The sequence below is a fragment of the Salmo salar genome, chromosome 04 (assembly GCF_965601325.2).
Source record: "Salmo salar chromosome 04, fSalSal1, whole genome shotgun sequence".
Classification (NCBI taxonomy): domain Eukaryota; kingdom Metazoa; phylum Chordata; class Actinopteri; order Salmoniformes; family Salmonidae; genus Salmo; species Salmo salar.
Window position 1 is genome coordinate 39,631,689 of NC_138294.1, and position 144,179 is coordinate 39,775,867.

At 42.0% G+C, this 144,179-nt stretch overlaps 5 protein-coding genes across 9 annotated transcripts in view; 3 read left to right on the forward strand and 2 right to left on the reverse strand.

The window, feature by feature from the left end:
- Positions 1–17,005, reverse strand: part of dpagt1 (dolichyl-phosphate (UDP-N-acetylglucosamine) N-acetylglucosaminephosphotransferase 1 (GlcNAc-1-P transferase)) — an 18,124-nt gene extending 1,119 nt beyond the window's left edge. Inside the window, 8 exon segments of the mRNA NM_001139845.1 lie at positions 2,238–2,393; positions 2,562–2,649; positions 2,823–3,011; positions 6,887–6,971; positions 7,140–7,286; positions 7,640–7,853; positions 16,113–16,233; positions 16,372–17,005. Coding sequence (NP_001133317.1) covers positions 2,238–2,393; positions 2,562–2,649; positions 2,823–3,011; positions 6,887–6,971; positions 7,140–7,286; positions 7,640–7,853; positions 16,113–16,233; positions 16,372–16,526 — 1,155 coding nt within the window. The 5' untranslated portion in view covers positions 16,527–17,005.
- A 5,123-nt stretch (positions 17,006–22,128) lies between these two features.
- On the forward strand, positions 22,129–66,968 carry c2cd2l (c2cd2 like). Of its 2 annotated transcripts, none has more exons than XM_014195812.3 (15): positions 22,129–22,431; positions 22,907–23,347; positions 43,238–43,333; positions 43,480–43,599; positions 44,332–44,439; positions 51,636–51,749; positions 52,104–52,215; positions 52,412–52,544; positions 52,779–52,843; positions 56,024–56,145; positions 56,395–56,578; positions 57,892–57,999; positions 60,844–60,977; positions 61,242–61,467; positions 61,774–66,968. In XM_014195812.3, the coding sequence occupies exons 2-15, from the start codon at positions 22,973–22,975 to the stop codon at positions 62,022–62,024; spliced, it is 2,148 nt and encodes a 715-aa protein (XP_014051287.3). In that variant the 5' UTR covers positions 22,129–22,431; positions 22,907–22,972; the 3' UTR covers positions 62,025–66,968. The 2 variants fall into 2 exon arrangements, with proteins under 2 accessions (XP_014051287.3, XP_014051288.3); XM_014195813.3 differs by having other exon boundaries at positions 22,130–22,431; positions 56,395–56,563.
- A 19,278-nt stretch (positions 66,969–86,246) lies between these two features.
- Positions 86,247–86,926, forward strand: h2ax (H2A.X variant histone). The gene has a single exon (XM_014195833.3). It carries the CDS (start codon positions 86,329–86,331, stop codon positions 86,755–86,757), a length of 429 nt encoding a protein of 142 aa, XP_014051308.1. The 5' UTR covers positions 86,247–86,328; the 3' UTR covers positions 86,758–86,926.
- Positions 86,927–87,634: 708 nt separating this feature from the next.
- hmbsa (hydroxymethylbilane synthase a) lies at positions 87,635–111,274 on the reverse strand. Of its 4 annotated transcripts, XM_014195824.3 has the most exons (16): positions 111,085–111,273; positions 100,935–101,049; positions 100,779–100,832; positions 96,309–96,381; positions 95,894–95,943; positions 95,676–95,731; positions 95,189–95,284; positions 94,779–94,856; positions 94,398–94,475; positions 93,981–94,056; positions 92,692–92,805; positions 90,778–90,816; positions 89,435–89,554; positions 89,125–89,178; positions 88,799–88,885; positions 87,635–88,558 (listed from the first exon to the last, which is right to left on the reverse strand). In XM_014195824.3, exons 2-16 carry the CDS (start codon positions 100,962–100,964, stop codon positions 88,391–88,393), a joined length of 1,173 nt encoding a protein of 390 aa, XP_014051299.1. In that variant the 5' UTR covers positions 100,965–101,049; positions 111,085–111,273; the 3' UTR covers positions 87,635–88,390. The 4 variants fall into 4 exon arrangements, with proteins under 4 accessions (XP_014051299.1, XP_014051300.1, XP_045572791.1 ...); XM_014195825.2 differs by lacking the exon at positions 100,935–101,049 and having other exon boundaries at positions 111,085–111,274; XM_045716835.1 differs by lacking the exons at positions 95,189–95,284; positions 100,935–101,049 and having other exon boundaries at positions 111,085–111,274.
- A 10,630-nt stretch (positions 111,275–121,904) lies between these two features.
- arcn1a (archain 1a) lies at positions 121,905–139,026 on the forward strand. Its single transcript, NM_001140104.1, has 10 exons — positions 121,905–122,018; positions 127,557–127,820; positions 128,133–128,312; positions 128,548–128,750; positions 128,956–129,117; positions 129,357–129,522; positions 129,749–129,896; positions 136,832–136,940; positions 137,099–137,303; positions 137,517–139,026. The coding sequence occupies exons 1-10, from the start codon at positions 122,016–122,018 to the stop codon at positions 137,604–137,606; spliced, it is 1,530 nt and encodes a 509-aa protein (NP_001133576.1). The 5' UTR covers positions 121,905–122,015; the 3' UTR covers positions 137,607–139,026.
- The last annotated feature ends 5,153 nt before the right edge of the window (positions 139,027–144,179 follow it).

Sequence of the window (144,179 nt, forward strand, 5' to 3'; positions counted from 1 at the left end):
TCACTCCAGAGAATGCGTTTCCACTGCTCCAGAGTCCAATGGCGGCGAGCTTTACACCACTCCAGTCGATGGTTGGCATTGCGCATGGTGATCCAAGGCTTGTGTGCGGCTGCTCGGCCATGGAAACCCATTTCATGAAGCTCCCAATGAACAGTTCTTGTGCTGACGTTGCTTCCAGGGGCAGTTTGGAACTCGGTAGTGAGTGTTGCAACCTAGGACAGACAGTCCCGTTCTGTGAGCTTGTGTGGCCGACCACTTCCCGGCTGAGCCGTTGTTGCTCCTAGACGTTTCCACTTCACAATAACAGCACTTATAATTGACCGGGGCAGCTCTAGCAGGGAAGACATTTTACGAACTGACTTGTTGGAAAGGTGGCATCCTATGACGGTGCAACATTGAAAGTCACTGAGCTCTTCAGTAAGGCCATTTTACTGCCATCTATGGAGATTGCATGGCTGTGTCCTCTTTTATACAGCCTGTCAGCAAACAGGTGTGGCTGAAATAGCCGAATCCACTAATTTAAAGGGGTGTCCACATAATTTTGTATATACAATGTACCTTAACTTATTGATAATATTATAACAATATGGCAATTTTAGCAGACTAAGCGACTTACAGAACTGTCAACATTGACAGTGATACATATGTCACATACATAACATGTATGAATTACATAACATGTATGTGACAGCCGATGTGAGTAAGACCTTTAAACAGGTCAACATTCACAAGGCCGCAGGGCCATACGGATTACCAGGACGTGTACTGCGAGCATGCACTGACCAACTGGCAAGTGTCTTCACTGACATTTTCAACCTCTCCCTGTCCGAGTCTGTAATACCAACATGTTTTAAGCAGACCACCATAGTTTCTGTGCCCAAGAACACTAAAGGTAACCTGCCTAAATGACTTCTGACTTGTAGCACTCATGTCTGTAGCCATAAAGTGCTTTGAAAGGCTGGTCATGGCTCACAACACCATTATCCCAGAAACCCTAGACCCACTCCAATTTGCATACCGCCCCAACAGATCCACAGATCATGCAATCTCTATTGCACTCCACACTGCCCTTTCCCACAATGAACACCTATGTGAGAATGCTATTCATTGACTACAGCTCAGTGTTCAACACCATAGTGCCATCAAAGCTCATCAATAAGCTAAGGACCCTGGGACTAAACACCTCCCTCTGCAACTGGATCCTGGACTTCCTGACGGGCCGCCCCCATGTGCTAAGGGTAGGTAACAACACATCCGCCACACTGATCCGCAACACAGGGCCCCCTCAGGGTTGCGTGCTCAGTCCCCTCCTGTACTCCCTGTTCACTCATGACTGATCAAGACAAAGGAGATGATTGTGGACTACAGGAAAAAGAGGACTGAGCACACCCCCATTCTCATCGACGGGGCTGAAGTGGAGCAGGTTGAGAGCTTCGAGTTCCACCAACAAACTAACATGGTCCAAGCACACCAAAACAGTCGTGAAGAGGGCACGACAAAACCTATTCCCCCTCAGGAGACTGAAAAGATTTGTCATGGGTCCTCAGATCCTCTAAAGGTTTTACAGCTGCACCATTGAGAGCATCCTGACAGGTTGTATCACTGCCTGTTATGGCAACTGCTCGGCCTCCGACCGCAAGACACTACAAAGGGTAGTGCGTATGGCCCAGTACATCACTGGGGCCAAGCTTTCTGCCATCCAGGACCTCTATACCAGGTGGTGTCAGAGGAAGGCCCTAAAAATTGTCAAAGACTCCAGCCAACCTAGTCATAGACTGTTCTCTCTGCTACCGCACGGCAAGTGGTACCGGAGCTAGGTACAAGAGGCTTTTAAACAGCTTCTACCCCCAAGCCATAAGACTCCTGAACATCTAAACAAATGGCTACCCAGACTATTTGCATTGCCCCCCCTCTTTTACACCACTGCTACTCTCTGTTGTTATCATCTATGCATAGTCACTAATAACTCTACCTACATGTACATATTACCTCAACTAACCGGTGCCCCCACACATTGACTCTGTACCGGTACCCCCCCTGTATATAGTCTCACTATTGTTATTTCACTGCTACTCTTTAATTACTTGTTACTTTTATTTCTTATTCTTATTTTTTAAAACTGCATTGTTGGTTAGGGGCTAGTAAGTAAGCATTTCACTGTAAAGTCTACACCTGTATTCGGCGCATGTGACGAATACAATTTGATTTGACTCAGAAATTAGACCTGTTGTCAATACCTGTATGAGCAGCATGATGGTGGTGAGATCTCTCTCGTGTGTGGGTCCCAGTATCTTCAGCACCAGGTTTATTAAGGTCATGTTGTTGCACTCCACAAACTCATCATCGCCCTCCTGTCCACGCTTCACTTCCAGCACCCGCAGCATCTCTGCCACCTGATGGGTGAAAAATAGCACAAACAGCACATTATCCACTCAAGTCAAAGCTTTCTTTTATTCATATCAATCTACCTGACCCAAGTCAAACATTTGCACTGATTCCACTCTTTTGGACAACCAAATAAATGTCAAATTCATACCCCAACATGTGCACATATTGATTACCTGTAAAATAAGATTTCCCAATTTGGAGAGGTCCCTCCTTTTGAATTTAGACCAACTCATTCCTAGTTTTCCTGTGTCTGGGTTCAGTCTTCATGCATCAGGCAAATTTAGGAGGAAAAAAAACACAATGAGGATCACTTTTATAACAAGGGATTATAATCTGAAAAGAAAAGATCATGGAATTGTATCAAAAGTACTATACGATATGTATACTATATCAATGCTATCATAGGAGTAAGGGAGAAAAAGCTGTAGTGTTACCTGGGGAGGCGGTGCCTGGGACAGGGTACTACATGGAATAGCTGGGGTAGTGAGTAGACAAAGTTGACCACTTGAGGAATGAAGAAGAGCAGCATGGTTTTGCTGAAGTGCCCCAGGATTCCTACCACTGCAAAGGTCATCCCCGCAAAGTAGCAAAAGGTGTCTCCCACAAACACGGATGAAGGGTACCTGTAGTAAAGGCAACACATGTTGTGCATGTTGGCAATAATTTACAACATGCTTTATAACAGGAACACCATAAACAATAGCCGTGTCTGAATACCTATACTTGCATTTAAATAGTAGGCATTTTAGGTATGCAAAAAATTAACGTTTTATAGTAAAAATTTAAAAAATCGAGTTTGCTTAAATGCCAGGATATTATACTAATTTCGGTTTTTCACTTAGTAGAATTAACTGCACACTTTTGAGGAAGAGAATTGTCTTTTGACATCAGCTGATAATGAGATAAGAGAGGCACTGTACCCAAATGAACAAATGGCGGTAATGCGCAATTGCACATTAGATGACACACTCTTAGGATGGGTGAGCCTAGTACAGTGCCTTCAGAAAGTATTCACACCCCTAGACTTTTTCCACATTTTTTTGTGTTACAGCCTGAATGTAAAATGGATTAAATTGAGATTTTGTGTCAATGGCCTACACACAATACCCCATTATGTCAAAGTGGAAGTGTTTTTAGAAATGTTTACAAATTAATAAACAATTAAAAGCTGAAATATCTTGAGTCAATAAGTAGGCAATGTGTGTCAATCTAACAAAGAAATCCCCATCAAAATCTGTCAGTTTAAGATAGAGATATGCAGGTTTTTTTTGCATGGGCTGTGTCTCAATCCACCACATCTGCCCATGTTGGCCTTCCGCATCTGCAGTGGAAAGGGGCCGAGGTACAGCGGTGTTTGTCAGACCATTAGAGATACCGAAAATCGTTCTTCTCACGGGAACGTCTGTAGCGTCCGAACGGTTTGGCCTACAAAAAGAGGAGACTCTCGAACACCATGGTGTTCTCCGTTTTGCACTACTACCCCAACAAGTCTCAGTGGACTCGTCTGAAGGTAACTAATACAAATGAATGGAAATATGAAGGTAGTTTTGTGCCCCAAAAAATAAGGGGTTAAATATGTGTTATTTTGTGACTTTCTTTTTGCCATTTCTGAATGTGTTTCTATGGGCTATAGTAGTGTTTCTATGGGCTAATGCAAATAAAAGCCAAATTCAATATTTTATCAAAACATGATCTTAAAATATTTATTTTGATAATTTTGATACAATTCTACATCAAATAGCTAAATGAGCCAATCAACTATTTTACACCATTTGAAAGATAAACATCTCCTTAATCCAACCACATTGTCCGATTTCAAAGAGGCTTTACGGCAAAAGCATAAAGTTAGATTATGTTAGGAGAGTACATAGACAAAAAATTACACACAGCCATTTTCAATGCAAAAGAAAAGCAGAAAACCAGCTAAAATGATGCACTAACCTTTGACAATCTTCATCAGATGACACTCCTAGGACATTATGTTACACAATACATGCATTTTTTGTTCTATCGAGTTCATATTTATATCCAAAAACAGCATTTTACATCGGCGCGTGACGTTCAGAAAATGTATCTCCCCCAAAAATGCCGGTGAATTTACAAAAATACTCATTATAAACGTTGATAAAATATTAAACTGTTATTCAAAGAATTATAGATTAACATCTCCTAAATGCAACCGCATTGACAGATTTCAAAATAACTTTACTGGGAAAGCACACTTTGCAATAATCTGAGTACTGCGCTCAGAAAAATACACTAGGCAATACAGATAGCCGCCATTTTGGAGTCATCTAAATGCATAAATAACATTAGAAATATTCACTTACCTTTAATAATCTTCATCAGAAGGCACTTCCAGGAATCCCAGGTCCACAACAAATGTTGTTTTGTTTCATAATTTATGTCCAAATAACTCCATGTTGTTAGCGCGTTCAGTAAGCTACTCAAAATGTAGGACGCGCGAGGAAAGTGTCACGATGAAAAGTAAAAAAAAAAAAATCTATTTACGTTCGTTCGAACATGTCAAATGTTGTATAGCATCAATCTTTAGGGCCATTTTAACGTGAAACTTCAGTAACATTTCAACCGGACCATTCCTGTGTCTTGAAAAACGTTTTGGAACAGAGGTTCCTCCCTCATGAACGCGCGCCAATGAAGTGATGTCCTTCCCTGGGTGACCAACTTCCCAGCCTTCTCATTCGGTCTCTGTTCATCATAGACGCCTCAAACAACTTTCTAAAGACTGTTGACATCTAGTGGAAGCCTTAGGAAGTGCAAAATTAATGCTTAGTCACTGTGTGTTCCATTGGCAATGACTTGAAAATAGTACAGCCACAAGATTTTCATTTCCTGCTTGTATTTTTCTCAGGTTTTTGCCTGCCATATGAATTCTGTTATATTTACAGACACCATTCAAACAGTTTTAGAAACTTCAGAGTGTTTTCTATCCAAATCTACTAATAATATGCATATTCTAGTTTCTGGGCCAGAGTAGTAACCTGTTCAAATTGGGTACGTTTTTCATCCGGATGTGAAAATACTGCCCCCTAGCCCCAACAGGTTTTAACATGATTTTCAAATGACTCATCTCTGTACCCCACACATACAGCTAATTGTAAGGTTCCTCAGTCGAGCAGTGAATTTCAAACACAGATTCAACCACAAAGACCAGAGACGTTTTCCAATGCTTCGCAAAGGCCACCTATTGGTAGATGGGTAAAAATAAAAAAAGCAGACATTGAATATCCCTTTGAGCATGATGAAATGATTAATTACACTTTGGATGGTGTATCAATACACTCAGTCACTACAAAGATACAGGCGTCCTTCCTAACTCAGTTGCTGGAGAGGAAGGAAACCGCTCAGGGATTTCACCATGAGGCCAATGGTGACTTTAAAACAGTTACAGAGTTTAATGGCTGTGATAGGGGAAAACTGAGGATGGATCAACAACATTGTAGTTAAGGCACAGTACTAACCTAAATGACAGAGTGAAAAGAAGGAAGTCTGTACAGAATAAAAATATTCAAAAACATGCATTCTGTTTGCAATAAGGCACTAAAGTAAAACTGCAACAACAACAAAAATGTGTCAGAGAAATGAACTTTATGTCCTGAATACAAAGCATTATGTTTGGGGTCAAATCCTATAACACGGAGTACCACTCTTCATATTTTCAAGCATGGTGGTGGCTCCATCATGTTATGGGTATGCTTGACATCGGCAAGGACTAGGTAGTTTTTTAGGATAAAAAGAAAGGGAATAGAGCTAAGCAGAGGCAAAATCCCAGAGGAAAACCTGGTTGTCTGCTTTCCAACAGACACTGAGAGACAAATTCACCTTTCAGCAGGGCAATAACCTAAAACACGAGGCCAGATATACGCTGGAGTTTCTTACGAAGATGACATTGAATGTTCCTGAGTGGCCTAGTTAGTTTTGACTTAAATCGGCTTGAAAATCTATGGCAAAACTTGAAAATAGCTGTCTAGCAATGATCAACAGCCAACTTGGCAGCTTAAAGAATTTTTAAAAGAATAATGTGAAATATTGGACGATCCAGGTGTGCAAAGCTCTTAGAGACTTACCCAGAAAGGCTCACAACTGTAATCGCTGCCAAAGGTGATTCTAACATGTATTGACTCAGGGGTGTGAATACTTATGTAAATGAGATATCTGTATTTCATTTTCAATACATTTGCTAACATTTCTTAAAACATGTTTTCAATTTGTCATTATGGGGTATTGTGTGTAGATGGGCGAGATTTTTTTAATTTATTTAATCAAATTTGCATTCAGGCTGTAACACAAAATGTGGAATACGTCAGAGTATGGATACTTTCTGAAGGCATTGTATATTGATATTTGTTGCTTACTGCATTCATTTTTACTAAACAGTGCGTTCTAAATACTCTGCACTAATTGTACTACATACTATGTCATTTTAGTAAGCAGTAGGCAAGACAGATTTCAGACACGGCCAGTGTCTCCAACTCACCAGTTGTGGTAGAAAAGTGCTAAAGTTGTGAAGAAGAACGGGAGCATGAAGTAAAGGGAGAAAATGTGGTCGTCTCTGTAGTCTCCTGCAAAAGTCAAAAAGAATGTGCACAATTACATCCACATTTCTATATATTAGACCAGGAAAGGTTCCTTGATTTATTAATTTTTTTACATTTGGTAGGATGTGTAGACACATAATTGAAGCACTGAGAACAGGGGATATTGATGAAAGACAGAAAAACACCACTTACCACCAAGCTCAAGCAGGTTGAAGATGATGATGGAGCCAGAGATGAAGAGTGCCTGTCCTGACTCGATGCCGTTGATGCCTGCCAGGATGTTGATGGCATTAGTACAGAAAACTGCCAGCATGCCCATGTAGACATAGTAGAGAATACCTACAGAGAAGAGATAACATCAATCAGCATAAGATGTACAACAAAGCATGGAGGATGACTTACAATGTTAATGAAATTGATACAACACTGCCAGCGGGTAAAACTGGTTGAAATTACGTCATTACAACCAGATAACAAATAGATTTACTGTTTGTAAAGTAGTTGGAATTTATATAATTTCAAACATCTTTGCCTGAAGAAACACTATGGATATTTCTAATCCAGCTCTCCTGTGGCTGTGTGCAAACTAAGTGGACCTTCAAGAGAAATTTGCATTGTGCCCAAACAAAATATGTGATACAGATGACGTTATGTTTGCCTCTCCAGTCATTTTTACTGTGACATTCACTCACCCAGATCCAAGTGCATCCCCAGTAAGAGCCTGAAGGGCTTGGGCACCACAATGACAGTGTTGCCGAAGTTGGTGAAGTAGACCATGAGCAGCGGCAGGGAGGCTATGGTGGGCAGCAGGAGCTTGTGTCTCCAGCGCAGGTTCAACACGTCATCAGCGAAACCCAGGAAGATCATACAGCAGATGGCGAGTAGAGCACCGATTAGCTGGACAAACTGGTCAGGACAGAACAAGCAGGCAGAAATGTTGAGCAATGTCAGCCTGTCACGTTACGAATGTTATGTGCTACAGATCCTGAAACAGGCCAGAGATACTTTGTCTGGGATTTTTTTGTCTTGCAATCTCTGATTTTTGTGTATCGTGTTTTGTGTGGACTGCAGGAAGAGTACCTGTTGCTATCGATGGGTTAGCTGATAACGCCACAAAAAACAATTAGCACGCTTCAATGGGGCAGAAGTCCATGTGTTGTTGGGATTGTGGATGGTCAGATAGCTAGCAACAATGACAATAAGCTGCCATGTGGGTACCGTAGGTGGCTTGTTTTAGCTAGTTTTATCTTGTTCTTGATACCATCTCTTGTTTTAAGGTGTTTTGACTGATGTAACGTCTATGCTAATATGGCTAAAATTATCTAGCTAGCTAAACTGTCATCACTGCTAGCTAGCCAACTTCTACCGACTAGCAGCACTGCAGAAACTATTACATTACAACGTAACGACTTGATTAGTGTGGTGTTAGTGTTAGTTAGCCAGCTACATAGTTGTCTTTGCTGTCTCTGTATCTAAGATAATTGTGTAGTTTGAGTAATTATCGAGGTGAGCTAGCCAGCCGCGACGCGGCGCCAGACTTAGTCAACACACCTAGTCATCATTAACCCACTGCTAGCTAGCCAACCGTTACCGACTAGCAGCGCTGTAGATACTAATACTTTACAACGGAACGATTTGACTAGTGCAGTGTTAGCTAGCTAGCTACTTAGTTGTCTTTGTCATAGCTTGATAATTGTGTAGTCTAGTAATTACCGAGGTTAGCTAGCCAGCTATTGAGGTCAGCTAGCCAGCTATTTCCGTCCCCCGCGACGCCATTTTTCCTAACCCAGCCAACTATTACCGACGAGCAGCATTGTAGAAACTAAATACATTACAAGGAACGTCTTGATTAGTGTTATGTTAGCTAGCTAGCTACAAAGTTGCTTTGTATCATGACAAGGGGTAGTACTGAAACTATCGAGGTTACCTAGCCAGCTACACGTTCAAAGTCAACAACGCAGCCACTGCTAGCTAGCCTACTCCACCAGCCAGCAGTACTGTATCATTTTCGTCATTTTAGTCAATAAGATTTTTGCAACGTAAGCTTAACTTTCTGAACATTCGAGACGTGTAGTCCACTTGTCATTCCAATCTCCTTTGCATTAGCGTAGCCTCTTCTGTAGCTTGTCTACTATGTGTCTGTCTATCCCTGTTCTCTCCCCTCTGCACAGGCCATACAAACGCTCTACACCGCGTGGCCGCTGCCACTCTAACCTGGTGGTCCCAGCGCGCACGACCCACGTGGAGTTCCAGGTCTCCTGCAGCCTCTGGAACTGCCGGTCTGCGGCCAACAAGGCTGAGTTCATCTCAGCCTATGCTACCCTCCAGTCCCTAGACTTCCTGGCGCTGACGGAAACATGGATTACCACAGAGAACACTGCTACTCCTACTGCTCTCTCCTCGTCTGCCTACGTGTTCTCGCATACCCCTAGAGCATCGAGCCAGCGGGGTGGTGGCACTGGAATCCTCATCTCTCCCAAGTGGACATTCTCTCTTTCTCCCCTGACCCATCTGTCTATCTCCTCATTTGAATTCCATGCTGTCACAGTTACCAGCCCTTTCAAGCTTAACCTCTATGGGCTAGGTGGGACGCAAGCGTCCCACCCGTGGTGCACTCCATCAACAGCATTTCAAGAGCGGCAAATTTGAATCCAAATAAATGTCAAAATTCAAATTTTTCAAACATACAACTATTTTACACCCTTTGAAAGATAAACATCTCCTTAATCTAACCACGTTTTCCGATTTCAAAAAGGTTTTACGGCGAAAGCATAAATTTAGAGTATGTTAGGACAGTACATTTACAAGAGTTGTGTGTAATGTTGTGCCAATTCAAAGACAGGCGTCACCAAAACCATAAAATCAGCTAAAATTATGCACTAACCTTTTACAATCTCCAACAGATGACACTCCTAGGACATTATGTTAGACAATGCATGCATTTTTAGTTCTATCAAGTTCATATTTATATCCAAAAACAGCGTTTTACTGTGGCGTTGATGTTCAGGAAATCGTTTCCCTCCAATAACCGGCATTCAAGTCAGCACCACAAATTAAATAATTAAAATTAGAAAACATTGGTAAAATATTATATTGTCATTTAAAGAATTATAGATTTACATCTCTTGAACGCAATCAACTTGCCAGATTTAAAAATAACCTTACTGGGAAATCACACTTTGCAATAATCTGAGCACTGCGCCCAGAAAAATACGCGTTGCGATACAGACTAGCCGCCATGTTGGGGAGATCTAAAATCGAAAATACTATGTAAATAATCCATTACCTTTGATTCTCTTCATCAGATGTCACTTCCAGGTATCACAGGTCCATAACGAATGTAGTTTTGTTCAAAAAAGCTCATAATTTATGTCCAAAAATCTCCGTCTTGTTAGCACATGATCTAAGCCCGCCGGACTTCACTTCATGAACGAGGGGAAAAAATATATTTACGTTCGTTCAAACATGTCAAACGTTGTATAGCATAAATCATTAGGGCCTTTTTTAACCAGAACATGAATAAAATTCAAGGCGGACGAATGCAAAATCTTTTAAAACGTATTGGAACGAGGGTACCCAGCATGACCTTGCGCGCCAGGTGTCTAATGGGCCATCATCGTTCCATGGCTCTTGTTCGGTCAGATCTCCCTCCAGAAGACTCAAAACACTTTGTAAAGGCTGGTGACATCTAGTGGAAGCAATAGGAAGTGCCAAAATATTCCTCAGCCCCTGTGTTTTTCAATGGCATAGGTTTAAAGGTAATACAACACATCAGGTATCCACTTCCTGTCAGAATCTGTCTCAGGGTTTTGCCTGCCAAATGAGTTCTGTTATACTCACAGACACCATTCAAACAGTTTTAGAAACTTTAGGGTGTTTTCTATCCATATATAATAAGTATATGCATATTCTAGTTACTGGGTAGGATTAGTAACCAGATTAAATCGGGTACATTTTTTTATCCAGCCGTGCAAATACTGCCCCCTAGCCCTAACAGGTTAACATCCTTATCATTTATCGCCCTCCAGGTTCCCTTGGAGAGTTCATCAATGAGCTTGACGCCTTGATAAGTTCCTTTCCTGAGGATGGCTCACCTCTCACAGTTCTGGGTGACTTTAACCTCCCCACGTCTACCTTTGACTCATTCCTCTCTGCCTTCTTCATTCCACTCCTCTCCTCTTTTGACCTCACCCTCTCACCTTCCCCCCCTACTCACAAGGCAGGCAATACGCTTGACCTCATCTTTACTAGATGCTGTTCTTCCACTAATCTCATTGCAACTCCCCTCCAAGTCTCTGACCACTACCTTGTATCCTTTTCCCTCTCGCTCTCATCCAACACTTCTCACTCTGCCCCTACTCGGATGGTATTGCGCCGTCCCAACCTTCGCTCTCTCTCTCCCGCTACTCTCTCCTCTTCCATCCTATCATCTCTTCCCTCTGCTCAAACCTTCTCCAACCTATCTCCTGATTCTGCCTCCTCAACCCTCCTCTCCTCCCTCTCTGCATCCTTTGATTTCCTCTGTCCCCTATCCTCCAGGCCGGCTCGGTCCTCCCCTCCTGCTCCGTGGCTCGACGACTCACTGCAAGCTCACAGAACTGGGCTCCGGGCAGCCGAGCGGAAATGGAGGAAAACTCGCCTCCCTGCGGACCTGGCATCCTTTCACTCCCTCCTCTCTACATTTTCCTCTTCTGTCTCTGCTGCTAAAGCCACTTTCTACCACTCTAAACTCCAAGCATCTGCCTCTAACCCTAGGAAGCTCTTTGCTACCTTCTCCTCCCTCCTGAATCCTCCTCCCCCTCCCCCCCCCCCCCCCCTCTCTCTCTGCGGATGACTTCGTCAACCATTTTGAAAAGAAGGTTGACGACATACGATCCTCGTTTGCTAAGTCAAACGACACCGCTGGTCCTGCTCACACTGCCCTACCCTGTGCTTTGACCTCTTTCTCCCCTCTCTCTCCAGATGAAATCTCGCGTCTTGTGACGGCCGGCCGCCCAACAACCTGCCCACTTGACCCTATCCCCTCCTCTCTTCTCCAGACCATTTCCGGAGACCTTCTCCCCTACCTCACCTCGCTCGTCAACTCATCCTTGACCGCTGGCTATGTCCCTTCCGTCTTCAAGAGAGCGAGAGTTGCACCCCTTCTGAAAAAACCTACACTCGATCCCTCCGATGTCAACAACTACAGACCAGTATCCCTTCTTTCCTTTCTCTCCAAAACTCTTGAACGTGCCGTCCTTGGCCAGCTCTCTTGCTATCTCTCTCAGAATGACCTTCTTGATCCTAATCAGTCAGGTTTCAAGACTGGGCATTCAACTGAGACTGCTCTTCTCTGTGTCACGGAGGCTCTCCGCACTGCTAAAGCTAACTCTCTCTCCTCTGCTCTCATCCTCCTAGACCCATCTGCTGCCTTTGATACTGTGAACCATCAGATCCTCCTCTCCACCCTCTCCGACCTGGGCATCTCCGGCGCGGCCCACGCTTGGAAAGCGTCCTACCTGACAGGTCGCTCCTACCAGGTGGCGTGGCGAGAATCTGTCTCCGCACCACGTGCTCTCACCACTGGTGTCCCCAAGGGCTCTGTTCTAGGCCCTCTCCTATTCTCGCTACACACCAAGTCACTTGGCTCTGTCATATCCTCACATGGTCTCTCATATCATTGCTATGCAGATGACACACAATTAATCTTCTCCTTTCCCCCTTCTGACAACCAGGTGGCGAATCGCATCTCTGCATGTCTGGCAGACATATCAGTGTGGATGACGGATCACCACCTCAAGCTGAACCTCGGCAAGACGGAGCTGCTCTTCCTCCCGGGGAAGGACTGCCCGTTCCATGATCTCGCCATCACGGTTGACAACTCCCTTGTGTCCTCCTCCCAGAGTGCTAAGAGCCTCGGCGTGACCCTGGACAACACCCTGTCGTTCTCCACTAACATCAAGGCGGTGACCCGATCCTCTAGGTTCATGCTCTACAACATTCGCAGAGTACGACCCTGCCTCACACAGGAAGTGGCGCAGGTCCTAATCCAGGCACTTGTCATCTCCCGTCTGGATTACTGCAGCTCGTTGTTGGCTGGGCTTCCTGCTTGTGCCATTAAACCCCTACAACTCATCCAGAACGCCGCAGCCCGTCTGGTGTTCAACCTTCCCAAGTTCTCTCACGTCACCCCGCTCCTCCGCTCTCTCCACTGGCTTCCAGTCGAAGCTCACATCCGCTACAAGGCCATGGTGCTTGCCTATGGAGCTGTGAGGGGAACGGCACCTCCGTACCTTCAGGCTCTGATCAGGCCCTACACCCAAACAAGGGCACTGCGTTCATCCACCTCTGGCCTGCTCGCCTCCCTACCTCTGAGGAAGCACAGTTCCCGCTCAGCCCAGTCAAAACTGTTCGCTGCTCTGGCACCCCAATGGTGGAACAAGCTCCCTCACGACGCCAGGACAGCGGAGTCAATCACCAACTTCCGGAGACACCTGAAACCCCACCTCTTTAAGGAATACCTGGGATAGGATAAAGTAATCCTTCTAACCCCCCCTTAAAAGATTTAGATGCACTATTGTAAAGTGGTTGTTCCACTGGATATTATAAGGTGAATGCACCAATTTGTAAGTCGCTCTGGATAAGAGCGTCTGCTAAATGACTTAAATGTAAATGTAAACAACAACTGCTGATGTATGAGCGAAAACAAGTGTTCATCGTGCACATTTATTTATTATTGGAGATAAAATAGTTTACATGTTGTCAACAATCTATGCCAACCCCCTCTGTTTTGCACCATAGTACACTTGTCACTTCTCTTTCGTAACGGGTTGCCAAATTACTTCATATCAAAGATGTTTAAAGTCACACCACAACCTTACTGTACCCACATGACCTGTCACTATAAAAGGCAGTGTGGCGTGACATACTGTCTTTTTTTTTTACACTATATATACAAAAGTATGTGGACACCCCTTCAAATTGGTGGATTCAACTATTTCAGCCACACCCGTTGCTGAAAGATGTATCAAATCGAGCACACAGCCATGCAATCTCCATAGACAAACACTGGCAGTAGAATGGCCTTACTGAAGAGTGACTTTTAACAAGGCACCGTCATAGGATGCCGCCTTTCCAACAAGACAGTTCGTCAAATTTCTGCCCTGCTAGGGTTGTCCTGGTCAACTGTAAGTGTTGTTATTGTGAAGTGGATATGTCTAGGAGCAACAACGGCTCAGCCGCTAAGTGGTAGGCTACACAAGCTCACAGAATGGGACCACCGAGTGCTGAAGCGTGTAAAAATCACCTGTCCTCGGTTGCAACACTCACTACTGAGCCATTGGATTCAGGAGCAGTGGAAATGCGTTTTTTTGGAGTGACGAATCACGCTTCACCATCTGCCAGTCCGATGGACGAATCTGGGTTTGGCGGATGCCAGGAGAACGCTACCTGCCCTAGTCATTATGGGGTATTGTGTGTAGATTGATGAGGGAAAAAAAACGATTTAATCTATTTTAGAATAAGGCTGTAACGTAACAAAATGTTGAAAAAGTTAACGGGTCTGAATACTTTCCGAGTGCACTGTATATACTCTATTCTAGTCATGCCTCATCCTATATAACTAATGCTGTACACACCTTTTCTATTCATATACTGTCCATGTCTATACACACCATCATATACATTTATATTCCAGACTGTCATTGCTCGTTCTGATAATTCTAAATTCCTTTCTTTTTATGTTTTGTATTTCTGTGTATTGTTAGGTATTACTGCACCGTTGGAGCTAGAAACATAAGCATTTCGCTGCACCTGGGATAACATCTGCAAAATATGTGTACGTGACCAATAACATTTAATTTGGGAGCTAGATGTTGTCCTACGATCACTTATAAGATCACCATTTCAGCCACGGTTTTCACTTGAGCTATGTGAGCTCTCAGTCAAGAATGCCTTTCTATTGGCTATTGTTTCAGCCAAGCGTGTTAGAGAATTACATGCGCTTTATTCCCATCCTTCATGCCTCACATTAGCAGAAGATGGATCTAAGGCAGTGCTTCGGCCAAATCCAGCATTCTTACCTAAGGTGCTTTCATGACTAAACAGCCCTTAATCATAGCGACATTTCACCCGCCTCCCCACAGGAGAGTCGTGAGTTGCATACACTTTGTCCGGTTAGGGCATTGAGTGCCTATCTTGCAGCAAAATATAACTGTTCATCAAACAGAACAGCTTTTTGTGTGTTATGAGGAGAACACCAAAGGGCACGCTGTCTCAAAGCAGAGATTGGCACATTGGGTTACGCTGCAGCAGGAAGACCAACTACAGAGGCGCGGTAGCACACCAGGGGTATGGCCACTTCATGGGCCCTGTTGAGAAGGGCCTCCCTGGACTCTATCTGTGCTGCTGCAAGTTGGGCAACACCAATGACTTTCATGAGGTACTACAGAATCAATGTTATGCCCACACCATCAGTGGGGTCTGTAGTTCTGGACACGGCACGCTCTCTCAACACAGATAAGTGAGCATACCGTGAACCTTGAACCTCATGTTCTAAGTTCTAACTTTCAGCTTGCTTATACAGTTGTATACCACTGTTGTAATTCTGTGGTACCCTGTTGGGTAATTATATTATATTGTATGCAACTCACGACAGGAGAGTCGTGAGTTGCATACACTTTGTCCTGTTAGGGCATTGAGTGCCTATCTTGCTGCAAAAATAACTGTTCATCAAACAGAACAGCTTTTTGTGTGTTATGAGGAGAACACCAAAGGGCACGCTGTCTCAAAGCAGAGATTGGCACATTGGATTACGCTGCAGCAGGAAGACCAACTACAGAGGCGCGGTAGCACACCAGGGGTATGGCCACTTGGAAAGAAAACGTTGGGTTATGGATGTAACCTTGATTAGAGTAATGGGTCGCCAAGCTTTCATGTCATTCCTCCGCCTCTGGGGTTCAAGTGAAGTAATAGACAGTATGTCACGCCACACCGCTTTTATAGTGACAGATCACGTGGGTACAGTAAGGGTGTGGCATAACTTTAAACATCTTTGATATTAAGCTTCTCAATCACATCGCTAAACAACCAAACCGTCTATTGCAACAGCTAATGGGGATACAAATAAACAAATAAATAGAGAATAATAGGTACAGTATTGTTAACTCCCCCAGTTCCCTCACCCACCTCATTGTGTGGGAAGCCAGTGCACTGCTCTTCTACAAAGCAGCTGAGGAAAGGCACTGGGATGAAGCAGAACATGATAATGAGGAACACGGTCCCACTGATGACGCCCTGAGACTCTGGCCTGCAAAGAGGAGAAATTAAAATAAGTCAGGACAAAACCACAACAAACAACAACAAAAAAACGAGCCAATGTAAAATAGATTAAAATAGTCTATTGGATAGTAGATCATTGGTAAACAATTTATATTGATAAACGTACACTTCCTTCTTGTTAGTTTTGTTCAGATCCATCCCATAGAGCCTGGCTGAGATGAAGTGGTCTTTGAAGGCTGGAATTAGCTTTAATGTGGCCAATGACCCAAGTGCAGACATACACCCGTTGATAACAAGGGGTAGGACAGGAATTGGCGACATGTTTTCTGGATATTCTTAAGACTTGCCTGGATGAGGTTATATCTGATACCTATCCAACTACCTGTGTTAGATAGCTAGAGATATATGATAGTTAACTTGCTAACTAGCTGAAGCCGAACCTCAAACTTTGAGCAAGCTAGCTTACACTGTCAACAACCCCACATAGTGTATCTTCATATTGAGCGAATGAACTTTAACAATAGTAGCTAGAAACTAAAGTTATGTTTATCTGGCAAGCTAGTTAACAAGCAAGCTAAATGATCTGACAAGTAGCTAGCTGGTACAGACTCTCTCTTTGCATCATCAGCATTTGCAGAATCGTCTACCGAAGCATGTGTCTAATAATTTTTCAAATAATAGAAATCGCGAAATGACATGCATATTATCTGAAAAATACAGCTTGCTAAAACGACACTCCCTATATTCTCAGTTCTTGTTCTTTCCTAGTTTATAGCGCAGTAGTTCCAAATTGAACGGTGGGACAACCATAGAGAATGCTAGAGAGTGCATCGCTATGTACTATTATTATGGCGTCTGTGAGCGCACAAGCAGCGCTATTGAGGCAATCTCCATTTTGAAGTAGTCAATGTTCTTCTTCACAATTGGCTGATCCCTCCTGATGACCCGGTTGGACATGACTCCAACATGGTCATCAGGAAGGATCAGCCAATGAAGTTGGAAATACCACCCAGTTGACTACATTAAAATGGTGGAAATTATCTTTTAGCTACTAGATGCCTTTATCATTCTCTATGGGGACAACCGAAGTTCCACGTCTACTTCCGGTTATGTGAACTTCTAAAACCCTGGTAAGGTTATTATTAATGTGACAACTCTCTTCACAATTATTTCTCACGTAATTGGTTTCACAATCTATCAAAATTAGACCTCTTCATTTAGATCGAAAATGGGTTTTAATCAGTTTCAGACGGACGCATTACAGGGTAACACGGAAGTTTGCTGTAACTCTTCTTCTTCGTTTCTGAATGTATCGTAAATCCGATGTCGTTGTATACAATGACACTTACTCAGTGGCGGTTGTAGCTTGTATGGCTCCCTGGGCGACCCCCCCCCCCCCCCCCCCCCTGCAGCGCGCCCCCAACCCCCCCCCCCCAAAAAAGCACCATTCTACACTAACTGTAATTTTTATTTAGACATTTGGAACAGCACAAATAAATAATCATAACATTTAAAACTATATAAATATGAATATATCTACAAAAATAACACTCATAAATATCAAAAAGAAGTAACAAAGACAAATAGAAACAAATTGTAGTATATAAATACAAATTGATAAGATAATCTAATAATTACACTTACCCTATTGCTAACAAAAAACACACAAATAAAACTACATTTCACAAATCCTATATCACACAAATAGAATAACACACTTATAAGGAAGAGAACCTGATTATTACACTATTGCACTTCAAACAAGAAACACACAAAGTAAATTGCACAACTAATTGAATTACTAATTGCATCAGTACTGTACAAATTTAGAGGTGCGCTATTTGTTAGCGCACCTTTGTTAGCGGTCCCCCTACCTCGGGCTTCCAGTGGGGAGACCTGAGGACCTGAGTGGGAGACCTTCCCAGGCAGTAGGCTGCCTAGCTCACAAACTAGAATCAGGGCGCCCACTCCGACCAGGTTAATTGACCCACAGTCCCACACGGTGACATGATATCATTGATGTGACTTGCAAATGAGCGATAGAAAACGGATTGCGCAAATGTCACCATTCTGAATATTTATTTAAATTTGTTTATTTAATTTATTTTGTGCGGGTGCCCCATGCCGCCCCCGGTAAGATGCTGCCCTGGGCGGCTGCCCATGTCGCCTATGCCTAAATCCGCCACTGCACTTACTGTTGGACTGTATGAGCAGCAGTAGGTGCGAATTTTTCCTCTCCTCTGGTAATACTTTAGTTAGTTTGCATTATTATCAGGTTGTTGTGTTGTCAATTTATGACTGGCATAACGGGATCGCTATATTCTCCTCCGTTAAAACATGTTACACATATTCTTGTACAAGCCTTAATTTCTATAAAATGTGCGCATATGGCTGACAATGGCTGAATGCCATGGAAAGTTCCAATCCTTCCACCAGCAGTAGCGGTGCGTGGGTAAAATCACTGAGGAAGCCTGAAAAAAAGCCATATGACAACCTACAGTTGAAGTCGGAAGATTAAATACACTTAGATTGGAGTCATTAAAACTCGTTTATCAACCACTCCACAAATTTCTTGTTAACAAACTATAGTTTTGGCAAGTTGTTTAGGACATCTACTTTGTGCATGACACAAGTAATTTTTCCAACAATTGTTTACAGACAGATTATTTCACTAATAATTCACTATATCACAATTCCAGTGGGTCAGAAGTTTACATACACTAAATTGACTGTCCTTGGAAAATTGCAGAAAATGATGTCATGGCTTTAGAAGCTTCTGATAGGCTAATGGACATCATTTGTGTCAATTGGAGGTGTACCTGTGGATGTATTTCAAGGCCTACCTTCAAAATCAGTGCCTCTTTGCTTGACATCATGGGAAAATCAAAAGAAATCAGCCAAGAATAGAATTGTAGACCTCCACAAGACTGGCCCATCCTTGGGAGCAATTTCCAAACGCCTGAAGGTACCACGTTCATCTATACAAACAATAGTACGCAAGTATAAACACCATGGGACCACGCAGCCGTCATACTGCTCAGGAAGGAGACGCGTTCTGTCTCCTAGAGATGAACGTACTTTGGTGCGAAAAGTGCAAATCAATCCCAGAACAACAGCAAAGGACCTTGTGAAGATGCTGGAGGAAACGGGTATAAAAGTATCTATATCCACAGTAAAACGAGTCCTATATCGACATAACCTGAAAGGCCGCTCAGCCTGACTCAGCTACAAACCTGACTCAGTTACAACAGCTCTGTCAGGAGGAATGGGCCAAAATTCACCAAACTTATTGTGGGAAGCTTGTGGAAGGCTACCCGAAACGTTTGACCCAAGTTAAACAATTTAAAAGCAATGCTACCAAATACTAATTGAGTGTATTTAAACTTCTGACCCATAGGGAATGTGATGAAAGAAATAACATCTGAAATAAATCATTCTTGCTACTATTATTCTAACATTTCATATTCTTAAAATAAAGTGGTGATCCTAACTGACCTAAGACAGGGAATTTTTACTAGGATTAAATGTCAGGAATTGTGAAAAACTGAGTTTAAATGTATTTGGCTAAGGTGTATGTAAACTTCCGACTTCAACTGTATATATATATATCTTTTTTTTTTTTCTTGGTCAATCTTTTGGGGAAGCCTGGCTTCTCTTGTCATCCATGAATACACACCACTGTCCACCAGGAAGAAAAGGTGATAATGTATCATGTTATCATGTGCCAGTAACCATGTCAGTAGGCTATCATATTTCGTCATTGTCTCTCGGTGTTGGGGCATTTGATTGTTGCTGCCAGGACAACCGTAAAACAGTGCAGGTTCCGGTCAAGGCACACTGATCTGAAGATGAAGCATTCTAATTATATGGACATAACATGGACCAATAAAAGACCAGTTCTCATTTTGTTCTGAATTTTTACAGTAATTTACTCCATCTTGGCACTTCCCCATTGTAAAAAATATTTTGGAAGTTATCGAAATGCATTTATTAATGTCTACATTCATTTTTTGCCATATTTATTATCTTACAAACAACTTAATGTATGGGCTACTTTTAAGGTATACAATGTGAGCTAAACATACACCAACAAATATATATAAAAACATTTTCCTTGGAGTATCATTTTAAAGATGACTAATGTTACTGTCCCCACTACAACAACAAAAAATACATAAATGCATGTCCTTGAAACATGTAATTGAAATACTGTAGAATTCCATTCATTCCGTATGGAGGCCTGCGTCTACTGGGAAGTGCCAATATGGCCGACCGGCAGCTTTGAAATGTCTTGAAATGGCCAATAGTATTTATTTTAATTAAAAATTTTTATGTTATTAACGACAAATCAATACAGAGAGTACATGAGGGAACACAAGTGTTTATAGATTATATACAATGGACAATTGAGCTAGGGGGTACAATATCACATTACACAAAGACCTTAAGGGACATACATACACTTATAATTCTAACAGCTTTTTTGTTAGTAGAGTATTTAATTGTCTTAAAATACAGTTCAATTTCTTTTTGTAGGTTAAGAAAATATGTTTTTTTGTTTGTAAATTTACATTTGTGAATATGAAATTTGGCCAAAAGAATAATGAAATTAATTACATAAAAATGTTTCAGCTTATTCTTATCGTAGGTAAAGAATCCAAGCAGCACATCTCTCCACAATAGTGTAAGACCTTCATAAAAGTGTTCAATTATAAATCTACTGATGTCTTGCCACAGTTTTCTTACATGAATACAATGCCAAAAAAGATTCAACACTGTTTCTGGGTGGTCATTCCAAAAGTAGCAATTTGAGTTTATGTTTTCCTTAAACTTCTTCATATGGTGGTTGTCAGGATAATATTTATGAATCATTTTAAAGGAAACTTCCTTAATTTTGTTAACAAGTAGGTATGTGTGTGGCAACATCCAAACTTTTTCCCAACAGATATTATCAATAAATCCATTCCAATAAGGCATGACGTAAGGTATAGATACAACATCCTGCTGAAACAAGGTTCATATCGCTCTGTTGTTGAATAGACCAAAAGAGAAACAAATCTTTCCTACTGATGAGTCAACAGGGTCAATAGAAGGTAGGCTCTGAGGGTCAGGTCTTGACATGTTCCTGAATAATAAAGCAACACCTGAGGGAATGGCATCTAAAACAATTGCAAAATCTTTAGGTGTTACAGGGACCTTGTAAAGTGATAAGAATTCCTTATAACTGAGTAAAAGACCCTCTGCATTTACCAGTTGGCTCACCAATAGGATATTATTTACCAGTTGGCTCACCAATAGGATATTATTTACCAGTTGGCTCACCAATAGGATATTATTTACCAGTTGGCTCACCAATAGGATATTATTTACCAGTTGGCTCACCAATAGGATATTATTTACCAGTTGGCTCACCAATAGGATATTATTTACCAGTTGGCTCACCAATAGGATATTATTTACCAGTTGGCTCACCAATAGGATATTATTTACCAGTTGGCTCACCAATAGGATATTATTTCGGAACCAATATTCTAAAAAGAAATAAGTATTTTTATACAATATATCCCGATTATTCCATATATAATATCTGTGTGGAGAAAAATTGTGTTTATAAATTAAGGACCATGACAAGAAAACCTGCCGATGAAAAGCAGAAAGTTTCACTGGAACTTTGTCAACATTATAATTGAAAAACAACATGAAGTTAAGGCCACCAAAAGTAGAGAAGAAATGATGAGGAATAAAATTCCAGATAGAAGTGGGTCTTCTTAGGAATTGTTTTATCCAATGAAATGGCCAATAGCAGCAAAAGCAATCCCGGGTTGATATACATCATTGGTGCGCGCCCAAGGAGGACTTGCCGAAAAATAAAATGTTGGTTGGCCCTTTAAATATATGGTTCAGAGTGGTTGTGCACGCGCTGTTTGTGCGACTTGACAGTTTATCAGTTCCTGCGCAATAGCGTACCATTGCCGAATTTGTACTGGATCAGATGATCGGAGGGCATGCAGGCTATAAACCAGTTGATATCCAATCATGCAACTTATTGAGGATATAAATAGCAGTTGCACGTTGATCGGGAAACGGCACAACCGCTGATCATGACAACAGAAGCACATTCGGATGACGGACACAATGTATCCCGCTGTTACCGATTTCTTGCTGTCGCTGCCTCCACTGACTTAAATGGTGGCGCTGTCAGATCCGACCTTTCGTGAATTACACTGTAGGCTAATTCCGTGTTTTACTATTTTAAAGGCTATTGCAATAGGATACACTCACTCTTCAATCAAGAGCAATAATATAGCACCAGCATTTGTTTTATTTATGCATGGTTTATTCTACTGTAGAGTTACGTAATGCATGTGGTGTTACTAAATATGGCAACCTTTTGATATGACGACGCAATGTGCCTGCAAACGCACATGCAGCGTTTTGCATGTGACTACAGCCTATACTGCCATACGTGCACAGCATTTTAGTAACGCACAGTTGTAATTACAGTTTTCATGCATTACAAATCAAACGTGTGATTCTTGTCATGGCTAGATCTATTCAGGCGGAGTTCATTTCAAATGACCAACCTAATTCATCCAATCCTTCTTGAATATTTCTTAATAGATTATTAATAAATATGCTCTTGAAATATGTAGACCTAAATGACTCATGAATGACTGTTCTCTGGCCCTCCACCCCTATAGGCATACAAAAGAAGACCCAAACTTAATCCTCCAGTCTGATGATATGAGAAGCCCAAGAAGGTCTGCATGATGATGGAGATGCTCCAGTACATCAACTGGCTGTGCCTGGTGGGTCTTTTCCTGGCCTCCCTACTCATCGTGTTGGCCTGGCTGGTCCAGTACTCCCTGGCCGTACTACGCCCCAGGAGCCCCAAGTCACTCACCCAGGGCTGGGGTGCCACATCCAGCCTACTCCCACCTATCACCCTCTCCCACCGGACTCAGGCTGGGGGTGTGTGGGGCACCCTGTTCAAGCTCTGGCTCGGACGAGATCGAGGAGGAGCAGCGTCCCAGGCCGGGGTGAAGGGTCTGCTCACGTCACTGTTCTCCTTCAAGTGTTTCCGGGAACATTGGCAGAGGGCTTGGGTCAAAGTGCTCAATGAACAAGCCTGCAGACATGGGGTAAGTTATTTTTGTTGTTGCTCCTGGCCGTTCTATGGCAAGATTTACTAATTCATTAGACGTGGAAGAAATCATGTCCATAAGAGCATTGCGCATCAAAACCCAATATATAATTAGCCTGTTACAGATTGCTTGTTTTGACATTAACTGTCAAGCAACACGGCAGCAGTTGCAATGTTGAAATCTGAAAACATTGTGCCATAATGTGTGTCTGTGTGCTGTAAGTATGTGTAGGCACTGGTATCTCCATCATTCCAGGCAGCAGGCAGGGAGGCGGGCAGTGCTTCTCATTGTTGGAGTTTTGTGTGGGAGTTTGAGTGTCACGATAAGCAGGCGAGAGAGAGCGGTTATTGTGTAACAGCACTGAGTCAATCCACATGTGAGTGGTGAGACCATAGAGATGTGTTATAATATGTTCGACTTATTTCTGTGGGTGTGAGACAATCCCACAAAGCCCAAAGTATGAACAATCAGCTGTGTCCCAAATGGCACCCTATTCCCTACATGGTGCACTATTTTTGACCAGGGCCCATAGGGCTCAGGTCAAAAGTAGTGCACTATATAGTGAATAGGGTGCCATTTGGAATGCCGACCATATGTTATTGATTATATAACTATCCCCTTTTCACCTGTATGGCAACACAGAGATAGTGGTATCAAGGAAAGGGCTGAAATAAGCAGCCACTCTCTCTGATGAATGTATGCACTCAAATGGATGCCTATACACAATTTGTCTATCTTCTCTATTACTGGGTAATGCACATCCACTTTCAGTACAACGTTCGAGCCTAGAAAACCCTTTGATTTCTCCCTGTCATGCTGCCAGTCACAAAGAGACAGTCTATCCCCTACTGTTGTAAGTCCTGTGTTTGCGGTGGACACCAGACTGTTAATGTACTCTTACTTTATTCAAACTCTATGTTTGATGTGCCTGTATCAAATCCCACTGCTCCGACTACTGCCCTAGTGGGCACCTTCGACCATCACGATCTGTATGTGTGTGGGTGAGTGCATGTGTAAGGACGTGTGCGTGTTAAAGTTTAAAGGGGCTCAAACTACCACCAGTCAGCTCAAAATGTGTGTGCTGTGTGCGTGCGCAATTGTACGTGCGCAATTGTACGTGCGTGTATTTGCGTCTGTGTGTGTGTTAGTTTAAAGGTAGTCGAACTGCAACTCCCTAGGGTGAAAGGGGACACTGCTCAGAGCTCTCCTCTTGTTCTGACCTACAAAGGCTATTGTAGACCCGAAGATGGTACTGTACAAAGACCAGAGCGTCAACAAAACCCTGTAAGTCTAGTCCAGGAAGACACTGGAAAATCCAGTTTGTGTGTTACGTCAATGCAGCCAACAATAACATCCTGGTGCAATTGATCAGATGCAATTGTAATGTTGAGGCATGGTCCAACAGCATTCTTGTAGAATGTATCTCTTCATATATTCCACACTGCTTTATTCCTTCAACAAGCTCTGCAACAGAACTCTCTTTCTAATCAAAGAGGGTCAAATGGGTGTTTTCTAGAGAACAGAAGGCTTGTTAAGTTAAATGCTTTGCACACCGTTTCCACTAATACTAGTGTTTGTTCAGCAACCCAGATATAGCCTCCCCGTTGTCAGGGGGTTAAGAACATGGTTACATAATTTTTTTGCTTACATTTCACAGCCAGTTTGCAAATAAATGCGCCAGGAGAAGACGAGGACAAGACCGAGTCAGAAAAAAGCTGTTTACCCATGTGGTGTTTAATTTGTACTCTGGCCAACCGCCAAAGCTGGTAGAGGCACCTAATGTTGCTATTTCCTCTGCGTTACGAAAAAACCCGCAATCAACTCTCATTGGTGTAATCTGTGCGGTATCTTGGATTAGGCCAAGAAGTATTTTGTGTGGGCAGCTGGGCATCCCAAGCACATCAAAGTCTCTGGTTAATTTTACATCTGTGAGTAGGGTGGTTGAAGAAGGAATGTCATTGTATTCTTCACCGACTAAAGCTTTACATGTTGACCTCACACAATCATCCAATAACACTTGACTTCAAGTGTTCACCCCCTCATTTTGCTAGGCCCAACAACTGACTCTTACTGTACTTAATGGACTGTACGTATATTAACCTACATTTTAACCTATAACCTACTGTATTTGAAGGCAAAACACAGCTCCACAATGAACCTGTGGTGTTTAGCATGAGGTGGTCACATGCCTGTGTCTTAGTAAGAGGTCTTTGGTTCCTCCTTACCAGCTCCCCTCATCTTCAAATACACCTGACCTGACAAAACAGCCGGAAGGGTTGTGCTGCTACAGTATGACAAGTGTTAGATAACCAAGGGTAGGGCTGTGGCGGTCATGCCATTTTGTCAGACGGTGATTGTCAAGCAAATATCTGCCAGTCTCGCAGTAATTGACTGTTAATTAACATAAACACATTTAGCATCTCCTGTCTTCTACGCATAGCCTACAAGCCACTGATGCAAACCTTTGGAACATCTACATTTTAAAAAGTCAAATAAATCCATGTAATGTAGCCTATACCATCACAATAAATCCATCAATTATTTTAGACGGGTCTAAAGAAACATGATATTAAGAAAATCTAGTCTATTTCAGGAGAATAGAATAGCATACTCTGAGTTGTCCTTATGTTAGGCCCAGAACTGGCTATGCGACAGTGGGTTCCAAAATTACTGGCACCCCTGACTGGCAATGCACAAAATATAAACCATCAAAACACTAACATGTGAGAAATACTGTACTTTATTGTTTCAATAGAACCCACCAAAATTATTTATTGATTTAATTAAAAATCAATCTCCTCCAAATCAAGGTTTCACAATTAATGGCATCCTTAAAGATTATTGTAAATAACAACTACCAAAATTAAATCAGGAATTAAATTCCACTTATTTAAGTTTATGTAAGTCTTAAGGAACTATATTGAGCCGTTACATCACTTCCTGTTTCACTAGTGTATAAAAATGAGGTAACACGCTGGCTAATATTAATAATATGCGTGTCAATCTTTCCTGGCTGAACGTGGAGGAGAGATTGACTTCATCACTACTTTTATTTATGAGAGGTATTGACATGTTGAATGCACCGAGCTGTCTGTCCAAACTACTGGCACACAGCCATGACTACATGGAACTCTATTCCACATCAAGTAACTGACGCAAGCAGTAAAATTAGATTTAAAAAACAGATTAAAAAAACGCCTTATAGAACAGAGGGGACTGTGAAGCAACACAAACATTGCCACAGACACATGCATACACACACACACACACACACACACACACACACACACACACACACACGATAACATACGCATTATACATACACATGGATTTAATACTGTAGATATGTGGTAGTGGTGGAGTAGGGGCCTGAGGGCACACAGTGTGTTGTGAACTCTGTGAATGTATTGTATTGTTTTAAAATTGTATAAACTGCCTTAATTTTGCTGGACCCCAGGAAGAGTAGCTGCTGCTTTGGCAGCAGCTAATAGGGATCCATAATAAATACAAAATACAAATATCCCTTTTGTCATCCAACACCATTAAGAAAACAAAAGAACTGGCAGTTCAAAAGAGACAGATGGCCATAGACCTTCATAAATCTGTTAATGACTACAAGAAGATCCACAAACGATTGAATATATCACTGAGCACTGTCAGGGTAATTTTTGATATTTTTTTAAAGATACGGAACAGTTGAAAACCTCACTGGTAGAGGACGCAAATGCATTTGACAGAGATGCATTCGAGGAGAGGCACCTCATACCCACAGTGAAATATGGTGGTGGGTCAAAGATGTTTTGGTGCTGTTTTAATTCCAGATGTCCAGGGGCACTGGTTAAGATTGATGGCATAATGAATTTTACCAAGTATCAGGCAATTTTGGCTCACAATCTGGTTGCCTATGCCAGAAGGCTGGGACTTGGCCGTAGGTGGACTTTCCAACAAGACAATGACCCAAAACATACCTCAAGATCCACACAGAAATGATTTTGTTGTCACAGAACCAATGTTCTGCCATGGCCATCTCAGTCGCCGGACCTCAATCCAATCAAAAACCTGTGCGCTGAGTTGAAGAGGGCAGTTGATAAGCGCAAACCCAAGAATGTGAAGGATCTTGAAAGGATCTGCATAGAGGAATGGTCCAAAATCCCTCCAAAGGTGTTCCTTAACCTTGTCAAACATTACAGGAAAAGACTCCATGCTGTTATCCTTGCTAGAGGTGGTAGCACTAAGTACTAAATGAGGAGTGCCAATAATTATGAAACCTTGATTATCCTTATCCAATTCCTGAGACGCATATTGAAGATATTGGAAGAACTGTCCACATTTACTTTTCGTCAGCCAACAAGATGAGTAGGCCTAACGAACAGCAAAAGCACTAGTTTATGTCAATCTACTATCCCCCATAGTACAAAAGTTGACCTATTCTGTGGGACAAATAAATATTCCAAACATAGTCCGGGACAGTTGTGGGATGCGATAGATCCCAAATGAACACAACACCAGCATAAAACAAACTGTTTTAAGCAATGAGCCTGACGCAACAGATGAGAACGTTTAGCTTAAAATTTGATAAACTATTAGGCTATTTCTTCACATTATAAGCACAGCAATGTGCATACAGCAGTAGGCTATAAGTGCGAATGTCCCAGGGATGCAAACTAGTCACCTTTCGCGAAATGTATTGTTTTGAATCCAAAATAGACTGGATGCCACTTTCCATCTTTCTCACTTTTTCAATACAGTGGATAAAAGGGGTATGCCAGGTGTACTCTCTGCCTGAAAGAGATCAATTATGCCAACCAATGGTATCATGCTCTGCTGGCACATTGTAGAACAGATGTCCACAGGCAGAAAGTGTACAATGTAATAATGTGCAGTGTAGCCCAAAGATATTGTTTTTGTTGTGTTGAACTTGACAGTAACACGTGTGAGTGTGGGGGGATTATTGCATTGTTTTTACTCAGTGAACGTTATTTTTGCACACATGTTGCCTTGTGCACTTGATCGATGTCTACTATAGTGGCCACTATAATAGAGCAAAAATGGAATGCCTGTTTGTTTCATTGTATTTCTACTTAAGATTTTTTTCCCGAAGGGACATATTTAGATGTGTGTGTGTGTGTGGTCACAAGCGTTCTATTATAAAGGCTGTCATGGCTAACTGCAATATTAGTGTATTGTTTTTTGATCAAGATCAGAGAGTTATCAGTCACGCAGAGTTACAGCGGTGCAGTACAGCACCGATTACACGGAGTACCAGGCAGTTAGCAGGTTTGGTAGGCTACTAATGACCATCAGAGCTTGGAGAATCCTAATTACCGTGACTAAATGGTCACATGGAATTTGACTGCCTTCATGACTCTTGGCGGGATTATGCTCACCGTAACAGCCTTAACCAAGGGGTGAGCCATGTCACCGTCGTCAAGCTCTCCGCTCCTCACACACAGGCACCTGCCAGGCATGTTGCCCTGGACACTCGGTAACAGATACCTTGGCAACAGTCCCAAACCATGGTGTCTGCGACTGTGACTCACGTTCACACTGACCTGTGCACTGTCACGATTATGTTTCTGCATCGGGCAAAATATGCCGGAGGAATAGAGGCATCAGTGTCATTACATGGTCGTTACGTCGGGATGGAGAAACCTGAGTAATTTTATTACATTATCCTAAAGTGCTGCTCTGGCATCATCCACTGATGTTGTCATAGAATACTTGTGCTATGAAGACATGGCTATTCAGGTTTAAGATTACCACCAAGATTTCGATTACCATATCCTACACAGCATCATCAGATATGTGATAGTCCACTAAAGGCTATATTTTGTAATAGAAATGAGAAAAGTTGTATCTTACTCATAAATAAGTATGTCATGTCTGTCTTTGTTTTCTGATACACTTAAATCCTTACACTCTAGGCATACAGTATGTCACCACCTGACATCACACGGTAGAGTCCCATGGCCTTAGTCTTGCATTACCAAACTCCCAGGTCTCATTCCCACGTGTCGTGCAGGGAGCGTGGAATCAATTGAGGCTACCATAGCCTTGACCTGAGTGTATACCCAAGTCCGTCTTTGCTTGGCACTAGGCTGTCATGCTGTAAACCATGGCCCAAACACGCAGCCACTTTGAGGCTAACAGCTGTGGTGAGGAATCTATGAGCGCATACAGTGCATTTGGAAAGTATTCATACATCTTGACTTTTTCCACATTTTGTTACATTACATTCTTATTCTAAAATTGATTAAATTGTTTATTTGTCATTAATCCACACACAATACCCCATAATGACAAAGCAAAATCAGTTTTTTAGATTTTTTTTGCAAATGTATTAAAAATAAAACACTGAAATATAACATTTCTATAAGTATTCAGACCCTTTACTCAGTACTTTGTTGAAACACCTTTGGCAGAGATTACAGCCTCATCTTCTTGGGTATGATGCTAAAAGCTTGGCACACCTGTATTTGGGGAATTTCTCCCATTCATCGCCACAGATGCTCTCAAGCTCTGTCAGGTTGAATGGGGAGCGTCGCTGCACAGCTATTTTCAGGTTTCTCCATAGATGTTCGGGCTCTGGCTGGGCCACTCAAGGACATTCAGAGACTTGTCCCGAAGCCACTCCTGCGTTGTCTTGGCTGTGTGCTTAGGGTCGTTGTCCCGTTGGAAGGTGAACCTTCACTTCAGTCTGAGGTCCTGAGCGCTCTGGAGCAGGTTTTCATCAAGGATCTCTCTCTAGGCCTCCCGAGTGGCGCAACGGTCTAAGGCACTGCATCGCAATGCTTGAGGTGTCACTACAGACCTGGGTTTGATCCCAGGCTGTGTCGCAGCCAGCCGCCAGGGAGACCCATGAGGTGGCGCACAATTGTCCCAGCGTCATCCGGGTTAGGCGAGGGTTTGGCTGGCCGGGATGTCCTTGTCCCATCTCGCTCTAACAACTCCTTGTGGTGGGCCGGAGCGGATGCACACTGACTTCGGTTGCCAGTTGTACGGTGTTTCCTCCAACACATTGGTGTGGCTGGCTTCCGGGTTGAACGAGAAGTGTGTCAAGAAGCAGTGCGTCTTGTCAGGGTTGTGTTTCGGAGGACACATGACTCTTGACCTTCGCCTCTCCCGAGTTTACGGGTGTTGCAGCGATGGGACAACACTGTAACTACCAACTGAATATCACGAAATTGGGGAGAAAAAGGGGTAAAAATTAAAAAAGGATCTCTCTGTACTTTGCTCCGTTCATCTTTCCCTCGATCCTGACTAGTCTCCCAGTCCCTGCCACTGAAAAACATCCCACAGCATGATGCTGCCACCGCCATGCTTCACCGTAGGAATGGTGCCAGGTTTAACGCTTGGCATTCAGATCAAAGAGTTCAATTTTGGTTTCATCAGACCAGAGAATCTTGTTTCTCATGGTTAGTGTCCTTTAGGTGACTTTTGGCAAACTCCAAGCGCGCGGCAGGCAGCCTAGTGGTTAGAGCATTGGGCCAGTAACCGAAAAGTTGCTAGATCGAATCCCTGAGCTGACAAGGTAAAAATCTGTCGTTCTGCCCCTGAACAAGGCAGTTAACCTACTGTTCCTAGGCTGTCATTGTAAATAAGAATTTGTTCTTGACTAGTTAAATAAAGGTTAAAATAAATAAAAAAAGCTGAAGAAATGTTTTGGTACTCTTCCCCAGATCTGTGGGGAAGGGTACCGGATTCTAACCTCAACATCCAAACCTTACTACCAAGGATTATCAAGAAAAAAAACTTCTAACAAACAAAACCTGCAGAAGAAACACAGCAGAACCTGGAAATACTATCGAACTCAAAACTGAGTGAGTAATGTTCAGTCTGAACCTATTTCTGAAGTCAAGTTTTTTTTACTGAGAAGTGGCTTCTGTCTGGCCACTACCATAAAGGTCTGATTTATTTGAGAGCTGCAGAGATGGTTGTCCTTCTGCAAAGTTCTCCCATCTCCACAGAGGAATTCTGGAGCCCTGTCAGAGTGACCATCGGGTTCTTGGTCACCTCCCTGACCAAGGGCCTTCTCCTCCGATTGTACAGTTTGGCCGGGCGGCCAGCTCTAGGAAGAGTCTTGGGGGTTCCAAACTTCTTCCATTTAAGAATGATGGAGGCCACTGTGTTCTTGGGGACCTTCAATGCTGCAGAAATGTTCTGGTACCCTTCCCCAGATCTGTGCCTCGACACAATCCTGTCTCGGAGCTCCTTGGACAATTCCTTCGACCTCATGGCTTGGTTTTTTCTCTGACGTGCACTGTCAACTGTGGGACCTTATATAAACAGGTGTGTGCCTTTCCAAATCATGTCCAATCAATTTAATTTACCACAGGTGGACTCCAATCAAGTTGTAGAAACATGTCAAGGATGATCAATGGAAACAAGATGCACCTGAGCTCAATTTTAAGTCTCATAGCGAAGGGTCTGAATACTTATGCAAATAAAATATATCTGTTTTTTTATCTGTTTTCACTTTGTCATTATGGGGTATTGTGTGTAGATCGACGAGGAAAACAATTAGTTTCATTCATTTTAGAATAAGGCTGTAATGTAACAACATGTGGGAAAAAAATCAAGGTGTCTGAATACTTTCCGAATGCACTGTAGGTGAGGAAGCCAGGGACACACGAGTGTGTGTATGTCTGCGTGCGTGCACCGTGCGTGTGTTATTCCGCAGCCTGGGCTGGTCTGACATCCAAGCGTCTGATACTATGTGACGGATGTATTCCATGTCCACACACAGACTTTGGCGTTGATACCCACACATAATTTGGTGTGACGGACACTGGTGTCCCCCTTGTTCCCCCACTCTCCTGAAGATGCTGGATCAGGAAATTGTCATTTGTTAATTGGTTCTGCAAACACAATTCCGTAGTGCCATTTTAGTCCGATTACCACCCGTGTGCTGCTGATAGAGAGGGATCACAGGAGTGCATAGGCCTATGTGAATGGAAGAAAGACTGGAGAGGAGGAATGCAGAAGTGGGTGTGTGTGTCCGGTTCAATGATGATGATCAACAGGGTAAAACTAAGAAGCTTTGCCGTCTCTCTCGCTCTCTGTAATCCAGGGATTTGGCGTGAGGCCTCAGCACAGCTGGTTACGTGTGACGCGGATGTCAACAGAAGGACGTCCTCTGGGCGGACACACACAATTACACATGGTGCTGTGTAATTACAATTATAATCACCTCTATTGACTAATACTGTACAAAAACATAAGTACATGCCTCTGGCTAATGTACCAACACATGCTCCTATCCACATGGTGGGTAGCCCATATGATGGCGGATCATATAGATTTTCATTTAACACAACGCAGATGAACACATCAGACAGACACAGCTCTGACCGGCGGACTCATTCCACAGCGTAATGCTCCAGGCTAATGCACGCAGAGAGAGTAGAGCAGATGCTTACAAACACTAACATAGTGGCTCCAGCTTCACTTATACATGAGAATGCTAAAGCAAGAGCAATTAAGCACACACACAAACACTGAGCTCTTTGATACTGCGTATGTAGAAAATGCACATATACAGTACTCTCCTCTGATGGATGCACATGAGGGTCCTCTCTCTGATTTAATGCTGCACAAAAATATAACTTAATTTAACATGTAAAACACACAGTATGAGTCACGGGTAGTAGCGTATCCATTGAAACGTGATTTGCCGACTGCAGTATGCCATGTGGGCAATTCCACTCCAGCGGGAGCGGGAAATATGTTGTTGTATGCCAGATTGTGTTTCCATTGCAGTCATTTGGCTGTGGCGCTGTCATTATAAGTGTGTGTGGGTAGAGTCCAGTGTGTGTGCATAGAGTCAGTGCAACAGAGTTGTTAAAAAAAAGGGGTAAATGTAGGCATCCATTTGAATAGCTATTTAGCAGTCTTGTTTAGAAGTCTTATGGCTTGGGGGTAGAAGCTATTCAGGGTCCTGTTGGTTCCAGACTTGGTACCGCTTGCCGTGCAGTAGCAAAGAAAACAGTCTGTGGCTTGCGTGGCTGGAGTCTTCCTCTGACACTGCCTGGTATAGAGGTAATGGATGGCAGGGAGCCCAGCCCCAGTGATGTACTGGGCCGTACGAACTACGCTCTGTAGTGCCTTGTGGTCAGATGCCAAGCAGTTGCCATACCAAGCGGTGATGTAGCCAGTCAAGATGCTCTCGGTGGTGCAGCTGTAGAGCTTTATGAGAATCTGAGGACCCATGCCAAATCTTTTCAACCTCCTGAGGGGGATGAGGCATTGTAGTGCCCTCTTCACGACTGTGTTGGTGTGTTTGGACCATGATAGATCCTTGGTGATGTGGACACTGAGGAACTTGAAGCTCTCAACCCACTCTAATACAGCCCCATCAATGTGAATGGAGGTGTGCTCGGTGATCAGCTCCTTTGTCTTACTGACGTTGAGGGAGAGTTTGTTGTCCTAGCACCACACTGCCAGGTCTCTGACCTCCTCCCTATAGGCTGTCTCATCGGTGTCGGTGATCAGGCCTACCTGCGTCGTGTTGTCGACAAAGTTAATGATGGTGTTGGAGTCGTGTTGTGAACAGGGAGTACAAGAGGGGACTAATCACGCACCCCTGAGGGGCCCCCGTGTTCAGGGTCAGCGTGGCGGATGTGTTGTTGCCTACCCTCACCACCTGGGGGCGGGCCATCAGGAAGTCCAGGATTCAGTTTCAGAGGGAGGTGTTCAGTCCCAGGGACCTTAGCTTAGTGTTGAGCTTCGAGGGCACTGTGGTGTTGAACGCTGAACTGTAGTCAAGGAACAGCATTCTCACATAGGTGTTCCTTTTGTCCAAGTGGGAAAGGGAAGTGTGGAATGCAATAGAGATTGCGTCATCTGTGGATCTATTGGGGCAGTATGCGAATTGAAGTAGTTCCAGGGTGTTTGGGATGATGGTGCTGATGTGAGCCATGACCAGCCTTTCAAAGTATTTCATGGCTACAGATGTGAGTGCTACAGGGCGATAGTCATTTAGAAAGGTTACCTTTTGCGTTCTTGGGCACAGGGACTATGGTGGTCTGCTTGAAACAAAATGGGAGAGGTTGAAAATGTCAGTGACACCACTTGCCATCTGGTCAGCGCATTCTCTGAGTACGGTCAGCGCATTCCTGGTATTCCGTCTTGTGAATGTTAACCTGTTTTAAAGGTCTTTCTTCGGCTATGGAGAGTGTGATCACAAAGTCATCTGGAACAGCCGGTGCTCACACATGGTTCAGTGTTGCTTGCCTCAAAGTGATCATAGAAGGCATTTAGCTCGTCTGGTAGGCTTGTGTCATTGGGAATCTGTGGCTGGTTTTCCCTTTGTAATCCGTGATAGAGCCGGTGTAGTAGGATTCGATCTTAATCATGTATTGATGCTTTGCTGATTTGATGGTCCGTCGGAGGGCGTAGCAGGATTTCTTTTAAGTGTCTGCCATGTTCTTTATACCATGACTGTGGAACAAACCAACATATCCATTAACTTCAATATTCACCAATTTACATGTTACCTCATTATCCTTAATTAATTAACAGTTATACAACTTTGCCAAATGATATCAAACGTCATGACTATTAATTACTTCTAGAAATTCACATGATCAACAGTGATGGGAACCCTTTCATAAAAAGCGGCTGAATGTGCCGTCACTTCCTTTACAACACCCAGAGTGAGACGAAGCAAATGGAATGCACATCACGCTAAGTACACGGCTCAGCTTCTGAAAACAAATGCAGTTAGCGAACAGACATTCAAATACAGAAGGAGCACAACATAACGACTCTTAACAATATTAGGGGATTGGTTTAACAATGGACCAGAGATCACTGAAATGTGGTGTTTGTTTGTTTATGTTACAGCTTGCTGTGTGCCCACTGTTTGTCTTCCCCCGGCTCCCAACACCTCGCGCATATGGCACTCTGTTGCACATTACACACCGGTGCTCAATAAACAAATAAATAGTAACTTGTAATTCGTGAAAATTTCTAATAGATGGTGACGGAAATGAGAACCGTCACAGGGTGTGAATACTTTCTGAAGGCACTGTAGTTACCCAGAGGCCCGTGGGCCTTAGGACAGTGACACAAACACAGAGTGACACCCTGGACATCCTCAGGAAGGATCTCGCTCTCTAAATTCCCCCTGTAGAGACTCCCACTCTCTCAAGAACAAAGCTGTAACTGGGACTGTCAGTTCTCCCACATGAGGAGTAAGCCAATCTTTAACGACTCGGTTGTTAAACCATATAGCATCAGGTGCAGTAAAGAATGGATTTAAGAGGATTTAAATAAGAAAAGTTTCATTGTAATGACTCAGGATATATGAATGTAGTCTCATTGTATTACACAAATAACTGAGGATGATGGTATTGACCATTCAATGTTTTTTTGCACAGGGTTGGGATTCAAGGTGAATGATAATAGTGGGGGAAAGTACAGTAGATGCTGCTCTACACTAGCTTAACCTCATGGTGAGGGTAAATGTTTGTCATGCCATGTTTTGATTTATTGAAATGATATGGTCATAGCTATTATTGAAGGCAAAGTGATATCCGAGAGTTATGCAAAGTTATATAAACTGGATGGTCGAGTCATTGTCTATATAAAATCCTTCACTGCACACAGCGTAGCTATGGGGGGGTTGAGTAAGCACTCCATATGCCAGGGAAAACGGATGTTGCCTCATGACTCAAACTGAATTATTCTGCTGCTCTATGATCGCTACATATTTCTGTCTGAGACTGTCATCATTGAAGTCGTTCGTGGTGATGTCAAAATGAGGGGCGTTGTACAAAACAAAGTCATCAGCGATTGGATCGTCTCTAACCAATCAAGAGTAATAAAAATGATAACATATACATATTTACAACTGTAACAATGATAAATGTCCATTGGGGGATGTGAGCAGGGTAAATGTCCATACAAGGTGCAGCAGGAGGTGTAGGTAGCTGCCTAGTATTCAGCAGCCTGATGGTCTGGGGGTAGAAGCTATTGGCCAGTCTGACAGTTTTTGCCATTATTTTTTATTTTTTATTTAACCTTTTATTATTTATTTATGACGCTCTTATACTGCATGCGTCTGAGTGATGGAAGCGGGGAGAACAGGCTGTGGCTCGGGGGCTGAGGTACTTCATGCTCTTTTTGGCCTTCCTGTGACACTAGAGATGTAGGTGTCCTGAAGGGCAGGCGGTGTGCACCAAATGTTGCGTTCGGCTGAGCGTACCATCCTCTGTAGAGCCTTGTGGTCAGCAGTGATGCAGTTGCCGTACCAGGCTGTCATGCAGCCTGACATTATGCTCATGATGGTGCTCCTGTAGAACACTGAGGGCTCTCGGTGACAGGCCAAATTTCTTCAGCTTCCTGAGGTTGAGGAGTCGCTGTTGGGCCTTCTTCACCATGACGCACCCTTGTGGGGTCCCCGTGTTGAGTATCAGTGTGGAGGAGGTAATGTTGCCTTCCTTCACCACCTGGGGATCGCCCATCAGGAAGTCCAGGACCTAGTGGCATAGGGAGGAGTTCAGTACCAGGGCCGTGAACTTTGTTGTTTGCTTAGAGGGCACTGTGGTATTGAAGGCTGAGCTGTAATCAAACAACGTCCTCACATATGCATTCATTTTGTCCAGGTGGGTGAGGGCAGTGCATTGGCAAAAAAGGTGTTTAGTTCGTCCGGTAGGATGGCATTGGTGTCCGCGACGTGACTGGCTTTCTTTTTGTAATCCGTGATCTTTAGAAGCCCCTGCCACATACCTCGTGTCCTACCCGCTGAATTCCTCCTCCACTTTATCCTTATACCTGTGTCTTGCAATCTTGATCGATCTGCGTAGGTCGTATTTGTACTGTTTAACCATACAATTCTCCCTGGTTACCTTGTCGTGTTTATAAGCAACATCTCTCTCCTTCAGTTTTCTGACAAGGCTGCAATCAATCTATGGTTTTTAATTCAGTAAGTTTTGAAAGACGCCATCGGTATCACATCATCTGTATGTATTGATGAATCCGGTGGCTCAGTCAGTGTATACCACAGGCCACAATAATCATCCTGATCAACTCTATGTGAAGGAGATGTGTCGCGTTGCATGAGGAAAATGGTGGTCACACCAGATACTGACTGGTTTTCTGATCCACGCCCCTACCTTTTATTAAGGTATCTGTGACCAACAGATGCATATGTGATATTGTGTTGTTTTTTTACATTGAATAAAAGCAGAGACACAGAGCTACAAAATGGTATATCATACACTGCAGTTGAGGAACAACGGGAAAGTAATCCTGATTTGAAAGTTGATAAACTTGTAACTTCACTTTGGAGAAAATGTCCTTTTGAATGTTTTGGTACCTACTGGAGAGCTCTTCTTTGTCTACACCCATTCAGCATCGTTCATTAGCACCACCCTTCTCTTTAAGGGTTGATTGAGTGTTCTGTCCTAACAACAACAGTCAGGCACTCAAGCTAACTGGCTAGCGTAAGAGAACCATTCACTGACCATTTTACTCGCCCTAGCAGAGATGTTTAGGCTGTTTTTATGTTATTCAGAGCATTGGTGACTGAAACTGTGCTGCTGGCAACAATTTACGCTTTTTTGCCAACGTTTACTGACAACGCCCACATTCAAATGGTGTTGAGCATTTGTAAATTCGTCAGTTATTCTGCGCTCTGGCACACTCAAACAAGAGTCCTCTGAGATCTGAGTAGATAGCCAGAGTGAATTTACCAGCTACATCTATCAACAGTTGTCACAGTGATATTCTATTTAAATGGTTACTTGTATAGTGGAGTCTTTTGTTAAGACGTGTAGCTAGCTAGCTAGGTAAACAATGAACCATAATCCTAACTCATGGCATTACTACCCTGCATTTATCTGCAGGTAGCTAACCAACCAGGTTCAATGTTAACTAGCTGACATTAGGCTATAACTAGCAAAGCAAATGGCTCTGAGCTACAAATAGTAAGATCAGACGCATAACGTTAGCTAGCTAGCTAACAGTACACTAACTTGAAATGAAAACAACTTTGTCAAAATTAGAAATGTGTAATATCTAAAAATGTAGCTATCTGAAATTCCAAATACTGTACCACTTGGCAGTTGTTATGTACATATTGTTGTTTTATTCCTTTTGCTTATTTTCTGAATAACTGTAAGATGTAAATATTGTGTCGTTCCTGGAAGCTGTTGCCGTAGTGATAACCAAAAGAGACCTGTGTTGTCTCTCTGTCTGTAATAGTAAGGGTTTATTCTTCTATGCTGTCACAACGTTTAGTTGCTCAGTTTTAACCCGAACCCATACTAAACGTTGTGACAGCGTAGAAGAATAAACCCTTACTATTACAGACAGAAGCAACAATGCTAGGACCAATATGTACAGACAATAGTCTAAAGATATATTTTCCCCCCAGGTCAAAGAGTTCAATCTTGGTTTCATTAGACCAGAGAATCTTGTTTCTCATGGTCTGAGAGTCCTTCAGGTACCTTTTGGAAAACTCCAAGCGGGCTGTCACGTGCCTTTTACTGAGGAGTGGCTTCCGTCTGGCCACTCTACCATAAAGGACTGGTTGGTAGAGTGCTGCAGAGATGTTTGTTCTTCTGGAAGGTTCTCCCATCTCCACAGAGGAATTCTGGAGCTCTGTCAGAGTGACAATCGGGTTCTTGGTCACCTCCCTGACCAAGGTCCTTCTCCCCCGATTGGTCAGTTTGTCTGGGCAGCCAGCTCTAGGAAGAGTCTTCTTGGTGGTTCCAAACTTCTTCCATTTAAGAATGATGGAGGCCACTGTGTTCTTGGGGATCTTCAATGCTGCAGAAATGTTTTGGTGCCCTTCACCAGATCTGACATGCACTGTCAAATGTGGGAACTTATATAGACAGGTGTGTGCCTTTCCAAATCATGTCCAATCAATTGAATTTACCACAGGTGGACTCCAATGAAGTTGTAGAAACGTCTCAAGGAAAATCAATGGAAACAGGCTGCACCTGAGCTCAATTTTAAGTCTCATAGCAAAGGGTCAAAATACTTTTTTATGTAAATAAGGTATTTCTCTTTTCTATATATTTTTTTTGTGTTTCGATTGATGAGGAAAAATGTTTATTTAATCTATTTTAGGATAAGGCTGTAATGTAACAAAATGTGGAAAATGTCAAGTGGTCTGAATACTTTTTGAATACCACATCTGGAGTCGATGTGACTTTTGGTTCATGAGAAGATTTGAAAGTATTTTCTGCGTTAGCATATGTGCTAACAAGCATCTATAGGTCCAGTGCGACCATATTTGAATGCAGCATCTATTGAAGACATTACATTTTTTTGTAATGAGTCTAAATACAAAATCTGGAGGGAATCTGACATATGTTTGAAGAGAATAAGATGATTGCAGATAACTTTGAGCATTAGCGTTACATATGCAAAGAATGAGTTGTTAATAGTTTCCTTGTTTTTTTAAATATCAATACCAAATTCAGTATGGTTCATCTTAGGGACGTCCATGATAGCGATGACAAAATTGATAGGCCACTGTGGAGTGGATTAACAGTAGCTTAAATGGACACGTAAAATCAGAATACTTTTTTTTACTCAGGCATCTTTTGACCAATTGCTTAGCTTTTCTCAAACTAAGTAAACCTTTTACTGCAGTGGGCAAATCAGGGTCACGCAGAGTGTTTCTTGGTAGTCTTAAACAAAACTACTTTGAAACAAAAGTTGACACCTCAAACACATGGTTATGGGCTTAAAAAAAGAAGACCCCTGTACCATGTCAGATATAGAAATGTATTACATCCAAATATTACACTTCATATACAGACTGAAATATAACAAAACCTTTTGACTAAGAAACACCAGATTTTCGGCGGGTTTTTAGAAGTAATGTTTATTAATCATGAAATTATTAATTATAGGGCTTTTTGAAATAATGTTTAATAATTTAAAAAAAATGAATAACATTCCACCCATCTACTGGTGGCTATCTTTGAATGCATCAATGTTATTTTCTCAAACTCTTTAGGGACTCCCATACGTCTGTCAGCTTCATTAAGTAGTACCCGCAAAACACCAGTCTCAACATCAACAGTGAAGAGGTGACTCGGGATGCTGGCATTCTAGGCAGAGTTCCTCTTTCCAGTGTCTGTTCTTTTGCCCATCTTAATATTTTATTTTTATTGGCCATGGCTTTTTCTTTGCAAGTCTGTCTAGAAGGCCAGCTTCCCAGAGTCGCCTCTTCACTGTTGACATTGAGACTGATGTTTTGCGGGTACTATTTAATGAAGCTACCAGTTGAGGACTTGTGAGGCGTCTGTTTCTCAAACTAGACACTATTGTGCTTGTCCTCTTGCTCAGTTTTGTACCAGGGCCTCCCACTCCTTTTTTTATTCTGGTTAGAGCCAGTTTGCGCTGTTGTACGAGATCTTCAGTTTCTTGGCAATTTCTCGCATGGAATAGCCTTAATTTCTCAGAACGAGAATAGACTGCCAAGTTTCAGAAGAAAGTACTTTGTTTCTGGCCGTTTTGAGCCTGTAATCAAACCCACAAATGCTGATGCTCCAGATACTCAACTAGTCTAAAGAAGGCCAGTTTTATTGCTTCTTTAATCAGAACAACAGTTTTCAGCTGTGCTAACATAATTGCAAAAGGGTTTTCTAATGATCAATTAGCCTTTTAAAATGATAAACTTGGATTGGCTAACACAACGTGCCGTTGGAACACAGGAGTGATGGTTGCTGATAATGGGCCTCTGTACGCCTATGTAGATATTCCATAACAAATCAGCCATTTCCAGCTACTATAGTCATTTACAATGTTAACAATGTCTACACTGTATTTCTGATCAATTTTATGTTATTTCAATGGACAAAAAAATGGATTTTCTTTCAAAAACAAGGACATTTTTAAATGACCCCAAACTTTTGAATGTCTTTCAGAGGTTTTCCAAAAAGGAAAATCCATCCTGATGGACCTTATGGGTCCTCATGCAAATTTTTTCAGCATGAAGAAAGACACCTACATACAAAGTTGACATTTTCTAGGTCAAACGAGGTGGCGAATATGAGGATTTAAGTGAGACTGCTTGTAACTGCGCCACCTATAGGCCAATCAGTGACATTCTTTTTGACAAAGTTTCTCATGGCTTTTTGTTTCTATGTCCCTGGTCATCGCCTTGACCCTGAATTATTTGAAATTTTTTTGCCTCATTTACCTGGTCCTCCATCAGTGCGATCAATGGGAATATGACAATGATTATGGGCCTTTGAAAACCCATTTCTTTGAGTACCAGCGGGGGCTGCTGGAAAATTAAACTCTTCCCAAACCCTGTGGGAAGAATCCCGAAAACGTCTTCTCCTCGAAGGAAGGTCTTCAACACTGAAAACTGTTCTTCTTTCAGAGCATGTATCTCCTCCAGTCTTTGTAAAACTGTCTTTGTAAAAATGCACAAACATGCACATGTGTACTTATACACAGACACACAGACAGACACACACAACCTGGCCGCGTCACACCAGCCACCTCTTGCTTCCCTGCAGTTCCATTTGATGGAGATTTCAGTAAGACGATGAGCAACACATGCTCTGACAATAGGGGATTTGTTTCCCCCTCCCAGCCTCTCCTCCTGAGCCAGTTAAAGCTACCTATTGAAACTTAACTTCTAATCCTCTGGCACAGGTACACAGAGATTCACAAAGGGGTCTCCAATCTCAAGTCATATTGGGGGGCGACAGGTAGCCTAGTGGTTGGCCAGTAACCGAAAGGTTGCTGGATCGAATTCCTGAGCTGACAAGGTACACATCTGTCATTCTGCCCCTGAACAAGGCAGTTAACTCATTGTTCCCTGGTAGGCCATCATTGTAAATAAGAATTTGTTGTTAACTGACTTGCCTAATTAAATAAAGGTTAAATAAATACAAAATAAAACAGTTGAAATATCAGAGCTCTGCTCTGAATCTAGTTGACTGGGTTATGTATTACAAATTGGCTAAATATTTAGCAGAATTTGATCAACACGAACTGACAACTCTCCGACTGTGGGATTTGGTTTTCATCATGGAGACCAGAGACTAGGATGCGATTGCTGCAGTCAACCACATGCACCTGGTCTGTGATGATGGCACTGGCCCTGCCCACAACACAACAGGGAAATGAACATGTGAATGTATCATGGCAGTTCATTAAAAATAAGCCTTTTCAATGAGCGTGCCATGGCAGCCGAGCCGGGCTACTGGAGCATTCAGAGCATATGTTTCATCTCCTTGCCAATTCCTATGCACTTGCCAGCAGCACAGAGAATCTAACCGTATTTTCCTTTGTACTAAAGTGACTGCAGTCTTTGCGCTGTCATTCTCACATGGCACAGATGGTGGTAGCGGACAGACAGACGTATGGGAGCACCTGTGTGGTATTATGCCACAGAATGGATTCAATGGGTACATGACGTCATGGGTCTTGAACTAATGTACTATGACAGAGAATGTGTCCCTATCCTTACAATAAATATATTCTGTTGGTATTGCAAGGAAGCATTTGCATTTTTCACATACCAGCAATGGATTTGTGTCAGCCACATGCTTTGCATAGGCATTGTATCTATCTGTATCGGGTGGTACAAAGTGCTGTGAATTGTTTAATTGATGGGAAGCATATACAATTTCTTTCAAGAGGAGTGTTACTAGAGGTACTTTTCACTGCAGGAAAAGCTCAGAATCTGATGTATTTGCATTTCAATGAAGTCAAGTGGTAGTGAAGTCTCTTAGCAGCTGTTGGAGTTTAAGCCTGAGCAGGCAAGGTCATGCAAGGCCAACTCTATTATAATCTGTATCATTGCTACAAAAATCTGCTTAAATACTTCCTCCTTGCGTGTTTAAGTCCTCTAGATTAGACTGATGTACAATGTCTGATGTTTTTGCTTTTTGCTCTCTTCCTCAGAGCTCCATCCAGATCACCTTTGACAACAGTCTCCAGCTCCCTGCCTCTGCTATTGTAGATAGTGTGACCTGCACAGACCAATCACCTACCACTATGGTGAGTATCAACTAAACATGCATGCCTTTTCTAGAGGTTAACATGATATAGAACCCATGATTTGTTATTTTTAGACTTCTCATAGATCCATTTCTTCTACAACATTATAGATTCTAATGGTTGTCTTTTCCCTCTCCCTGCTCCAGGTCTTACAGTGTAAGTGTGCGGTTGACACTGTAACGTTCCCAGTGACTGTCACCCAGCAGTCACCTGCAGCTGTTTCCATGGATACCTACCAGATCACCATAAAGCCAATGCTGGCCCAGGTATGGTACATCACCATGGTTTTGCATTTGTAAGTTTGCATGTGTGTGCGCCTCAAAAAAAGTTAACCCTGTTGAGCTTTCACTTCATTGAATTGCCCTCAAGTGGAATGGTGTACCTGCGTTGGATGAAACTTCATAGGCTTACGTATGCATATGTAAAATCACTTTCATTATAATTAACTCGCCCACGCTTCATGAGTATTCCATTGAGTTGAGCTATACTAAGTAGGGATAGTTCACTCAAATTACAAAATGACATTGGTTTCCTTACACTGTAAGCAGTCTATGGACAAGGTATGAAAGCAGTCCATGCTTTGGATTTGTTTACCTGGCCACGGTTTAAAATGCAAACTTTTTAGCATTTGTGGCAATAATCCAATACAGGTCAATTTGCACCTTTGCGCTTCATGTCCAAATCATCCTAAAGTATCCAAAGATGTATTGTGTAACTCAATGAAGTTACTTTAAGATGGTTTGGACATGAAGTGACAAAATGCCAATATAGATACCATTGACTTGCATTGGAGTTGTGCCACAAATGCTAAAAAGTTAGCATTTGAAACAGTGGCCAGGTAAACAAAACCAAAGCATGGATTGCTGTCATACCTTATCCATAGACGGCTTTCAGTGTAAAGAAAGCAATTTGTCCTTTTGTAATTTGGGTGAATTATCCCTTTAAACCAGCTTGCGACTGCCTCTTGTAACATGCCTGTCCCCCTCTCCCCCTATCAGTTGGTGGTGCGTCTGGAGGAAGTAGAAGAAGAGGGTCTGCTGGTGTCCTGGACTTTCTCTCAGCAGCCGATCTCCCTCACCGTGGCACCACGCAGGATCCAGAGAGAGGTGAGAAACAGTCACACTAAAGGTCCGTTTATATCTTGCCAAGTCTGAAGAATGAAGTACCGTCGCTTATATGTGAATTAAATTCGGAGCATGTTGGGACCATGTCGGGAATGTGTTGGAGGCCGTTGGTTGAAATCGTCCCCCTTATGGAGAATGTGATGGTCTCATCGGTTCGGCCTCCTATGACACTAGAACATTACGATGGTCCTAGTGACAACAGACCTAGATATGGGGGAGGTTTTAGTCGGTGAAATTGTCATGGAAATTGCAAGATTATGTTATAATGCTTGTATTGCATTATAAAGGTTGTTTTGTTCGACAGAATAGAGTATTCTGTTAACTATTGTGTGTGTGTGTGTGTGTGTGTGTGTGTGTGTGTGTGTGTGTGTGTGTGTGTGTGTGTGTGTGTGTGTGTGTGTGTGTGTGTGTGTGTGTGTGTGTGTTCTACTGAGGATGGGCCTCTATGAGAACACTGACAGAGGAGATTTACGATGTCTTTGGGGGATAAAACCTAAAGAGCATTCCAGAGAACATGAGTTAATGTTTCTGCTCTATAACCGTACCAGGGAGAGATGGCTATCCAGTTTGGAGTCTTAACCTTGTGACACATTCTATGTATCTGTTGTTCGTCATGTAGGTTGAAAGGGGTGTATCTTGGCTATAAAAGACCTTTGTACTTTACGGATCATTAGAAATGGTGAACTGTTGACAAGTCATTGATATTGCAAAGCTCTTATAATTAAAGATTTAGTTTAAGTATAACTCTGACTTGTGTGATAAGTTTGTCTCCTCATTTGATAGTAAAGAAATAAACCACCACAGAATATTAGGACAATTGGAGGTTTACAAAGTTCCAGCTACAGTATGTTTAACAGTGCAAATATTATGGTACAGCTATGTGGACACTCAATCATCATGGTGCTTTTTAATGGTATGTTTTTCAAACATTGGTTGTGGTAAGTATAATTGAAACTTATCATTATGGTAAGTGGGAAAATACAGTTGAAGTCGGAAGTTTACATACACCTGAGCCAAATACATTTAAACTCAGTTTTTTTGCAATTCCTGACATTTAATCCTAGTAAAAAATCCCTGTCTTAGGTCAGTTAGGATCACCACTTTATTTTAAGAATGTGCAATGTCAGAATAATAGTAGAGAGAATGATTTATTTCAGCTTTTATTTCTTTCATCCCATTCCTAGTGGGTCAGAAGTTTACATACACTCAATTAGTATTTGGTAGCATTGCCTTTAAATTGTTTAACTTGGGTCAAACGTTTCGGGTAGCCTTCCACAAGCTTCCCACAATAAGTTGGGTGAATTTTGGCCCATTCCTACTGACAGAGCTGTTGTAACTGAGTCAGGTTTAGGCCTCCTTGCTCGCACACGCTTTTTCAGTCCTGCCCACACATTTTGAAAAGGAATGAGGTCAGGGCTTTGTGATGGCCACTCCAATAGCTTGACTAAGTTGTCCTTAAGCCATTTTGCCACAACTTTGGAAATATGCTTGTGGTCATTGTCCATTTGGAAGACCCATTTGCAACCAAGCTTTAACTTCCTGACTGATGTCTTGAGATGTTGCTTCAATATATCCACATAATTTTCCACCCTCATGATGCCATCTATTTTGTGAAGTGCACCAGTCCTTCCTGCAGCAAAGCACCCCCACAACATGATGCTGCCACCCCCGTGCTTCACAGTTGGGATGGTGTTTTTCGGCTTGCAAGCCTCCCCCTTTTTCCTCCAAACATAATGGATGGTCATTATGGCCAAACAGTAGTCTGGCTTTTTTATGGCGGTTTTGGAGCAGTGGCTTCTTTCTTGCTGAACGGCCTTTCAGGTTATGTTGATATAGAACTCGTGGATATATACATACTTTTGTACCTGTTTCCTCCAGCATCTTCACAGGGTCCTTTGCTGTTGTTCTGGGCTTGATTTGCACTTTTCGAACCAAAGTACGTTCATCTCTAGGAGACAGAACGCGTCTCCTTCCTGAGCAGTATGACGGCTGCGTGGTCCCATGGTGTTTATACTTGTGTACTATTGTTTGTACAGATGAACATGGTACGTTCAGGCATTTGGAAATTGCTCCCAAGGATGAACCAGACTTGTGGAGGTCTACAATTTATTTTCTGAGGACTTGGCTTATTTATTTTGATTTTCCTATGATGTCAAGCAAAGAGGCACTGAGTTTGAAGGTAGGCCTTGAAATACATCCACAGGTACACCTCCAATCGACTCAAAGGATGTCAATTAGCCTATCAGAAGCCATGACATAATTTGGAATTTTCCAAGCTGTTTAAAGGCACAGTCAACTTAGTGTATGTAAACTTCTGACCTACTTGAATTGTGATACAGTGAAATAATCTGTCTGTCAACAATTGTTGGAAAAATGTCATGCACAAAGTAGATGTCCTAAACCAATCAATCAATCAATCAAATTTATTTTTATATAGCCCTTCGTACATCAGCTGATATCTCAAAGTGCTGTACAGAAACCCAGCCTAAAACCCCAAACAGCAAGCAAAGCATGTGAAAGAAGCACGGTGGCTAGGAAAAACTCCCTAGGAAAAACTCCCTAGAAAGGCCAAAAACCTAGGAATAAACCTAGAGAGGAACCAGGCTATGAGGGGTGGCCAGTCCTCTTCTGGCTGTGCAGGGTGGATATTATAACAGAACATGGTCAAGATGTTAAAATGTTCATAAATGACCAGCATGGTCAAATAATAATAATCATATAATAATAATCAACGACTTGCCAAAACTATAGTTTGTTAACAAGAAATTTGTGGAGTGGTTGAAAAAATAGTTTTAGTGACTCCAACCTAAGTGTATGTAAACTTCCGACTTCAACTGTAAGTATAGCCAGTTATAATTGTAATAGCTTAGCAGATCATAAAAAAAGATACATATTTACCTGGCTAAAAGAGAAAGAATATAATATCTATTGTTTACAGGAAACTCATTCTACAAATATAGATGACATTGGGTGGAAAAAGGACTGGGAGGGAGAAATATATTTTTGTCATGGGCAAAGAAACTCAAAATGGGTGATTATACTAATTAATTAATACAACATTTTGATCCGATTGTGCAAACAGATTTGCAAGGAAGATGGATTCTTTTAAATATTTTAAAACAGATCTGGCTAATTAATCTATATGGGCCAAATAATGATGATCCACACTTCTTTGAAAATATATATAATAATCTATTGAGCTCACAAGCAACGAATGAATGTATTATTATGGTGGGAGATTATAATGCGGTTTTTAGTACCTCAATGGACCGTAAAGGAAATCACACTACAAACTGTCACCCTCAAGCACTTAAGGAGATCATGAAGATCATGGATACATTAGAACTAGTGGATATATGGAGGCTGAAAAACCCTGACCTAGTGAGGTATACATGGAGGAAGCTTAATCAAGCTAGACGTCTTGATTACTTCCTAGTCTCATTCTTGCTGGCATCAAAAGTTTAAAAAACGATTAATAGGAGACCGAATGTGATCGGACCACCATCTAATTGGCCTCCATATAACTCTTACTGTCAGAACCACTCTAAATAGCAGGAGGGTGAAGTCAGGCGCAGGAGGCCGAGGTACGTGAAACACATGTTTAATGAGTAAGTCCACAATAGCAAAAAACAAGGCAGGGTAACAAATCTCCAAAACAACAGGAACAATGAATCCTAGAAAGAGTCGGGACGCAGCCCAGCAACCCTAATGCCCAAAATGACAGTGACAGAGGAAAACACAAATCCCCAACATACTAAACGGACGACACGAAAATAGTCCCGCACAATACCCCACTAATGACCTAACACAAAACAGGTGCTACCCTAAACAGACATAACCAAATGACACAGAAACAGAGATCGGTGGCAGTTAGTAGGCCGGCGACGACGACCGCCGAGCGCCGCCCGACCAGGGAGAGGCGCCACCTTCTGTGGACGTTGTGACACTTACAGAATTTCCAGATGGATGGGGATATTGGAAATGTAATCAAAGCCTATTGGATGACAATTTGTTCTTAACTAAGACAAAATAATTAATTATTTACTTTTTTTGCACAACATAGGTACAGCAGATCCCCTTATTGTATGGGACACTTTTAAATGTACTTTTAGAGGACATTCAATGCAATACTCATCATTAAAAGAAAAGCAGTTTAGGTCAAAAGGGATTAGACTAATAAAGGAAATAGAGGAAATAACAGTGCAAGTAGATGGTAATGGAAACTGTACTGTAGAGGCACAAAATAAGTTAGAGGAAAACAAAAAGAAATGGAAGTACTTATTCAAGAACGATCACGTGTAATGTATTACAAAAATAAAGCAAATTGGATGGAAAATTGTAAAAAATTCACAACATGTTTCTTGAATCTTCAACATAGAAATGCTATCAAAATGAATTTACAGAAACTCGTTACAAATTATGGAGTTATCCATGATTCACCAAATTATATTTTGAAAGAGGAAGCAAAATATTTTGAGCATATGTTTTCTTTTCAGTCTCCTCCATTTCCACTGAATGATGTTAACTGTAAGGATTTATTTCATAATAATAATAATAATAATAATGTAAAATAAGCAAATTTACAGAAGATGAACTTTGAGGCAATAAAATATTTTCAGTCTAGAAAAATACCAGGGCTTGATGGTATACCAGTAGAGGGATATCAGACCTTTTTTGATGTACTCAAAGATCCATTATTAGCATATTTTTATTACTCCAATAAAAATGGTAGACTTTCAGGTACTCAACAAGAAGGTCTGATTTCATTACTACTAAAACAGGACCCAGGTGGTAAGTATAAAGATCGAGTCCATTTAAAAAAACTGGAGGCCTCTTACATTTCAATGTTGTGATGCGAAAATCCTGGCGAAATGCATAGCACATAGAATATAAAAAGGTTTTACCAGATATTGTTTATCCTGATCAGACAGGTTTTTTACATGGATGATATATTGGAGGTAATATACGACAATTACTTGAAACAATAGAAAATGATGAAACATCAAAGATACCAAGCATGGTCTTCATAGCAGATTTTGAAAAGGTGTTTGATAAAGTATGACTAGAATTTATCTATAAATGCCTGGATTACTTTAATTTCAGTGAATCTCTTATACAATGGGTTAAAGTTATGTACAGCAACCCCAGAGGTAAAATAGTAAATAATGGTTCCTTCTCAGAAAGTATTGAACTTTTTAAGAGGAGTAAAACAAGGCTGTCCGTTGTCTCCCTATCTATTTATTATGGCCATTGAAATGCTAGCTATTAAAATTAGATCCAACAAGAACATCAAGGGGTTAAAAATCAAGGGGATAAAAACAAGTGTCGATGTATGCAGATGACTCATGTCTTTTCTTAAGTCCGCAATCTGGATCCCTGCACAGTCTCATTGAAGATCTTGATCACTTTTCTAGCATCTCTGGACTAAAATCTAACTATGACAAGTGTACCATATTATGTATTGGATCATTAAAAACCAGTGTTTACACTACTTTGTAGTTTACCAATAAAATGGGCGGATGGTGAAAATATATAAATGAACTTACCAGAATCAACTTCAAAAGAAATCTTGCAAAAATAGATAATATTCTGCAACCATGGAGAGGTAAATACTTGTCTATTTATGTAAAAATGACATTGATTAACTCTTTGGTCCTATCACAGTTTACTTACTTACTAATGGCACTGCCTGCTCCAGATGACTCGTTTTTTAAATCATATGCATTTTATTTGGAATGCTAAGGCAGATAATTAAACGTGCCTATTTATATAATGAATATGAGTTTGAGGGACTAAAATTATTAAAGCTTTAAACCTCTCACTAAACGCTTCACTCATACATAAGTTATACTTAAACCCAAAATGTTTTTCCAGTAGATTATTAAGAAAGGCTCATCCTTTGTTCAAAAATTGCCTTCATACAGATTACAACTTCTCATTTCTGACTAATTGAAATTACATTTTGTTTAAAGTATCGCCCTTTCTTAAACAAGGCATACAAAGCTGGTTACAATTTAAGTTTTATCCTCCAGAAAAGATAGAACAAATGTTATGGTTAAAGTCAAATATACTGATTAATTAAAAAAAAAAACATTCTTTATGGATTTTTTTTAAAGAAATTGCACCATACAGGTTGTAAAATAAGTAAGAAAAAGTAAGAGATTTTCAATGTACCGATTCCATGACACATGAACTGGTACAAAAAACACTTGATTCAACACTTACAGTTTTTCAATTTAAATAAGTATATACAATTCTTGCCAACAACAGAATGCTATATATATGGGGCATACAACAATCTCAGCTCTGTAGACTTTGCTGTGAAGAAACAGAATCAATAGATCATTAATTCTGGTATTGCCCCTAAGTAGCTTGTCACTGGTCACAGGTTCAGGAATGGTTAAAAATTAACAACATGCAATTAAAATTAACCTTACAGATAGCAGTGTTGGGTGATTTGGAAAGCCATAGTCAGTCAATAAATAATATTTATTTTATCTTTATTTAACTAGGCAAGTCAGTTAAGAGCAAATTCTTATTTTCAATGATGGCCTAGGAACAGTGGGTTAACTGCCTTGTTCAGGGGCAGAACGACAGATTTTTACCTTGTCACCTCGGGGATTCGATCTTGCAACCTTTCGGTTACTAGTCCAACGCTCTAACCTGCCGCCCAATAAATAATATAATACTCGTAGGAAAGGTTTTCATCTTTAGCTCACAATTTGTCGATTACTATACGATTAGAAAGGTACATTTTGTTTTAGATTTTTTGGGATCTTGTGCGTATTGTTTTGTATTGCTAGGTATTACTACTGCACTGTTGGAGCTAGAAACAAGCATTTCGCTGCACCTGCGATAACATCTGCAAATCGGTATACATGACCAATAAACTTTGATTTGATTGGAACCCTCTATGGAAAAGGTTCTACATGGAACCCAAAAGCAAAAGGGTTCTACCTGGAACCAAAAATGGTTATTCAAAGGGTTCTCCTATGGGGACAGCCAAAGAACCCTTTTAGGTTCTAGATAGCACTTTTTTTTCAGTGTGGGGCCCAGAGTTTTTTTCTTCAGTCCAGGTCACCATACACCTAATCTGTTTACTATCTAATATATGTTAGTCTGTTTGGTGTATTTCTTGGTGGCAGGTAGTGCTTACTTTAGTGGTGTTTTGTGCTCAGGAGAGTGATGCAGAGATAGACCCGGACATGATTCGGGAGCTGGTGAAGGATACTCTGTTCAGCACACAGCCAGCCATGATCCTCAACCTCAGGGCCTGTGTGTCCAGCACTACGGTAAGACCATTGCACTACAACTACGCTGCAAGTGTTTTCCTTCCATTAGCGTTGTTTTTAGCCTGCTACATCAGACTAGAAGCATCAAAACTGAAGCAGAAATCAAAAGCAGCGAGAGCTCGCATCACTGACTTGATGCTTCTGCATACGTAATAGCGTGTCACATTGAAACGCACCCACTGTAATGAACTGTGGCTAATAGGCATGGGAAAAACCAACATGCAAAACTTGCAGTATAATTACCATTACCATTGGCAAAACCTTCCTGATAGGATGAACCAAGAGCTATGACTAAATGTTCTAGTGATTTGACTCTCTGGTCTTTAATTCCATTTCTCTCTTTATTACTTCCAGTTCCCCAGGGGAACAGGTCTAACCCCGACAGGTCTGACCCCCCCATCCCAGAGTTTACCCCCCATACGAAGGCTCCTGCTTCGCCAGCTCAGGGGAACCTGCCTCAGAGCAGGTCAGCTATATCACATCAACCACGACCCACCAACTTCTCTCAAAAACCAGAGTCGATTACTGTGTGTGTGGTGTGTGTGTGTGTGTGTGTGTGTGTGTGTGTGTGTGTGTGTGTGTGTGTGTGTGTGTGTGTGTGTGTGTGTGTGTGTGTGTGTGTGTGTGTGTGTGTGTGTGTGTGTGTGTGTGTGTGTGTGTAGCCAAGTCATGCAGTTCAGGGGAGCTGTGCTGTACTGTGAGTCTGGACCAGCCATCAACAGAAAGGAGGACCTGCTTCCTACCTGCAACCCCCAGCCCTGACACCTCACTGGACTGGAGTGAGGACATCTCACTGTAAGACAGCCAGCTATAGCCCAGCCAACCGCTGGCAGTCACACACATACGACCCGATTTATAGATGTGAATTATTGATATTATACAACAACAATATTTCTACAATAATAGTTCAACAATGATTTTACCATCAAGTGAAAACTCTAAATAGCATGCACTCATATTCTTTGACACTGTTATGCCTACTGTGAGTCTAACATACAATCTTTGATTATCTGTGATTGTGTTTTGCAGGGATCTGGCTCCAGAAACCAAAGAGCTGAGAGTGAGAATGCTGGAGAAGACCACCAAGGGGGAACGTAAGGCTCCTCTCAGTTAGATACTTATTATTAACAGTCATAGATTAATGAGAAATTCTGGGGAACCTGCCTCAGAGCAGGTCAGCTATATCACATCAACCACGACCCACCATCTTCTCCCAAAAACCAGAGTCGATTAGTGTGTGTGTGTGTGTGTGTGTGTGTTTATATAGCCAAGTCATGCCGTTCAGGGGAGCTGTGCAGCCGTAAGGCTATAGACCCTCTAGACCAGTGGTTCCCAAACGTTTTATAGTCCCGTACCCCTTCAAACATTCAACCTCCAGCTGCGTACCCCCTCTAGCGCCAGGGTCAGCGCACTCTCAAAAGAAAATGTTTGTTGCCATCATTGTAAGCCCGCCACACACACTATACGATGCATTTATTAAACATAAGAATGAGTGTGTCACAACCCGCCTCGTGGGAAGTGACAAAGAGCTCTTATAGGACCAGGGCACAAATAATAATATAATAATAATCAATAATTTTGCTCTTTATTTAGCCATCTTACATATAAAACCTTACTTACTTGTTCATCCAAAGTTGTGAATAACTCACCACAGGTTAATGAGAAGGGTGTGCTTGAAAGGATGAACATAACTCTGCAATGTTGGGTTGTATTGGAGAGAGTCTCAGTCTTAAATCCTTTTCCACACACAGTCTGTGCCTGTATTTCGTTTTCATGCTAGTGAAGGGCGAGAATCCACTCTCACATAGGTATGTGGTTGCAAAGGGCATCAGTGTCTTAACAGTGCAATTTGCCAAGGCAGGATACCCTGAGCGCAGCCCAATCCAGAAATCTGACAGTAGCTTCTGATTAAATTCAATTTTCACAGAACCGCTTGTTGCAATTTTGATGAGGCTCTCTTGTTCAGATATCGGTAAGTGGACTGGAGGCAGGGCATGAAAGGGATAACGAATACAGTTGTTTGTGTCATCCGTTCTGGAAAAGTACCTGCGTAATTGCGCACCCAACTCACTCAGGTGCTTTGCTATATCACATTTGACATTGTCCGTAAGCTTGAGTTCATTTGCACACAAAAAATGATACAATGATGGAAAGACCTGTGTGTTGTCCTTGTTAATGCAGACAGAGAGGAGCGCCAACTTCTTAATCATAGACTAAATTTTGTCCCGCACATTGAATATAGTTGTGGAGAGTCCCTGTAATCCTAGATTCAGATCATTCAGGGGAGAAAAAACATCACCCAGAAAGGCCAGTCGTGTGAGAAACTCGTCATCATGCAAGTGGTCAGACAAGTGAAAATGATGGTCAGTAAAGAAAACTTTTAGCTCGTCTCTCAATTTAAAAAAAAACGTGTCAATACTTTGCCCCTTGATAACCAGCGCACTTCTGTATGTTGTAAAAGCGTTACATGGTCGCTGCCCATATCATTGCATAATGCAGAAAATACACGAGCGTTAACAAAGTTAACCATTTTCAGTGTAGTGTCCAAAACGTCTTTCAAGCTGTCAGCAAGAGCTGCCAAGGGAATGGTGGATGCTGCAGTGTACCCAAGTAGCTTCGGGAGCAACTGCTTGCATGCGCGTTACCACTCCACTATGTCTCCCTGTCATGGCTTTTGCGCCATCACTACAGATACCAACACATCTTGACCACCAAAGTCCATTTGATGTCACAAAGCTGTCCAGTATTTAAAAAATACCCTCTCCTGTTGGCCTGGTTTTCGGTGGTTTGCAGAAGAGGATGTCTTCCTCTTCTGCAAACCACTGGAAACGGACATATACCAGGAGCTGTGCCAGGCCTGCCACGTCTGTTGACTCAGCCAGCTGTAACGCATAGAATTCTCTGGCTTGTATGTGAAGCAGGAATTGTTTCAAAACATCTCCTGCCATGTCACTGATGCGTTGTGAAACGGTGTGGTATGATGATAGCATTGTCTGTATTGTTTTTTTGGCCACTCGGTAGCTCACCATATATGACGCTTCTAGCCCCTTCTTATTAATGGTATCTGTTGCGTCTTTATAAGGACTGTGGCTCAGTTGGTAGAGCATGGTGTGTGCAACGCCAGGGTTGTGGGTTCGATTTCCACGGGGTCCAGTACAAAAAAATACAAAAATAAAAATGCATGAAATTAAATGTATGCATTCACTACTGTAAGTCGCTCTGGATAAGAGCGTCTGCTAAATGACTAAAATGTAAATGTAAACAAGGCGAGACCCAAATGCAGACACAGGAAGCAGATGGTTGATCTCTGATATTTATTAATCCAAGGGGTAGGTAAAAGGTAGGTCGGGGACAGACAAGAGTTCAATAACCAGATCCGAGTCCAAACAGTACAAGGGGATAGGCAGGTTTGAAGACAGAACAGGCAGAGTGGTCAGGCAGGCGGGTTCAGAGTCAGGACAGGCAAGGGTCGAAACCAGGAGGACTAGAACCAAAAGAGACTGGGGGGAAAAAATAGGAGCAAGGAAAACTGCTGGTTGACTTGGCAAACAAGATGAACTGGCACAGAGAGACAGGAAACACAGGGATAAATACACCGGGGCTAATAAGAAACACCTGGAGGGGGTGGAGACAATCACAAGGACAGGTGAAACAGATCAGGGTGTGACAGTCTTAATTCTCGCTCCAAAAACTCCTGTGGCTTTTTTTTTTCAAATTTTGTTTTGTTTCTAAATGTCTGTGAAAGAGTAAAGGTTTCCCGCGAGAGAGTTCCGGGTAATGTGATTGGATGTTAATTATTTGACTAGCCTACCTGTATTTGACATTGTGTTGTTATTTCACTGAGCACTGGATGGTTTAATTTTATTTTGGTCAGTGAAACGAGGCTATTCAGGCAAGAAAAAAACTTCACTCAAATGTATAGTCCTGTTAAAAAAATGTTTTTATGTGAATCGCATTTTTATTTGGCGTACCCCCGACGGCATTCATTCTGGCATGTCTACCTACAGGTTATGGTAAGACTTTTTCATGAGCACAATTCCTGCCTGCATTATAAGCCAAAACTTGTGCCCGAACTTTTGATTTTTTTGAGAGATTTGTCCAAGAGAATCCTTTGTGATTCCCAGAAGTAGGGCTGTTGCCCTAGTTTGGGATTTCCGATACTATAAAGACTATATTCAAACCATTTTTCAAATGTCATGTTATACTCTAAGTAAGCAAAACACTGTGATGTTGTCTTCTCTGTATTTCTATTCTTAGTCTTTCTCTTTTGGCAGAATTCTTGTCTGGCTTTGCCTCGCTACCCTTGGACCTCGCCCGCAGAGCTCCTACTGGTCAGCATGTGCTGTCAGTCAGCCCAGGGCACGGCCTGGCACCCAATGCTACGGTCACCTTTGAGGTGAATGGCATGTGATAGGTGGAATGCTGTTCCAAAATGTGTAGATAATTAGTTGGTGTGTTACAACATAGATGACATAGAAATACAATTACAGAACATTGACTTGAATGGAGAGTGTTCTCTCTTATCATATCAATGTATTGTGGAGCACTCCACATGATAATCCTAGAGGGTATAACATAATACATAACAATACTTCATACACAGTCCATAACATTTATGGTAATTTGGGTCCCTCTCCACCTGTAGCTGGTGTACCTGGAGGTAGTGGACCCCCTTGGAGCTCACCACACCACACCCCTCCGCACCTCCATCACCCCAACCAAGAAGGTGGATGTGGACCGAACCATCATGCCAGACGGCACCATCGTCACCACCGTTACCACCATACAGTCACGACCCAGACTGGGAAAACTAGGTACAGTAGGTCTGGGTGAGTTAGCATATGGAGGGGCTGGAGAGTGGACTGTAGCTAATGATAATGGCAAATATGCTATTGATTTCTTGATAGTACTGATTCTATGAAAAAAAGAGGATTGCAACCCTGTACGCCAATCCTTCATTTTACTATACTCTATTGCAGTGGTGGAAAAAGTACTCAATTGTCATACTTGAGTAAAAGTAAAGATACATTAATAGAAAATGACTCAAGTGAAAGTCACCCAGTAAAATACTTCTTGAGTAAAAGTCTAAAAGTATTTGGTTTTAAATATACTTAACTATCAAAATTAAATGCAATTTCTAAAATGTACTTAAGTATCAAAAGTAAAAGTATAAACCATTTCAAATTCCATATATGAAGCAAACCAGATGGCACAAATTTGTATTTTTATTGACGAATAGCCAGGGGGCCTCTCCAACACTCAGACATGATTTAGTGAGTCCACCAGATCAGAGGCAGTAGGGATGTTCCCTTGATAAGTGTGTGAAGTTGACCATTTTCCTGTCAAAATGTAATGAGTACTTTTTGGGTGTCAGGGAAAATGTAAGTAGTAAAAAGTAGATTATTTTCTTTAGGAATGTAGTGAAGTAAAAGTTAACAAAAATACCCCAAAAAATGACTTAAGAAGTACTTTAAAGTATTTTTACTTAAGTACTATACACCATTGCTCTATTGCAGTGGTCACCAACCTTTTCTGAGTCAAGATCACTTTCTGAGTCAAAATGCAAGCCGAGATCTACCACTCAGAATGTATGCCAATGCAACATTAACCTCTAAACATATGGAATAGTGAGAATGTGTATTTTATGGCTTATAAAAGTGTTGAACAAAGTGTTGACAGTGCTGAATAAACTAAATCATAAATCTACTCATAAAAACATCAGCTCTTTGCTGTATTCATTGAGTCGCTCTCTAGTCATGGTTTTTAAATCTCACAGTATCAACTTTGCTGTGCGTTTGAGGCTTCTTTTTACAGTCTATGGCTTGAGGAAATCTGATTGGCCAGCGGTAGGCCTATAGGTGCACTTGATTTGCTCTCTGGGCCTGCCGGGTAGGTGGAGTTCTACCTTCAGACACATGACATGGTTCAAAATGGGAACACTTTTCCTTCCCGGTGCTAGGGCTGCTGAATCAAGTGCACCTACCGCCAATAGCACGAGACAAAAAAAAAAGGCTTTATCAATGGGTTTTTTAATCAAAAAGTTTGGTGATCGACTAGGAATGCGTTGGAGATCGACGAGTTGGTGACCACTGCTCTGTTGCTTCTATTGACCCTCACATCCTCTGTCTCTGCGTTTACTCAGGTGACTCTCCCTCGCGGTCCCCGTCCAAAGTGGAGGTTACAGAGAAAGGGACCATGTTCCTCACCGATGGCTGCCATAGCAGGACCAGCTCCAGCCCTACTCTAAGCAGTGAGTTATGTTCCTCCATCGTTTCATAGCCTGGTCTCAGATCTGTTTGTGCTGTCTTGCCAACTCCTATGTTCATTGTTACAGCCATAGTCATTATTGTCACAAACAGATCTGGGGCCAGGCTAATGGCTCCACACTCCTCAACACTTACTTCCACAGATATTTATTCTAGTATTTTTCAACATGATACATCCAGTGGGTCCTCATTTAGTAGTTGTGTCACGTTATGGTGCATTACAGAGCTTGCCGTTAATGCTCATTCAAGGCACCAGAGGGCATCTTTGAGCACATCTACTCCAGCCTGAGTTAAATAAATACTGAGGTGAGCACTAGTGGTGCGTGGGTCAGCTGTTTGTACACCCGCACCCGCAATTACTAATAACTCATCTGCGACACCTGACTATATGTGAAAATCTGAGGCCCGCACCCGACCCTAACCCTCAAATATATAAAATGTGCTGTAGGCTACAGTTAGAGACAGCAGAAATATTTCTTGACAAGGGGTGCAGGATTTTCTGTTGTTGCCTAATTTATATATGTTTCTGCTTATAATTTCCAGCATTTTGGTAGGCTATTTGTTAGTCAACTTGTCTATAATTAGATACATGCAGCTTCTCTTCTGTCATTATATGTTGCCCTAGAAGACTTCAGAAACCCTTGCGCACCAGAATAATGTCATAAATGATCAAATGAATGCTTCAATCTAGTTGACATCAGTAAAGTTTTCTCTGTCATCTCTGTTTCTTTCATGGTGCAAAGATGTGTTAAGGAAATAGAAAGCTGTGAAAACGATCCAACATGTTTCTGATGAGATTTCAGTTTGCATATATTATGTGGTTGAAATACTATCAGCTTTTATGACGCAGACGGTCCCTAACTGCGCATTCACATTCTCTCAAGCTTAAATGCTTAATGAAATAAATCATATTTCCCCACTCTTGTTCCCGAGTGAAAATGTACAATTTGTGTATTATTTTACTGCAAGAAATGCTTAATTCTGCAGGAGTTAATATTAAGACTATGCGAGTGGTTATAGACCTACAGTCAGTGTAATAATTAAAACATAAATTGGATTGGTGTTCTCGGGGTGATGAGAGGTGTTGGGTTTGCGCCAGACATAGCGTTTTCCTTGATGGCCATAAAGCTCAATTTTAGTCTTATCTAACCAGAGTACCTTCTTCCATATGTTTGGGGAGTCTCCCACATGCCTTTTGGCGAACACCAAATGTTTTTTTCTGGCCACTCTTCCTAAAGCCCAGCTCTGTGGAGTGTATGGCTTAAAGTGGTCGGATGGACAGATACTCCAATCTCCGCTGTGGAGCTTTGCAGCTCCTTCAGGGTTATTTTTGGTCTCTTTGTTGCCTCTCTGATTAATGCCCTCCTTGCCTGGTCTGTGAGTTTTGGTGGGCGGCCCTCTCTTGGCAGGTTTGTTGTGATGCCATATTCTTTCCATTTGTCAATAATGGATTTAATGGTGCTTCGTGGAATGTTCAAAGTTTCTGATATTTTTTTATAACCCAACCCTGATCTGTACTTATCCACAACTTTGTCCCTGACCTGTTTTGAGAGCTCCTTGCTCTTCATGGTGCCGCTTGCTTGGTGGTGCCCCTTGCTTAGTGGTGTTGCAGACTCTGGGGCCTTTCAGAACAGGTGTGTGTGTATATACTGAGCTCATGTGACACTTAGATTGCACACAGGTGGACTTTATTTAACTAATTATGTGACTTCTGAAGGTAATTGGTTGCACCAGATCTTATTTAGGGGCGTCGTAGCAAAGGGGGTGAATACATATGCACGCACCACTTTTCCGTTTATAATTGTTTCGAATTTATTATTATTTTTTTTCATTTCACTTCACCAATTTGGACTATTTTGTGTATGTCCATTACATGAAATCCAAATAAAAATTCATTTAAATTACAGGTTGTAATGCAACAAAATAGGAAAAATTCCAAGGGGAGATGAATACTTTTGCAAGGCAATGTATACAGGGTATTGTTAGAAAATATCATATTTTGGAAGTTTGGAACAGTGCTGAAGTTGTCTATCAACTGTTAAAATTGAGCACAACAGAACCAGTTAAAACTGAAGTATCTGACCATCAATGAATTCAAGAAAAAGGCATTCATTGTTTAACACATCAGCCGCATATCATCAGGTAGGCCTATGTGCACTTGTAAAAAATGATTTGTGTTGACTGTGATTAGGGCATGGTAATAATATAAGAGCAGCTGCTAGGCTAAATTAACAAACTAGGCATGATCCTCAAACCAAAGACTGGCCAAACTCATGTTTCTAAAAGTACATTCAAAAAGGCACTGTAGATTGACTGTATAGCCTAATAAGGCATTTTACATTTCATTATTATTTAATTGTTCCTCCCTGTACTCTTTCATTCAGTTTCTTCTTCACATCAGAAAAGAATGACTCTCGTCCTTAATAAACTCACTTTATATAGACTAGAACTATTACTCTTTCCACACTGTGGTAATTAAAGCCAGTTTGTTATTTTAGAATTATTTCTGTTTTTCTTTTGTCTACTGCCCACATCTTATTGTCACAATAGAAACATTCTCCATTTATTCTTATTTGTGCTTATGAATTTAACATGTTAAATCTGACTGTACTATTTAATTTGTTTGTTTGTTTGTTTAAAAGAGAGAGGAGAGGGAGAGAAAGCAAATCAGCATTCTAACTCCCCCTTGCGATGGTGCGACGCAGTCTACCACGATCTGCCACAGTTTACCGCAAATGTGCTACGGCATAACCTCAACTTTTAGTTGAGGAACAACTGTGTATGACTAGTGTTTTGTGACTGTGTGTTTTGTGACTGTTTGTGTCTAGCTGATAGTCCCCTGTCCAATGGGCTGGACCCGGTGGCTGACACGGCTATAAGACAGCTGACAGAGAACGCCAGCAAGGTGTCCAAGAAGACTCCCACTAAACGGAGCACGCTCATCATCTCTGGCGTGTCAAAGGTTAGAAACAAACAGTGGTGTCCAAACCATAGAAATATAATCTAGAGCAACTAGCTGTTCTCTGTCAATCTCACAACACACTGCGCTGAAGGGTCTGGTGCTGAAGTAGCTAGGAATACATATATTGTGTACATACTGTATATACATATTTTTACATTTAGGTTTTGTAATCATGTAGGACATTAGGCTCAAATACAAGTACTGTAATTTGGGCCTCAGTGTCTTGTTTCCTGTGTGTGAATTTAAATTAATTTAATACCTCAGGTCCCCATCTCGGAGGATGACTGTGGCCTGTCTTGTGGCTACGCTGCAGCCATGGATGCTGCCCTGCAGGGAGGAGGAGCCTCCAACTACTATGGGGCGGGGCAACATCAGGAAGCAGACGAGACCACGCCCTCGGATGTGTCTGAGCGGCCGTCTGTCGATGACGTGGAGTCAGAAACGGGCTCCACTGGGGCCCTGGAGACACGCAGCCTCAAAGACCATAAAGGTACCAGGCTGCCAGAGCCCTGGCTGGGCCTGCTCCAGACCAATTCCACTCCATCTCTATGGAGAGATACTCTGGCTGTCCCGAGTACTTCTCTCTGGAAATGTACAGCATTTTATAGAATCAAGAAAATACGATAAGAGGAAATTGTGTTGTGGTTTGCATAATCTTATGAGCATAATTGGATATGGATGTAAATGTTTTGATATAAATTTACGGTATTTATGTAAACTGCAATATCAATATAGTATTTTCCAAATCACCGTAATAAACCATGATGTAACTCCTGTCTTTATTACGCTCTTCTAGTGGGCTTCCTCCGCAGCGGAACCAAGCTACTATTCCGTACAAGACACCGAAAGAAGGACCCGACCTTCAGCCAATCCCACGAGGACCTCTCCAACCTGGCCAGTGTCTCTGCCTCTTCTGCCTCTGGCACCATTGTGCGTAAGAAGTCCGGCAGCTTCTCCCGACGACTCATCAAGCGCTTCTCCTTCAAGTCGAAGTCGAAGGACAAAGCCAGTGCCACCAATGGAGGGCCGAGCACAGCAGACAACTGATAGACAACTGAATGGTGTAGCGGATGGCTAATAGCATTGCTACCGCCTTCCTGAGACCTAGAAGTAGGCTACTGTTGCCGTGGACCCAGAAATCGCCCTGGCTTTTCTGGGTCAATGGTATTGGGTTGGGTAGGATCGTAGGACTGCTTGAAATGGTTGGAAGATACTTAGCATTGGTCATCCTGTCCCACCATTTCTTCCTCTGTGTTCACCATCAGAGGAGGAACCCAAATTTGCCACTTTTATCCAGTTTTTGCAGGCAGTACACGTACACCCCAGGTTGGTGGTTACCTATCCTGCATCTCTTACCTCTGATAGGACTCATTTTCCTCTGGATGAGAAACACACACGTCAGGGACAGATAGATGGATCCAGGGACGGTTTGCTTATTATCAAAGCCATTTATTTTCAGAAGTAGCCTCTGCTGCTCTGGTGGATGTAAAGGGGGATAACGAAAGTAGGAATAAACTTGAAGATGTTGCAATTCAACGCTAAAGGGGCAGTAGGTAGAGTGAGTGTGGCCTCTTCCAAATCAATTTATTTAAAAATATGATTTTCTTGGTTGCACTTTATCGGATTGTTTACAGAACTTGAAAGCTTCTTCTGATGTTAATTTTATTGGTATTTGTATTGTTTGCTCTCTGATTCACATGATTATCCTTCTGTCACCCCCCAAAATATTGGGTCACAGTTGGTGGTTTGCATTATGTAGGCCTAGTAGAGACATGACTATCTTTCTTTCCTGCTTAGTTGTAAATGTAATCTTAAATAACAAACTTAGTTGAAGAACAAATATCAACCCCTCGCATAGGTCTTCAGTTGGTGGTAATGTTGACATTCATAGTGGCTTATACATTATGTTTTAACAATGTTGTTCATAATTGTAAGTTGTACAAAAACCAAATGCAGGCATACTTATGTCTGTGTTTTGTATTTTGTTATTTTAGAAAGAGAAACCTTCAAGGCATACTGTTATAAAAAAGGCAAACTGATTTAAATGATCAGCTCAGACCCTTTTTAATTTGGCAAGTTGAAATACCTCCATCGCCTGAGTACTAACGTTACACATTCTCTGGGTCAGAATTATTGATAGTTGAATGGTAAATGATATACAGATTGAGTCCTCTTAATATTAATATCAGGGAATTATCATGGTTGAGGTAATAAAAAAAGATGGTCAGATGGTTATGACTTTTAAGATGTCACAGTCCTCCAGGACATGCGTTGTCATGCACAGAACATAGGGTAGTGTAAAGATGTACATAAAAGTAGTTATCTTGTACAGTATTGGCATATGCGTTTTGTAAGACAATTATTTTGCCATCCTCTCAGAATTTGTGTTGTGTATCCCTAAAGTTTATTTGATGTTATAGTAAGGGAATGTGGTTCAGTAGTAATAGACAAGGAAATATTGTTACTTCTGCCCCACCTCTACTCTTTAAGACAGACTCCCATAATCATCAACACATAGTATTGTTTGCCAAGCAAAGTCACACACATAATTAAGTTTTCTTTATGAAATTGTCACTGAGGTTACATTAACTTTTTTGTTGGTTGAAACCCAACATTACTACTTGAATTTGCAGCTTGTCTGAAGATAATGTATAACAGCATATTGTGCCTTCAGAAAGTATTCACGCCTCTACAAATTGGGATTAAAATTGATTTAAGTGGGGAAAAAAATCAAAATCATTCAAAGCTTAATAAAAAAATAAAACACTAATATATCTTGATTCGATAAGTATTTAATCCCCAGAGTCAATACATGTTAGAATCACCTTTGGTAGCGATTTACAGCTGTGAGTCTTTTGGGTTAAGTCTCTTAGGAGCTTTGCACATCTGGATTGTACAATATTTTCCCATTTATTATTTTTTAAACTCTTCAAGCTCTGTGAAGTTGGTTGTTGATCATTGCTAGACAGCCATTTTCAAGTGTTGCCATAGATTTCAAGCAGTTTTAAGTCAAAACTGTAACTAGGCCACTTAGGAACATTCAATGTCGTCTTGGTAAGCAACTCCAGTGTATATTTGGCCTTGTGTTTTAGGTTATTGTCCTGCTGAAAGGTGAATTTGTTTCCCAGTGTCTGTTGGAAAGCAGAATGAACCAGGTTTTCCTCAAGGATTTTCCCTGTGCTTAGCTCTATTCCGTTTCTTTTTATTGAAAAAATTAAATCCCTAGTCCTTGCCGATGACGAGCATATTCATAACATGATGCAGCCCCCACCATGCTTGAAAATATGAAGAGTGCTACTTAGTGATCTGTTTTGTTGGATTTGCCAAAAACATAATGCTTTGTATTTAGGACAAAAAATATTACTTTAGCGCCTGCAAACAGGATGCATGTTTTGGAATATTTGTATTCTGTCATTTAGGTTAGTATTGTGGAGTAACTACAACGTTGTTGATCCATCCTCAGTTTTCTCCTATCACAGCCATTAAACTCTTTATTTATTATATTTTATTTATTTAACCTTTTATTTAACTAGGCAAGTGCGTTAAGAACAAATTCTTATTTACAATGACGGCCGACTTGTAAAGCCCAAACCCTCCCCTATCCCGGACGACGCTGGGACAATTGTGCGCTGCCCTATGGGACTCAAGATCACAGGCGGTTGTGATACAGCCCGGGATTAGACCGCTGCACCACTCGGGAGGCCTGTAACAGTTTTAAAATCACGATTGGCCACATGGTGAAATCCCTGAGAGGTTTCTTTCCTCTCCAGCAACTGTGTTAGGAAGGACGCCTGTATCTTTGTAGTGACTGGATGTATTGATACACCATCCAAAGTGTAATTATTAACTTCGCCATGCTTACAGGGATATTCAGTGTCTGCTTTAAAAAATTTTTTTACCTATCTACCAATAGGTGCCCTTCATGCGATGCACTGAGGGACCTTACAATTATCTGTATGTGTGGGGTTAATTTAATTTATTACCCCTTTTTCTCCCCAATTTCGTGGTATCTAATTGGTAGTTACAGTCTTGTACCATTGCTGCAACTCCCATACGGACTCGGGAGAGGCGAAGGTCGAGAGCCGTGCGACCTCCGAAACACAACCCAGCCAAGCCGCACTGCTTCTTAACACAATGCCCGCTTAATCCAGAAGCCAGCCACACCAATGTGTCGGAGGAAACACCATACAGCTGGCGTCTGAAGTCAGCGTGCATTGTGGCCAGCCCGCCACAGGAGTCGCTAGTGCGTGATGGAACAAGAACATCCCTGTCGGCCAAACCCTCCCCTAACCCGGACGACGCTGGGCCAATTGTGCGCAGCCCCATGGCTCTCCGGTCGCGGCCGGCTGCGACAGAGCCTGGACTCGAATCAGGATCTCTAGTGGCACAGCTAGCACTGCGATGCAGTGCCTTAGACTACTGCGCCATTCGGTTGGCTGTGGGGTAAATGTTTACTCCTGAACGTATTTAGGTTTACCATAACAAAGGGGTTGAATACATATTGACTCAAAACATTTTAGAATTTTTTTACAAAATAAAATCTAAAGCTGAAAACTAAATTCCACATTGACATTGTAGGGTGTTGTGTGTAGATCAGTGGCAAATAATCTCAATATAATAAATGTTAAATTGAGGCTGTAACACAACAAAATTTGAAAAAAGTCAAGGGATGTGAATACTTTCTGAAGGAGCTATATGTTTTTTAGGGGTTCAAGCAATTTGGTGAAAAAACTCAAATTCCTGTGAGACGGTAAGCCACGCTGGTGCAACATTGTAGGATGGTGAAGGGCCATGGGCCACACCGTCTCATGCCATGCCAATTTCCCACATGGTGGCGCTAAAATAAACCATTGAAAATGGAAACTTTGAAAGCTCACGTCCCTCTGCCCGTGTGATGTAGCGTCAGAAATTCGGTACATAGGTCCCTCTCCTCACAAGGAACAAGTTTGCGTTAAGGACCCATAACAAAAAAAATGTTTTAACTAACCCAAGCTAGACCACAGCCTGTCGTTTCCAATGGGAACAAATGAATCAGTGGGCAGAACCAGCAAGAAGGGGCGAGCTAGATCCTTTCTATTTGAATCCTATAAAGTATGGTGTGATCATTTAAATGTTTAATTTATTTTAAATAAATAAAAAAAATTAAACGCACTGATACTCATCATTTGTCACATCTCTAGTGTAGTGATGTGTTGTTTGAATGTCATACTGTATGTTGAACAATACTGAACATTATGTTGAATTGACCAACTTTAGGTTTCCTACCCAAAATACTTTCTCTACCTCCAAGACAATGGGTCATAATAATGGCTCTAGACGCCTAGGTGTGATACCATGTGATCAGGCAGGATTAGAAAAGTAATGCTCCCCTTTCTCTCATTCTCTTAACTCTGGACCCAAACGAGGAAGAAGCACCTCGAGCTCCAGCAGGCTGACGACAGGCCCTGGTCTTTGCCTTTAATGGCCAGAACTGCTAACTGATAAATTAGGGGGAAAAGTACCTTTTAGGGAATTGTACTTGTAATCCAGTACAGAAATTGGGACGGAGGTTCCCACGCACTAAACAGGCTCAGAAGAAGACATAAGACTTAAAAGTGCTAGTGTAGCCTGAACAGTACACTTAAGCTAACCTTCTTCAAGGAAAGAAGGAGAAGACTATTACAGCACAGCCTCTGCAACTCAAGCAAGGAGCCAACAGAGAAAAGCATCAAGCATAAGGACACCAACGCCGCACCAAAGGAGCAACCTGAAGGAGGAACCCCAACTCAAGCAGAAAGGACATCTTCTTCCTTTGTTCTTCACATGCAGCCTGAACAATCACGAAGCCACAACAGACTTTGATCACAGACTGAGAATAACATAATTTAATGTTCAGGATCTCAAGCCCTTCAATTCTTGTCTTTCATTCTATTTCCTAACTTTTCATGATCATTCTCATTATGTTTGTAAATATTTAGATTAGTGTTATTAAATGGTGATTGTATAAATAAATCGTGTTTGTCTTGTTATTCTGGTAAAGAACTCTCAATTGATTCTCAAAATAATTCATACCTTCAGATAAGTCAACTATTATTCTTATTTTAGTCTTATAGAGTTATTCCTAAAATATCTCATAAACCACATCTTCTTAGAATACTATTTTTGTCCAATACTGGACTGATGCCTTGTTAATAATCTAATAGAAATGTGTACCACTACCACACTAGGCTAAATGTGTGACTGAGAAAGGAACCCCAAAGATTCACTTTCGCGTGGGGGTAGAATGACAGAGACGGTGTAGATTGCCCAGTGAATATGCCGACCAGTGGAGGCTGCTGAGGGGAGGACGGCTCCTAATAATTACTGGAACAGAGCAAATGGAATGGCATCAAACATATGGAAACCATGTGTTACATGTATTTGATACCATTCCACTGATGCTGCTCCAGCCATTACCACGAGCCAGTCATCCACAATTAAGGTGCCACCAACCTCCTATTGTGCTGTCTCCTGTGAATGACTACAGAGAGAGACTACAATTTCCATAAGTGATGGAGGCAGGCGATGGCCCATACCTAGCCCATTTAGCCATCTAATCAAGGGACACATTACATTTTATTCATTGATGAGGGATAATTTTTTTGCAGGTGGGGTGAGCAGATTATGTTCCAAAACAGATTCCAAACTAACAACACGGCTGTGCAGATATATTAATATCTTTTTATGGAAAATAAATAATGCATTTTATTTTTTTTAAAGCAGATCTGACCTACCCTATATACCCAGCTACCTCAGGAGTAGCTGGGTATATAGCAATGAAATGAAAAGACAAAACTACTTTGCTTGAATTGTTAACCCAACCTGTAAACGGTGACTGTACACTAGATTGCGGTAAATTGCCGCGTGCCGTTTAGGCCGCCCATTGTGACTCGCTTGTGGGTGTGCTGGCAGCATGATCGATTGTGCGTCAAGAATTCAGCATAGCAAGTTTGTATGAAGGTCTGGTTATTAAATGGGTACATAGTTCAATAGTAAAATCCTCTAAAATGCTATGGTGATAAACACTCTGCTGCCCTGTTTCCAATTGTCCACATGGCTGGGAGAACCTATTAAAGTAAGTAAATACTTTTCGAAAATGTAAAAAAAAAGAGGTATTATTAGCTAACTAGCTACAGTGCAGGCTAGCTCAAATGAGCTAGCTAGTTGGCTAGCCAACATCTAGCCAACTTCACATACTGTATAGATAGCCAGCGAAGTGAATTAAATATCACCAGCTACCTAACTTCATATTAGCTAGCTATCTTGATGTATTTATCATTGTAAAAAACAAACTCCAAATGTATTTGTAGGTAGCTAGCTAGCAGCCATGGAGGAGGGTGAAAGGATAGCAGCCCCAACTGTCAAAGTGAGAGAGTAGGCTTTTCTGGATAGGGCAGGTAACGTTACTTTTTTGTAGTTCCTGTCCCTAGAAGTGAGGATGGAGATAATAGTAATATCATATTCAGTGCTGTGTAATTTGGCTATAATGAAGTCTGTTTCTTGTGAGGATTTCTGTCCTCAGATAAGGAGAGCTATGAAAGCCTGTCTACATATGAAGAGGTCCCAATGAAGAGCAGTGGTTCTCAGTCCTGGTCCTGGGGACTCAAAGGGGTGCACATTTTTGTTTTTGCATTAGCACTGCACAGCTGATTCAAATAATGAACTTATCATCAAGCTTCAAGTGGTATTTATGTATTAATTTGTGATGCTATCCTTGATAGGATCCTGTTATCACATGCACATATGTGTGCCCATGCATCTATCAATCCAATGTTATCATGATTTGTTATTAAGGATATTATACTTTAGTATTCCACAATGACCTGGTGATGTAAAAGTCTAATTATTACATTGTCTTCCATATTCCTAGATACCTTGTAACTGGAGATTCCTTCACAACGATTGCCTACAGTTACTGTGTAGGGCACTGCAAGGTTGGGTGACCAGGGCTATCTGGGACTGCCTCCTGGAGAAATTCAGGTATGTGAAGGCTACCCGTGTCCTGCATAACTTCATGAAGATGGACACGAGGACCAGGAGGGGATCTGCAGCTCGCCGTCGTGTGCCAGAGGAGAAGTCTGCTGCTCTGCAGGATGTTTCAAGGATGGAGTCCAACAAAGCAGCAAGAGAGGCAATCCGTGTGCGGGAGATCTTCACCTACTTCTTCGAAGAGGGTGCTGTTCCCTGGCAACACCATAGACTACACTATGCACAACCAATGGCTCTTTTAAGAGCCATTCACATTGCAATAAGAGTATTCTTCCATTTACTTAGCTATGTCAACTGCAGTTATTCAATTCCCAGTTTCTCTCCCTTTGATTTCTACTTCTCAGGTGAGGGTGCTGTTTAGGTAAGGGTGTGATGTCTGTACAAAAACAAAACAGGCTATTTTAAATCACCCATATTGAAAAAATGTAGAACAATTAGACACCCTATAACCCACACCTACACACTCATGTATCAATCTGATTGATGGATTGTGTTGTGCAGTAAGTAGGCTCGTGTATATAACTATGGCTTTTTCTACCTTCAAAGAATAGGCAAGAGGGCCAAACATGGAGAATAGTAAGACACTTCATTATTTCTATAACTACGCTATATTGTTTGTCCTCGTGTGTCCGTTCATGTTTTTCAGCATAAAGTACTCTGCAGCCACTTAGTGTGGTGTGGACACCAGGTGAGGCCACACACACACAGATTCCCGTTGAACACTGTCTCTTTAACCTGTTACGGCTAGGGGGCAGTATTTTCACGGCTGGATAAAAAACATACCCGATTTAATCTGGTTACTACTCCTGCCCAGTAACTAGAATATGCATATAATTATTGGCTTTGGATAGAAAACACCCTAAAGTTTCTAAAACTGTTTGAATGGTGTCTGTGAGTATAACAGAACTCATATGGCAGGCAAAAACCTGAGAAGATTTCATGCAGGAAGTGGCCTGTCTGACAAGGTGTCGTTCTTCTTGTCTCTGTTTATTGAAGAGTGAGGATCTTAGCTGTCCCGTGACACTTCCTACGGCTGCCATAGGTTCTCAGAAGGCGGCAAAAAGCTGAATCGTGGCTTTGCAGGCTCTGGCTGAAACAAAGTAGCGCGTTTGGGTAGTGGCTGGTTACAGTACTGTGAGACTCAGGCTCGTGCCCGCGTCGACCGAAAGCTTTGTTTTCTTTCCTCTGTTTAGCTAAATGGACATTCCCGGTCGGAATATTATTGCTTTTTTACGAGAAAAATGGCATAAAAATGGATTTTAAACAGCGGTTGACATGCTTCGAAGTACGGTAATGGAATATTTAGATTTTTTTTGTCACGAATTGCGCCATGCGCACGACCCTTCTTTACCATTCGGATAGTGTCTGGGACGCACTAACAAAATGCCGCTATTCGGATATAACGATGGATTATTTTGGACCAAACCAACATTTGTTATTGAAGTAGCAGTCCTGGGAGTGCATTCTGACGAAGACAACAAAAGGTAATCAAACTTTTATAATAGTAAATCTGATATTGGTGAGTGCTAAACTTGCCGGGTGTCTAAATAGCTAGCCCGTGATGCCTGGGCTATGTACTTAGAATATTGCAAAATGTGCTTTCACCAAAAAGCTATTTTAAAATCGGACATATCGAGTGAATAGAGGAGTTCTGTATCTATAATTCTTAAAATAATTGTTATGCTTTTTGTGAACATTTATCGTGAGTAATTTAGTAAATTGTTAGCAAATTCCCCGGAAGTTTGCGGGGGGTATGCTAGTTCTGAACGTCACATGCTAATGTAAAAAGCTGTTTTTTTTTTATAAATATGAACTTGATTGAACAAAACATGCATGTATTGTATAACATAATGTCCTAGGTGTGTCATCTGATGATGATCATCAAAGGTTAGTGCTGCATTTAGCTGTCTTCTGGGTTTTTGTGACATTATATGCTAGCTTGAAAAATGGGTGTCTGATTATTTCTGGCTTGGTACTCTGCTGACATAATCTAATGTTTTGCTTTCGCTGTAAAGCCTTTTTGAAATCGGACAGTGTGGTTAGATAAAGGAGAGTCTTGTCTTTAAAATGCTGTGAAATAGTCATATGTTTGAAAAATTGAAGTTTTTGTATTTTTGAGGAATTTGTAATTCGCGCCACGCCTATCATTGGATATTGGAGCAGGTGTTCCGCTAGCGGAACGTCTAGATGTAAGAGGTTAATTAACTACCTTATTTCCTCAATAAGTCTTTCTCCTTCACTTCATCTCTCTCTCCTCTAGGTTATCAGCTGTGTCGGTGAACCCCTCCTGCATCTGAACTATCTACATACAGTGGGGGGGGGGGGACAGTATTTGATCCCCTGCTGATTTTGTACGTTTGCCCACTTACAAAGAAATGATCAGTCTACAATTTTAATAGTAGGTTTATTTGAACAGTGAGAGACAGAATAACAACAAAAAAATCCAGAAAAACGCATGTCAAAAATGTTATAAAATGATTAGCATTTTAATGAGGGAAATAAGTATTTGACCCCTCTGCAAAACATGACTTAGTACTTGGTGGCAAAACCCTTGTTGGCAATCAGAGGTCAGACGTTTCTTGTAGTTGGCCATCAGGTTTGCACACATCTCAGGAGGGATTTTGTCCCACTCCTCTTTGCAGATCTTCTCCAAGTCATTAAGGTTTCGAGGCTGACGTTTGGCAACTCGAACCTTCAGCTCCCTCCACAGATTTTCTATGGGATTAAGGTCTGGAGACTGGCTAGGCCACTCCAGGACCTTAATGTGCTTCTTCTTGAGCCACTCCTTTGTTGCCTTGGCCGTGTGTTTTGGGTCATTGTCATGCTGGAATACCCATCCACGATCCATTTTCAATGCCCTGGCTGAGGGAAGGAGGTTCTCACCCAAGATTTGACGGTACATGGCCCCGTCCTTTGATGCGGTGAAGTTGTCCTGTCCCCTTAGCAGAAAAACACCCCCAAAGCATAATGTTTCCACCTCCATGTTTGACGGTGGAGATGGTGTTCTTTGGGTTATAGGCGGCATTCCTCCTCCAAACACGGCGAGTTGAGTTGATGTCAAAGAGCTCCATTTTGGTCTCATCTGACCACAACACTTTCACCAGTTGTCCTCTGAGTCATTCAGATGTTCATTGGCAAACTTCAGACGGGCATGCATATGTATTCTTGAGCAGGGGGACCTTGCGGGCGCTGCAGGATTTCAGTCCTTCACGGCGTAGTGTGTTACCAATTGTTTTCTTGGTGACTATGGTCCCAGCTGCTTTGAGATCATTGACAAGATCCTCCCGTGTAGTTCTGGGCTGATTCCTCACCTTTCTCATGATCATTGCAACTCCACGAGGTGAGATCTTGTATGGAGCTCCAGGCCGAGGGATATTGACAGTTCTTTTGTGTTTCGTCCATTTGCGAATAATCGCACCAAATGTTGTCACCTTCTCACCAAGCTGCTTGGCGATGGTCTTGTAGCCCATTCCAGCCTTGTGTAGGTCTACAATCTTGTCCCTGACATCCTTGGAGAGCTCTTTGGTCTTGGCCATGGTGGAGAGTTTGAAATCTGATTGATTGATTGCTTCTGTGGACAGGTGTCTTTTTTACAGGTAACAAGCTGCGGTTAGGAGCACTCCCTTTAAGAGTGTGCTCCTAATCTCAGCTCGTTACCTGTATAAAAGACACCTGGGAGCCAGAAATCTTTCTGATTGAGAGGGGGTCAAGTACTTATTTCCCTCATTAAAATGCAAATCAATTTATAACATTTTTGACATGCATTTTTCTGGATTTTTTGTTGTTATTCTGTCTCTCACTGTTCAAATAAACCTACCATTAAAATTATAGACTGATCCTTTCTTTGTCAGTGGGCAAACGTACAAAATCAGCAGGGGATCAAATACTTTTTTCCTCCACTGTAGAGGGCACAACATGATCACAGGTGAGAGGTCACTTGGTCAGGTCAACAGGAAGTATTGTTAGAGATGCTTTACATTGAAATACAGATAGATGCAGTAGTCCCAGAATTAATGATCCAAGGTCAGTTTTGCATTTCACCTCCTGATTATTATGATGACTAACAATGTTAGAATAAAAAATAAAAACAAAGCTTAAACATGCTCTCTCTCTCATCTGCAGATATGTTTTGATGTGAGAGGATGCCAACCCCCCAGTCCCACCATCGCCACCTCACCCGCTTTTAAGATAACCTTCGGGCTGACTAGAGATTTTGTAAATGTGATGAACTGAGAGAATATTTGGGTGTGATTCATTAATCATATGCTGCCTTCCCTGCTCCTATGTTCTTACCTCTTTCCCTGTCTGTCTTTTACACCTCTCTTGCCACCTCTTTCTTCCGGTTTTTATAATGCACAACAGAAGTACAGATTGAACTTGTATTTATAATATTACAATTATAATATTTATAATGCATGTATTCATAACACTTGAATAATGAACTTTCAATAAGGTGTTTCACATTCTCTACTGGTTGAAATTAAGTCTAATTTGATGAAATACTACACCTTTCCTGTTTATCAGATCAATGCAGATGAAGGGCATTAGATATTGAGATGAACCGGTTTTAGAGTATTTACATGATAGGAAGTGTAGTGTACTGTTTTTTAAAATTATATTTCTGTATATATGAATTACAAATCAGCCATTAACTAGTAAAATCCTGTTTCTAGTCTATTAGTTACAATGTGTAACCATTGATGTCCCAGGACCAAATTGGTAAACACTGTTGAAGTGTATAATTGTAATACATACATGCAGACACAGCATCATACAAAGACTGGAAGACTGAGGTTCATAGCTAGGCTCTGAACTAATATGTATACCAAACATGTGGGTCCATACACAGATCAGCTAGATAGCTAGCTACACATCCATAGGCATACAGGTATTTTTATCTGCCACTGCACAATAAGCAAGAACATAGCTAGCTACGTTATTTAATCTATCTGCATTGTATAGCAAATATCAGCAAGGCAAGCTTACAAACTTGTACATTCAATTTGCAGTAAATGCTTTAGCTAGCAAGATTCTTTAGATCCACTGTTTCACAAGATGACAGCCTGGTTTGCTGGTTGTTTCAGGAGTCCCTAAAACATGAAACAACCAGAATTACAATTTCATACTCATGTCACAACACCCATAAAGCTAGCCAACCAGCTGGCTAATGTTAGGTAGTAAGCTAGTTTGCTAAATTGGGATTTTCATAAATGAACTTTATGATTAAAAAATATGCATAATCGTTTGTCTCTACATTAACTAACATATTCCTGTCAACTGTACATTTTTTGCATGATTCATCATGACATTATAATCACTTACATTTGCTTCCATCCTAGTATTTTGTCTGCCATCTTTGCTGAAGAAAGTCTCCAGCCTTGGGTCGCATAGCGTCAAATTCGTCATGGGAACCACTCTATGATTGGTCATCGCCCAGCAGTCGCCGATGGTGATTTGCATAATGTTGGGAAAAGTGTATTTTTTTCACCGCCTCCCACACTACCTTCACACCGCCCAAAGGTCCCCTGCCCTCTCCACTTTCCTTCCATTGAAATGAATGGGAAGCGGTGTTTCACCGCGCTGCATCCTGTGCTAGTGTATCATGCCCGTAAGGGTGTTGCACCCATTCATACTTCTGTAGGCCTATACATTTTTTCATTCTTCTGTTTTTGTTGGGGAGGGGGGATACAACGAAAGGATGCATTTTTCAATGCATGAGAAGCTAAAATGGTTTGTTTCTGTCGTGCATGTTTACTGCAGGTTTGAAAGCATAGCAAGACTAAGCCTACTTTGCGGGTTTGTGGTGCTTTCAAGACAACTGGTGCCATGTTCAGAACAACTGGGAACTCGGAAATCTCCGACTTCAGTGTGTTCAAGACAACTGGGAACTAGGGGAAAAAATTAGCTCCGACTGGGAAAAATCATTTTGAAAGAAAGGTCATCCAACTCGGGAACTCCTGTACTCTTTCTAGAGCTCTGACTTTCCGACCTGAAGATCACTGACGTCATGATTCAACCTCGTATTTTTCTGTAAAAAAAAAGAGGTCATATCATTATGTTGGTGATCAGAGCTTGAAACATCGCATTCCGAGTTGGATGACCATTCAAAACGATTTTCCCCTGTCGGAGCTCATTTTCTTCTGAGTTCCCAGTTATTTTGAACACATTGAAGTTAGTGATTTCCGAGTTCCCAGTTGTTTTGAACGCAGCATAGAGCTCGCCAGTTTGTAGTCTTAAAATCGGGAAATAAATTACCTCTGGTTCATTCAGCCATCCCTTTGGGAAAAATAAATAGGGAAAGAATAACGTTTTGGAATAAACAGCGAAAATAAAGTCTGACGTTAACACAAGTTTAGGAGCAGGGTTGGAAACTAACACCCCCAAAAGCTCAGTCAGAGCTCAGTGTAGCTGCTCTTCAATGGCGGTGTTTGTGGACTCACGCGACCTATGTTTCTTGGGTTTGGGACCACAGCACACCAGGAGCGGCCTCACGGATCCCCCGCAATGTGCCAGCTGCGCCCTCCATCCTTTGAAGGAGAGGAAGCAGCGGTGGCCTTTTTTTCAGGAGGACATCCATCTAGAGGACGTACTCTTGGTGATAGCCTCAGCTTCTGAGGCATAATCTAAGGACGCCGTCTCAGGAGATGAAGGGATATTGGGGAAGACATGGACATTCCCTTGGAACAGTCCATACCGTTGACTCAAACACGTGAGCCCTCCTCCCTAGAGAGGGTGTGCGGGCTCACACATCCTTAGGCGATGAGGAAACGGGCTCTGAATTTTCAGCAGCCCCGTCCTACAAGACTAGAGATTAAGCTGACCCCATTCCCTCCAACCCGGAGGTGGATATGATGGAGGGCAGCCCTTACTCTCGGCCAAAGAAGACTGTGGAGCCCATGGCCCCTGCCATGCCTTCTCTCCACAGATATGTGGAAGGCTCATGGAAGTCACCTCTAACAGCATGTTCGCCGGTTAGAGCGTATCTCCGGTTCACCAGAATGGATGGTAGAGAGTAGGGAATTTCCCAGGGAATCCCCAGACTTGAGAGCGCCATGGCTGCTTGTCTCGTTCCATGTTGGAGTTCCTGGCCCTCGTCTAAGAAGGCCACGCTGCGAACACTCAAGGAACGATTCACGGAACAGCTGGTAGAAAAGTCCTTTGTGTTGGGAGCCCGTGCTGAAGCAGCAGCAAACAATATTGCCCTCCTCACAGCCTCTCTGTCCCGTCTCACCACGGGTAGGTCAGCACTCACAGGAGAGGAGATCGAAGAGGCGTCGAGAATTACCGGCGCCGTACGTCATCTCCATGGCCACTTCGGTGGTTGTGGAGCAACACTGTGGAGCAACACTTCCGGCTGTCCTTGACGGCCATGAAGGAAACCGACAAAACCATGAAGGAAACCGACAAAACCATGCTGCTCACACTGCCCTACCCTGTGCTTTGACCTCTTTCTCCCCTCTCTCTCCAGATGAAATCTCGCGTCTTGTGACGGCCGGCCGTCCAACAACCTGTCCGCTTGACCCTATCCCCTCCTCTCTTCTCCAGACCATTTCCGGAGACCTTCTCCCTTACCTCACCTCGCTCATCAACTCATCCTTGACCGCTGGCTACGTCCCTCCCGTCTTCAAGAGAGCGAGAGTTGCACCCTTCTGAAAAAACCTACACTCGATCCCTCCGATGTCAACAACTACAGACCAGTATCCCTTCTTTCTTTGCCAGCTCTCCTGCTATCTCTCTCAGAATGACCTTCTCGATCCAAATCAGTCAGGTTTCAAGACTGGTCATTCAACTGAGACTGCTCTTCTCTGTGTCACGGAGGCTCTCCGCACTGCTAAAGCTAACTCTCTCTCCTCTGCTCTCATCCTCCTAGACCTATCTGCTGCCTTTGATACGGTGAACCATCAGATCCTCCTCTCCACCCTCTCCGAGATGGGCATCTTCGGCGCGGCCCACGCTTGGATTGCGTCCTACCTGACAGGTCGCTCCTACCAGGTGGCGTGGCGAGAATCTGTCTCCGCACCACGTGCTCTCACCACTGGTGTCCCCCAGGGCTCTGTTCTAGGCCCTCTCCTATTCTCGCTATACACCGAGTCACTTGGCTCTGTCATATCCTCACATGGTCTCTCCTACCATTGCTATGCAGACGACACACAATTAATCTTCCCCTTTCCCCCTTCTGATAACCAGGTGGCGAATCGCATCTCTGCATGTCTGGCAGACAAATCAGTGTGGATGACGCATCACCACCTCAAGCTGAACCTCGGCAAGACGGAGCTGCTCTTCCTCCCGGGGAAGGACTGCCCATTCCATGATCTCGCCATCACGGTTGACAACTCCATTGTGTCCTCCTCCCAGAGTGCTAAGAACCTTGGAGTGACCCTAGACAACACCCTGTCGTTCTCTACTAACATCAAGGCGGTGACCCGATCCTGTAGGTTCATGCTCTACAACATTCGCAGAGTACGACCCTGCCTCACACAGGAAGCGGCGCAGGTCCTAATCCAGGCACTTGTCATCTCCCGTCTGGATTACTGCAACTCGCTGTTGACTGGGCTCCCTGCCTGTGCCATTAAACCCCTACAACTCATCCAGAACGCCGCAGCCCGTCTGGTGTTCAACCTTCCCAAGTTCTCTCACGTCACCCCGCTCCTCCGCTCTCTCCACTGGCTTCCTGTTGAAGCTCGCATCCGCTACAAGACCATGGTGCTTGCCTACGGAGCTGTGAAGGGAACGGCACCTCCGTACCTTCAGGCTCTGATCAGGCCCTACACCCAAACAAGGGCACTGCGTTCATCCACCTCTGGCCTGCTCGCCTCCCTACCTCTGAGGAAGCACAGTTCCCGCTCAGCCCAGTCAAAACTGTTCGCTGCTCTGGCACCCCAATGGTGGAACAAGCTCCCTCACGACGCCAGGACAGCGGAGTCAATCACCACCTTCCGGAGACACCTGAAACCCCACCGCTTTAAGGAATACCTAGGATAGGATAAAGTAATCCTTCTAAACCCCCCCCCCCCCTTAAAAGATTTAGATGCGCTATTGTAAAGTGGTTGTTCCACTGGATATCATAAGGTGAATCCACCAATTTGTAAGTCGCTCTGGATAAGAGCGTCTGCTAAATGACTTAAATGTAAATGAACACCCCATTTCTGAAGGCAGCTTTTTTGGGGTTGCCGTCAAGGAAGCGACTGAGCGTTTTGGAAAGTTGGATGAAGAAAAGAAGCAGCTCTCTAGACACCTACTATTAGCAGGCAGATCTAGTTCCCTGCCCAGATCACCATCCAAACCTACCGCCTACAGCAGACTATTGCTCGGAGTTGTGCCCGGCGCCAGCCTCCAGCAGCACGGGAGCGGGCCATGCCCCCCCTGCAGCACCGGAGATACTAGCCGTCCCACCGAGAAGAGAGGTCATCAGCGCGTCCACCTGGTGTCACCTGAAGGGCAGCCAGAAGTGACGCCGCATTTGACTGAATGCGGGGGAGAGAATGGAGGACGCCACAGTACCATGTTTAACTGTGCCCACATTCCCCCCTCCCACCCCATTCTTAACTACAGATCGGTGTGTCCCCCACGGGACGGTTGAGCTAACGTGCACTAATGTGATTAGCATGAGGTTGTAAGTAACAAGAACATTTCCCAGGACATAGACATATCTGATATGGGCAGAAAGCTTAAATTCTTGTTAATCTAACTACACTGTTCAATTTACAGTAGCTATTACAGTGAACGAATACCATGCTATTGTTTGAGGAGAGTGCACAGTTATGAACTTGAAAATGTATCAATAAACAAATTAGGCACATTTGGTCAGACTTGACACAACATTTTCAACAGAAATTCAATGGTTCACTGGATCAGTCTAAAACTTTGCACATATACAAAATCTAAATTACACCTAAACTGGAATAATATATTGTGGCCTTTCTCTTGCATTTCAAAGATGACGGGAGGAAAAATATGCATGTTTTCTTTTTTGTATTATCTTTTACCAGATCTAACATGTTATATTCTCCTATATTAATTTAACATTTCCACAAACTTCTAAGTATTTCCTTTCAAATGGTATCAAGAATATGCATATCCTTGTTTCATGTCCTCAGCTACAGACAGTTAGATTTGGGTATGTCATTTTAGGTGAATTTCTTTTTAAAAGGGTCCGATCCTTGGGATGGAGGAGCCTATGTGTTGTTTGCTCAATAAAGAGATTACTTTTCACAAGAGAACCTCTTTTCCATGACAAACAAGGAACTGATCAGGTTCTCTCTTGCTCTCTCTCGCTCTCTCTCTCTCTCGCTCCTCTGGTTGTAGGACAGCCCACCGCGGGTGCGTAGTTGAGCACTCACACAAGGTTGGTTTGAGTGGGGCTAATGACAAGGTAGCAGGGCGGACACCTTTGATGAGCACCTGCGCTACACATCATAAAAACTCACACCACAGTCTCCTATGAGCAAGGTGGCTCGGGTTTCACATAACAGCCTGCATACACAGCCCGTTTCTGGGCAGGTAACGCAATCCCCTTTCCTACTGAATACTGGACAGGACGCTGGAGAAGGGTTATACCATCCAATTTCGCCGGACCCCTCCCCCATTTACGGGGTTCGTGGAGAAGGTAATGAAATCGCCCCAAAAAGTTGCCGCTCTCATTGCAGAGATCACAGAACTTTTGGCGAAGGAGGCGGTCACAGTGGTTTCCCGAGAGCAAAGGAACAGCAGGCTATATTCGCCCTACTTCCTAGTGTCAAAAAAAGACAGGGGGATGAGGCCGATTCTGGATCTACGCGTTCGCAACGAGAGCGTAGCCAAACGGCCCTTCCGAATGCTCACGACAAAATGTCTGCTGGAATGTGTCCATGCGAAAGAATTTTGCATAGACCTGAAGGATGCATACATTCATGTGTTGGTGCATCCGCATCACAGAAAGTTCCTGCGTTTTGCCTGTCAATGGGTGGCATACGAATACTAAAGGATGCTGTTTGGGTACGCCCTGGCACCTCACATCTTTTCCAAATGCGTGGAGGTGGCAATAGAACCGTTGCATCGCCAGGGGATAAGGGATTTGGCCTACCTGGACGACCTACTGGTTCTCACCCCGTCAGCAGAGATGCCGATCGCACACACAACACAGATGGTGTTTCCTCTCACACATTTGGGGTTCATGTGAATTGGGAAGAGCGCACCTTGGCCCAGTCAACAGATTGTCTACCTGTGTATACAGATAGACAAATAAAATAAAATGTTATTGGTCACATACACATGGTTAGCAGATGTTAATGTGAGTGTAGCGAAATGCTTGCGCTTCTAGTTCCGACCTTGCAGTAATATCTAACAAGTAATCTAACAATTCCACAACAACTACCTAATACACACAAATCTAAGTAAAGGGATGGAATAAGAATATGTACATATAAATATATGGATGAGCGATGACCGAGCGGCATAGGCAAGATGCAATAGATGGTATAGAATACAGTATATACATATTAGATGGGTAATGTAAGATATGTAAACATTATTCAAGTTGGATTATTAAAGGGACTAGTGATCCATTTATTAAACTGGCCAATGATTTCAGAGAGTCTGTAGCCTCTCTGTGTCACTGATGGCTGTTTAATAGTCTGATGGCCTTGAGATAGAAGCTGTTTTTCAGTCTCTTGGTCCCAGCTTTGATGCACCTGTACTGACCTCGCCTTCTGGATGGTAGCGGGGTGAACAGACTGTGGCTCGGGTGGTTGTTGTCCTTGATGATCTTTTTGGCCTTCCTGTGACATCGGGTGCTGTAGGTGTCATGGAGGGCAGGTAGTTTGCCCCCGGTGATGCGTTGTGAAGACCGCTCCACCTTCTGGAGAGCCTTGCGGTTGTGGGCGGTGCAGTTACCGTACCAGGCGGTGATACAGCCCGACAGGATGCTCTCAAATGTGCATCTGTAAAAGTTTGTGAGGGTTTTAGGTGACAAGCCAAATTTCTTCAGCCTCCTGAGGTTGACACCATGACTATGAAGGCTCAAATTTCACATCCTTGACGGGCCGCCCTGTTGCTAGCCCTATGAAGGTTTCCTCCGAATCACTCGCAGCATCGTCGTCGATTGTTGGTGGTTCCCCTCTCGCTCAGAGCGGATCTGAACTATTGGCGCACGGGGTCCCGATAGGCAGAGTGTCCTCGTACACCCCAGTGTTTACAGATGCTTCTCTGAATGGATGGGGCGGGACATTTCAGACTCGGGCAGTAGGAGGTGTGTGGCCTCCTTCAGGATGTCACATCAACCTCCGAGAACTCCTACCCTTCGGGGTTGTGATGTGCTGGTCTGGTCGGACAACCGAACCACAGTAGCCTACATCAAAGAGGAGTCAGGTCTCCTGCACTCCACCATTTGGCGGAGGAATTGTGGCTGTGGGCTCACGAGCAACTTTGCTCATTGAGGCCAGCACACATTCCAGGCTACCAGAACGCAGGGGGCGGACCTCATGTCCCGAGGGTGTCCTCGGTGCGACGAGTGGTGTCTACACCCCGACTTTGTTCTCCAAATATGGGAACGGTTCGGGAGAGCCGAGGTGGATCTATTTGCACGCCGACCGTGGCTGAAAGTTCTCCTGTAAGCATTTCCACCACTGCGGATTCGGCCAATGCCTAGAGCCACGCTCCCTCAGTGGGATAAGACTTTGGTACTCGAAGTGCTTTGTAAGCCTCCTTTCGAGCCATTGAACCAAATCCCCTTCAAAATGTTATCTTTGAAGATGGCACTGTTACTCGCTCTGACCACTGCTAAGCGTGTCAGTGATTTGTGCGCTCTTTAGATGAGACCCGACTGCCTTGCCATTAATGGAAATCAGAGCAGGGCGGTGTTACGTCCTAACCTTTATGCCTACATTTATTACGATTTCATACAGATAACAGATTGTAGATTTGTGGGCCTTCTCTACCCCTCCGCATGTTGAGAGGAGAGGAACGGCTCCATCGCCTGTGCCTTGGTGTACTACTTGGAGCGCACGGCGGCCATTAAGTCATCGCCTCAGCTGTTTGTGTGTCATGGTGCTGCGGCACTCGGTAGACCACTCTCTAAACAGCGTCTGTTTCATTGGCTTTGTGAAAGCATTGAGATGGCTTATGAGGCTGCAGGGCGTCCATTGCCTCTGGGTAGAAGAGCCCACTAGTTGCGGCTTCTGCTGCTCTTTTCAGAGGAACAGGGGTAGAGGATATTTGCGCGGCAGCGTCCTGGTCGTCACAGTCCCCTTTTATCCGTTTCTATCTTTTAGATATGTCTTCCAACTCTCTGGCTCAGTCCGTACTAAGTGTTGCTGATGGGAGGACTTGAACTAAAGGAGAAAGATGCTGGGTCAATGGGAATATTCCCAAGAGGCCCACTTTTTCTCTATTAGAGTGACATATCTCCTGACTGACGTTCAGTGCAGTAGAGTTCATGTATTTTTTATTACATGCCAACAGTTTAAGACTGTGTTGGGGCGGAATGATGAGGGAAATAGTATTTGTAACCTTGTATTACATTACTATTATACCAATCTTTGAAATTACATTGGAGCATTATTACTGTCTGAGCGTTCAGTTCAGTATTTGCCCATGTTTTATATACTCTTATACCTATCATCATATATTAACTGTGCATGTGCAGTTCAGTTTCTGGGTTGATGTTTTTTGAGTGAGGCGGATTTACTGATAATACGGTCTAGGGTGACACCTTGTGAAGATTTATTGTAATATCAGTTGTGCGGGAATATTGGAATGCAAACTGCCTGATGGTTCAGGTCGTCCTTTTCTCTGCCCGCTAGTCTGTGGATTATTCCTCAGACTAGGTGCGGTGGATTTACTGATGACACGGTGAAGGACGACACCTTGTGTCACATCACTGTTGAGTGTCAGTTATTGAAGGGATATTGGAGCGGTAACTGTCTTGCTTGTTCAGTTCAGTTGGGCTCTTGTAATTACTTTTCTGCCCACTAGTCTTCCGTTTCCTTAGACTAGGGGAAGCGGATTACTAGAAGCACACTGTAGGGCGACACCTTGTGTTGCAAACACTGTAGTACCAGTTGTTACAGGGATATTAGAGCATTAACTGTCTGCTTGGTTCAGTTAATTTTAGCTCATGTCCTGCATCTCTACCCACCAGTCTTTGTGTTCCTCAGATTGAGTGTGGTGGGTTAACGAAAACACAGTGTAGGGTGACACTTTGTGTCACTTCTCTGGTGGGCCTGTTTTTCTTGACAGGATATTGGAGCACTATCTATCTGCTTGTTCAGATTAGCTGTGGCTCATATTCTAGTTGTCTGTTGACTAGTCATTGGCTTTGCCTTAGACTGAGTGTGGCAGGTTTCCTGAGGACACAGTATATTGTGACACCTTGTGGTACTGTACTGTGGGACTCAGTCAGGGGCGGACTGAATTATAATTCAGGCCGGGAATTTGACTCCATCCCAGGCCAACCTGTTCACGCAAACCACCAAACCGCTAATTTTGTAGGCTAACCCTATTTGTTGATGCAACGGGTACCAAACTAGTTATACATTTGGTCACTATGTTCATCTGGGAAGAAAGTTATCCACATTACAAAATACAAACATTTGGGACTGACCAACAAGTAGCCTATCTGAACACTGAGTTTTCAAGGTATGCTATGGCTATGGGTGCACCCTCAAAAACTCACTAGGAATACACCAATAATAGCACATACAAATGTACAAGGTATGCCCCCGATTACAGTCTTACTGATAATCTCATAAATAAAGCACATATTAATCTAAAATCATAGCCTACATGTTTAGGTTTGTGCCTTTAAGTTGTACCTGAAGGGTCCTGCTCTGAGTCTGACTCTGAACTGACCACCATCTCCAGTTCTGCAGGAGCACCTGAAGCTGTAGTGCTGCTGCTGCTTCCTTCTTAACCTTTGCAAAGAAAATTACTGTAGCCTGTTTCTCTGTACAGTGTATGTGCACTTTCCCTAGCTTATGTGGCTTGAGTCATGACCGAATGCTGGCAAGTCCATAGTCTAAGTTTACTATTTTTTACTAGTTGAAACATATTGCCTTCAAATGTCATATTATGATCGCTATGTTGCAATCATTGCTATGATATAATTCCACCACGAAGACGTAAGATGTGCAAACTGTTTAGCCTACCGGCCGTTAGCCATGCTACTTAGCTAGCCATGCTGGGTGTCGTGTGTGTGTTTTAGCTAGTGTTTTTGACTGACCTGGTCCCTTACTGGCGAACATGTCGCTTATTTTGCAGCATTTAGCTGCGTCTGTGGCAAGGGCCTTTCTCTTTTTTATTCTCTCCCTCTCTGCTCCACCTTTCCTTTTCTGACCGTCCATTTCACCGTGCGACTTGTCTAAAATGTTATCGGTAGAGAAGCAGGTAGACGGTTGTGATATGCGTCGTGGAGAGACCTGGTGTCATTTTTGGCGCGGGGACACTGCAGCGAGAGAGTGAGAGTCGCGCCTGATATGTGGATTCTCCGTCAACTCATTGCTGCTTGCTATATTATCACTGGTCAAGTTGACTATTCACGGCAGGCCAAAACGACCCTCAGGCCAACGGGAAATGTCTCGGTGCTCCTGACGGCCAGTCCGCCATTGGACTCGGTCACAGCTATTGCTAGGCCCGACCTTGTCATTAAGTGTTTGGCTCGGCAGGGAGTACATTTTGGAGCGTTTCGCTCCGCCTTAAACCAATAGGAGCAGAGGCGGAGCGCCACGATATAGAACGATAGTTACTGAAGTTGTAACTCCAGCTCTATAAGTGGAGCAGAGCCCCATAGGCCTTAAGGCCCTGCCGACCCCCAGTCTCGCTGAAGATCATTTTCAGGAGGCTGATTGTGGGGAGGCATCCCCATATATAGGGACACCTGTACTCCCATTGGCTGCAGGTGTGTGCATAATACATTTCTCAGGCGATTCCCTGCCTCCGCAGCAAGGTAAACCAACAAGAGCAGAGTTCCGTTATGGGGCTCCGCGCCACTCATAGAACTGGAGTTACAATTTCAGTAACTGTCGTTACCACGGGCCACCTGAAATGTTTTTTGCTCACCTAATGATTGTGCTTGATTGAGTATGGATCACTCCCCAAAATGTTTATTCATTAAGTTTTAGTCATTGTTCTCTTAGATTTATTTGTGTACTTCTACATTTCTAATTAGGGGCACATCATGTAGGCCCTATCCTTGTAAAAAAAAAATCATTGACCCCTGAACTATAATAATGAATAAGCTGTATCACTCAGCATTTTGTGGAAGGGCACTTTGTTGATTCTTGATGTTTATCTTTTTATTATTGGATCTAAATTATTTATTTTAACACAAATTGAGGCAGGTCACAAAATTGTTCTTAAACATACCCTATTACTTAATAGTAATACATCTCATCTTTTAAATTAGAAAGCATGCTCACCGTTGTTTATGTATTTTCTTTGTGTAATTAAGGAGCAAAATATTATTTTGATAGGTAAAAATCTGAGTGGCTGCTAGATTTTTTTGTATCTACCTGCCACATTGGCTGTGGAAAGAAAAAGTTAAATTTCCCACCCTGCTTATGAGACGTTATGTTTTGATCTATGATATAATGGCAGTCAGTTAACATGACCTTTACGAATTATGAAGCCTTTGTGATTTGTTTTTATTATTAAATAGGCTAAATTCTTCAAAATTAAAAAAAAGTGAGGTTAGATTAAGATTATCTCATAGAACAAAACATATAAGATGCCTAAACCTGTGTTAACCATAGACTGAACGGCGTTCATCCAAAAACGCCATCCATTTTCTTCATAGGCTTTGTCTAACGAACCATTGCCTACAAAAAGACGCCATTAATATTTCTCTCTACCGTTGGTAGCAATAGCTATACCCCCGCTCCCCAACAATTCGTTGTTTACCAAAACATACTTTCCCCTATTCATCTGTGATAGAGTTTGAAAGAACACCTTGTTGCGAACACGCTGATTCATGTAACAAATAATTGTTTCGGCTTCATAGACTGCTGGCTTTCCTCCAAAAATTTAAATTGGGAGGGAGGGTATTTGATTGGCGTGACATTTCCCCCCAAATTTGATCGAGAGCAATGTGATCCAATGACAACAGCGATAAGCACAATAAACCAATCAAACACGGTCCTCAGACTACTCTGATATGCACAGAAATTCCAAGCCAATGAGGGTTCATCTCTTTCAAGCAGTTACCGCTCAACGCCAATTATATGCGCCTTCTCATTTCAATATCCAATAGGATTTGAAGGCGGGATTAAATTGCAGTGTTTATATTCCGCAGTAGTTCCTTTAATGCTCATTATTTCCTTGTACCACAGCCTGTTTGTTTCTCTGATATACCTGAGTCTTGAAAATCTGCATCATGTCTGGACGAGGCAAAACCGGAGGAAAGGCCCGCGCAAAGGCGAAGTCCCGCAGCTCCCGCGCTGGTCTTCAGTTCCCCGTAGGTCGTGTCCACCGTCTGCTGAGGAAGGGCAACTACGCTCATAGAGTAGGTGCTGGTGCTCCCGTGTACATGGCTGCTGTCCTCGAGTACCTGACTGCTGAGATTCTGGAGTTGGCTGGCAATGCCGCTCGGGACAACAAGAAGTCCCGTATCATCCCCCGCCATCTGCAGCTGGCCGTTCGCAACGACGAGGAATTGAACAAACTACTCGGCGGTGTAACCATCGCCCAGGGAGGTGTGTTGCCCAACATCCAGGCTGTTTTGCTACCAAAGAAGACAGGGGCGGCCGCTGCACCAAGCGGGAAGGCGGGAAAGAAGGCTTCTTCACAGTCCCAAGAATATTAGTTGGCGATTTAAATAAACCTCCAACGAACTCTTCAACCAAAAGGCCCTTTTAAGGGCCACCCACACATTCTGAAAATTTGTTAAATTTCCATTCCTATTTTCCTTTGTTGGAAATGTGCTGTTTTTTCGCGCTTAAAATTCTTAGGTTGCAATAAATGTTCTTTTGATACATCTTGTCACGTTTTGTATGCAATCGAAGGTTTAACAAGTGAGTGAAATCAATGTTTGCGAAAGCTGACCTTAAGTGTTTACGACAGGTTTGAGCATGCTAACAGTAGCCACTACACTACTGTTGGGGGAACTTGGCTAACCAATATACCAACCGTAGTTCTCAAAGGACCTGCCATGGCGATTACCTTTGCCTAGTTTGTCCAGACCACGAATGTACTGTCTAAATCTATTTTTGGGAAATGTCGCTAGCCCTGGTTGTGAAAGGTTCGCGTAGAGTCCAAACTAAACAATCTGGTGAAACAAAGGCGTTGTGTAGTTTGTACCCAAGGAAGTGTTCAGGAGCCGTACTCCTGCAGCTGAATTATCTAACAACCTGGTTGGTAGTGCTGAGCAATTAAACGAATAACTGACCTACATCGGTTCAATTTGAATTCCATTTCGTTCTTCCTGTGCGCAGTTTCTCTAGAGATAAATCAGATCAAACCCAAACTGCGATTTAGGGAGTTGTAGTTTTATACAGTTTAACGCAGAAAACGTAATTAACTACAATGACCATTATCCATTGGGCGCATACCCGGTCTGTTTCTCTTTTACACCTGCTACAGACATAATTCGAGAGGGATACAGTCAAAAGTATGCCCTTCAATAACTAAAATAGCTCCGCCCGAATGAAATATCAAACATGTAATTTACACATGACATTCGGTAAACTGATGGGCAGTCACTACCATCATGGGACTTTTATTTAATCTGTTACTGCATTTAATGTATAACATTTAACTACAAATCTAAACCAGTGATAATTTTTTTAATAATCGAAACGACCTCAAAGCACTAATCACTCAGTACAACTGGTCGGTATTTATAGAGCTGAAGCAGATATGAAGGCTTCATAGAAAGCACATACTGTATACAAACATGGCACTATCGGTATGAGACATTTTCCAGTAAGAGTTGATAGTTATATATTCACTTGTGACAACATTCTCTTGCTGTCAATATATTCCAGGTTTTATCATTTTGTTCTGGTTTAGAAAAGTGATTAAAAAACGGCCAGGGGCCTTGCCTGAGATGTGTCATACGGTTCAGTTGTAATACTGTGTGTGGAGTTGGTCAGTCATACTCACAGAAATCTTTGTTTGGTACATTCTTAACCCTCAGCATCTATACAAATTTTCACCTAGTATTTACCCATTCTCAAGAGTAGTAGCTCATACATACATAGGATCATATACATTTAGCTTATACAATACAACTGAGGTAAATCCATACATATTCAGAGTAAACATTATTCAAGACTCTGCCGACTTCTGCTGGTCTTGGATGCTGATCATGGCTTGCACAGTGTTTGGCAGCCGGTCCCAATCCGCTTCCTACTTATTCCCCTTAGCCAAAAGGTTAGAGAGCCAAAGGAAGGGGTAGGGAGCAAATTGGGACCTGCTGTAGGAGTGGAGAGAGGGCCTTAGCGTGCGTCGTTGAGTTTCCGAGCAGTGGTCAGGATCTCCATGGCTCCTTTGCTGAGCAGGAGATCGGCCAGGTCCACCCCCAGCTTCTCAGCTGCTACCTGGGCACACTGAGGCACATTGTGGGCTGTTACCCCAACATGCTGGATGTCTGCCGCCGACTCTAACTGAGAAGAGGAAAATGGAGACAATCAATTGGCTAAAATATCACATTCACGTTCTAGGTATAAAATGAAACTAGCCATAAATCCAAACTTTCACCACAATGTTGAAACTGAGCATACCAGTTTAGATTCCAGAAAATCGTAAGCATGACGACCATACAAAAACAGTAAATATCACATACAGTAAATAATAAATTAGGAATATGGCATGACGGCCATATAAAAACAGGTCCTGTCCCCAACCTTATTTCCTGGGTCTACATTGGTTTCCATGGCCTCCTTCAAGCTGTCAGCTCCATCCAGGCTGTACACAGCACCAGTCAGAGAGAGCTGGAACAGGAGAGAAGAGCATTAAACTCATGAGCACACCTACTCTCATCAATTACAGAAAACTTCCATCTGTAGATAATTTCTACAGTCTACTGATTATTTGAAATTGGCCATTGGAAGTGACTGAATAAAATCAGTACAGTACAGCAATCTGCTTAGAGGTAATTCTGCTCAGCTCTATGGTTGGTGGTTTCTGCATCTATTCCCGATTCTGATTAGATGTCTAACTACTTCCTTACCACCGAGTCCTTCACTTCTGTGTTCACAGCAACTGGTACACTGCATCCTCCCTCCTGTGTACAAAAAGGACCAAGCAGCAAGGGTCAGAGTGATAATATAGGAGAAGGCTTTGTAATATTGATGCACACAAATTATGATCCATGCACCAAATAAATTGATTGTGTGAGGCAAGAAAAATACACACATTCAATTCTATAAGCTGCAGCTTTTGAACCGCAGCTATTCAGCATCAGCAGGTGCAGCTGCCAGCTGGTGTCTTGTTTATGTTTTTGTCAGGCGTGTGTATGGGGAAACGCATGGTTAACTTGCCAGGCGTCTGAGGAAGGCCCTCTCTGCGATGCAGCGCAGCACAGTCTCTGAGTGGTGCAGGGTAGACACCATCTCCAGGATGTCACAATCTCGCGCCCGCACCTCCACGGCAAGGGCACCCTGGGGGATACAGACTCTCTTAAAGTCTCAGTGCAGTCAAAAATGTGATTTCCCTGTGACACTTGTCCTTTAGTAGTGGTTTCTTTGCAGCAAATCGACCATGAAGGCCTGATTCATGCAGTGTCCTCCGAACAGCTGATGTTGAGATATGTCTGTTACTTGAACTCTGAAGTTTTTATTTATTTGGGCTGCAATTTCTGAGGCTGGTAACTAATGAACTTATCCTCTGCAGCAGAGGTAACTCTTGGCCATCCTTTCCTATGGCGGTCCTCATGAGAGCCAGTTTCATCATAGCGCTTGATGGTTTTTGCGACTGCACTTGAAGAAACTTTCAAAGTTCTTGACATTTTCTGGATTGACTGACCTTCATGTCTTAAAGTAATGATGGACTGTTGTTCCTCTTTGCTTATTTGAACTGTTCTTGCCCTAACATGGACTTGGTCTTTTACCAAATATGGCTATCTTCTGTATACCACCCCTACCTTGTCACAACACAATTAAATGGTCTCAAACGCATTAACAAGGAAAGAAATTCCACAAATGTACCTTTAACAAGGCACACCTGTTAATTTAAACTAATTAAAGCAGCATGAGTCCATGGCCCCATCCTACCTGGTGTCAACAGTACAGGCTGGTGGCAGTGGTGTAATGGTGTGGGGAATGTTTTCATGGCACATGCCCCAAAGATTTCAGGCTATTCTGGGTGAAAAGGGGGGTCCGACCCAGTACTAGATGGGTGTACCTAATAAACTATTTCCAAATTGAGGTTGGAATAATACTGTGAAATTGTGAAAATGATAATGACCTTTTAGTAAATTAGTTAATAAACCAACAAGAAAGATCTAAAGTTCTCTGCCAACAATAGCTCGTTTTCAATTTTCCCCTCCCCAATCAGACCACTCCCAGACAGTCCTAACAGAATTCTTGCTTGAGAAATGTCTGCTATTTTTTGAAATATTTTGATTGAAAACAATCACAGTAATGTGCTTTATTGTTACCTAGACATGTTTTAATATTGCGATAAAAACAGCTGTATTGGACCTTTAAATATCATCAAAGGATTCATATGTGTTCGGTCTTCCAAGATTAAATATTTTACAGTGAATCTATGCCAACATGCAGAATGGATGTACACGGTGTGGCACTCATGGTGTAACGGTTATAACGGCTGGCACCCCAGGTGCTTCCTGTAAACATCAACAATAGCTAAAAACTGTACCCACCTGGCCAACAGCATACATACAGTCCTCAGGGCCAAGAACCTGTAGAGACAAACCCAACAAACATTTAATTTCTACAGCAGCTACCAAGAGACATACAGCACAACAACATTATCAAATCAATTTTCCTAGCATATTTATCAATTTAGGGAAAGGGGGATACCTAGTCAATTTATAGGTATGCACTGTGAAATTGTATTGTTTGGTGAAAAGTTGTGTGTCTTGTATTATGCCATGACATTTGCCTTGAGGGCCAGGCACACCAGAGACCTTCTCCCCTTCCTCACCTCGCTCATCAACTCATCCTTGACCGCTGGCTACGTCCCTTCCGTCTTCAAGAGAGCGAGAGTTGCACCCCTTCTGAAAAAACCTACACTCGATCCCTCCGATGTCAACAACTACAGACCAGTATCCCTTCTTTCTTTTCTCTCCAAAACTCTTGAACGTGCCGTCCTTGGCCAGCTCTCCTGCTATCTCTCTCAGAATGACCTTCTTGATCCTAATCAGTCAGGTTTCAAGACTGGGCATTCAACTGAGACTGCTCTTCTCTGTGTCACGGAGGCTCTCCGCACTGCTAAAGCTAACTCTCTCTCCTCTGCTCTCATCCTTCTAGACCTATCTGCTGCCTTTGATACTGTGAACCATCAGATCCTCCTCTCCACCCTCTCCGAGTTGGGCATCTCCGGCGCGGCCCACGCTTGGATTGCATCCTACCTGACAGGTCGCTCCTACCAGGTGGCGTGGCGAGAATCTGTCTCCGCACCATGCGCTCTCACCACTGGTGTCCCCCAGGGCTCTGTTCTAGGCCCTCTCCTATTCTCGCTATACACCAAGTCACTTGGCTCTGTCATATCCTCACATGGTCTCTCCTATCATTGCTATGCAGACGACACACAATTAATCTTCTCCTTTCCCCCTTTTGATAACCAGGCGGCGAATCGCATCTCTGCATGTCTGTCAGACATATCAGTGTGGATGACGGATCACCAGCTCAAGCTGAACCTCGGCAAGACGGAGCTGCTCTTCCTCCCGGGGAAGGACTGCCCCTTCCATGATCTCGCCATCACGGTTGACAACTCCCTTGTGTCCTCCTCCCAGAGTGCTAAGAACCTTGGCGTGATCCTGGACAACACCCTGTCGTTCTCCACTAACATCAAGGCGGTGACCCGATCCTGTAGGTTCATGCTCTACAACATTCGCAGAGTACGACCCTGCCTCACACAGGAAGCGGCGCAGGTCCTAATCCAGGCACTTGTCATCTCCCGTCTGGATTACTGCAACTCGCTGTTGGCTGGGCTCCCTGCCTGTGCCATTAAACCCCTACAACTCATCCAGAACGCCGCAGCCCGTCTGGTGTTCAACCTTCCCAAGTTCTCTCACGTCACCCCGCTCCTCCGCTCTCTCCACTGGCTTCCAGTTGAAGCTCGCATCCGCTACAAGACCATGGTGATTGCCTACGGAGCTGTGAAGGGAACGGCACCTCCATACCTTCAGGCTCTGATCAGGCCCTACACCCAAACAAGGGCACTGCGTTCATCCACCACTGGCCTGCTGGCCCCCCTACCTCTGAGGAAGCACAGTTCCCGCTCAGCCCAGTCAAAACTGTTCGCTGCTCTGGCACCCCAATGGTGGAACAAGCTCCCTCACGACGCCAGGACAGCGGAGTCAATCACCACCTTCCGGAGACACCTGAAACCCCACCTCTTTAAGGAATACCTAGGATAGGATAAAGTAATCCTTCTAAACCCCCCCCCCCCCCCCCTTAAAAGATTTAGATGCACTATTGTAAAGTGGTTGTTCCACTGGATATCATAAGGTGAATGCACCATTTTGTAAGTCGCTCTGGATAAGAGCGTCTGCTAAATGACTTAAATGTAATGTAAATGTAAATGTTTGGGGAGGCTGGTTGCACTATACCTGGCTGACTCGTGCCTCCCACCCCATCCTCTTCAGCCCTGCTGCCGCCAGGATGATGGCAGCATAGTCTTCCTTCTCATCCAGCTTCTTCAGACGAGTGTTGAGGTTACCTCGCTATAGTGCTCAGGTTAAGGAACAATTACTAGGGGAGACTGGGGGCAATTGTAACACCGTGAATTTTGCCAAACAGAAGCTAGCAAGAGTGATGAAACACACAGTACATGCCCATTTAGTTTTTTTCCTGCTTGAAAAGTTACAGCCAAATATCTCACATTTTATGGGCAATTTTTGAAATATATTTTTTTAGGGGTGAAAGTAGTTTTGTGTATTTAAAAAAATTGGCTGTATTTTTCTTATATTGCACTGAGCATTAATGTCCAATAAATCCAACTAGCATAATTTGTTCACTATATGTTGGCTAAACATTGACATGAATGACATGTGGTCACTATTCAAGATGGCACGACAGATATGGCAGCTCTGCTTCTAGCGCCTAAGCAACTTTACAGTAATTATTTTTTGGGGGGTGTTATTTCTTACATAAAAATGTTCACAAGCGTTTCAATACACTGCAATAACATCTGCGAAATATGTGTATGTGACCAATAAAATTTGATTTAATTTGTTGTCTCTTGCTAGGCACATGATGTTGTGACATGGCTGCTGGGTTGGGGGCATTCGTAACACAGTGTTAAAATGACCCTGAGCCAAGCAGCAATATGATGAAAACAAGTGAATTTAACTTTAAGATTGTATGAATTATACATATAATAACTGTAAATAGCCTTGGGGTCCTGTAAAGTGCCAAATAAGTTGTAAACGGATATAATCTCGGCACCATCGACTATTCAGATGTTTTGAGAGGAACCAAATGGCCATGTAATTATTGGTTACGTACATAGAAATAGTCACATTTCTTGCAAAATCATTACATACGTCTCTGATATGATTATTCATAAACATTACTTTTTTCATTTTAATACATTTATTTGGTTGATTTTGTAGGTGTTACATTTGACCCCAGCTACTGTTACAATTACCCCTGCATGACTTTTCGGATTAAAATCAATATTGTGATCCGACAGGTATGAATGATTAGGTGACAGATATATAAGAAACTTGAATGACTGGCCTAGTTCAAGTCTTCTCTGAGCAATAGAGTAGGACAAAAAGTGTTATAATTGCCTCCAGGCTCCCCTACAATAGCTACATGCATGAATACTGACAGCAATAAGACACACAGATGGACAGACAGTAAATCATAGCAGTTCTGCATAAGAAAACGATACAATGTCTTTAAACTCCAGATGAGGAAACCTCTTCTTCAGCTGAGCTGCCCGACGCAAAGAGCTAGTACCAATCACACTGTGAGAACAAAACAGACACAGACGTCAGTGGAGTTTGGTCTGAAAATCAGCCATTGAAGTTCTCAAAATGATCAAATATAGACATACACACTGACCATTGCATTGTAAGTGTCAGTAATTCAAAAGGACATGGTCGCAAAAAAAAGAATACTAAGTTCTTTCTTTTTTTGCAGGTGCAGTTTTGCAATTACTCCAACTGAATATCATAGGATATGCCATGTCCTAGTCTTAAAGCTTGATGAAGACATTATAGGCTGTGTGATGTGTCAAGTTTACCACAGAACACTGAGAATTGGTCTCTTTCATTCACTATTCTCCCTGGCATAGTGGCACACCTACCTGCCATCTGGCAAAGTGTCCAGGGTCAGTCCACTGTTCTTTGGATGTAGCACCACTGCATCATGTGGGCTTTCACGCCTTTGAGAAACATTGGAAAGGAAGAGAAAACATATACACAGAAAATCTTAGTATTCAAAAGGGAAACTTATTTTGCAAAAAAGACAGGCCCAGTCTCAATGAATGTGAAAACTAAAACTAATTTCCATAGATCAGTTCAAAATCGATTTGTATGAATGGACATTTATTGGAAGACATCAGCTTCCGGCTGTTGTTGTTCGTACTATCCATCCCACAACACTGTCACTGCTTAGTCCATCTATAAGAAGAGTGTGGATGACAATGGACAGTATTGATGATGTACTAAGTAGAGTTTGTACTCACTGAAGCACTGCTCCTATAGTGAAGCCATTGGGCAGAGTTGTAGGGAGGTCTTTGAGAGAGTGCACTACTAGGTCTACCCTGTTTGAAAGAGAGATGCTGGTTATAGAATAGTTGTACACTCCAAGTTTTTGCATTAACTCCACAGCCTTGTCATTTCAAAACACCAAAAATAAACCCCCATTTCACAATATAGTTATTACTATAATAAAGAACTGCTCTTTATTTTTCAACCTCTAACGCACTCATCTACAAGTAACTGACAAAATAAAGGAAACACCAACATTGTGTCTTAATAGGATGTTGGGCCACCACGAGCCGCCAGAACAGCTTCAATGCACCTTGGCATAGGTTCTACAAGTGTCTTGAACTCTATTGGAGGGATGCAACGCAATTCTTCAATGAGAAATTACCTAATTTGGTGTTTTGTTGATGGTGGTAGAAAACGCTGTCTCAGGCGCCGCTCCAGAATCTTCCATAAGTGTTCAAGTTGGTTGCGATCTGGTGGTCTAGCCATGGTAGTCAAAATAATGGGCAACTGAGCATTTTTATACATGACTCTAAGCATGATGGGATGGGGGCTTTGTCATCCTTTGGGGGCATAGCCATGGTAGCCAAAATAATGGCCTTCCCACCATTTTTATACATGACCTTAAGCATGATGCAATGTTAATTGCTTTATTAACTCAGGAACCACACATGTATGGAAGCACCTGCTTTCAATATTCTTTGTATTCCTCGTTTCTTTATTTTGGCAGTTACCTGTATGTGTTCTTACGCAATGAAATTTGATAAAGTTCAGAGTTCTGGCAACAGAGGGCGCTGTTTATCAGACTTGCTACTTGTCACTAGGAGAGTGTCACTCAAATCAATACTGTCATTAACATTGTCCATACTTACTCATTCCTCTCCAGAGCATTCTCGAGCTCCTTTGTGAAAAGACTTTTCTCACCTATCTGAAACAACCAAGACACATTTCGAGACGCTAAATACAGACATACCATCCACGTTGCCATACCACCAGCACTGATAAAGTTAATAAAATAGCATCCTGCAAAGGTTTGACAATGATCTCAAACCTACAAATACATTTCAAGCATTATTTATTCTGAACTAACCTTTGATAATGCAGTGTCCAAGATTTTGTCACCAATTGTGGACATGGCAACTGGGATGAATGAAAAAGTAGTGTATTACAATCATGACTATGAATGACAGTGGTAGTGAGGTCATCAGTTCTATTTCAGCAGATTCTCTTTAAAAGACAGTCAGAGCAACAAAGCCAAAAGACAGTAAACTGTGTGTCAGTACAGTTGTATGCTTTACACCATCTTCTCCCAAACACAATCTACTATTTGTTCAGAAACTGAAAGGCTGACAAACAGAGGAAAGAAATACAGAGAGAGAGAGAGAGAGAGAGAGTCAGGGAGGGAAAGAGAGCGGGAGGAAAAGTGAGAGAAAGAGAGTGGGAGGGAGAGAGAGTGTGTATGGCTGTATGAGTGTTCTTGTATTACGCATCTCTACTTTTCTCACCTATTTCCAGATGGACATCTGGATAAAGTGTCTTCAGTTTCTCTGCCACATAATCAGTCTGGATGCGAGCCAACTGAAATATAAAAATACATTATTTTATATTATTACATACATTATGTAGATATGTAAGGAATGATGTGCCAGGTGAAACTGATTTATCATCATTGCTTAGAGCAAATGTGGGCACTTAACTTTCCTTGATAAAGGCTACGACATGGACATTAAAGTGAAAAAATAAAAATTGTGAAATTACAACATTGAACAGTGAACCATTGTATTTTTGTATAAAAGATCTAATAATGAGAGAAAGAATAGCGGGTTTTGCATTTGGTCAAGTTAGTGTGGGAGAGGTTGAAGAACTATTGTTATCCATCAATAATGATAAGCCACCATTTATTGGTATAGATAACCTAGATGGGAAACTATTGAGAATGGTAGCAGACTGTATTGCCGCCCCTATTTGTCATGTCTTTAACCAAAGCCTAAAAGGAGTGTGTCCTCACAGGCGTGGAAGGAAGCTAAAGTAATTCCACCACATAAAATTGTAAAGCACCATTTGCTGTCTCTAACAGCCATCCAATTAGTTTACTGCCTATTCTTAGTAAATGCTATTTTTCTAAACAACAAGTTAACTACTGACCATTCAGTGACCACTCGTGTCCTGTGGATGGGGGCTCTGTCATCCTATGAGGGCATAGCCATGGTAGCGAAAATAATGGCCTGCCCAACATTTTTATACATGACCTTAAGTGTGATGCGATGTTAATTGCTTAATTAACTCAGGATCCACACCTATGTGGAAGCACCTGCATTCAATATACTTTGTATCCCTCATTTACTCAAACGTTTGCATTATTTAGGTAGCTACCTGTAACTCTCCAACCATGTGATGGCAGGTGATGTAAAGGTGATATTTTTTCAATAACAAATGAGGATCAATAAAATTAAAGGCTGCACTGAAATCTAACAAAACAGCTCCAACTATCATCTTATTATACATTTCCTTTAGCCAATCATCAGTCATCTGAGTCAGTACAGTACAAGGGGGAGTCCACACCGGAGTAGGCAGAAAATATTTTTGGTATCTCAGAATTGGGATAGGCAGGATGCTTGACAAACATTTTTTTTTTTTTTAAATCATGATGAAACTGGCCATTTCAGGTCCTTTTTTAGACCTATTCATGCCTCCTGTAAGATGTTACGACATGAGAATTGTACAAAAGACAGACATCTTGGTGGCATTATCCTCCTTATAGTGTGCTCTAACATATGGAGTATATCTGGATTCTGAAATAAAAATGTTCACATTCATTGAACATAAAAAATATTAATATCTCAAAAAGTACACTTTTTTCTTTTGCCTTTTAGACATTATTTGGAACAATATACTCTTTAAACATGTCACATTTCCAGAGTAGGCTCTCTGCTAATTCTGAAGTGATGATACATTTTATGAGCAACACCAACACAGTAAATGGGTCAATGGAGCTGTGCATAACGAGTGTGACCATTGAGCAAGTTGAGGAAGCTGAACTCCTAGGAGTAACATTGGATGGTCAGTTATCATGGTCAAGTAAGTCATATTGACTAAGTTGTATTAAAGAAGGGGTGAGGTATGTCTGTTACAAAAAGTTTCTGTGTTTTTGACTAAACTCGACTGTACTAGTTGTCCAGGCGCTGGTCTTGTCCGATCTTGATTACTGTCCAGTAATATGGTCAGCTGCAGCAAAGAATGACCTAGTAAAGCTGCAGCTGGCTCAAAACAGAGCAGCACAACTTGCCCTTAACTGCACACACAGAACTAATATCAACAACATAAATGACAGTCTTTCCTGGTTGAGAGATTGACTATTTCTCTTCTAGTCTTTTTAAAAACATTTGTGTATTGAAAATTCCAAACCTCTTGTATAACCTATTTGCATACACTTCAGATAGACATACATATCCCACTAGACACGCCACTATGGGTTTCTTCACGGTACCCAAACCAAAAAAACTGATTTAATGCGTCAATCAGTCATGTAGAGCAATGTCATCATGGAATGCTCTGCCACCAGAGGTTACTCAGGCAAAAAGCAAGTTTAGTAAAAATGTGCACCTCTCCTCTTTCTAAAGATCTAATTTAACTGTACTGTATATACAGTTGAAGTCGGAAGTTTACATACACTTAGGTTGGAGTCATTAAAACTCGTTTTTCAACCACTCCACAAATTTCTTGTTAACAAACTATAGTTTTGGCAAGTCGGTTAGGACATCTACTTTGTGCATGACAAGTCATTTTTCCAACAATTGTTTACAGACAGATTATTTCACTGTATCAAAATTCCAGTGGGTCAGAAGTTTACATACACTAAGTTGACTGTGCCTTTAAATAGCTTGGAAAATTCCAGAAATTATATCATGGCTTTAGAAGCTTCTGACAGGCTAATTGACATAATTTGAGTCAATTGGAAGTGTACCTGTGGATGTATTTCAAGGCCTACCTTCAAACTCAGTGCCTCTTTGCTTGACATCATGGGAAAATCAAAAGAAATCAGCCAAGACCTCAGAAAAATAATTGTAGACCTCCACAAGTCTGGTTCATCCTTGGGAGCAATTTCCAAACCCCTGAAGGTACAATGTTCATCTGTACAAACAATAGTACGCAAGTATAAATACCATGGGACCACGCAGCCGTCATACCGCTCAGGAAGGAGACGCGTTCTGTCTCCTAGAGATGAACACACTTTGGTGCGAAGTGCAAATCAATCCCAGAACAGCAGCAAAGGACCTTGTGAAGATGCTGGAGGAAACAGGTACAAAAGTATCTATATCCACAGTAAAACGAGTCCTATATCGACATAACCTGAAAGGCCGCTCAGCAAGGAAGAAGCCACTGCTCCAAAACCGCCATAAAAAAGCCAGAATACGTTTTGAAACTGCACATGGGGATAAAGATTGTACTTTTTGGAGAAACGTCCTCTGGTCTGATGAAACAAAAATAGACCTGTTTGGCCATAATGACCATCGTTATGTTTGGAGGAAAAAGGGGGAGGCTTGCAAGCCAAAGAAAACCATCCCAACCGTGAAGCACAGGGGTGGCAGCATCATGTTGTGGGGGTGCTTTGCTGCAGGAGGGACTGGTGCACTTCACAAAATAGATGGCATCATGAGGCAGGAATATTATGTGGATATATTGAAGCAACATCTCAAGACATCAGTCAGGAAGTTAAAGCTTGGTCGCAAAAGGGTCTTCCAAATGGACAATGACCCCAAGCATACTTCCAAAGTTGTGGCAAAATGGCTTACGGACAAGAAAGTCAAGGTATTGGAGTGGCCATCACAAAGCCCTAACCTCAATCCCATATACAATTTGTGGGCAGAACTGAAAAAGCGTGTGTGAGCAAGGAGGCCCACAATCCTGACTCAGTTAAACCAGCTCTGTCTGGAGGAACGGGCCAAAATTCACCCAACTTATTGTGGGAAGCTTGTGGAAGGCTACCCGAAACGTTTGACCCAAGTTAAACAATTTAAAGGCAATGCTACCAAATACTATTGAGTGTATGTAAACTGACCCACAGGGGATGTGATGAAATAAATGCAAGCTGAAATAAATCATTCTCTCTACTATTATTCTGACATTTCACATTCTTAAAATAAAGTGGTGATCCTAACTGACCTAAAACAGGGAATTTTTACTAGGATTAAATGTCAGGAATTGTGAATAACTGAGTTTAAATGTATTTGGCTAAGGTTCCGACTTCAACTGTAGGTATGTGAATATGAAGTGTGTAAATAGTTTTTAAATAATTGTCTCTTGGTGCCTTGACAATATATTACTTTTAATTTTAATGTAATAATATCTAATGCCGTTCTTGTCTATAACTGTTCTTTACCCTTTCATGTATTTTATGTTTTATGTGGACCCAAGGAAGAGTAAATGCTGCAAGTGCAACAGCTAATTGGGATACGAATAAACATCAAGTTAACCACAAATGTATGCATTGTCATCAGTTAAATAGCCTGTGCAGTATCTGTGACACATGGCCACAGACACTTGTGTGACTATCACAATGGTGACAGATCAGGGATGAGCTCTTATCAGATGAGTACACACAGACCCACCCTTTTCAAGTTGACCTCCCTTCCTAACCTCTCAACTGAAAAATCCTTACTAATATGGAGGTTGAATACAGAGGCTTTTTGAGAGGACATTTTACTATGATGACTGAATGATTTTAAGTCAACATTTGGTGACCAGAATTAGTGAACGGTAATATTAATGACATGAAGTGATCAAATATCCTACAGTAGATCATCTGAACAAGCTTGTGAATCAATTAATGATTCCATTTTTATTTAGTCACATGCACAGATGTAGTTGCTGTGTACAGTGAAATTCTTAAGCTCTGAGCGCTAACAGTGGAGGTGTGAATAAAAATAAATATTATAATGATATACATTTACAACTAAATGAATGAATGAATTTACCTGGCTCTTCCTGGTCCCCATCCTAATGACCCGATTCACTGTTCCGTTTCCATCCTGTTAAGAAAATAATAAAAAGACATCAACTTCCTTATAAGCCATCTTCCTAATAACTCCAGCTTATTAGGAAAGTACCAGGTTAAACCTTAAACCACTCACTCTAACACACTTATAAGGTCCTTCCTCCATTCTTTCGGGTGACTTAAAAAGGGGGATCTTCCTGGTAAGGGTGAAAGAAGACGAGAGTTCTTCCTCAGGCTCTACAATGATGTGTCTGTGAGGAGTATGTGAAGAGCACAGCTATGAGTGTCTTTGCCCTGTAGTGTCTTAGACTCTAGCCTCCACCCTCGGTCTCCTGGCATATGCTGATAAATTAAGAATGCAGATTCATTGTGTCAGTTGTTGGGTGCGTGTGTGTGTGTGGTAAGCCTACACATAGCCTTCACACTGTATTATTTAGGGACAAATTAAGAGTTTAGGCTATACTTTTCGCATGTTTTCTTCTCATTGCCTGTGCATGTAACACTTATCATTACAATAATAATACAATCATTCAAATTGAATAACAGAATATTATTTTAAATGTAAAAAAAAAAAAATGTCTGATCCACTCAGAAAATTGAAAATGTTCAACCCTGCAAAATTGAGATTGATATAGTTTTTCCAATTTTCTAGTTGATATTTTTTGTTTGTAGAGTCTAACAGCTAGCCTATATGTCGAAGCGGAAGGTTAACTTACAAATCTGCACATAATGGTATTTTATGTACACTTCCTATGAAATAGCCTTATAGGCCTATGCTTATCTTGTGAATTTAGCCTAATGCATGGATTGCGTAAAGAAGAAGGATTAAGCTTCCCTGCCGGACCCCAAACCCCTGTGATGGCCACCTTGCATAGCCACTGGACAGGGGGCATGGGTAAAGACCCATCTGAGGCAAAAATGGGAAAAAGTCAAGCGGTCTGAATACTTTCAGAATACACTGTAGACAGGTGTGCCTTTCCAAATCATGTCCAATCAATTGAATTTACCACAGGTGGACTCCAATCAAGTTGTAGAAACATCTCAAGGATGATCAATGGAAACAGGATGCACCTGAGCTCAATTTAGAGTCTCATAGCAAAATATCTGAATACTTATGTAAATAAGGTGTTTATTTTCAAAAAAATTGCTAACATTTCTATAAACCTGTTTTCACTTTGTCATTGTTGGGCATTCTGTGTATATTGATGAGGATTTTTTTAATTTTTTTATCAATATTAGAATAAGGCTGTAACGTAACAAAATATAGTCGAAGTAAAGGGGTGTGAATAGTTTCCGAAGGCACTGTATGTAGCCTATAGGCCTACTGGATTTTGTTTTTTAATGCAGTCATCTCGTTTTGCATTTGAAATATATTTTTATCCTTTGCTTGTTCAATTGCAAAGACATTGCCAATTGTGTATTTTAGTCAACTTTGTTTCCGAATTATCAACGGTCACAGAGAGACAAACACAGCTTGATTCTATGTTGAGCAGAGATCTTCTGTGTATAAAGTGATGCGGAATTGCAAAAAAAAAAACATCTAACGACCCTGTTCTACGAGTAGTCTGAGGCAATCAGTAAATAAATAGCATTTTGAAGTGCAACTTTAGTAACGATGGATTTGGGAAACAGCTTGTCGATTTAACAATGTTCCTAAGAAGGTTATATAAATTCAACTTAGCCTTAAAATGCTTTTGTCAAACCGGGCCCTGATGAATTGCAGATACTCACGGCCAAGACACTTTGAATGCGTTAATTCAGATTGCCACGTCAAAGATTTGTATAACTAAACTGATATAGACCACAGCCTGTCGTTTCCAATGGGAGCAAATGAATCAAGGTGGGCAGAGCCAAGCACGAGCTAGCGAAATCCTATTGGCACGCTCTAGCATGTATTTGCATATTTCTGTTAGGGAATGCCTGCTCTGAAGTTCGTGTGTGCAATAACTCAATTCGCCCTTACACTCCAAACAACGTCAGGGTATAAAACAAACTGTTTTGTATTCCAGCCAATGTGGCAGTTAGATTTATTATTTAGATTATTATTATTTTTTATCAACCAGCCACTCAGATTTTTTACCAGACAAAATATTTTTTTCTGCCATAATTACACACAAAAAATGGATGAGCATTCTTAATTATGCTTCTTAAACAACAAATGCCGTACTATTAAGAAGTAAATGTGGTATATTGCTCGATTTAATATTCTGTGACCTGAGTTTTCAGAGACTAAAATGTTCAGCTGCCCCTTTTAATTGATAACAGGGCCACTGAGCATAGATAGAACAATTAGAATATTTCATATATAAATGTGAAGCATCCAGTTGGTTTCCACTCACTACCAAAGTGGTGGTGAGAGGAAGCCCAGTGGCCGGCAGTGGTGAGACATGGATTTTGGTCGACGTCCTGCAAATTCAGCGAAGCATTTGATGTCAATACAGTTCTGTTTCCAACTAGAATATGTTACTAACAGAGTGGACTAACTTTTGTAAACTTTACCTAAAGTTTTTTTTTTTTTTTTTAAAGCGTTGTTTAGAATGAGTGCAAGTGCGAATTGAGTTATTGCACTTCAGAGTAGGCGTTCCTTAAGGAAAATATGCAAATACATGCTAGAGCGAGCCAATAGGCTCTCACCTCCTTGCTTGTTCTGCCCACTATGATTAATTTGCTCCCATTGCAAAAGACAGGATGTGGTCTATCTTGCTTTAGTTATACAAATATATGACTCGAGTCGTCACGTGTGCCTGTGGAATCTCACTAGTAGAGGCTGACGATGTCTATTTCTGCTAGCTTGTGAACAAAACAATGTAAATATCCAAGATACGAGGACAAAGGCACAATTTAGTAGACTTGAGTAAATTAGACCAACTTTTATGCCTGTGCGCATTGCTTCTATAAACAAATATTTTAGCACTTCACTCGCAGTGCTCACAGCCCCCCAGACAGGCAGTGTTGCTGCGTGAGGTGGGATATCTTTAAGATTCTGATTTCTTTGTGCATTACAAGATATGAAACAAAACAGCAGAAATACTTTGAAAACAGCTATTGCAGCATTTATTTAGCTATAAATCACAACTCGCACTATTTGTATGAAATGCTGCACTGTAGAGCCTTGACTGTGAACCTCCGCCAACGTGGCTGGTGAATTAGAGAATCTTACCCCCCAATGTCAAAATCTACCCGCATTTGACGGGTGTCGGCTGTTAATTTTAGGCCCTGATTTAGGCAAAAGGGTCAAGTCTACAAAACGTACTCCACTCTGTGCGTAAACTGAACAAAAATACACCGATTTACAGTTCATATAAGGAAATCAGTCAAATAAATGAATTATGCCCTAATCTATGGATTTCACATGACTGGGCAGGTGTTGTAAGTCGCTCTGGATAAGAGCGTCTGCTAAATTACTTAAATGTAAAATGTAAATGTATGCAGCCATGGGAGGGCATAGGCCCACCCACTTGCCAGCCAGGCTCACCCACTGTGGAGCCAGTAGCAGCCAATCAGAGCTTTTCCCCCACAAAATGGCTTTATTACAGACAGAAATATCCCCCCCGACAATCCCGCAGGTGAAGAAATCGGATGTGGAGGTCCTGGGCTGGCATGGGTACACGTGGTCTGCGGTTGTGAGGCCGGTTGGACATACTGCCAAATTCTCTAAAACGACATTGGAGGCAGCTTATAGTAGAGAAACGAAAGTAAAATTCTCTGGCAACACCTCTGGTGGACATTCCCGCAGTCAGCATGCCAATGGCACACTCCCTCGAAACTTGAGACATCTGTGGCATTGTGTTGTGACAAAACTGCACATTTTAAAGTAATCTTTTATTGTCCCCAGCACAAGGTGCACTTGTGTAATGATCATGCTGTTTAATCAGCTTCTTGATATGTCACACCCGTCAGGTGGATGGATTATCTTGGCAAAGGAGAAATGCTCACTAACAGGGATATAAACAAATTTGTGCACAAAATCTGAGAGAAATAAGAAAATGTCTGGGATTTTTTCATCGGACCAACACTTTACATTTTGTGGTTATATTTTTGTTTAGTGTAGTTTTGGGAACAGAAACCCATATTGAGATCAAATGTTTCATTGATCAGACAATTTGCAGAATGGTGGCTAAAATTCATCTCGTTCCATCTTCTCCCAATGCCAGCCACTAGGCTTCCTCTCATCACCATATTTGGTGGCGAGTGGAAACGTCAACTGGATAATTATACATCCGGTGAAACATCTGGCTCATTGTTCCATCTGTGGCTATGCTAGCTTCAACCTTATGTTGGTGCTAGCAAGTAAGCTAGGTGTCAACAGCCAATCCGCTTTCCACAACTTTGGTCACACACTGTTCACACTCCCTTGCGTCGCCCAACGGTCTCATGCCCAATACGCTTCCCTTATTTGGAAATTAATGGGAGTCTGTTGTTTCACCCTGGAAATCCACCTTGCACGTTGGGGGAAATGAAACAATGGAGTCCCCTTCTGTTCAATGAAGGGAATTATATATTGTTGATTAAGACGACATGGAAGTATGTTAAAATTGACCAACCATGCATATACAAAAATGTTTATAGAATGATAAAAATAAGTAAAAAAATCTATGCAGCCATTGTCGGGTTATGCACAATGTAGGCAATTTAACATGGGAGTAACAGGAGTACCCTACTCGGGTGCGTGGTCACGTTAGGCCATGCCACGCCGTGAGTATCTATGGGTGAGGAAGCGTGAACAGGGCGGGACCAAAGTTTGGGAAAGCCAAAGATGGAAATACTGACAAGATACACTATATATACAAAAGTATGTGGACACCCCTTCAAATTAGTGGATTTGTTTATTTCAGCCAAATTCGTTGCTGACATGTGTATAAAATCGAGCACCAAGCCATGCAATCTCACTAGACAAACATTAGTAGTAAAATGGCCTTACTGAAGAGCTCAGTGACTTTTATTGTGGCACCGTGATAAGAACTAGTCAGTTCATCAAATGTCTGCCCTGCTAGACCTTCCCCGGTCAACTGTAAGTGCTGTTATTGTGAAGTCGAAGCATCTAGGAGCAACAACAGCTCAGCCGCGAAGTGGTAGGCCACACAAGCTCACAGAACGGGACCACCGAGGGCTGAATTGTAGAACGGGACCACCGAGGGCTGAATCGTAGAGAAATGGTCTGTCCTCGATTGCAACACTCACTACAGATTTCCGAACTGTCTCTAGAAGCAACGTCAGCACAAGAAATGTTAGTCGGGAGCTTCAATGGGTTTCCATGGCCGAACAGCCACACACAAGCCTAAGACCAGCGTCGGCTGGAGTGGTGTAAAGCTCGCCTCCATTGGACTCTGGAGCAGTGGAAACGCGTTTTCTGTAGTGATGAATCACGCTTCACCATCTGGCTGTCCGACGGACAAATCTGGGTTTGGTGGATGCCAGGAGAACGCTACCTACCCGAATGCTTAGAGCCAATTGTAAAGTTTAGTGGAATAAGGATAAGGGTCTGGGGTTGTTTTTCATGGTCCGGGCTAGGCCCCTTAGTTCCAGTGAAGGGAAATCTTAACTCTACAGCATACAATGACATTCTAGACGATTCTGTGGTTCCAACTTTGTGGCAACAGTTTTGGGAAGGCCCTTTCCTGTTTCAGCATGATAATTCCCCCATGCACAAAGCTAGGTCCATACAAAAATGTTTTATCGAGATTGGATGCTCTTGTGGCTGAAAGTCCCCACGGAAATATTCTGCTAGTAAAAAGCCTTCCTAGAAAAGTGGAGGCTGTTATAGCAGCAAAGGGGGAACCAACTTCATATTAATGCCAATGATTTTGAAATGAGATGTTCGACGAGCAGGTGTCCACATACGTACACTACATGACGAAAAGTGCCTCTCTGCCCTAACAACTGCAGTCGTTGTCCACCAAGCGGCACTACGGCATCTTCATGCATGCTTCACACTTGAATTTGCGTCAAAAAGGTACAAAAATATGTGTTTTTATACAGTGTCCTTCGCTTCCCGCCTGCCGAACACCTGTCCTCACTGTCATTAACAGAGCTGCAGGAGAACCGTGCCCGACAGGCGGGGGTGAAGGACACCGTCGACCTGTCGTCCACACCTCCCGCTAGCACAGCATCAGATGGAAGGCTAAGGCGACACTGTGTGGCTTGCTAGTTAGCTAGCACACGGTGTCGCCCCTGCCTCCAGCCTGCTGTGTACCAGAGTCCTCCTTAGGACTAGTTGGCAAAGCTACCACAGAGTCCTTTGCTCCCGCCTGCCCACGCCATCTTTAACAGAACTGCGAGAAAACAGTGCTCGACATGCGGGGGTGAAGTACAGTCTACCAGTGTACGGATTACTAGCAACCGTTAGGCTGGACAATAGAATGAGTCAAAATTCACCCAAGGCTGAAAAACAGCCAAGGAACGTTGGCTGAGCTGGAACACTAGAGCAAGGCAATAGAAAATAAACTTTGCAGAGCCTCTTCTGATTAGAGTGATGCTTAGAATTCCATTTACCCTAAATGTCACAAAAAATGTATCCTTTTTATTTTACCACTACAATCTGTTCTTAGGACAAATCAGAAAAATAACAACTTGTGTAGAAAGTAAACATCCGCACCTCGATGGTGTCAACTGTGCTTACATCTGCATAATGAGGAAGTATTGAAAAAACATAATTACAAAAGGGAGATTCTCCTGATTAAAATGGTGTCAGACTTGAAAAAATATATATATATACACATTGTGAGATATTTGCCGAAACAATGGGCGGAGCTCAGGGTTCCAGGGGCAAAAAGTATTTTGGGGCTAGCATTTGATGACAACCCGAAATTGCTGCCCAGACTTACATCATTATAAAGAGGAGATTCTCCTGATTAAAATGGTGTCTGACTTGATAAAAAAAAAAAATACACATTGTGAGATGTAGTAACCGCAAAAAAAAGTGTTAAAAAAAAATCCAAAAATATTTTATATTTCAGATTCTTCAAAGTAGCTACCTGTGTTTGTGTTAAAGGAGAATCAACAGTTACTACATTTATTTTTAGATCCAGATCCATTTTTGAACTTTAATGAATTAATGATATCTACTCATTGATTCAGAAAATAACTTATTGCCTCATGAGCTTAGTTCAACTGCCATTCTCTATCAGAACCCAAAATACAAGCTTGTTTTACTTGTTCGTAAAAAAAAAGTTATTTTTTTTTACAAAAAATAAAACATGGTTAAAACTTGTTGTACCATGGATGGTCAAATCTTTCCATCCATAACTCTGTCTATACATTTTAGTGGTTACATTTCTCCAGCCCCATCACAGCGTTTTACCAAAACATTGTCGGGAGTCCACTTTGTTATTGTTTCAACTACTGATTGGTGCATAAGAAAGATATATTTTTTTAATTAACTAAATGTATGGTGTTTTTGGTTTAAGGGTATATGGACCATTGTTGCATTGTTATGCTGTAAATTGCTATTTTATGGTTGTAAGTGATAAAAATTAACTAACAAATATAGTATATTTTGCAATTCTGAGTACTTCAATAAAGATATACACTTTATTCAGTGACCTTAGGTATAGAAACTAATGGTCAGATCAACACAAGGCTTCACCTTCACAGAAAAACTCCGGCACACGCTTTTTTCTGTCCCTTTGCACACTGCTAACGCAAGAGCAAGGACCGAAACATAATTTTAACAGATTACTGTGAATTACTATAATGCTGATTCATATTTATTATTACCTATTTTCATGGTCATGCTTTGAAATTATAATTAATTACTATTTCAGTAACGATCATCTATAATCCTGAACATTAATTCAGTCACCTCTTGTCGAGAAATGTATTTTCCTGGTACATTCACAGTCAAATTCGTCACCCAGCATCAAGCCGCTCTGCCTTCTCGCACAAGTAGCCAACTCAACATGCACCGCGAAAAGCTTGTGCCATCAGCGGCAGCGAGGACTCTGCCTTCTCGCGCAAATGAAGGGTATATGTTGGGGTAAATTTGCTAACCGCGAGGGTTGCATGATGTAGTTTATTGGCGGGCTATGGATGATGCACTTTTGTCTTTTCTATTCCGAGGGTGTATACTCGCACTGTTATATGAGATAGTAAGATGAATAGATAATGCTTTCGGAAAGTTCAGACCCCTTGACATTTTCAAAATGTTGTTACGTTACAGCCTTACTCTAAAATGGATAACATAAAATAAAAATCCTCAGCAATCTACACACAATACCCCATAATGACAAAGCAAAAACAGTTTAAGACATTTTTGCAAATGAGACTCAAAATTGAGCTCAGGTGCATTCTGTTTCCATTGATCATCCTTCAGATGTTTATACAACTTGATTGAAGTCGACCTGTGGTAAATTCAATTGATTGGACATGATTTGGAAAGGTCCCACAGTTGATAGTGCATGTCAGAGCAAAAACCAAGACACAAGGTTAAAGGAATTGTCCTTAAAGCTCCGTGACAGGATTGCGTCGAGACACAGATCTGGAGAAGAGTACCAAAAAATGTCTGCAGCATTGAAGGTCGCCAAGAACAGTGACCTCCATCATTCTTAAACGGAAGAAGTTTGGAACCACCAAGACACTTCCTAGAGCTGGCCGACCGGCCAAACTGAGCAGTCAGGTAGCAGTCAGAGAGGTGACCAAGAACCCGATGGTCACTCTGACAGAGCTCTAGAGTTCCTCTGTGGAGATGGGAGAACCTTCCAGAAGAACAACCATCTCTGCAGCACTCCACCAATCAGGCCTTTATGGTAGAGTCGCCAGACGGAAGCCACTCCTCAATAAAAGGCACATGACAGCCCGCTTGGAGTTTTCCAAAAGGCACCTAAAGACTCTCAGACCATGAGAAACAAGATAACCTGGTCTGATGAAACCAAGATTGAACTCTTCGGCCTGATTGCCAAGCGTCACATCTGGAGGAAATCTGGCACCATCACTACAGTGAAGCATGGTGGTGGCAGCATCATGCTGTGAGGATGTTTTTCAGCGGTAGGGACTGGGAGACTAGTCAGGATTGAGGGAAAAATGAATGGAGCAAAGTACAGAGAGATCCTTGATGAAAACCTGCTCCAGAGCGCTCAGGACCTCAGACTGGGGTGAAGGTTCACCTTCCAACAGGACATCGAGCATAAGCACACAGCCAAGACAACGCAGGAGTGCCTTCAGGACAAGTCTCTGAATGTCCTTGAGTGGGCCACGCAGAGCCCGGACTTGAACCCGATCAAACATCTCTGAAGAGACCTGAAAATAGCTGTGCAGCAAAGCTCCCAGTCAAACCTGAGCTTGAGAGAATCTGCAGAGAAGAATGGGAAAAACTCCCCAAATACAGGTGTGCCAAGCTTGTAGCGTCATACCCAAGAAGACTCGAGGCTGTAATCTCTGCCAAAGGTGCTTTAACAAAGTACAAGGGAAAAGGGTCTGAATACTTACGTAAATGTCATATTTCATTTATGATTTTCAATAAATTAGCAAAAATGTAGAAAAACCTGGGGTATTGTGTAGATAAGGGGAAAAAATAATTGTATACATTTTATAAATAAGGCTGTAACCTAACAAAATGTGGAAAAAGTCAAGGGATCTGAAAACTTTCCAAAGGTACTGTATACTAGGGTTGAGGTTAGCACATCTAATAATAATTATTTTAATAATTAATAATTAATGATAAACATAATGATTATTTTCACCAAAAAAAAATACTTTTTGTATTACTTTTACCAATTTTTCACGCCCCGAATAGCATCCTTCTCCAAATTAGCTGCTGTGCTAGACGGAGTGAAAAACGCGTATTCTACCACATCAAAGTTATAGGTGCCGTTTTGGAGAAAAATGCGGTTCAGACTGTTTCTATACAGATATCCACACATTATACAATTATAGGATTACGGATTCTTTAAATATCTAGATTTCATAAACAAGTATCCCCCCAAAAAAACATTTCGTCAGTTATTTTTCGGGCGCTGCATTATAAGCACCCAGGACGCCGTCCTTTATAGGGCTATTAACTAGCTAGTTACACAGAAACAAGTCAATGTGCAATATATATCTGGAGTGATTAATTGAACGACAATTAACCACTTCAGAGGAATACATGTTTTTATAACTCTGATATCTTTCGGCATTAATCGCGTGCTGGATTATTTCTTGAACGTTTCCTCCTCGTGGAGCCAATAACAAATACCTCTTTACTTGTTTAGCCAATAGCAGCGCGTGATACGCAATTTTCCACCAATCAATGTTCAATGAAGGCAGTCCCAAAAACTAAAACCTCGTGCACCGTACTCTCAGATTCTTACCTGTGCGTTTAGAACTTCACCAGACATCTCCTTGCAAACATAAACTGCCCAGAGATGTTATCAAAATGGTGTCCAAAATCATTAAAATATATATGCTGTTATCGTAACGAAATAGTAAATGATTGTCAAATTCCAGTCCACCTTGGATCAGTGACCTCGACGACCATGTCACTTCCGTCAGAGTAAAAATGAGGCGTGGCGAGTATAGTTATGTGGCGCGTTCAAGGGAGTTTTACTATGCAGGCAGCGCTGCTCTGTCTGTCTGTCCGTTTGTTTGTTTGCCTCGCCATAGTTGAGAGACCAAAGGCATAGGCCTACTTTTCTTACTGATAGCATGGCATGTAGTTCATAACTGGTGCAGCCATATAAAAGGCACATTTTCCCATAATATTTATACATGGACAATGGTTTCTCTGCTAATAGTAATATATTGTATTGAACATTAGCTACTTATTTCAATTGACAGTCTTGTGTAGACACATTTATTTGTAGAATGACCGTTTTGTTTATTTTAATGGACAAACCTAGGAAATAAGATGATGGCTGATGGGTTGCAGTGCACTTAGCTAATAACTCTGTGTCATTTGGATTCAATGCACTTTCGGGGAATCATGGCGGAAGTAGATGTCGATATTGAAATGAGAAGCGAGTCGAGTGGAGTTGGAGAAGATGAATGGAAAACAGTAGTGTTGAAGAATATGTTGAAAACTGAAGGGGATGATAAATGTATGTCAGACAAGTTTTTGTTTCTTGTTTGGATGTGATTTTTGGATAACAATGTTTATCTGGGAGATCTGTTTGGGGGTTTCGAAGAAGGTGAATCTTGTGCTGGTAAAAGTGGGATCAGTCAGTGTGACCACGAGTGGGCTTGTCCTGATTAATAGTGTGTCTGAGGAACAGAGGAAGGCAGTGCCCACTGGGCACAGACATCAATTCAACATCTATTGCACATTGGTTCAACATAATTTGATTGAAATGACATGGAAACAATGTTGATTCAACCAGTGAGTTGAATTGTGTAGTGCTTTGTGTAGTGCTTTGAACTCTGGAGTAGAGCACCTGTTAAAGGAGTCATCTCTGGGGTGTCATTGGATATCCTTGCAACAAGAATCCCAGGTGTGGTTAGTGCCCGTCGCAGTGGCATGGGCGCAGTTTCGTGGGTCTGAGCAAGCCCCACCACAGTTTTATAGTTCATCTCGTTATATTTTACACATTGTGAACATTTTGCAGTTAAAAGCAAATTTTCAATAAAAAAAATGTTTTTATATAAAACGTGTTTATATGCTATCTGGGGGGCCTGACACCCATGGCCATGATGCAATTGTGGTGGGGATCATGACCCAGAGTTCATGGAATGCCCTGTAAAGGCATTCTCATACATAGGATTGGTTTACTTCTAGCAGAACTTGGCTAAGTGAAGCGAATATCTGTGCTCGCATACTCCGTAAAGACCTTCGCTTGAAAAACGAGAAAAAAACCAGCAACATTACTGTTGTTTGAGCTACTGTAGCAACAACATAGCCATAACACTTCTTCAAAATAGTCCGAATTTATCTCAAATAAATCAAGAAATCTGTAATAAATGTATGTTTTTGCCGAGGAGGTCTTAGTCAAGGAATTTTTCAATCTAACAAAGATGTTTGGAGCAGTTTTTCTCAAGTGAAAAAATCTGCGTGAAAACTAGTAGTCTCTTGTTGAATGACTGTGCTGCCATCCTGTTAGAAGGTAACAGATAATTTTATTACAATGGTTATGATGGATTTTCATTGTGTTCCATGGTGTTATTCGCCCCCTAGTGGAGCTTTCTGGTACTTAGAACGACTGTACGCAAACAGGAAGTAGAGAATTCGTTCTGCACGCATAGAAACTGCTAAAAACAACGCTACGGTGCAGGTCTTTCAGTGTAGTTATTTCTTGTCACGCTTCAGCCTCGGAAAATATTTTTGTAAATTCGATTCAAGCATTTAGCTTGTGATGATAATCTTGATATTGATAGAGTTGCTTACATATCAATGTTGGTTGGTTGCATTTACCCACACAAATTGCAATGTTTTTCATGTACGCCGTCAGCTGTATTACTTTGCTCGTGCGTCATGTAAACGAATTGTAAAACATACAATACTGAAGTTTTGTTACTGTTTCTAGGGTAATATGCTTTGTTATTCAACAGAGATGGTTATACATTATTAGAGTAATGAAAGGAGTTAGCCAATTACCATATGAGTAACAATTAGCTATATGGTTTGGCGTCATGCCAGATGCATGGTACCTTGGCACGTGCTTTGTATTTTCATGCAACTTCAACTTGAAAGGTATAATGTACAGCTACAGTGTGTCGATGTGAATTGAATACTAAAGTATATTCTTTTCTGTATTTTTCAGTTTCACAACATAAACGTTTTCAATATATTCATTCAAGAAAAGTCACGCCTTGGGAGTTTTATTGAAGACTTAGTTGTTAGCTATCTGTCTAGTTTTGCATGGGAACACAATTCAAGGGCACAATAATGACAACAAACACTTCACTGAAGAATCCCGTCCATAGTTCATTGCGTCAAGAAAAAAAAATGTGTGTGGAATAGACAAAAATTTGAACAATAACTTCAATTTTTTTTGGCATAATATATGCGCAAACTGTTTCGACTGGGAAGCATGCGACAGGCTAAAGAAGGGATGAGGTTGAGGTGGCAAAAGTTATGGTGGTCCATCAGATTTGCTATGTGTAGGCAATCAAAAGAATTGAGGGAGCTAGTGACACTAGTGTTGAAGATATGGTAGGATGTACCAGAGCCAACAGTGAATATCCGTCAATCAAGAGCACCGGATATGCTGCATGTAAAGAAAGTGGATTTGTGGCGTTCATTGCAACTATGATAAACTGCACGGGTCAAATAAAAAGGAAGATGAAGCAAATGGTCATCTTTGTGGATGCGGAGGAAAAATATCTTGGGCTTCAGGAATTCAGATTTGCAAGGGTTATTGGCGACGGAAAATGTGATGCCCTCCCAGGCTCCTGGATAATTCATTTTAACAGATGAAGGAGGGGGCATTTTGATGAATGATTTTGGGGTAGTTAATATGAGTTTTAGTTTTTTTTCGTCATATTTTATATACACTGCTCAAAAAAATAAAGGGAACACTTAAACAACACAATGTAACTCCAAGTCAATCACACTTCTGTGAAATCAAACTGTCCACTTAGGAAGCAACACTGATTGACAATAAATTTCACATGCTGTTGTGCAAATGGAATAGACAACAGGTGGAAATTATAGGCAATTAGCAAGACACCCCCAATAAAGGAGTGGTTCTGCAGGTGGGGACCACAGACCACTTCTCAGTTCCTATGCTTCCTGGCTGATGTTTTGGTCACTTTTGAATGCTGGCGGTGCTTTCACTCTAGTGGTAGCATGAGACGGAGTCTGCAACCCACACAAGTGGCTCAGGTAGTGCAGCTCATCCAGGATGGCACATCAATGCGAGCTGTGGCAAGAAGGTTTGCTGTGTCTGTCAGCGTAGTGTCCAGAGCATGGAGGCGCTACCAGGAGACAGGCCAGTACATCAGGAGACGTGGAGGAGGCCATAGGAGGGCAACAACCCAGCAGCAGGACCGCTACCTCCGCCTTTGTGCAAGGAGGAGCAGGAGAAGCACTGCCAGAGCCCTGCAAAATTACCTCCAGCAGGTCACAAATGTGCATGTGTCTGCTCAAACGGTCAGAAACAGACTCCATGAGGGTGGTATGAGGGCCCGACGTCCACAGGTGGGGGTTGTGCTTACAGCCCAACACCGTGCAGGACGTTTGGCATTTGCCAGAGAACACCAAGATTGGCAAATTCGCAACTGGCGCCCTGTGCTCTTCACAGATGAAAGCAGGTTCACACTGAGCACATGTGACAGACGTGACAGAGTCTGGAGACGCCGTGGAGAATGTTCTGCTGCCTGCAACATCCTCCAGCATGACCGGTTTGGCGGTGGGTCATTCATGGTGTGGGGTGGCATTTCTTTTGGGGGCCGCACAGCCCTCCATGTGCTCGCCAGATGTAGCCTGACTGCCATTAGATACCGAGATGAGATCCTCAGACCCCTTGTGAGACCATATGCTGGTGCGGTTGGCCCTGGGTTCCTCCTAATGCAAGACAATGCTAGACCTCATGTGGCTGGAGTGTGTCAGCAGTTCCTGCAAGAGGAAGGCATTGATGCTATGGACTGGCCCGCCCGTTCCCCAGACCTGAATCCAATTGAGCACATCTGGGACATCATGTCTCGCTCCATCCACCAACGCCACGTTGCACCACAGACTATCCAGGAGTTGGCGGATGCTTTAGTCCAGGCTGGGAGGAGATCCCTCAGGAGACCATCCGCCACCTCATCAGGAGCATGCCCAGGCATTGTAGGGAGGTCATACAGGCACGTGGAGGCCACACACACTACTGAGCCTTATTTTGACTTGTTTTAAGGACATTACATCAAAGTTGGATCAGCCTGTAGTGTGGTTTTCCACTTTAATTTTGAGTGTGACTCCAAATCCAGACCTCCATGGGTTGATAAATTGGATTTCCATTGATTATTTTTGTGTGATTTTGTTGTCAGCACATTCAACTATGTAAAGAAAAAAGTATTTAATAAGATTATTTATTTCATTCAGATCTAGGATGTGTTGTTTAAGTGTTCCCTTTATTTTTTTGAGCAGTATATATATATATTTTTTATGCTGCACAGTAGGTGGTGGCAATACAACTTTTTGGACGTAGTCCGCTGCAAAACCCCAACGAAGAAGATTCAATCAAAGACAGAAGGGGAAACCCAGACACGTCACAGGGGCTATAAAGCTGATGCATCTGTTTAGAATGTTTTCTCGGCACAGAGCTGGAGATGGAGTTACATCGGTATGCCACTGCTAGCAAAGCCCGGAGAAGAGGAATATTGGAACAGGGACACGGAAAGGTTGATTTCGGAGGAGGAAGCAGAGGTAGAAGAACATGAGGAAAGCAGCGGTTGAATCTGAATTTGAGAGATGGTGTGTCGAAGAAGGGAGATGGTGCGCTCGGTGCCACGCAACTTGGCTCAAGGTCATTGAAAGGAGTGATTTCTGGGGTAGTGTTAAGTGTGAAGGTGGAGCAACTGAAGTTGAAAATTCCTGGTATTTGTAATGCCCATCATTTGGTGCGACGCAGACTCGGTAGGGAGCGTGGTGAAACAGAGGTGTCAGTCTGTCCTATTGAGTTTTGATTCTTTACCTAACAAAGTCATGTTAGGATATATAAATTATGCTGTTGGAGCTTTTGTGCCAAATCCCACTGCGGGGTTTCAGGTGCCACGATTGTGTGTAGGAGGGAGATTCCAAAATGTGGGAAGTGTGCAAGAGGGCATTGGACAGAGGATTGCATAGTTTCTGTGGGAAAAGTTGTGTGTCATCTGTAGGGGTAACCATGTTGCTAGGGATCGGAAGTGTCTGGTAGGAGAGAGGCAGGTTGAAGTGGCCATGGTCAGAAGTGAAGAAGGTGTTTTATGCTGAGGCAGTCAAGAAAGGAGAGGAAGATGGCTCAAGGGTGAGAGATCCTGAGAGGATCCCTGTGAGTAGTAGATCTGTGCCAGCACAGAGGGATAGACCAACCTGTACTTGGTTGTACGAGATTTGACTTCAGAAGAGTTTACAGAGTGTGTTGAGAGGTGGTGTCCCGTCCACCCAGGCCTTTGGCGTGGTGCAGGAGCAGATAGGGTCAAAGTAGTGGGATGGGGTAGTGGGTTTTTTAATGACTGTAGGGTTAGTTGGAAAGGTGTTTTATATTTTTTCTATACATTTTTTTTCTTCCATTTTGTATCACAAAGTGTAACGGATTTATACTATTGTCCAGTTGGGGACGGTAATGCACCATATTGGATGCCCACCGCCATTAAAGCCCATTGCAGAAGAATAACGTTTTCTTACCACCAAATATGGTAGTGACAGGAAATCCAGTCATAGGTAGTGGGAGATTTTGTCAGCAATGAAACATCTGATCTCAATACATTTTTCTGTTCCCAAAACTAGAATCTGTTACAAACACACTGCACTAAGTCTTATAGACTTGACACTTTGCCAAAGTTTAAAAAAAAATGCGTTGTTTAGGAGTGCAAGGTCGAATTGAGTTTGTGCACACACAGATTTCCCAGAGAAGATGTTCCCTAACGGAAATATGCAAATACAAGCTACAATGAGCCAATAGGATCTCGCTAGCTCGTGATTTAACCATCTCCTTGCTTGTTCTGCCCACTATGTTTCATTTGCTCCCACTGTAAACAACACAGATTATCCATCTTGGGTTAGTTGTAAATATCTTTGATTCAATGCATTCTTTTGAATGAGTGCTGCTTGCTACTGATGGTGAATAGGGCTCCAACGAGGGGTTCCGGAAGTGGATTCTCACTATTGTTATTTTACTGCTGCTCTTTAACTACTTGTTACTTTTATTTCTTATTCGTATTTAAACTGCATTGTGGGTTAGGGGCTTGTAAGTAAGCATTTACTTACTGTAAGGTACAACACCTGTTGTATTCGGCGCATGTGACTAATAACATTTGATTTGATTTGAGCAAACTCCAAGCGGGCTGTCTTTTACTGAGGAATGGCTTCCGTCTAGCCACTCTACCATAAAGGCCTGATTGGTGGAGTGCTTCGAGATGGTTGTCCTTCTGGAAGGTTCTCCCATTTCCACAGAGGAACTCTGGAGCTCTGTCAGAGTGACCATCGGGTTCTTGGTCACCTCTCTGACCAAGGCCCTTCTCCGCCGATTGCTCAGTTTGGCCGGGTGGCCAGCTCTAGGAAGAGTCTTGGTGGTTCCAAACTTCTTCCATTTAAGAATGATGGAGGCCACTGTGTTCTTGGGGACCTCCAATGCTGCAGAAATGTCTATGTATTAGGTACCCTTCCCCAGATCTGTGCCTCGACCCAGTCCTGTCTCGGAGCTCTACAGATAATTATTTTGACCTCATGGCTTGGTTTTTGCTCTGACATGCACTGTCAAGTGTGAGACCTTATATAGACAGGTGTGTGCCTTTCCAAATGACAGACTTTCTAAATACCTGTTTCTTTGTCATTATGGAGTATTGTGTGTAGATTGATGAGGGGGAAAAAACGATTTAATCCATTTTAGAATACGGCTGTAACATAACAAAATGTGTAAAAAGTAGAGGGTTCTGAATACTTTCCTAAGGCACTGTATATAGGTGTGTGATGGGATGTATAGACATTATGGACACTATGTGGATAGAATATTTAGTATATCTGTAGAATATGTAGGATAGAATAGTGTGTATGTGTATATATATATATATATATATATATATATATATATATATATATATATATATATATAGCAATAGCTGAATAGGATGGCATTGACAAGAATACAGTATATACATATGAGTAAAACAGTATGTAAACATTATTAAAGTGACCAGTGTTCCATTATTAATGTGACCAGTGATTCCATGTCTACATAGGGCAGCAGCCATAATATTTTTGTGCAGACAGCATCAGATACATGGTCTACACATACTGAGATAGAGGGGCGCTGTTTCGCTCGATCGAATGTTTTATCTGATATTTATGTGTCTTTCTGTTGGTGTGCGTCTCGGTCAAATAAATGATCAATATTTTTATATTTTATTTGGATGGGCAAGGAGGTATGATAGGGCGGGCCAGGCCCCCTAAGGCCCGCCCATAACGCTGGCCATGGCCAGCTGTTTGCCAACTGTGCTAAACTGAACAATGCATACAAACCCTGCTGAAAAAGAACATTACACAATTTTAATAATTGTAATGGTTCTAGTGCCCACAAAGGGTATGCACATGTTTATATAAATTGGTGTCTATTAATTGAGTAGCATTTAGATAACTGGTCAGTAGTTTAATCAGATTTCAACCAAAAAACAGATCACAACCAATATAAGACGTATGTTTCATGACGTCAAAAAGACTGGGTCAAACGGCAGTCAAGCATCGATCATCATCCCCAGAATAAGACCCTCAATATTTATTGGAAAAAGGCATCAAAATCACTTTGCTTTTTCACCACCCTGTGAAGGTCATCATAACTTATTTCATCTGTAGCCTAATAAACTGCATACTTTACCGAGTCGTAGTGGGAGGACCACACACCATACCATCGCAACTCACAAAGTTTACATTCGATATGATGGTCTTTATATCAATATTTGCGAATAAAGGCATCTCCACCACCATTTCTCACATAGCCTAATTAATTTTACTGACAAAAAGATCCCACCATGTCAAACGAACAAATGATCTGTCTGCAATTATAAAATCGTACTGACACTACCTATTTCCATCACAGTTATCGTGATTTTTTTAATACGGTCTGACTTTCGGTTGTTGTTGATGCACCTCCTCCGACTTCACTCCTCGACTTTCGTCTGCAGTCGGTTGCTTCAGCCTTACCACTCAAACGAGCCCAATGAACTACAGTAAGTAGACCAGATCATGGAGAATGAGAGGCTTCTAGTGGCCAAAAGGCTGTATTAGCATGGGCAGCGCCATTGAGGGCTTTTTAATGTTGTGAAATGAGTGGGACTTCCAACTTCATTGGCTGATCCCTCCTGTTGACCCTGTTGGAGTCATGTCCAACTGGGTCATCAGGAGGGATCAGCCAATCGTGTAGAAGAAAATGTACTCTTCGCTAAGACCCGTCACCCTTGGTTACTCTTGCAACCTCTGATAACATTTTCCCGGGAACCCCAATTCAACCACTGGCGAAATCCCCTCACAATGATCTCAAACTGTTTCTAATACACAATGAAATTAAACACAAACTACCACTTGCCAATCAGAAAACTCTTGGGTATGTTATGGTGGACTGTCAATACAATTGCTTCACAGGAACCTGGTAAAATTATGTTTGTACTGTAGCTAGCCACTGAATGGCTCTGAATTCACTGTCAGCATGCAGTCAACTATAACCCCTTTTGGAGCTAACTAGTGCGCTCAAATCCTGATGTCGAAAGCAGATAGGAGTTGTATATATAAAATTGCTAACTAGCATACATTGAGAAAACAAGCTATGGAAAGTGGCTAGCTAGCTAGTGTTAGCAATGTTTGGTGTTCAATGAGACTGAGAGCTGGCTAAACAGCTGAGCTAGCAAACAATGTAACAAAAGTATAATATCAGATTTGAAAAATACTTCAACAGGCACTGCATTTCAGGAATCACAGTAACAAGTACTCCTGCTGCAATGTTCAATTATTTTGCCATTTTTAGGCATTGCCATAGCCTTCACTGGCTTTCATGCGATTTAAACGTGAGCTTGTCCGAGGTGTCAGACTCGACGACAGTTGCTATCCATTGGAGCCCTGCAATTTGTTGCTAAACATTCTCGAGCGGGGTTTAGCGAAGGGTCATTCACTATTTCAAAATAGAGATAGCCTCAATGGCACAGATATAGAGGACTCTTCTTTGTCTCTATCTATGGCCCAGACCAAGGGGCCAGGGTTCGGGTCTAGAAACCCAGTTTCTCCTGCTCCTACAGTTTTGATTCGGTACTGCGGTTTAGCTGATTCCCGTCCCAGAAAAAGCCAATTTCCATAGACGGCCACAGAGAGAAGACAAATTATAAAATTACTAATAAGACACTTTAGTCATCACCTTTTAATGCACAAAACATCCATTGAATTATTCAAATAATTGTTGCAGAGGCCGACATTTTTTTTTACAGCACTCACAGACAAAGATATTAACTTAATTTGTAAGTCGCTCTGGATAAGAGCGTCTGCTAAATGACTTAAATGTAAATGTAAACTTTTTTTTTTCATCCAATGTCTTCCATGTTTTTGGATGACGTGATGACGTCGCCGTTGCTCACGCTGCTCCCTGTACGCACTGAGTGCTAGTGCGCATGCGATGTTGGTCCGTATAAACCGGATGCAACCTAGAAGGTCTATGAATCAGCGTATGCGTACATTACCTTGAAAACAACGGTGGGATATCTTGTACGCAGTCTCCATTTCCTATAATAAAGAGCAATAGCGTCTTTTTGCAGGCACTAACTCCGCAATGGTTCGTTGGACAAAGCCTATGGGAAAGTTGAGTTGAGTTGAGTTGTTCTAAGAAATAACCTTCATCAGCTAACATCACTTTTTGTGAATATTGAAGCATTTGTTTAATTATAAAAAGCGTATAATTCATGAAGGTCATGTTAACTGACTGATATCATAGAAAAAAGTATTAGATCTCTTAAACCTATGTTAACCTCAGACCTTATTTTCGGCGTTAATCCCCAAACCCTATTATTTCCCCATTGCCATGGCTGAACGAACAGAGAGAACTAATTTCCGGGTTTTATGACTACATGCTGGCGAGCTCTATTATACATCAGTGGACCAGACCCAGCTGCATTGGTGTTTATGGGAGACCCACCCCGTTAAGTAGACCGGAACTGATCGTTTTTTTCAATGGTAAACGTCTTGAGAGGACGATCTTAATTTATCCACCATCATTGACCCTATCTTCCACATGTTCCTTTTTTCGTCGCTGCCTTTTCTGGTCGTCACTAGTTACCACAGCCACAAAGTCTTAAACCCGGCCCATTTATACACTTTCTCTTCTTAAAATCTAATTTTAAACCTAACTTTGACCATAATCACACTGCAAAATGTTTCTAACCTTAAAGTAAGACAAAGAAGCGATTTTGTGTTTTCATTAATCTTTACGACATAGCCAATTTGGTCTTTGTGGCTGTGGTAACTAAGTGATAACCCTTTTACCTTGCTGACGAGCTCTTTCCGGTGGAGACGTGGCTAGAGGTCCTTCCATATTGAGATAGTAAATTAAACGGACGCAAGTTTCACTCCGCATAAATATTATATTTTAGACAGTAATACGTGGTATTACATTACGGAAACTGCACAAGGATTTGTAGCACAAGGGATAACAAAATGGTGAGCTATGAAATGTAATTGATCTACTGTATTTAGCCATCTGTCTTGTTCCGCTTGACTGTGAACATTGCATTTGCAGATAGCTAACAATCTAGCAAGTTAACATTGCTAATTTTGCTGCGTATGCAGGCAAATATACTTCCCTTTAATATATATTGGGCTTTATATCATTAGCTAGCTATCAATAGCACTTTCAAGCGCCATCTCATCGATAAATGCCAACTCAATTAACGTCAGCTAGTTAGCCTTTGCGTCTGTTTTGTATCAGCAGGCCTAGGTAGCTAATGTTATATTGGCTGTCAGCTAAATTAGTTAATTGTGAGTCATTTAACTGGTATTGGTTAGATGGCAGAGTTTACAACATAGCCACTCTATAAATGAATAGTGAAATGTCTAGATTCCTTAGTATGACTCGAGTTAAAATTGAGGATCCCAGCTTCTATACCAAGCTTGCCAAGTTGATAGCTGTGTGAAGCTAGCCACAATATTGGAATAGTCCATGTTATCCGGGATCCTTGGAACGCCTACCCCGTTGAAGTTGACATTTTAAAATGGTCAGGTTTAGGTTGAATCAGTACCTGAGCTTGAGGAGACAATGAATCTCTGACGCCCAGGATCCTTAAATTCAAAGTCCGTCCCAACATTAGCCAGCTCTGCAAACGTTATGTCAAAAAACGTTCGGTACTTACTAAAATGAGTTTCGCAGAGAAACTGTCTATATACATTTTTTATTGAACCTTTATTTAACTAGGCAAGTCAGTTAAGAACAAATTCTTATTTACAATGACGGCCTGAGAACAGTAGGTTAACTGCGTTGTTCAGGGGCAGAACGACAGATTTCTACCTTGTCAGCTCGGGGATTCGATGTAGCAACCTTTCGGTTACTGGTCCAATGCTCTAACCACTAAGCTACCTGCCGCCCCGAATTACTGCCGTTACGCACGTTATGTACAAAAAATGTCTAAATACAAATAAAATCAATGATCTTTCGGGATACTGTACTTCTGCCGAAGGTGGATTTGGCGCATGCGCACTTGGTTACAAACTATTTTATTTAACCTAAATTTATCTATGCAAGTCAGAATACATTATTATTTACAATGTCGGCCTAACCTGGACGTCCCTGGGCCAATTGTGCGCCTCCCTATGGGACTCCGTCATCATGGTCGGTTGTGATACAGCCTGGAAACGACCCAGGGTCTGTAGTGACGCCTCTAGCGCTGAGATGCAGTGCCTTATACCGCTTGGGAGCACCCCACCAATTTTTTTTTTTAGAATGCTAAAAAGGTTGGAATGTTAGATCATTTACAAGGATTACAATAATTAATTTCACAAACAATAAAAAAAAAACGTATTGTCCCACTGGATTTATTAGACTGCATAATTGCATTGGGGGTGTATACATATTCACTGTACAGCGTTTCCTACGGAGTGTGCACAGGATATCAGCTAGAGAATGACCAATATAGATTTTTTTAGGGCGTCAAGGAGGTTGATGGATGATATTTTAGGTCGATATTCAATATCATTAAATTTGAACATTTTGATGGAAAGAATTACCGACATTTACCAGTCTTAATAACTACATAACATCGGTGGTAATTTTATTTCAATCATAAATCTCTTGACCCCAATTAGTTGACTGGTTGATTGTTTGGTCGATAGGCTGTTGGTCGACTAGGATTTTTTTTTAGTCGAGCAGTAGCAAATACATTTATTTAACTTTTGACTGGTACTGTGTATGTATGTGTGTACATACTCATTCCAGGGTTTTTCTTTATTTTTTACCATTTTCAACATTGTAGAATAATAGTGAAGACAATTAAAACTATGAAATAACACATATGGAATCATGTAGTAACAAAAAAAAAGTGTTAAACAAATCAAAATAAATGATATATTTGAGATTCTTCAAAGTAGCCACCCTTTGCCTTAATGACAGCTTTGCAGGAGTTCCCACATATGCTGAGCACTTGTTGGTTGCTTTTCCTTCACTTTGCAGTCCAACTCATCCCAAACCATCTCAATTGGGTTGAGGTCAGGTGATTGTGGAGGCCAGGTCATCTGGCCTGCTGGTCATGTAGTAACCAAAAACGTGTTAAACAAATCTAAATATATTTGAGATTCAACAAACTAGCCACCTTTAGCCTTGATGACAGCTTTGTGCACTCTTGGCATTCTCTCAACCAGCTTCATGAGGTACTCACCTGGAATACATTTCAATTAACAGACGTGCCTTGTTAAAAGTTCATTTGTGGCATTTCTTTCCTTAATGCTTTTAGACAATCAGTTGTGTTGTGACAAGGTAGGGGTTGTATACAGAAGATAATCCTATTTGGAAAAAGACCAAGTCCATATTATGGCAAGAACAGCTCAAATAAGCAAAGATAAACAACAGTCCATCATTACTATAAGACATGAAGGTCAGTCAATCTGGAAAATGTCAAGAACTTTGAACGTTTCTTCAAGTGCATTCGCAAAAACCGTCAAGAACTGTGATAAAATGAGCTCTCATGAGGACCGCCACAGGAAAGGAAGACCCAGAGTTACCTCTGCTGCAGAGGATAAGTTCATTAGAGTTACCAGCCTCAGAAATTGTTGCCCAAATAAATGCTTCAGAGTTCAAGTAACAGACACATCTCAACATAAGGTGAATGTACCAATTTGTAAGTTGCTCTGGATAAGAGCGTCTGCTAAATGACGTAAATGTAAATGTAACATCAACTGTTACGACGAGACTGTGTGAATCAGGCCTTCATGGTCGAATTGCTGAAAAAGAAAAACACTACTAAAGGGCACCAATAAGAAGAGATTTGCTTGGTCCTAGAAACACGAGCAATGGACATTCGACCGGTGGATTCTCTCTGTGGAGATGGGAGAACCTTCCAGAAGGACAACCATCTCTGCAGCACTCCACCAATCAGGCCTTTATGGTAGAGTGACCAGACGGAAGTCACTCCTCAGTAAAAGGCACATGACAGCCTGCTTGGAGTGTGCCAAAAGGAACCTAAAGGACTCTCAGGCCATGAGAAACAAGATTCTCTAGTCTGATGAAACCAAGATTGATCTTTTTGGCCTGAATGCCAGTCTGGAGGAAACCAGGCACCGTCTCATCACCTGGCCAATACCATCCCTACGGTGAAGTATGGTGGCGGCAGCATCAGGATTAAGGGGAAGATGAGCGAAGGACAGATATCCTTAATGATTTTTTATTTTTTTTACCCCTTTTTCTCCCCAATTTCGTGGTATCCAATTGGTAGTTAATCTTGCCTCATTGCTGCAACTCTTGTACGGACTCGGGAGAGGCGAAGGTCGAGAGCCATGTGTCCTCCGAAACACGACCCTGCAAGCCACACTGCTTCTTAACACAATGCCCGCTTAACCGTGAAGTCAGCCACACCAATGTATCGGAGGAAACACCATACAGCGGGCGACCGTGTCAGCGTACATGCGCCCGGCCCACCCCAGGATTAGTTAGAGAGCGATGGGATAAGGATATCCCTGCCGGCCAAACCCTCCCCTAACCTTGACGACGCTGGGCCAATTGTGCGCCGCCCCATGGGTCTCCTGGTCACGGCCAGCTGCGACAGCCTGTTGCTACCTGCCTGGCACAGGTAGCAACAGCGAGAAGGACATATCCTTGACGAAAACATGCTCAGGACCTCAGACTGGGGTGAAGGTTCACCTTCCAGCAGGACTACGACCATAAGCACACAGCCAAGACAACGCAGAAGTGGTTTCGGGACAAGTCTCTGAATGTCCTTGATTGGCCCAGCCAGAGCCCGGACTTGAACCCGATCGAACATCTCTGGAGAGACTTGAAAATAGCTGTGCTTCAACGCTCCCTATCCAACCTGACAGAGCTTGAGAGGATCTGTAGAGAAGAATGGGAGAAACTCCCCAAATACAGGTGTGCCAAGCTTGTAGCATCATACCCAAGAAGATTCGAGGCTGTAATTGCTGCCAAAGGCTCTTCAACAAAGTACTGTGTAAAGGGTCTGAGTACTTAAAGTATTTAAGTGGAATTTTTCAGTTTTTTTGAAAAATTCAAAGGGTCTGAATACTTTTCGAATGCACTGTACATCCAGTTGATTTGGGCATCCAATGTATGGGACATTGCAACTCAATAGATGCTAGTCAGCAGGGGCGGACTGGGACCAGAAATCGGCCCTGACATTTGTAACAACCAAAAAATCTCAATGTTATCAATTTTTTTAAATTGACCTTGTAACACAATAAAATGTGGAAAAAGTCAAGGGCTGTGAATACCTTCTGAAGGCACTGTACATCCAAACATTTCAGGCCAGCTGAAGTGTCTAGTGTTGGTAGGGGCTGTTTGGAATTTAGCAATCGACTTGAGTTGACACTCATTGACACCTTTTCCATGATCAAACAGTTATGGAGTCACAGACTTCCTTATATAACAAGAGAGAGACTGGTAGGTTGATTTTTCGATTAGGCCTAGTAATTGGTAGTGTGGCTGAACTTTCCCAAATGTATTTAAATACATTAAATCAAATTCAGGCCACAGACAAACACTCACTGTCAGAATTAATTTAGGCTATTTTACAAATAACAAAAACCTTAAGTCAACGTCTTGGTGTTCTTTTTCCAGTCACACTAAAGGAAACTGAGACGATGTGTGTGCGTGTGGTCAACAGTATTTGCGTGTGTGGTTCATTGTGTTAGTATTAGCCTACCTCTGAAAAAGATGATTGTTTTAGCTTGGTTTTACATTTTCAATGTGCTCATTTAACTGAATCTTTGAGGTTGAATGAAAATCACATTGTTTTTCTCTCAGGACTTAAGAGCAGCTGCTGCTGTTCTACCGAACCAGGATATTTTAGCCCCTTCTGGTGTTGGATGTTCATTAATCTCATGTGTCTTGTTAGAAGTGACCACTGTGATAGCTGACTTCAAAAGCCATACACTGAGTGTACTAAACATTAGGAATATGACACTGACAAGGTGAAAGCTAAGATCTCTTATTGATGTCACCTGTGAAATCTACTTCAATCAGTGTAGATTAAGGGAAGGGGACAGGTTAAATAAGGATTTTAAAGACTTGTGACATTCAGAGGGTGAATGGGCAAGACAAAATATTTAAGTGCCTTTGAACAGGGTATGGTAGTAGGTGCCAGGCACACCGGTTTGTGTCAAGAACTGCAACGCTGCTGGGTTTTCATGCTCAACAGTTTCCCGTGTGTATCAAGAATGGTCCACCACCCAAAGGACATCCAGCCAACTTGACACAACTGTGGAAAGCATTGGAGTCAACATGGGCCAGCATTCCTGTGGGACACTTGCGAAACTTGTAGTCATGCCCTGACGAATGGAGGCTGTTCTCGCGCAAAAGGGGGTACAACTCAATATGGTGTTCCTAATGCTTTGTACACTCAGTGTATATAACCCTAACCCTAATATTAGCTGAATAGGAGCAACATTTGAATATTTTGTCTACACATCTTGAATCTTATCCATGCATGGACTCACTGATTGCTATTCTGTAACTATGGCCTCCTCTTCCTCTTGTCCCAGGTGCTGTTGGCAGCAGCGGTGTGCACCAAGGCGGGCAAGGCCATCGTGTCGCGGCAGTTTGTGGAGATGACCCGGACGCGCGTGGAGGGCCTGCTTGCCGCCTTCCCCAAGCTGATGAACACAGGGAAGCAGCACACGTTTGTGGAGACTGAGAGCGTACGCTACGTTTACCAGCCCCTGGAGAAGCTCTACATGGTGCTGGTCACCACTAAGAACAGCAACATCCTAGAGGACCTGGAGACACTACGCCTATTCTCACGCGTGGTATGACACATACTCTCACAGATGCCTTGCTCACACGCACACACCTTCACAAATATCCTCAGTCGCCAACCCACAGACTCACACATAGTCTCACCCACACATACTTCTGGAAGTGGCAGAGGACACACATTACATAAACATTGTTTGTTAAGCGTAGCCCAAACAAAGTGTTTCTAAGTTTAAAGTAGCCTAAACAGGGTTTTTCAGTTTGGCAGAGCCTAAACAAAGTTTGCCACTGAGTAAAAGTATCAGTAGGAATTTGTGATGAATAGAGCATGTGTGACTAAATGACCAAATATGTTTCTTCCTTAGATCCCAGAGTACTGTCGGGTGCTGGAGGAAGGGGAGGTCTCGGACCACTGTTTTGACCTGATCTTTGCCTTTGATGAGATCGTGGCGCTGGGCTACAGGGAGAACGTCAACCTGGCCCAGATCAGAACATTCACAGAGATGGACTCTCACGAGGAGAAGGTGTTCCGCGCCGTCCGAGAGGTGAAAGGAGAGCAGCAGCAGAACTAATGAACAGATTTACATTACGTTATTACTGAGTCTAACACCAGTCTGAATGAAGGGGAGAAGCAGAACTGAACATCATTACATTATTATTGTAATGTAGCTGAATTACTAAATCCAACACTAGTCTGAATGAAGGGGTTTTGGTCCAAAAGGCATTCATGTTTTATTCCAAAAGTCTCCTCTTTTCTCCTTTGTTCTTTCTCCATCTCAGACCCAGGAGCGAGAGGCTAAGGCAGAGATGAGGAGAAAGGCTAAGGAGCTGCAACAGGCCAGGCGGGACGCGGACCGTTCTGGGAAGAAGTCTCCAGGGTTCTCCGGAGGGTTCGGCAGCATGTCCAGCAGCAGCAACGCTACCATCATCACAGACACCCTCATGGAGCCAGAGAAACCCAAGGCCTCACCTGTCCCTGCCAGGTACTACCCTCGGTATATTAGGATTCTGAGATGTTTTGATTGTTATGATGAATGTATCCTGTGGTCTATGTGTAAGATGTATTTATTAGTATATTTCTTGGTTGGTTATGCGCAATGGAATTTGTGAAACTTGTTTTGTCATAAAGTATTTTTAATCCTGCAGAAAGTTAGGCCTATGCCTCAAGAGTTATGTATTCCTCCGTAGGGCTAGTGGTCCCAGTAAAGCCCTGAAGCTGAGTGCCAGAGGGAAGGAGGTAGATGACTTTGTGGACAAGCTCAAGTCTGAGGGACAAGTCATCATGCCCAGCTCAGGGAAGAGGCCCTCCGAGGCATCCAAAGCCCTGCCTCCACCAGTTAACACAGAGAGGTGGGTTTACCAGGTTTTATATTATATCCCACTGATTACAGGGAGTGTGTTTGAGGAATCAGTTTGCACAAGGCGAGGCGCAGAGTCGCTCATCTTGATCCCATAATGCAGAGTTATTTGGGATGCAAAGTGATTGTAGATCAGTGATTCTGCACAGTCCAGACTGCAATGTAGTTAGACTCAAACACCTGCAGGTTGATATGTTCAACTGTATCTAACCTCTGCCCCTTGGTTCCCAGTGTGCACCTGCGTTGTGAGGAGAAAATCAGCCTGACCTGTGGGAGAGACGGAGGGCTACAGAACCTGGAGGTCCTGGGTATGATCACCCTCCGAGTGGCCGACGACAAGAACGGACGCATTCGCCTCACCATCAACAACGGAGACAAGAAGGGAGTCCAGCTGCAGGTAGGTTCCAAACAAATACATCATTGGTTCCAAAGGGGGAAAGGTTCACCACCTCAACACAACAGATATACATGTCAAGGCATTCATGGATTTGGCCTGTTTTTAAATCAAGATTCAAAATGGCACACAACCACAGTTGTATTTGCTTTCGGTGCAGCATGAGCATGATGCGATGGGAATTTTAACAATGTGTTTTTATCGATTTCTCCCTCCCTGCTCTGTCCAGACCCACCCCAACGTGGATAAGAAGCTGTTCACCACAGACTCCGTGCTGGGCCTGAAGAACCCAGACAAGTCCTTCCCTCTGAACAATGACGTGGGCGTGCTCAAGTGGAGGCTACAGACCACAGACGAGACCCTCATACCACTAACGAGTCAGTACACTTTACTAGAGTATTAAGTATTTCTATACTAGTATATACTGTTTTTCCTTAGTGTTTCTCTCTCTGGAGAGCTGGAATACCTTATGTTCCAAGCATTCCAACTATTGTGTTCCAAGCATTCTAATAGGTTGTTATCAATATAGCATCACAAGGTGTAGAGCGTTAAATTTGCCTGCTGGGGGGCAAGGAGACCCCCAGCTCCGCTAAAACCATTGACAACTGAGTGTCATTTGAGGGATTGTTAAATAAATGGTAACTATTTGGTTGTAACATCACCTCTTGAAGAGCATAGTCACAACTACAGATTTCTGATTATTCCATGCGAAACAATTACGCACATTTAGCTCTGTCATCAGTTATACAGCAAGTAACTGCATGCTTTTCATGATCAGTAAACATCAATTAGACTTCAGTGCAGCTTTTGACATTATTGATCATGGTCTGCTGCTGGAAAAATGTATGTGTTTTGGCTTTACACCCCCTGCTGTAATGTGGATAAAGAGTTACTTGTCTAACAGAACACAGAGGGTGTTCTTTAATGGAAGCCTATCAAATATAATCCAGTAAGAATCAGGAATTCCCCAGGGTAGCTCTTTAGGCCCCTTGTTTTAAAAATGTTTACTAACGACATGCCACTGACTTTGAGTAAAGCCAGAGTTTCTATGTATGCGGATGACTCAACACTATACACGTCAGCTACTACAGCGACTGAAATGACTGCAGCACTCAACAAAGAGCTGCAGTTAGTTTCAGAGTGGGTGGCAAGGAATGTTAGCCCTAAATATTTCTAAAACTAAAAGGATTGTATTTAGAACAAAACACTCACTAAACCCTTAACCTCAACTAAATCTTGTAAGAAATAATGTGGAAATTGAGCAAGTTGAGATGACTGAACTGCTTGGAGTAACACTAGATTTGAAACTGTCATGGTCAAAACATATTACATTTACATTTAAGTCATTTAGCAGACGCTCTTATCCAGAGCGACTTACAAATTGGTGCATTCACCTTATAATATCCAGTGGAACAACCACTTTACAATAGTGCATCTAAATCTTTTAAAGGGGGGTTAGAAGGATTACTTTATCCTATCCCAGGTATTCCTTAAAGAGGTGGGGTTTCAGGTGTCTCCGGAAGGTGGTGATTGACTCCGCTGTCCTGGCGTCGTGAGGGAGCTTGTTCCACCATTGGGGTGCCAGAGCAGCGAACAGTTTTGACTGGGCTGAGCGGGAACTGTGCTTCCTCAGAGGTAGGGAGGCGAGCAGGCCAGAGGTGGATGAACGCAGTGCCCCTGTTTGGGTGTAGGGCCTGATCAGAGCCTGAAGGTACGGAGGTGCCGTTCCCCTCACAGCTCCGAAACTTATTAATACAGTAGTAGCTAAGATGGGGAGAAGTCTGTCTATAGTTAAGTGATGCTCTGCCTTCTTAACAACACTATCAACAAGGCAGGTCGCACCTTGATTACTGTTCAGTCGTGTGGTCAGGTGCCACAAAAAAGGACTTAGGAAAATTGCAATTGGCTCAGAACAGGGCAGCACGGCTGGCCCTTGGATGTACACAGAAAGCTAATATTAATAATATGCATGTCAATCTCTCCTGGCTGAAAGTGGAGGATAGATTGACTTCATCAATACTTTTATTTATGAGAGGTATTGACAAGTTGAATGCACCGAGCTGCCTGTCTAAACTACTGGCACACAGCTCGGACACCCATGCATACCCCACAAGACATGACACAAGAGGTCTCTTCACAGTCCCCAAGTCTAGAACAGACTATGGGAGGCACACAGTACTACTTAGAGCCATGACTACATGGAATTCTAGTCCACATCAAGTAACTGACACAAGAAATAAAATTAGATTTAAAAAACAGATAAAAAAAGAGAGGGAAAAAAAACACCTTATGGACACATACGTGCATACACAGCCCCCCCCCCCCACACACACACACACACACACAATAAGATGCCTACTATACATACACGTGGATTTAGTGGTGGAGTAGGGGCCTGAGGGCACACAGTGTGTTGTGAAATCTGTGAATGTATTGTAATGTTTTTAAAATTATATGAACTGCCTTAATTTTGCTGGACCCCAGGAAGAGTAGCTTCCTGCCTTGGCAGCAGCTAATTGGGATCCATAATAAATACAAATTGATAATGTCATTTCAGAAACGTGAAAGTATACTCATGACATCTCTCCACCATTAACTGGATATTTGAGTGATAGAACATTTTAAAAAGAACTGTACTTGACAAGTATGAGTGGTGTCGGTTCATTTCCAATCCTTTGTGGGCTCTGCCTGTCAAGCAGCAGAAGGGAGCATTTGCCGATGTACTGTTCGCTGATAATGTGTACTTTGCCAGTTACCGGTAGAAACTTTGTACAGTTGGCTAAACATAGTGGTAAGTAGACCTGGTGTACTTTTTTCTCCAACTAACATAGGGCCTACCTAGCGAAGTTTGCTAACATTATCCCCTTTTCAACATTGTTTTTAAAATTGTTTAATCACGATTTCTGCTGACAGACCATGGACCACATCAATATGGCTAGTTAACAAGTTACCTTTCAGGGGATAAACTAGATGGCTATATCCAAATATTGCGTGATTTGCTTGCCATATATAGTGGTGAGGACAGTAGTCCGACTGCCAACTTTACCAGGACGAGGACTTGCCGAAGTGAAGCTCTTTCCAAAGTCCTAATCTCTGGTGAAGCAAGCTGACACATGTTGTGTGCTTAGCTAGCTAACTACATGCCAAATGGATAGGCTACCCTCGTGTATCTGAAAATACATGATCAATTGATGTTTACTGATCATGAAAATCATGCAGTTCTTGCTGTATAACTCTGATAGTTAAATGTGGAATAATCGGAAATGTGTAGTTCTGACTATGCTCTATTCAAGAGGTTATGTTAACCAAATAGTTATGACATTTATTTCACAATCTTGTGAAAACGGCACGTAGTTGTCAATGGTTTTAGCGGAGCTGGGGGTCTGCACCGTATTGTGACAGTTTATTGATAACGGCCTCTTGTGTTCTAAATGTTATGTTCTAGGCATTGTCAGCATTCTATCTGGTGTGTTTTTAAAGTGGAACTGACAGCATTTTAACTACTTTGCAGATATGAAACAGACAATCATATGAGTCAAAAATATAAAATTCCAAGTTTATGCTTCAAAACCAACTTTATAAGAGGTTTAAAAAAAAAAAAAAAGGTTCTATTTGACTCAAAATTCCATGATGTACAGAAAGGCATTGCTGGCAGAATAGATGGATACAGTTTAATGCATAATTAATATAATTCACCATTACATTTCTTGGTAGTCAAAAAAATACTGCTGTCAGGTTGTAAATCACAGCTGGCTAGGTACATTGTTTGCTGCCACCCATTTGGGATGCACTGTTTCAGTTTCAATGACTCACTATTTTGAACAAAGATGGACAACTGTAAGTATGGGCATGTCAATACAATCAAACTAGCAAGGGCAATGATCACAAGTCAATCATAATGTGGCTAATAGGCTAGCGCACGTGTCAAACTCAAGGACCGCGGGCCAAATGGGACACACAAATAAGTGTTAATCAGTCAACAGATGAGTTTGAATGTGAATTCAGCTTCACTTGTGCTGCTTTCCTGTGTTCCGTTTACAGCGCCACCCCCGAGGGAAAAGTGTACAGACACATGCCACTGTCCTAGCTAGGCTACTAAAATGTTGCAGTCTGGCTACATTTTGAGTGCACCGTACAGCAATGCTGCATTCAACTGCACTGGTGATTCATGCAGTGAAAACATGTTTTTCAATTTTTGAAGTTTAAATGTTACAACAACCTACAGCTTATGTTTTTGTTATCTGGAGTTAACTACTTTTTGATTAGGATCGCAGCATATAATGCACATCTGCAAGCATAGCAGCAAAGGCTGGACAAATATTATTTATCTCTTGTTTTAATATGTTAAAATGCTACATACAGCATACTATGTACATAAGTGGACATTTATAAAAGGCCATATTTTTTTCTAATAAAACAATGGCCAGTTTGGGTCGCAGTTGCATGTTTTTTTTCTTTTTTGTAAATCAAATAGGCTGTGTCTGACCTGTGATTTTTTTTTTTTATGTATGCATGTACAGTTGAAGTCGGAAGTTTACATACACCTTAGCCAAATACATTTAAACCTAGTTTTTCAGGTTTAGGTGTGTTAGGATCACCACTTTTATTTTAAGAATGTGAAATGTCAGAATAATAGTAATGATTTATTTAAGCTTTTATTTCTTTCATCACATTTCCAAGTGGGTCAGAAGTAGAGGTCGACCGATTATGATTTTTCAAGGCCGATACCGATTTAATTGGACAATTTAAAATAGAAAATAAAAAAAACATGTGTTTGTAATAATGACAATTACAACAATACTGAATGAACACTTATTTTTACTTAATATAATACATCAATAAAATCAATTTAGCCTCATAAATAATGAAACATGTTCAATTTGGTTTAAATAATGCAAAACAAAGTGTTGGAGAAGAAAGTAAAAGTGCAATATGTGCCATGTAAGAAAGCTAATGTTTAAGTTCCTTGCTCAGAACATGAGAACATATGAAAGCTGGTGGTTCCTTTTAACATGAGTCTTCAATATTCCCAGGTAAGAAGTTTTAGGTTGTAGTTATTATAGGAATTAAAGGACTATTTCTCTCTATACGATTTGTATTTCATATACCTTTGACTATTGGATGTACTTATAGGCACTTTAGTATTGCCAGTGTAACAGTATAGCTTCCATCCCTCTCCTCGCTCCTACCTGGGCTCGAACCAGGAACACATCGACAACAGCCACCCTCGAAACAGCGTTACCCATGCAGAGCAAGGGGAACAACTACTCCAAGTCTCTGAGCGAGTGACGTTTGAAACGCTATTAGCGCGCACCCGGCTAACTAGCTAGCCATTTCACATCGGTTACACCAGCCTAATCTCGGGAGTTGATGGGCTTGAAGTCATAAACAGCGCAATGCTTGAAGCATTGCGAAGAGCTGCTGGCACACCGCACGAAAATGCTGTTTGAATGAATGCTTACAAGCCTGCTGGTGCCTACCATCGCTCAGTCAGACTGCTCTATCAAATCATAGACTTAATTATAACATAATAACACACAGAAATACGAGCCTTAGGTCATTAATATGGTCGAATCCGGAAACTATCATCTCAAAAACAAAACGTTTATTTTTTCAGTGAAATACGGAACCGTTCCGTATTTTATCTAACGGGTGGCATCACTAAGTCTAAATATTCCTGTTACATTGAAAACCTTCAACGGTATGTCATAATTATGTAAAATTCTGGCAAATTAGTTTGCAACGAGCCAGGCGGCCCAAACTGTTGCATATACCCTGACTCTGCGTGCAATGTACGCAAGAGAAGTGACACAATTTCACCTGGTTAATATTGCCTGCTAACCTGGATTACTTTTAGCTAAATATGCAGGTTTAAAAATATATACTTCTGTGTATTGATTTTAAGAAAGGCATTGATGTTTATGTTAGGTACAGTCGTGCAACGATTGTGCTTTTTTCGCAAATGCTTTTTTGTTAAATCATCCCCCGTTTGGCGAAGTTGGCTGTCTTTGTTAGGAAGAAAGAGTCTTCACACAGTTCGCAACGAGCCAGGCGGCCCAAACTGCTGCATATACCCTGACTCTGTTGCAAGAGAAGTGACACAATTTTCCTTGTTAAAAGAAATTCATGTTAGCAGGCAATATTAACTAAATATGCAGGTTTAAAAATATATACTTGTGTATTGATTTTAAGAAAGGCATTGTTTATGGTTAGGTACACGTTGGAGCAACGACAGTCCTTTTTCGCGAATGCACACCGCATCGATTGTATGCAACGCAGGACACGCTAGATAAACTAGTAATATCATCAACCATGTGTAGTTAACTAGTGATTATGATTGATTGATTGTTTTTTATAAAATAAGTTTAATGCTAGCTAGCAACTTACCTTGGCTTCTTACTGCATTCGCGTTACAGGCAGGCTCCTCATGGAGTGCAATGTAAGGCAGGTGGTTAGAGCGTTGGACTAGTTATCCGTAAGGTTGCAAGATTGAATCCCCGAGCTGACAAGGTAAAAAATCTGTCGTTCTGCCCCTGAACAAGGCAGTTAACCCACCGTTCCTAGGCCGTCATTGAAAATAAGAATGTGTTCTTAACTGACTTGCCTAGTTAAACAAAGGTGTAAAAAAAATTAAATAATAATCGGCCAAATCGGTGTCCAAAAATACCGATGTCCGATTGTTATGAAAACTTGAAATCGCCCTAATTAATCGGCCATTCCGATTAATTGGTCAACCTCTAGTCAGAAGTTTACATACACTCAATTAGTATTTGGTAGCATTGTTTTTACATTGTTTAACTCGGGTCAAACGTTTCGGGTAGCCTTCCACAAGCTTCCCAAAATAAGTTGGGTGAATTTTGGCCCATTTCTCCTGACAGAGCTGGTGTAACTGAGTCAGGTTTGTAGGCCTCCTTGCTCGCACACGCTTTTCCAGTTCTGCCCACAAATATTCTATAGGATTGAGGTCAGGGCTTTGTGATGGCCTCTCCAATACCTTGACTTTGTTAAGCCATTTTGCCACAACTTTGGAAGTATGCTTGGGTTCATTATCCATTTGGAAGAACCATTTGCGACCAAGCTTTAACTTCCTGACTGATGTCTTGTCCAAAATGCCTTACTATATGTCATTCCCAAACATTCTATGAATTTGTGAAAATGACCATTATCTAAGTGCTTGCTTGTCAGAAAATGTAAAAAAATATATCTTCTTAGCGGTGTATATGAATAGATTTTAATAAGATTGAATGTTGCTATAATGCTCTCAGTTCCGCTTTAAGCATTCTATCTGTTGTGTTCTTCTACTTCTCCCCAGTAAACTGCTGGCCCTCTGAGAGTGCCACTGGCTGTGATGTCAACATAGAGTACGAGCTTCAGGAAGAAGCACTTGAACTGAATGATGTAGTCATCTCTATTCCCATCCCGTAAGTAAACCGCTCTGATGCACCTCCGAGATCCATTTCTCATTTTATCTTTTCCATTCTATACAATGGATTCCATATTCATTTCCAGTACTAGGGTCTTAGACACTGTTGCAGTCTGTCATCGGAGTTTAATTTCATATGTTTATCTGTCCCTGCAGGTCAGGTGTGGGTGCGCCTGTGATTGGTGACCTGGACGGAGAGTATCGCCATGACAGCCGGCGGAACGTTCTAGAGTGGTGTTTGCCCGTGGTGGACGTCAACAACAAGACAGGAAGTCTGGAGTTCAGCGTGGCAGGCCAGCCCAATGATTTCTTCCCTGTCAACGTCTCCTTCGTCTCCAAAGGAAACTACTGCGACATAACGGTCAGTGTTTTTTATTTATTTCTTTGTATTATATTTCACTTTTATTTCACAAGGTAAGTCAGTTAAAAACAAATTCTTATTTACAATGACGGCATGTAAGTCTCTTTAGCAGTTTGTGAGACCATGTAGATCTCCATCTATTGTATTAACCTAATGGTATTTGGATTATATTTCCATTGTGACGGTGTGTAATGACTCCTGTTCCCCCTCCAGGTGGCCAAAGTGTCCCAGGTAGATGGAGAGGTTCCAGTGAGGTTCTCCTCAGAGACATCGTTCCTGGTCGACAAGTATGAGATACTGTAATATATTCACATACAGTACTACCAACAAACATCAAGATCAGTGGATTGACATATGAAACAAAATGAAAGTGAGAAGTGGACTTGAAACCCTTTTCAAAAAGAAAAACCCTTCCCACCATGGCTTGGCTTGCCAGCATTTAGTGTCTTTGTACATTTTTACCAGAAATCTATCAACTGATCGACCTATAGCTGTATGTATAAAGAACCGCTCGATGCACCTGCAAGAAGGAATGGTAAAGTCAAACAGGATAACGTTAGGTAACTGTATCCGGGTTAGGTTGGGTGGACCTGGGGGGTGATGACATCTGGGGTGGGCTTTGTGAATGACCCTCTCATTGGCCCAGTTTGTATCAAATCCATTGACAGACAGATTCTGTGAACTATTGGCTAATAGTTTTACAGATATGTCGTAATCATGTACGGAAATACTATTTGATACACATACTCCAATACAAACAGGCTTGTGGTCCATGGTATAACACTACAACCACTTTTTGCTTTGGCCAGAAGAACCACATTTTGTGATTGGTACTGAACTGACCTGAACTGCCTGTCTCACGCAAGGCTAAATCTTAGCTAAAATTATTAAGATTGCATGTTTTACAGTTTAGCTTCGCTCGAGTTTGAAAGACCTCATTATTAAATAATTTATTTTTCATTACACTGATCTGTCTACAGGCTAGTTAATGTATAATGGCATATTTTGTTTGTGATATGCTATCAAATCAAATGCATGGAGTAATTCAATGCTGAAATAAGTTTTTGTAGAAGACCAGTACAACTCAAGCACAGTAGTTGTATGCACTTTTTGCAATGGAGGGAGGTCAATCAAAGAAAAAGTCCTGTCTGAGATTTCAACTGTTATGAGTCTACTTATCAAATGGAAATGATCTATCCAAGAATCATGACCCTCTAACACTCCAAACATGAAACCTTTATATGCCAATTATCAGATGCTTTTATCCTAAGCGTCTTACAGTGAGTGCTTACATATTATAACATACGTAACCCCAACGGGAATCGAACCCACAACCCATGCTCTTATCAACTGTGCCACAGGGGAACCCTGTCCATCAACACCACCCACGGTCCAACCTCAAACCAGCCCCATTACAATAAAGCCCCCATGGTTATTATGTATGTATGAATGAATGTCAGGGCTCTTGTTTCAGAGTGTATCTATATAGATGGCCATATTCACCTTGACTTTGCTTATGAAATACAATTGAGAGAGGGAGAAGTAAAATAATATTTGTCTTTTTGTTGGATTTTTTTTGTCTTTGTTATTCTGAATTGTGTGGTATTCAGATTGGAGGTAAATAAGTGAATCAGACTTTTGTAACCCTATAGAATAATGATCATGGGTAATTAACATTCCAATGTAAACATGAAAAAGATTAAAGTGTATTATAAACTCTGAAGATGATCTTTTATAATGCAGTGTTTTCCGAATTATGTGCTTTACCAAGGTTAGTTGTCGTCATTTCAATAATCAGTCTTATCTAGTGACTGCATACAAAAAATGGTTTCCACAATCAAAGTATGTTTGAGTAGTGATAGATGTGGTACTATGTTCTGTGATTACTAGAGTAGTGACAGCACGTGGGGAAAAAAGTTTGACATTATTTGATATGGAATGGATGAACACAAGTCACAAGTGAACTACAAGACCAGAGTTTAACGTAATCTGTTGGTTTGATCCAAATGTCTGATGTTCTGATTTCTTCCATGCAAATCAAATCAAAGTTTATTTGTCACGTGCGCCGAATACAACAGGTGTAGGACCTTACAGTGAAATGCTTACTTACAGGCTCTAACCAACAGTGCAAAAAAGGTATTAGGTGAACAATGGGTAAGTAAAGAAATAAAAACAACACTAAAAAGACAGAAAAATAACAGTAGCGAGGCTACATACAAGCACCGGTTAGTCGGGCCGATTGTGGTAGTATGTAGATATGTTTAAAGTGACTATGCGTATATGATAAACAGAGCGCAGTAGCGTAAAAGAGGGGGTGGCGGGACACAATGCAGATAGCCCGATTAGCCAATGTGCGGGGGCACTGGTTGGTCGGGCCAATTGAGGTAGTACACACAATGATTCAAATAATCCCAGTCATGGTGGTGTATGTGTTGAAGTTTTTTGAGGTGAAGCTTTGAGGGAACTGTCCTGTCCCTGTCTACTGTTCAGTAGGGCAACACTGTAGCAGAACACTTTGTAAAAAGAAAAACAAAGTGATTGTATTGGGCAAGTTCCGGTAGTACCTCCCGGTTTCACTCAATTTCTAAACGTTTTCTCCCTACTGAACAGGCTCATGAGCTCAACCCGCCTCCACAGAGGATATTCGGGCCATGTCACTAGAGCAACAGGATGATCCCTCAACAGGGACAGAGCAAGTTCTGATTGAATCTGGGGGAAAATACATTATTTAGCTTTTATTCCATCCCTTTTCTGTCGTAAGTACATTTTATAAAGGGATTTCAGTGGCAGAGAATGCATGTCGAAATTATCTGTTTACTGCTCTGTGCTTGAGAGGTGTGTGTGTGTGTGTAAGGGATTAATGATTTGGCTTCCCTGACCAGCTTTCGTAGCGTGTGTGATGAGACATACGATCAGGAATACGGAGAGAGTTGAAAACAGTCAGGAGGATTGGAGGGTGAGTTGAGTTGAATGCATATAGCTAAATCAAAGCAGGATATTACAACTAATGAGAGAAAGGCAGACTTATTATAGCTAGGGAGTGTGTGTGGCCTCACACACACACACACACACACACATAATGCATGGAATTAGTATCTGGAGAAGGTTAGAGAGGCAGAAACGTCCTTCTTTGGGGTTGAGTGCGTGGGACGAGAGAGCGGGTGTGTCGCATTTTGGGAATTAATGGACGTACAGTTCAGTGCTGTTTAGTGTGTGACGGACAGTGTCTCAGAGAGAGAGGTATGTCGGATGGTAGCCACAGGCTGAGAGGGCTCTCCTGGAATAAAGTGTTATCTGTTATTAGTTCTGAGGAAGAAGCTGTTTCTTTTGGACTATTGGCTTTCTTCCTCTATATTTCTTATTGTGGCTGGGGTGTGATAGTCGTGGAGTGAACCTGAAAGGAAAACTAAAGGGGAGACACCTGGGGATGTATTGTGATTCTCAGTTGGATGATGGCACAAAGACAGGGATGATGAGTATCCCAGGATACTGCAGTGACAGAGGAGAGGCTTTCTTCTCACACCCAGCACCCAGACTAAAGCTCAAGAGGGTCAGATTCAAGGTAAGTTATTCGTTTTTATTTGGCAGCCGTATGCAATGCATGTTTTTTTTTAAGTTATTGATCACACAAACATTGTGTTTTATTGGCTATATACAGTAAAATGTTTAATTTAGATATGATCATCTGTATGCTAGATACACTGATGTGCAGATGCAGCTGTACTAGTAGGCATACTTTAAAATTAAAAGCACATTGATCATTTCTCCCTGATTTATTTTTATTAATTTAGCTTTGGTTTATTTCAACATCTTGGTACATATGCAGAAGCACACAGTGCCATTAACAGTATTCACACCCGTTGACTTTTTCCCAATTTTGTTTGGTACAGACTGAATTTAAAACGTATGGATTATATTGGATAATTTGTTGGTCATTGGCCTACACATAGTGCCCCATGATGTCAAAGTGGAATTATGTTTTTCAACATTTTTTACAAAAAATGTAAAGCTCATGTCCTGTATCAATAATTATTCATCCCCTTTGTTATGGCAAGCCTATATAAGTTCAGTAGTAAGAATGTGCTTCACAAGTCACATAAAGTTGTATGGATTCACTCTGTGTGCAATAATAGTGTTTGTGATTTTTGAATGACTACCTAATCTTTGTACCCCAAACATACCATTATCTGTAAGGTCCCTCAGTCGAACAGTGAATTTCAAACAGATTCATCCACAAAGACCAGGGAGGTTTTCCAATACCTCGCAAAGAAGGGCACCTATTGGTACAGGGGTAAAAATAAATAAGCAGACATTGAATATCCTTTGAGCATGTTGGATGTTGTATTAATACACCCAGTCACTACAAAGGTACAGGGATTTAACCATGAGGCCAATGGTGACTTTAAAACAGTTATAGAGTTTAATGGCTGTGATAGAAAACTGAGGATGGATTAACAACATTTGAGTTACTCCACAATACTAACCTAATTGACAGAGTGAAAAGCAGGAAGCTTGTACAGAATTAAAATATTCCAAAACATGCATTTTTTTGGCAGTAAGGCATTAAAGTAATACTGCCCCAAAAAATGTAACTTTTTGTCCTGAATATAAAGTGTTATGTTTGGGGCAAATCCAATACAACACATTACTTAGTACCACTCTCCATATTTTCAAGCATAGTGGTGGCTGCATCATGTTATGGGTATGCTTGTAATCGTTTTAAGGACTGGGGAGTTTTTCAGGATAAGAAAGAAACAGAATGGAGCTAAGCACAGGAAAAATCCTATGGGAATACTTGAATCAGTCTGCTTTCTACCAGACACTGGGAAATGAATTCACCTTTCAGCAGGACAATAACCTAAAACACAAAGCCAAATCTACACTGGAGTTGCTTACCCAGAAGACAGTAAATGTTCCTGAGTGGCCGAGTTATAGTTTTGACTTAAATCTACTTGAACATCTATGGCAAGACCTGGAAATAGTGGTCTAGCAATGATAAACAACCAATTTGACAGAGCTTGAAGAATTTTGAAAAGAATAATGGGCAAATGTTGCACAATCCAGGTGTGTTAAGCGCTTAGAGACTTACCGAGAGAGACTCACAGCTGTAATTGCTGCCAGAAGTTCTTCTACAAAGTATTGACTTAAGGGTGTACTTATATAAATGATATATTTCTGTATTTAATTTCCAATACATTTTCAAACATTTCTCTGAACATGTTTTCACATTCATTATGGGGTATTGTGTGTAGATGGGTAAGATTTTTTTTTTCAATTCAGTTTTGAATTCAAGCTGTAAAACAACATGTCGAATAAGTCAAGCGGTATGAATACTTTCTGAAGGCACTGTACATAACATGCAATGTCATAAAATATAAAACGCAAGTAAAAAGATATGTTCAGCCTAACTTTAAGGGCAGTGCATCATCAGTAAGTCACAAGTCATAAACAACAAATTAGCATGTCAGTAAATCAATAGGTTGAGTTAAATGCGGAAGACACATTTCAGTTGAATACATTGTTGAACAACTGACTAGGTATCCCCCTTTCCCTAAATATGCATATCAAATGTCCTAGGTCATAGAGAGTGTAATTTGCATAGTTTGACAGCCCTAGCCAGAAAGACCTCTGGTGTGATGTGGCTTGATACAATAGGTGATGATTGCCTTGAACTCCTCAGATCATACTGTCTCGGTGTAAGGGTTGGAAACTTGTGCAGTGGACTTGTGTGGTCTGCTCTACAGAGATGGGAGCGAGTTGTAGGGAGTGCCAATGATGCGGCAGAAGAACTTGAAGTTCTGCTACAAACGTCATTGTCTGAGTCTCTTGGTCTTCATCTGTAATGATGAGGAGTTGCATTATAAGATAGTCTGTTCAGCATCAGCTGGGTCCCCTCCATAACAGGTCTTTGTCGTCATTGCCTTCACTGCCCTGTACAGTGTACTTTCCTGCATGTACTCTCAAGTCCTCTCAGCTCAGGTATGTACAATGCCTTTCTTAGAAACCTTTGCCGGCCATAAGGAATGAATGAGTTTACAGGAGAGATATTTTTCCTGGCACGGATGTGACGTTCTTCTCTTGAGCCAGCAAAGTCCATTAAGTTCAAGAGGTCCATAAAGAGCCCATTTGTATAGTATTTGCTTCCCCTTCACTGGCTCTGGGTTCATCCCTCATTCCCTCTAGTCTACATAACAGACTCTGGCAGATTGGCACAGGGATGAGAAATAAGCATACAATATATAAGGCATAGCTACAGAATGGTTCAGCAAGGGGGAGAATATATTTTGAGCAGTTTGGATATTAGGGTGCGTTTCACAGGCAGCCCAATTCTAATCTTCTGCTACTAGTTGGTCTTTTGACCAATTAGATGCTGACCTGTTGCACACTCTACAACCAATGTGATTATTATTTGACCCTGCTGGTCATCTGTGAACATTTGAACATCTTGGCCATGTTCTGTTATAATTTCCACCCGGCACAGCCAGAAGAGGACTGTCCACCCCTCAGAGCCTGGTTCCTCTCTATGTTTCTTCCTAGGTTCTGGCCTTTCTAGGGAGTTTTTCCTAGCCACCGTGCTTCTACATCTGCATTGCTTGCTGTTTGGGATTTTAGGCTGGGTTTCTGTACAGCACTTTGTGACATCAGCTGATGTTAAAAGGGCTTTATAAATGAATTTGATTGATTGATAGATCAGATATTTTGCCAATAATTAAACAATAGATCAGAATTGGGCTGCCTGTGTAAATGCATCCTTAGTGAACTTGAACCTGTTCTCCGTTTGAAGCAGGATTGGCAGAGGGGCTGCACTTCACTGTTTTAGCCTCAAGGGGGCACTAGTATAACATTCCTCCCAGGCATACCCTCGCTCCTGTGTGT

Coding starts and splice junctions, on each gene's coding strand:
- c2cd2l (XM_014195812.3), top strand. CDS start 22,973: ATGATGATGGAGATGCTCCAGTACATCAACTGGCTGTGCCTGGTGGGT. Junction 23,348..43,237: donor AACAAGCCTGCAGACATGGG/GTAAGTTATTTT, acceptor TCTCTTCCTCAG/AGCTCCATCCAGATCACCTT. Junction 56,579..57,891: donor ACTAGGTACAGTAGGTCTGG/GTGAGTTAGCAT, acceptor GCGTTTACTCAG/GTGACTCTCCCTCGCGGTCC.
- h2ax (XM_014195833.3), top strand. CDS start 86,329: ATGTCTGGACGAGGCAAAACCGGAGGAAAGGCCCGCGCAAAGGCGAAG.
- hmbsa (XM_014195824.3), bottom strand. CDS start 100,964: ATGGAGGAAGGACCTTATAAGTGTGTTAGA. Junction 94,476..94,778: donor ACTATAGGAGCAGTGCTTCA/GTGAGTACAAAC, acceptor TGTTTCTCAAAG/GCGTGAAAGCCCACATGATG. Junction 88,559..88,798: donor ATGTAGACCCAGGAAATAAG/GTTGGGGACAGG, acceptor TCCTCTTCTCAG/TTAGAGTCGGCGGCAGACAT.
- arcn1a (NM_001140104.1), top strand. Junction 128,313..128,547: donor TGTTCCGCGCCGTCCGAGAG/GTGAAAGGAGAG, acceptor TCTCCATCTCAG/ACCCAGGAGCGAGAGGCTAA. Junction 137,304..137,516: donor GAAACTACTGCGACATAACG/GTCAGTGTTTTT, acceptor TTCCCCCTCCAG/GTGGCCAAAGTGTCCCAGGT.